This window comes from Nyctereutes procyonoides, unplaced genomic scaffold (assembly GCF_905146905.1).
Source record: "Nyctereutes procyonoides isolate TBG_1078 unplaced genomic scaffold, NYPRO_anot_genome, whole genome shotgun sequence".
NCBI classification, from domain to species: Eukaryota; Metazoa; Chordata; class Mammalia; order Carnivora; family Canidae; genus Nyctereutes; species Nyctereutes procyonoides.
Genome location: NW_026575145.1, coordinates 3,348,869 through 3,493,047, shown reverse-complemented (window position 1 = coordinate 3,493,047; position 144,179 = coordinate 3,348,869). Strand labels below are relative to the sequence as shown.

General features: G+C 36.2%; 2 pseudogenes; one reads left to right on the top strand and one right to left on the bottom strand.

Moving 5' to 3' along the window:
* Nucleotides 1–45,703: 45,703 nt before the first annotated feature.
* Nucleotides 45,704–104,121, bottom strand: LOC129499367 (vasculin-like; annotated as a pseudogene).
* Nucleotides 104,122–125,121: 21,000 nt separating this feature from the next.
* LOC129499352 (non-histone chromosomal protein HMG-14-like) lies at nucleotides 125,122–125,408 on the top strand (annotated as a pseudogene).
* The last annotated feature ends 18,771 nt before the right edge of the window (nucleotides 125,409–144,179 follow it).

Sequence of the window (144,179 nt, the reverse complement as noted above, 5' to 3'; positions counted from 1 at the left end):
CTAAAATAAGGATAATAATATACCCACTGAATATGATGTACAAAGAATTACATGAAACATATATACCTTTAGTTTTTATAAACATACTTAGCACAGAGTATTTAAACTCATTTACTAAACATTCAGGCAGGGATTCTATTATACATTCTATTTCCTTTTTTTTACATTTTCTTCTCCTCTCTTTTTTCCTCTTCTCATCCTCTTTCTACTCCTGCTCCTATCCTTTGTGGCTTTGCTGAAGTACATAGTTTTACATAAAATGATTACCACCTGCCAGAGAGGAATCACTCTTTTTTTCCTTATTGCTGCAATCAATAGATACACTATTGCTTTAATTGCTTTGTTTTTCATTGCTCTCATTTAAATTTGTGTTGCTTCTTATGTTTGGAGACTTTGGGAAATATTTCTGAGTCCCTAGTTTGTACAAGTGGTTTAGAATACTTGGATGCTACTATATCAGATGTTAGTTTGATGCTTTCTTTCACTTTTACTTTGAATATGCACTTAACTTTTCCGGGAAAGGCGTGTGAAGACAGTCTTTAGGGACACCCAAACCATGATTCAGTCCAACTCCCTTATCATCTTACCTTGATTTTATACCCAAATATCATCTTCACTTCAAAAAGATACTCTCCTAGTGAACTGCATAAACTCAAGGGGCTTGTTTTATTTGTTTGTTTGTTTGCCAGGAAAAGTTTTCTCCATTTATCAGGACTATGCATATCTTTATTGTAAGCTCTTTGCACTGTGAAATAGAATGCTGAAACAGATGATTTTGGAAAGCTGCTTGCTTCAGACTATGTGCTGTTAGATCTCTTTAACAGCCTGACATGAACTGCTGTCACTGGGCATTAAGGCAGCTGCAATATTACCTGTCACTAATAATAGTATCTGCTATTCTGCCGTCATAATTGCTGACCTTAGCTTGGCCTTCTGCTATGAATTAGAATTTCTGTTAAGAGGGAATATTAATGAAACAAAGTTAAATTCCTCAGCAGTATGCAATTGGAATTAAAGACAGTCTCTATTTCATTTTTAAAAGAGAATGGCTTTGAATATACAAACGCTGCTATAATGACTTCAAAATGACAGGCAAGATACATCCAATAATTATACTTAGAAGTCTATCTTTTTGAGAATGTTGGGATAGGTGTCTTGTTCACATTACAAAATTCCTGGAAAAATTAAAACATTTATTTCTAAAGGATTGATACAGATAAATATAAATGATATAAAGTAAATGATATATATGATAAATGAGATGAAGAATTACTTAATGAAAGGTATAAGAAGGATAAATGTCCTCTTTTCATCACCATGTGTTTTGCCTATTTTAAATAAAAAATTATGTTAGGACATTACTTCTTTAGCAATGTACAAATATATAGATTATAGAGCATATTCTATTTTGTTTCTGAATGTGTGTTTTATGTTTTACTCTACTTCCTAGAAATACTGTCATTTATATTTTTATAGTAGAAATTAAGAAAAGTTGACTCATACATTAGACCAATCATGAAAATGACTATAAGATTGATAGAATATGACTGGCTTTGGGGACTTGATAGTTGTGATGTGTTAGAAGTGCTCTATAATGCTTTCTAGGGATCATAAATAATTTTATAAGTTAAAAACTTAACTTTTACTTTAAATCATCTCTTACCGTACTGTTTTATGGGATACTGGATACTGTGGAATCCATCATAAGAATCTAGGAACTGGAGGAGGTATTTTCAATTGTATATTCTAATCACTTCATTTTTAAAGTGAGAACTTTATTTTGAAATTATATCCAGTTTCCAGTCATTTATTTCATTGAAAATAATTTCTTAAATTTATTGCTTCAAATAAATGTTTTGCTTTTGAGATTATTTCCTTAGGTTAAATCTCTCTGCTCTTGTCTTTTCTAGCTTTGAAGGCCATTATTGGTTCATTTATCTTTTTGTGAAGAATATTTACTAGGGTAGTAAAGGTTAGTAGCAAGAGAAATTAATGTAATTCATCTGGCATTTTGAGTTTCATTTAATACCTCAACATGATTCTATTACTTCTGAACATTACTATGGAATTGAATATTCACAAAGCCTTCAGAGATGGCATTAAGACTTACGATAAACACACATTTATTTATTTATTTATTTATTTATTTATTTATTTATTTACAAAATATTTTATTTATTTATTCATGAGATACCAAGAGAGAGACAGGCAAAGGGAGAAGCAGGCTCCATGCAGGGAACCCGATGTGGAATTCGATCCTGGGACTCCAGGATCATGCCCTGGGCGGAAGGCAGGCACTAAACCACTGAGTCACCCAGGGATCCCCCCCACACATATTTAAAATGGTTGATGTTATTAGTTAAGTTCAAGTGATGGGAAGATGATAAGATTGGATCTTTAGGCACACTTAAAGAATTTGTGCATGATGACGGAGATGACAACTATTTCTCAAATAGCATGTCAGTTTTCACCTAGTAAATATGTTGCCCTGATGAATTATAATCTTAAGACATTGTAATAAGCTGGATTTGGACAGAAGATCCAAAAGGCGCCATTCTTACTGTATTGCCTACCTTCAGTTTTTTCAAAGTGGAAATTTTTTTGCAAGCCAAATAACATTTTTTTCATGGCTTTGGGATAGTGCAAGAGGTTTGAATGTAAGATAGTGGGGATAGTGGACTGTAAGTGAAGGCAATTTGACTAGAAGATTTGATTTGACTGTCTACCATCTCCGATTCTCTCAGAAGTCTAGTGGGATAAGGTTTCAGAAATAGTCATCTAGGCCAGGACAAGATCTGTGCTTACTTTTTTGGCAAGAAAACTTACATTCCCAATCCTAGTTAAAAGGATTGTGGTTTCAGAAGAAATACAGGATAAAAATTAATATTATAAGATAAAAAATGAAAAGATATATCAAGCTATATAATTATCAGGGCAGCTTGAATAATTTGGCAATCATCTTGTAAATATAGAAGTATTTTCCTCCCCTCAATCTGGCAGCTGTAAAGGGAGCCAAGGAGAAAATTAAAGAAACTTTAGCAAGGTTAGTTAAAGCCTGACCTCTCTGCTCAGACTCTGTGCAATCTCCTTAGTGATTGCATTATCACTTGGCCTTCTTTTCTGGGTAGACAGTTGGAATAGCTGCAGTTCATTTTGAAGGTAAAAAAAAAAAAATCAATGCTTAAACTCTTGTTAAGATGATAGTAAAGTTAGGCAGTTCCAGTAAAGCCTAAAAGGAAAAATTACATTTCATTTTGGTTTTAAAGTATAAGCATTTTTGAAATAAACTTTGCTCTGGAAAAAAAATGCACATTACTCACTAACAAGATTGTTTCAAGCTTAAAAATTTGGAATTTTCAGACAAAAACTAGGCTGCAGTTTATTTTTAAATTGTCTATAAAAGTTGGAATAAACAAGCAAATTAATATAAAATTTTGGGAAAAATTATTAATAAGCATGGTAAAATGACAAGATTGTTTCCAAATATATTGGTATATACTAATATGAAAACAATTTATAAGAATGAAAACCAGTTTCAGCTTTTTGTTGGAACACATCCTGCTATGGTAACACTCACATTAGTACTGGAAATTAGTAAGCTTTCAATTACTTAGTATAAAATAGAAAATAAACTTCATTAATTTTCATTGTTCTCATTCTGAATCAGGAAGTTGTGGTAAGGTATTTGATCACTTTTGAGATACTTTGAGTATTTTAACTGAACAAATAACTTTGTGTAATATTGTGTTGGTAGTAGAGAGACAGATAGGATATGCAAATGAATATCTTAAAAATAAGTAGAGGAGGAATAATGTGACCTAAAGGTGTCAGATTCCACCCCAGCTGCCAACACAAATGACTACTTTGGGTTAAAAACAAAAGCCCTTTTTTGACAATTCCAAGCATTTTAAAATCCTCTTAGCTAGAATGACTATATCAATCCTGTTTGCTCTCATATTGCCATCTAAGTTGGGGAGCCAGTCAGATAATAAGAATGGCAATAAATCGCTGGGGGAAGAAGTAGGACAAGGGACCAGGTGAAGATAATGTTGATCCAGAGTGGACATCACAGGTAATGTTTGCTTAATTTGCCTTTTGCTGAATATGTATGTATTGATTATGTGAATATAAAGTGGTAGAAAGTAGAATAACATTATGCTATCCTACCTTTCAAACCTATGCTGTGTTAGATTGCCACCATGATGAATGTTTCTTCTTTAAGTGGCTGCTTAATACTAACTTAATACTTCATGAAGTAATTCCTGAAATTATTATGAATATGCAAAACAACCCCTGCCTTTGGCAGAAAGTTAGTGTGGCTCAGGGGCAACCAGCATCAGACCTAAACAGTCAAAGTTATGCCATTAATTAAATGATCTTATGCTAAGATCTACTGCTTGAACTGGACTAAACCCACTCTTTCTGTCTGTAACTTATTGAAGAAGCAGAAGAATTTGGATCCACTCAACGAAGTCCTTATTTGTGAATGAATTTTGTTTTTTAATAAAGCTTTTGCACATAGAGAAATATTTAATGGAAACATGAATTTAAGCCGTAACAAGTGAAATAAGGAGTTGAGGAAAATTACTTTGCAATAATTCAGACTTAGAGTAACTTTCATCGAAACTTTGAGATAATACAGAAAAAAAAATTATTTGGAATTTTTCTTTTTGTTTAAGTTATCTGTGTCATTGCCTCTGCTACTGTGTGTGAATCTGGAAACCACCCATTCATCCATTTTTTATTCTACAAATGTTTCTTGAACACCTACTCTGGCTAAAAACTGGGAATATGAAGTGAGATGAATAATACTGTCTGTCCAAAAACTTATTGTATTATGGAATTCTTAACCTTTTAATAACTGGTTTTATTTGTAAAATATAAGTGTAACATATAAATCTAGGCAGCTTTAAGACCTACTCTTGAGATATTAGCCATCAAGAATAGAATCAGACCAATGAGCATTCTTTTTTTTAAAGATTTTATTCATTTATTCATGAGAGACACACAGAGAAAGGAAGAGAGAGAGAGAGGGAGAAAGAGAGAGAGAGAGAGAGAGAGAGAGACAGGCAGAGGGAGAAGCAGGCTCCATGCAAGGAGCCCGATGTGAAACTCCATCCCAGGACTCCAGGATCATGCCCTGGGCCAAAGGCATGTGCCAAACAGCTGAGCCACCCAGGGATCCCCACCTAAATTTCTTAAAGCATGCGAAAGTGAGACTGTAATAATAAAGCCCAGCTTAGTTTCTTACCCTCTACCATTTCTCAGCAAGTAGGCTCTGTTTCCTATGTCTCTGAACTTCTTCACTACAAATGCCCTAAACCTCTCTCCAGGCTTTCATGTCTCCCTTCCACATCTCCATATTCTATTCCCTAACCCTGCCTTTACAGAGCTCCTCAATTCTCCCTCTCTCACTTTCCCGATTCTGTAAAACAAAGACCACATCACTGAGCTATAATACACACATACGCACTTTTCTTTCTGTGATGTAAAAACGTATGGAAGAGTATTTAAGTCAGAGTTTTAGGTTATCCAAAAAGCTCAGAAAAAAAATTCACAGATCTGAAAATGTAAATTTTTCATTTCAGCCATTCAATATGAGTTAATTTGTTAATTTCATATATCTCGGGGAGGAGGGGCAAGATGGCGGAAGAGCAGGGTCCCCAAATCACCTGTCCCCAACAAATTACCTAGATAACCTTCAAATCATCCTGAAAATCTACGAATTCGGCCTGAGATTTAAAGAGAGACCAGCTGGAATGCTACAGTGAGAAGAGTTCGCGCTTCTATCAAGGTAGGAAGACGGGGAAAAAGAGATAAAGGAACAAAAGGCCTCCGAGGGGGAGGGGCCCCGCGAGGAGCCGGGCTGAGGCCGGGGCGAGTGTCCCCAGGACAGGAGAGCCCCGTCCCGGAGAAGCAGGAGCTGCACCAACCTTCCCGGGCAGAAAGGGGCTCCGCAGGGAGTTAGAGCAGGACCCAGGAGGGCGGGGATGCCCTCGGGCTCCCGGGGACACTAACAGACACCTGCGCCCCGGGGAGAGCGCACTGAGCTCCCTAAGGGCTGCAGCGCGGACGGCGGGACCTGGAGCAGCTCGGAGGGGCTCGGGCGGCGGCTCCGCGAAGGGGGCTGCGGGGCGGGAGCGCGAATCCACCAGCGCAGGCCCCGGAGCACAGGGCGCCGGGACACAGCCCAGGATCCCGCCTTCCCCGGGACAGGCAGAGGCCGGGAGGGCCCAGGACAGCAAGGACGCTCCTGCCCCGAGCTGAGCAGATCAGCGGCCCCGCCCCGGAGCCTCCAGGCCCTGCAGACGGAGAACCGAGAGCTCCGAGCCCCGTAGTTCCTGCGGAGGCTGAATCCAGGCTTCCAGAGTTGCCATAGCAACTGCGGCTGTTCCTCCTGGGGCCTCACGGGGTGAACAACCCCCGCTGAGCCCTGCAGCAGGCAGGGGCAGAGCAGCTCCCCCAAGTGCTAACACCTGAAAATCAGCACAGCAGGTCCCTTCCCCAGAAGACCAGCTGGACGGACCAGTTCCAGGGGAAGTCAAGGGACTTAAAGTCTACAGATTCAGAAGATACTCCCCCGTGTTTTTTTTTGTTTTTTTTTTTCTTTTCTTTTTAATTTCTGATTGCTTCCCCACCCCCCTTTTTTTCACCTTTCTTTCTTTTTCTTTCTCTTTTTCTTCTTTTTTTCCTTTTTTTTCTTTTTTCTTTTTCTCTTTTGTTTCCTTCTCTCTCTTTCTCTCCTTTTCCCAATACAACTTGTTTTTGGCCACTCTGCACTGAGCAAAATGACGAGAAGGAAAACCTCACCTCAAAAGAAAGAATCAGAAACAGCCCTCTCTCCCACAGAGTTACAAAATCTGGATTACAATTCAATGTCAGAAAGCCAATTCAGAAGCACTATTATACAGCTACTGGTGGCTCTAGAAAAAAGCATAAAGGACTCAAGAGACTTCATGACTGCAGAATTTAGAGCTAATCAGGCAGAAATTAAAAATCAATTGAATGAGATGCAATCCAAACTAGAAGTCCTAACGACGAGGGTTAATGAGGTGGAAGAACGAGTGAGTGACATAGAAGACAAGTTAATGGCAAAGAGGGAAACTGAGGAAAAAGGAGACAGACAATTAAAAGACCATGAAGACAGATTAAGGGAAATAAATGACAGCCTAAGGAAGAAAAACCTACGTTTAATTGGGGTTCCCGAGGGCGCCGAAAGGGACAGAGGGCCAGAATATGTATTTGAACAAATCCTAGCTGAAAACTTTCCCAATCTGGGAAGGGAAACAGGCATTCAGATCCAGGAAATAGAGAGATCCCCCCCTAAAATCAATAAAAACCGTTCAACACCTCGACATTTAATAGTGAAGCTTGCAAATTCCAAAGATAAAGAGAAGATCCTTAAAGCAGCAAGAGACAAGAAACCCCTGACTTTCATGGGGAGGAATATTAGGGTAACAGCAGACCTCTCCACAGAGACGTGGCAGGCCAGAAAGGGCTGGCAGGATATATTCAGGGTCCTAAATGAGAAGAACATGCAACCAAGAATACTTTATCCAGCAAGGCTCTCATTCAAAATGGAAGGAGAGATAAAGAGCTTCCAAGACAGGCAGGAACTGAAAGAATATGTGACCTCCAAACCAGCTCTGCAAGAAATTTTAAGGGGGACTCTTAAAATTCCCCTTTAAGAAGAAGTTCAGTGGAACAATCCACAAAAACAAGGACTAAATAGATATCATGATGACACTAAATTCATATCTGTCAATAGTAACTCTGAACGTGAATGGGCTTAATGACCCCATCAAAAGGCGCAGGGTTTCAGACTGGATAAAAAAGCAGGACCCATCTATTTGCTGTCTACAAGAGACTCGTTTTAGACAGAAGGACACCTACAACCTGAAAATAAAAGGTTGGAGAACCATTTACCATTCAAATGGTTCTCAAAATATACCCTAAAAACTATAGAACACTTCTGAAGGAAATAGAGGAAGACACAAAGAGATGGAAAAATAGTCCATGCTCATGGATTGGCAGAATTAATATTGTGAGAATGTCAATGTTACCTGGGGCAATTTACACGTATAATGCAATCCCTATCAAAATACCATGGACTTTCTTCAGAGACTTAGAACAAATTATTTTAAGATTTGTGTGGAATCAGAAAAGACCCCAAATAGCCAGGGGAATTTTAAAAAAGAAAACCGTATCTGGGGGAATCACAATGCCAGATTTCAGGTTGTACTACAAAGCTGTGGTCATCAAGATAGTGTGGTACTGGCACAAAAACAGACACATAGATCAATGGAACAGAATAGAGAACCCAGAAGTGGACCCTGAACTTTATGGTCAGCTAATATTCGATAAAGGAGGAAAGACGATCCACTGGAAGAAAGACAGTCTCTTCAATAAATGGTGCTGGGAAAATTGAACATCCACATGCAGAAGAATGAAACTAGACCACTCTCTTGCACCATACACAAAAATAAACTCAAAATGGATGAAAGATCTAAATGTGAGACAAGATTCCATCAAAATCCTAGAGGAGAACACAGGCAACACCCTTTTTGAACTCAGCCACACACAGTAACTTCTTGCAAGATACATCCACGAAGGCAAGAGAAACAAAAGCCAAAATGAACTATTGGGACTTCATCAAGATAAGAAGCTTTTGCACAGCAAAGGAGACAGTCAACAAAACTCAAAGACAACCTACAGAATGGGAGAAGATATTTGCAAATGACATATCAGATAAAGGGCTAGTTTCCAAGATCTATAAAGAACATCTTAAATTCAACAGCAAAGAAACAAACAATCCAATCATGAAATGGGCAAAAGACATGAAGAGAAATCTCACAGAGGAAGACATAGACATGGCCAACATGCACATGAGAAAATGCTCTGCATCACTTGCCATCAGGGAAATACAAATCAAAACCACAAGGAGATACCACCTCACACCAGTGAAAATGGGGAAAATTAACAAGGCAGGAAACAACAAATGTTGGAGAGGATGCGGAGAAAAGGGAACACTCTTACACTGTTGGTGGGAATGTGAACTGGTGCAGCCACTCTGGAAAACTGTGTGGAGGTTCCTCAAAGAATTAAAAATAGACCTGCCCTACGACCCAGCAATTGCACTGTTAGGGATTTACCCCAAAGATTCAGATGCAATGAAACGCCGGGACACCTGCACCCCGATGTTTCTAGCAGCCATGTCCACAGTAGCCAAACTGTGGAAGGAGCCTCGGTGCCCATCGAAAGATGAATGGATAAAGAAGATGTGGTTTATGTATACAATGGAATATTACTCAGCCATTAGAAACTACAAATACCCACCGTTTGCTTTGACGTGGATGGAACTGGAGGGTATTATGCTGAGTGAAATGGGTCAATCGGAGAAGGACAAACAGTGTACATTCTCATTCATTTGGGGAATATGAATAATAGTGAGGGGGAATATAAGGGAAGGGAGAAGAGATGTGTGGGAAATGTCAGAAAGGGACACAGAACATAAAGACTTCTAGCTCTGGGAGATGAACTGGGGGTGGTGGAGGGGGAGGAGGGTGGGGGTGGGGGTGAATGGGTGACGGGCACTGAGGGGGACACTTGACGGGATGAGCACTGGGTGTTATTCTGTATGTTGGTAAATTGAACACCAATAAAAATTAATTTATTAAAAAAATTTCATATATCTCTTTGCCTTGGATCTTCATAACTCTGGCCTGAAGAAGCATGCATAGGTTGAACCATTTTTCAGTTGTAGAGCAGCCAAATAGACTATGATATATATGTTATGTTTTTCCAGAACACATTTATGTAGATATTTTCTTCCCACACTGACACCATAGTCTGGTGTATGTTAATGTCCTTTAATCTCTTAAAACCAAAATATTTTTAAATACCTCCACTGTTTATATTTGGAAAAACTGCTGCTTTATGCAGTAGCTTGAGTATGTCTCATAAAAATTTTATCTCTAGTGCTAGCTATGTCTATAAGATGTTATGGTGGCATTGAAATCATAATTGTTGTATTGATGTCATAATTGCTCTGAAGTTCCATTACAATGTAAATATGCAAGTGCTGCTCCTGACAAGCTACACTGTTAAAATGAAACTACCAAAACCAAGCTAAATGCAACAGCCTAGATATAACAAGCTTGCTGAAGAACTGGTATTCGATACAGATCCTTCCTTCCTTGGCTAAATGGTTAGGGACTGAGGAAGCAACTTGTTTTTTTGTGTTTTTTTTTTTTTTTTGTTTTTGTTTTTTTGGTTTTAAGAGTAAGTAAAACTACAAACCTGGAAGAGGTCTAAAGAGTCATTTAGCTTATCTCTTTTGCTTTTGAGAAGAGGAGAAGAGGCAAAGGGGGGATAAAGATTTATTTTGAGGTTTTGTAGCTGATGGCATAATCAGAACTAGAGTTTAAGGCCTGACTTCTGTTCAGGATTTCTTTCACTATGTAGTTACCATTCAGTAACAATGTAACTCCAGACAAATATACCTGTTTTAAACATGTGTTGTCTCTCCATTTGGGGGAAGGTGTTGTTCCTTGTCCCATTATGAGATCTTGATTGCCATCTGTGCTGTTCATAAGATGAGCTGGAGTGTTAACTAAAATGAGCAGAACATTCTTTGCATATAAGTAAGAAGATTTGAGGAGGAAAGAAGGAAATGCTCTCTGAAACAGGATGGAATATCCCCCTCCCCAGAAGGTAGTGAGGTGACTTTCTGGTAGCATGTTCTTTCTGCCCATTGCAGGGAGAGAACAGGAAGGGTCAAAGCCAGAAGATTGGTAAGGAGAGCAGCAGCCTCCTAGCTTGGAGGGTCTACTTGTAGGGATTTGGGGGTGGCCTGCTTGATGGTCCTGGATCAGCCTTGTTCTGAAAGAGTTAAAAAGTTTGAAAATGTTAGATTTCATTTTATAGGGTATTATACATAGAAGTTAAACATTTCATCTGGAAGGTCAATGTTCTGATTTAGGCTTCATTGCTTATTCCTCCTTTCCATAAAATTAAGGATGAGAAAACTCTAGGAGAAGGAACAACATCTTAATTTAATGATTTTTTAGTCTGTGATTTAAATTAGTGATTATTTAGCAAAAGATGCTAAACAACCATTACCATTAACAATTATTTTAGAAGTTACAGTTATGTGTACTTTGTACGAGAAAGCCTGTGGGGCCTTGAGAGGGTAAAATCCAGGACAGTGGCTTAGTTGAAGAGCGCAGATGGCTTTCTTAGCAAAGTGACACTTGAGCTAAACTCAAATTGAAGAAGGAGTAGGAAGTAACAAGACATAGAATAGAGGAAGAACTTTCTAGCAAAGGACAAAGACCTCAAGATTAGAAAGAATATAGCATGTTTAAGAACCTGAGAAAACATAATAGTTGGAAAGCAGAGAACAGAATGGGTGGCCAGAACAGACTCATGAGAAGGGCGATCAGATGATGCTTAATAATTGAATATTCAACAAACTATAAAAGTATATATATTTGATACAGGTTGATTTTTTTGAAGAATTAAGTGGGATGACATTTTTAAATGAAAAGTTTTATGCTTTTGAGTATTTTTACTGAAGAGAGATAATTTCAAGGGAGTATATATTAATGTGTGAAGTTAATGACAGGTTCGATACATTAGTTAATTAGTTCTTTTTTTATGAGTGAGTATATTTCAAATTCAAGAAAGATCAATTTTTCTGTTTAGAAGTAAATGTAACACACACCTAGGTTATAAATGGAATACGTTAAATAATGAAATAGATTGATTTTAGTTACCACCATCATTTTTCCAAGCTGAGAGATATTTTTCTTTTCAAATCATTCATTATGAATGCATTAACTTCGTTTTTTCATTCAGCACTTTCCTTCCTCTTGGTTGATTATATTCTGAAAGATTGTAATTTTTGAGTTTGAAAACAATTAGAAAAGTTATTTAACACTTTATTGGTTAATTCATTCCTTGAACTTCATGCTAGTTTGCCATTAGTTTTGACTGAGGGAAATATGCTACTGGAGTGATGACAGATGAGTTTAGTTACTTGGAGATGAAGCAAATTTAAGAATAAAACTTGTGATTGAAACTGTTAATTCCTTGATGAAAAAAGTTAGCCAGTCTGGCTATATTGTAAGTACATGCAATTACAAATGCATTTGTTTGCACATTTAATAATCTCAAATAAAAATTCCTGTTTTGGGGCACCTGGGTTGCTATCATGATCCCAGGGTCCTGGGATTGAGTCCCTCATCCAGCTCCCAGCAGGAGCCTGCTTCTTCCTCTGCCTGTTTCTGTCTTTCTGTGTGTCTCATGAATAAATAAATAAAAATCTTAAAAAAAATTCCTGTGCTGATTGGCCTTTCCAGTGACAATATGGTTACTTTTAATTGGGTTTGATTCTGAATCTTTTTTCAGTGAGAATAATGCTGTGGTAAAATATCCCATGCACCAGTGTAGGAATCAAATGGAATATTTGCTATTTTTATACTTCCTGTAGTAGTTTATTCAGCCATATGTATGTTCCAGTCTCTTCCAGGATGGCATCACACTCCAAACAGAAGTGGAGGTGCAGGTGGACTTTGTATCACACATTAATCAAAGGCCAGATGCAGTGCTGGTTGCTAGGCACAGTTGGAAGCTTACAAGACAGGCATGATATTTATGTTCATGGAACTTCAAGTCTAGATGGAGAGACCTACATCTCAAACTAGTTATCTAACATACAGTTATGACAAGATTTTGAGACCACATAATGAGGGAGCTAGCTGTGTTTTGAGTGTTCCTGAGAAGATGAGGGCACCCAGGAAAAACTTTCTTCTGAGCAAATGACATTTAAGCAGAAAGCTGAAGGTAATTACAAATGAAGTTAGAGCTGAGTGAGAGGAAGAGCCCTCAAGGAAAAACCTTGAGGTGTATAGAGGGAACTGGCATCAATTCAAGAATCTAAAAAAATTGTAATTTTTATTTTATTTTAATATTATAGTTTACAAATAATATTATAGTAATTTCAGTTGAACAACAGTGATTCAACAATGACATACATTATGAAATTACAAAGTGCTTATCACTACAAGTGTAGTAACCTTCTGTTACCGTACAAAGTCATTACAAACTTACTGACTATATTCCCTATGTTGCACTTTTCATCCTTCTGACTTATTTATTTTATAACTGCAATTGTTACCTCTAAATCCTCTTCACCTATTTCATCTATCCCTATCCCCTTCACCTATTTATCTCTCTGGCAACTATTAGTTTGTTCTCTGTATTTATGAGTCTGTTTCTCTTTTGTTGTTGTTATTTGTTCATTTTGTTTGTTTTTTAGATTCCACATATAAGTGAAATTATATATTTGTTTTTTAGATTCCACATATAAGTGAAATTATATATTTGTCTTTCCCTGTTTCATTTATTTCATTTTGCATAATACCCTATACATCTATCCATGTTGTTGCAAATGGCAAGATTGCATTCTTTTTTATGATTGGGTAATAATCATTTACATACCACATTTCCTTATTCATCTATTGATGGACATTTAGCTAAGTTTCCATATCTTGGCTTATTGTAAATAATGCTGCAGTAAACATAGGGGTGCATATATCTTTTAGAATTAGTATTTTCAGGGCACCTGGGTGGCTCAGTGGTTGAGTGGCTGCCTTCAGATCAGGTCATGATCCTGGGGTCCTGGGATTGAGTCCTACATCAGGCTCCTTGCAGGAAGGCTGCTTCTTTCTCCACCTATGTCTCTGCCTGTCTCTCTGTGTTTCTCATGAATAAATAAACTAAAAAATATAGAATTACTATTTTCATTTTCTTTGGGAGTAATAATTGATAGTGATTAATAATAATTATGGCAGAGGCCAGTAAGTGAGAGACCCACCAAAAGTGAAATATTACCCACTCTGCTACTCTACTTGAAGAGATTTTTTCTGCTGTGCTAAATTTGTTGATACAAGATGTAGTAATTTAGGATGGGTCCTTCTTACTTAAAGATTGAGAAAAATAACTAAGAAATCACTGTTTTTTAATGCCTTTTCTTCTTTTTTGCCAAACATTGAAGATCATAAGAATTTGCTTGTTTCCAAAGAATTTTGAGCTGTAAATGTAAAAACCTTTCCAGGAAAAGATGAAAATAGAAGTAATCACACATATGGGAGTAGGGATTATCTACTTTTTTTTTAAACTAAAGCCAGTGAAGACATCACAATATGTTAACCAGAGTTTTAAAAGCATGCCACTTTTATGTATATATTCTAGTTAGCCTACAGATAAGTTTGACAGAAAAAATGGATAGGCTAAATACTTTAATTCAACATTCAGTGGAAGACCTTTGTTGATTAGCCATTTATTCAGGCTTCTGTTGAATCTTCATGTTAGCAGTCTTATTGGGCTTTGGTCTTAGGTTAGTTAGGTTTGTTAAACCATTAGTTACATAGTTGGTTAACATTTAAATATCACCATCAAGTTAATGGCAGTGTACTGACATATGCCTTCCTTAAGCAAAAAAAAGTCCAAGATGACTAAATATGAAATGACACTGACAGGCTTCCTTAAAAGTGGTGTTAGGTCTATTTGGTTGTGGAATCAGGCAGCAGTTTGGATCGTTGATCATTTTAAACACTAATGGCTATCCTAATGTCCACCTCTGATAAAATTTTGTTTCTTATGAGTAGTCTACACACTCAAGTTATGTTTCATCAGTGATAGGGAAGGAAGACAAATTCATTCTACTGACAACCATCTAATGTGGTACTGTCCAATAGAAATATAACATGAACAACAAAATTTAGTAGTTTCTGGCAGTCACATCACAAAAGTAAAAAGAAATCTGACTAATTTTTTACATAGGATATTTTACTTAATCTAATATATCCAAAATATTATTTCAACAATATAAAATTATTAGTGAGATATTATACATTCTTTTTTTATACTAAGACTTCAAAATTCAATGTATATTATACACTTACAGCACATTTCAATGCTGAGTAGCCATTTATCAACTGTTTAATAGCCACATGTACTAGTTTTTACTATTAAGACAAGAATTTTATGATTGTTTCTTTTTGTGTATAACTTGTTTTCACAGGGCTAAAATTGCCTTTTGTTTTTTATGTATTAAATATCATTATTTTTTTCTTGTTTATTGATAATTTTTTAGACACTCACACATACCAAATAATTTATCAATTTATTTTTCTTTCTCCCTTCAGACTTTCCCTGACCTATCTCCCCGTCCTTTTGTCTTGCTGCTACAGTCCCTAGGCTTTGGTGGATAGCTGAAATTCAGTACTCCTCTTTGTTATTCTTTGTTCTAGATCCACTATTTCTTGCATCCCATGCTTTTCTTTTTCTTGGTTCACTCTCTTGTTTTGTTGGTATTTATCATTTAGTAGCTTTTTACCAAAAATGGCAAAAGCATGAAAGATAATGTTTTCATTTGTATTTAAATTTGCACAAGTTATATTATGAAAAAAAAACCTGGTGATTTTATGTGTTTAGTTCATGTGCTTTGTATATGAAATGGCACCAATTGCTTGTTGAATACCTACTTTCTCTCAGGAGGTTATAATGGCAGTACAATCTGCAATTTATGTATTGTGTATTGCTCTAGCCTCATGGTAGAGGATAAACTGTGGGTTTAAAAAATTGTGGCAGAGGGTAGGCTGTGGTCAAAACTCAAGTGAGAGAGTAGAAGGCAGTAAGGTTGAAGGGAGGGTTCTGCATGGCGTTATAAAGCAGGTAGACCCTAAGTGAGTTTTTGACCAATTGACTCATAGTTAAGTAAGGGAATGTTCACATGTACACGTGTACTAATTGAATGTGTACCTGTGTTTGTGCAACATGCACAGCCCTTCCCTATCCCTCCTCATATAAGAAGGATAAATATTGTAATCTATCTCAAGGGGCAGTGAGGAGGATTGGCTTCCAAGTCTATGTCATGCACTTAGATGAGTGCCTGGCATGTAGTAAGCACAAAATAAACTTTAGTTATCAAACTGAGTTACATCTTGAACCCTGAAGTGTTTGGGGATTGACTGGAGGGAAAGTCCCTGCAAAAAGATCTCAGAGTCCCTAGTATCTGCTCAGGTGCCTACTCAGGTACAGTGTCAGTCTGGTAGGATGGGACACAGGGAAGAGAGGTATTCCTCTTGCAGCCTAGAGACATGATGGAATCTTAATCAGATCAGAGGGTGGTTATACTGCTAAGGTTTTTCCTGTGGAAAATATAGTTAAGAGGCTCCTCAGAACATTTTAAGAAGTACAAAAAAATTTAGACCGTGCCTTACCTACTTCACAGACTTACATTCAGTGAATGCGGATCTTTGTGCAGAATAACATATAAAGGAGACTTATCCCCTATCCTGATTTTCATCTTACTTTAGGATTGAAAGATCAAGTGTTAGTCCCTCCAGCAGCCATGATTTCTTTGAATTTATGCAAAATGGGAGAAGTGAGATTTGTTGACCACTGCATCTTGTCCCTGTTCAACCTCTCATCTTTCTTACTTTCTTCTTCAAAAATCTTCAAGTATTTTAAAACAAACTCTGACGCACTATTTGTATCCTCTTCTTTCTTGCCCCTCCTTTTTCTTCCTCTCTCAAGCATTCCTTTCATCCAGATTCCCTTCTTAGATCTCTACTTTCTTTCTTCATATGAATAAAAAGATTCTCTGAATCTTGCCCATCTTTTCTTTGTGTTGAGGAGAGAAAAGGGAAAGGGGGGTTTTGGCCACAAGTTGGGAGGGAGCTGAAAAGAGGAAAATGTAGCAAAAGATTATAGGTGGTGCTAAAAGATATAAGCAATGAACATATCTGACTTCATTCTTTATGTCCTCAAGTCGTCATTTAGCTGGGAGTTCCCCAGACGTAAAAATGTTTAATCTATTTATTTGAGTGATGGGTGTATTGTTATTCACTGTTTCCAAGTGGGATATATATTCTGAATCTCCCTTGCCCCACCCACCCCCTCTGTCTCAGTAAGAGAAGGAGGTGAAGGGGAGAATAGAGAAGGGACTTCAAATTACCCAAAGAGACACACTTCCTTTTTGTCTTTATTTTGTAATTTAATATCTACTTTTTTATTTTGCTGATTGATTATTGTTATGCTCCCAGAGGCCAGCTATGTCCCCTCATAGGGCCAGTTGTCTTTTATGCTGACTTGCTCTCTCTGATCAGCAGGACCTCTGCTGTGCTGCCATCTGACTGTCCAGGGCCCTGGGCTGCCGCCCTCCATCCAGTTTGGCACTGAATTTGGCACCAAGGCTCTGTCTCATGTTTCTGTAATTGAATGCCTGCTGCCCTCCAGAGCTGCAGGTTGCCAACTCTCTTCATTGAACCTTCTTGTGATAAGATCCCCTTTAGGTTCTGCTGAAAATATGAGGCAAGTCCCTGGAGTATGCATGCTGATGTGTTACCCTGGAGGGCTCAAACCAAAGGTAACTTGGTTTTCTTTCCCCTGCTTCTTGCTCTGTATTCAAGCAATGGCCTCCAGAGGGTTTTAAGCTCCCACAGCTATGTCAGGAGAAGAGTAGTTCATTAAAAAAGTTTCCATGCCCTGGCCTGCTGCATAGTCCAGTCACACTGGGGGCTCCCTGAACATCAGCTTTCTCCTGCCACTGCCATTCTTTATATTTGCTTTCTGCTTCTTCTACCAGGAATGCCTTTCTTGGCTTGGTTTGAGTGTCAATACTCAACCTGTATGTCTTTCCTAACACAGTCCTGTGACAGATATGATTTCTGTTGCAAAAGAACCATGTACCTTCCTTTGTCAGGGGTCTTTGCACAACTTATTTTACAAACTGAAATGTGTCCTTACCATACTTTAAGCAATTTAAGGGAGGCCCCACATTCTATTCATTTTGAATGATCAGCTCTTTGTACATTGCTTGGCACATTGCAAGTAATCAGCACAATCTCATTGCATTGCATGAACATGTTATCTGTGATGGAAAGACTGATAGGGAAAGTTATGAGCCAAGTGATATAGGTTCTGAGAGGAGGCAGAGAGTTACATGTGGACCATGCAGTAATATCCCCAAATGGTATCATTTAAAGCAGGTGCTTCCAGGTCCATCCCTAAGGCCAGATTTTCTTTGAAGGCATTATTTTGTACATGTCTCCAAATAGATAACCTGAGAGATTATTTCTTATATAAGTAGTATAAAAGCAATGCAATAGATTTTCTATGAATAAGCACTTCAATCTTGTGTTTCTAATTTTTTTTTAATTTTTATTTATTTATGATAGGCACACAGTGAGAGAGAGAGAGAGAGGCAGAGACACAGGCAGAGGGAGAAGCAGGCTCCATGTACCGGGAGCCCGACGTGGGATTCGATCCCGGGTCTCCAGGATCGCGCCCTGGGCCAAAGGCAGGCGCTAAACCGCTGCGCCACCCAGGGATCCCTTGTGTTTCTAATTTTTTAAATTTCATCCTTGAAGTATCAGTTTTGAATTAGGTGGTTTTGTCTTCCATTTTTATGAGCTAATGTATTTTATCAAAAATTCAATCTTCACTTTCTGTCATTTTCTCTCATTATTTTAGCTTGCTTGCAGAGTTGTGGGTGAAGGTCCATGTAGAGAGGTAATCTATTCTATACCCTTGCCCCAGGTAGGACAGCTGTGTCAGTAAGACAGTTGGCTAAAATCTTGTAGAGGAACACAAAGAAAGCTTGGCAATCTGTTTGTCAGTCTGTGTTTTGAAGCAAATGGCTAGTTTAGAAATCCTGATAGTAAAAGTCAGTGCAAACTCCTCATTGCTTTACCTCAATTATGCACTGCACAGATTATTTCAACCCTGGTGACCTCAACTGGTACAAGTAAGAAGTATGTACTCAATTCTTGTGCACATCCTAAAATGTGTATATGGCCATATTACTATTCCTCTGTAAAATATTATACTTTTTCCTATTCTTTCAAGTAGGAAAGGAAAACAGGAATAAATAGATCTGTGGATACTCTCTCCCTCCTTCTACCATATATTATGTAGATTTCTTTATTATATAGATTTTGAGACGTATAATTGATTAAAAAGAGCTGCTAATCAGATAAGCATTCTTTTAAGAAAAAGGTAAACCACAAAGGAAAAACAACTTATACCAATATAGCATGTTAATGGAAATTAAGATCTGAAATATCCATTTACCCAGTTTCTAATTTTCATCTTATCTGTAGTGTGAACTTGGATAAGATTCACCTTTACAAAGTTAAACTGTTTGCTTTCTGCATCTTTAGAACAGATTTATCAAATACACAAGTTAGTAACATTTCTGTTAATTGCCTCTGAACATACTGAAAAACTGCTGTGTGTGTAAAATTGTTACATAAGTAGGATTGAAGCCCTGCAGAGCAGATTGTGAATTTTGCAATTGCATTTTTAGAGCCAACTCAGTCTAGCCTATAACTATTTCCTTGGCTTGAATTCATATAATGGATAATGGGTGCTTTCTATGAGGTAAGCAGATTGAAATGAATATTGAAGTTTGTATTTCTTTGCTTGAGAAGGCTGACTTTTTAAAGTTAGGCCCAAACCACAGTAGTCTTTACAGACAAAAATAATCTAACATTCACAAAAAGTATATTTCAAGCCTATCATCATAATAACAATGGAATGGAGGTTGAGAACTGTTCCCTGAAGAAGTGGTTCTTAGAGTTTTGACATGAATTTCTCTCATATAGAAAAATAGCATAATTGCTTTCCCATCTTCTTTCCCTCCTCTGCCCTATCTTCTGCCTTTCATTTCCCTTCCTCCTGTGAAATTCAACAACTCTAAAGAAAAAAATTAAAGAATGAAATTAAACTCTATTTTTCTTACTTTACATTAATATCTAAGGAACTATGTATGAATTCCAGTTGTATGTACCATTTTGCATTCCATAATATCTAATGGTGTTATCTGTGTCTATATAAATATACTTCCAACATATTTGAAATGTTTATTTATTTTTTTTAAATGTACTTTATTTTTTAGAGCAGTTTTAGGTTCACAGCAAATTGAGCAGAAAGTATAGAGAGTTCCCATATACCTCTTTCTCCCACACGCTTACCACCTCCTCCACCAACATCTCACACCAGAGTGGTATGTTTGTTATGGCTGATGAACCAATGTCAACACATTGTTATTACCCAAAGCTCATAGTTTACATTAGGATTCATTGTTAGTGTTGTACATTCTGTAAGTTTTGACAAATGTTTTATGAAATGCATCCATCATTGTGGCATCATATAGGATAGTTTTATTGCCCTAAATATCCCCTATGCTTCATCTATTCATTCTCAAAATGTTTATTTTTAATAACTTTATAGTGTGTATGTTTTAGCCATATCCCTATTCTTGGGGAGATGGATCACTTTCAACAATTTTAAATTATAAATAACACTTATTGGAGAAATTGACTTTTTCTTTGCTTTGGATCATATCTTTAAGGTACATTGTATAAAGCAGAATCGAGTTAGAGTGTATTAGAAAGTTTATAGTACTTGTTTCTTCATCCAACAAGCATTTTATGAACACCAGATACTAGGGTTACTGTATCTGGATACTAGGATTCTGTGCCCAGATACTAGGGTTACAGTAATAATAAACAAAGTACAATTCCTGCTCTCAGTTTTGAATATGTAGGATGAAGGTAGATATGTTAGACAGTAGATATGTTAACTAGAAAATGAATGTCATAACTGAGATATGGAAAGTGCTTTTTGGTTCCCAACAAGGTGTGATAGCAGAGTATAAGAAAGTGAAAAAAAAAAGTTTAAGAAAGATGGAAGGACTTTTTAGGTAGGTCCTGAGGATAAAATGATTTCCTTTGCAGAGAAATGAGAAAAGGATTTTCCAGGATGAGGGACTCATATGTGCAAAACAAAGACCCAGTAGCACCAGCCACATTTGGGCAGTAGTAATACAATAGTTGAAGCTGCAGTAGGTGTTTGTATAGGTTGGGATGATAGTGAAAATTATGGGAATTGTGGGGAAGAGACTGGATTCTTGGGCTGGCCTAATCTGAGAGATGTCCTGTCCCCACAGGAGCTTAAGCTTTACCCTTTGGTTAACACTGTCAGCAGAAATTACCAGAACTTGCCCTCATAATCTGGGGATTAACAAGAAAGTGGTGTAAATGATAAGCAACAAATATTATGTAGTCCAGGGGTTCTCAAACTTTTGTGTGATTCTGCATCACTTGGAGAGCTAATAAAGGCTAGGGAAGCCAGACTTGTTGAAGTAGGATGGGGCTTAAATAGACCTCTGGATTATTGCCAACTTTTCCAGATATTTCTGATAAACACCAAAGTTTGAGAATCACTGATAACATAGACAACAAGCCATTGTGTGGCTTTCAGTAGCATTCCAAGAAACGTCCTTTCACATGAAAATTTTGAGAAGACTTATTTATTTAAAGATTTTATTTATTTGAGAGAGAGAAAGAGAGAGTGAGAGCACTAGCAGGGTGAAAGTCAGAGGGAGAAGCAGGAATCCCCGCTGAGCAGGGAGCCTGATGTGGGGCTCGATTTTGGGACTCCAGAATCATGACCTAAGCCAAAGGCAGACATTTAACTGACTGAGCCACCTAAATGCCCCAAGAAGACAATTTAAATATTTAATAAAGTCTTTAAAATACCACCAAAGTAGAATGTTCTTTATAACTTTTTGGATCCTGCTCTCCCAATCTCTCTTATTATGAGCATGGATTTTGGAGTCAGGAGTCATGCAGACTTAAATTTAGGAACCAAGACACCTATACTACTCACTACTGGAATGATTTCAGGCAAATGATACCTTGATTAATTTATTGTCTGTGAAGCACAAAAATCATAATAATGAATACCGAACAAGGTAAGTTGAGAGATATGAAAATGTCTAGCTTAATGATTGGCAAGGAGTAGGGTCTTAATCAGTAGTAAGTTGTTAAGAGAATGGAATCTGTAGCTGAAATGCTTGGACTGGAAGACAGTTTGTACCACTTCCTGGCTATGTGATCTTGGCAAAGCTTTTTAATCATTTTTATACCTCAGTTTCCCGTTATTTTAAGTGGGTACAATTAATCCTATTATTGGATACAAAAATAATATCTCTTTGTAGAGTTTGTAAAGCACTTAGAATAGCAACTCATACATGGGCAGAGCTAACATGATAGGTTTTCTTTATAAATATAAATAATCAATCTCAATCTTTTGGATAGAGGAATTATTAATTCATTTTCCCCCTCAATTACTTTTACTTTTTTTTAGAGATTTAATAGATTTCAACCTGCATCCTTTACTGATCAAAGTCTAATCCCAGATAATATGTGTACTTTAGAATGTGTTGACTTTACCTCCCTTCACCTTTGTGCTGTTATTGTATTTTAATTTCTACTTTAACCTCATGAAACATAGCTATTGTTTTCCAATGAATATTTATTTATATTTACTCATGTATTTCTTGCATCTCTTTCCTTTCATCTGGGATAATTTTTCTTCTGTTTGAAGAACACTCTGTAGTATTTCTTTTAGTGTATATTTTCTGGGAAGAAGTCTCCCAGTTTCTGCTTTTCTGAAAATGGCTTCTTTTACCTTCATTTTGAAATATTATTTTCACTAGGTGGAGAATGTTAAAGTGGCAAGTATTATCTTTCTTTTTTTATTTAATTAGTTAAAATTTTAAAAAAGTTTTTATTTTAATTCCAATTAGTTAACATACAGTGTATATTAGTTTCAAGTGTACAATACAATGATCCAACAATTCCATACATTGCCTGGTGTCAACTGGCACATCCACTTTGGAACCAATTTGTTGGCAACTATACCTCTCTCCTCTCCTCTAATTTTTCTTCCACACAGCTTTATGAATTGTTCTCTTATTAAAAATGTTTCACAAAAAAAGAAAGGAAAGGAAAATTGAACGTTCACAATAGCAATGATAGGTAAATCAAATAAACTCTCCCACTTAGGCCAATGAGAAAAGCTTGCAAAATATATACTATATTAAAATTATCTACTTGAATGCGTGACAGAATTAATAGTATAGTGAAGAATTACATAGCCAAGACCTATGAAATATCCAGAAAAGTAAACCTATCATTTGTGGTTGCTTGACCTCAGAGGGTATTTGCCAATTAGAGAAGAGACAGATGGGAGGTTAAGCAGTACTTTGAAAGCTTCAAGTTTGGAAGCCAAAATCCATGAAAAACTGAAGCTCTAATAAAGCTCCTCACAAGTTCACTTGGGAACTCCAATAGGATTAGAGTGAACCAAAAGTAGCATAATCCTTGCACAGACTGCAGTCCAACTTTCAATAATTTGCATGGACCCAAGAAAAACAATTGTGGGCTATTCAAACGGTTACTGCCCCAGGTACTTTGGCAGAAATGAGGTCATCTTTGAAGGGAAATATCATAGGCCTTACATTTTCTTACCAACAACTTTGTCAATACAATGTCTGGCAAAAAATAAACTGGTAAACGAGAAGATCAAGACGGCATGACAAAAATAAATAGAATCAACACAACATAAAAATAGAATCACTAAAACTACAGATAATAAAATTTTGGGGTATAGATTTTGAAATAATTATGCTCATTAAAGAAAGATAAGATTAGATTCAAAATCTAAGCAAAGAACTAGAAACCATAAAAATAGCATAATTTTGAAAGAAAATAAAATAGAAATTTTAACAATAAAAAGTACAACTGAAATTAAGAACTTTCTTGATGGCTTTAAAAGCAGATCAGATGCTGATGAAGTGAAGATTTTTGAAATGGAAGAGATGCCAGGATATCCATAATTAAGCACAGAGGAAAAGTATGAAAAACACGGAAGAGAGGATAAGAGAGACATTGTGACAAGTTATAACATGCATTGTGACAAAGTATAATATGTATTATATGCAAATATAATATACAATTATAATATCATTGTAAGATGATGAGAAAGGACAAAGAAAGTGAAGTAGAATCAATATTTGAAGACAACGAAGACTTCCCTAAAACCATTAAAATACATTAATTCACAGATCTATAAATTCATATAAGCACAACCAGAAAAAAAATGAAAGAAATTCACACCTAGATGCATCATACTAAAATAACAGCAAAACAAAAAAGGAAAACTCTAAAAAGCAGTAACAGTAATGAAACAGATTCATTTCAAATGCCTTTATGCTAACTGCTCAACAGAAAAAAAAAACAGGAAAGTCAGAAGACAAAGGAAGATGTCTTCAAAGTACTAAAAGAAAATAGTTGCCACAAAGAAAGAAAAAATTCCATACTTGTGGATTGGAAGAACAAATACTGTTAAAATGAGTATACTATGGAAAACAACCTATTCATTTAATGCAATCCCTATCAAAATATCAACAGCATTTTTCACAGAACTAGAACAAACAATTCTAAAATTTGTATGAAACCACAAAAGACCTCAAATAGCCAAAACAATCTTGGAAAAGGAAGCAAAGCTGGAAGCATTACAAATCCAGACTTCAAGTTATATTACAAAGCTGTGGTAATCCAAACAGTATAGTACTAGCACAAAAATAGACACAAAGATCAGTGGAACAGACTAGAAAACCCAGAAATGAACCCAAAAGTGTAGGGTCAATTTATCTTTGACAAAGCAGGAAAGAATATCCAATGGAAAAAGGACAGTCTCTTCAACAAATGGTGTTGGGAAAACTGGACAGCAACATGCAAAAGAATGAAACTGGATGGCTTTCTTACATCATACACAAGAATAAACTCAAAATGGAGTAAAGGTCTAAATGTGAGACCTGAAACCATAAAAATTCTAGAAGAGAGCATAAGCAGTAAGGTCTCTGACATTGGCTGTAGCAACTTTTTTCTAGATAAGTCCCCTGAGGAAAGGGAAACAAAAGCAAAAATGAACTATCAGGACTACATCAAAATGAGAAACTTCTGCACAGCCAAAAAAACCAATCCAGAAAACAAAAGGCAACCTATTAAATGGGAGAAGATATTTGCAAATGATACATCCAATAAAGGGTTAGTATCCAAAACATACAAAAAATGTATAAAACTCAACACTCCCCAAAATGAATAATCCCATTAAAAAATGGGCAGAAGACATGAACAGACACTTCTCCAAAGAAGACATCCAAATGGCCAACAGATACATGAAAAGATGGTCATCATCACTTACCATCAGGCAAATGCAAAACAAAACTAGATGAGCTATTATACCTATCAGAATGGCTAAAATAATGGCAAGTAACAACTGGTGTTAATGACAATGTGGAGGAACAGGAACACTACTGTACCTTTGGTAGAAATGCAAACTGATGCAGCCACTGTGGAAAACAGAATGGAGGTTCCTCAGAAAGTTAGATATAAACTACCTCAATCCAGCAATTACACTACTGAGTATTTACCCAAAGAATACAAGAATACTAATAGAAAGAAATACTTGCACCCCTATGTTTATAGCACCATTATTTATAATAGCCAAGATATGGAAGCAGCCCAAATGTCTATCAACTGATGAAGGAATAAAGAAGAGGGCATACATGGAAGGGAGGTGGGTGGGGGGATAGGGTAATTGGGTGATGAGCATTAAGGAGGGCACGTGATGTGATGAGCAATGGGTGTTATATTCAACTGATGAATTATTGAACACTACATCTGAAAGTGATGATGTACCACATGTTGGCTAATTGAATTTAAATTAATAAAAAAGAAGTGGTACATATATAATGGAATATTATTCAGCCATAAAAATGAAATCTTGCCATTTGCGATGGCATACACATAGCTAGAGAGTATAATGCTAAGCGAAATAAGTCAGAGAAAGAAATACCATACGATTTCACTCATATGTGAATTTAAGAAACAAAACAGATGAATATGGAGAAAAGAGAGAGACAGGCAAACTATAAAACAGACTGTTAACTATAGACAAAAAAAGAAGACTTGAGGGTTGATGGTGGAGATGGATGGGGATGGGTTAAATGGGTGATGAGTATTAAGGAGCGCACTTGTTGGGATAAACACTGGGTGTTATATGTGAGTGATGAATCACTAAATTCTACTACTGAAACTAATATTGCACCAAATGTTAACTAACTGGAATTTAAATAAAAACTTTATAGGGGGGGATCCCTGGGTGGCGCAGCGGTTTAGCGACTGCCTTTGGCCCAGGGCGCGATCCTGGAGACCCGGGATCGAATCCCACGTTGGGCTCCCTGCGTGGAGCCTGCTTCTCCCTCTGCCTGTGTCTCTGCCTCTCTCTCTCTCTCTCTCTGCGTGTGACTATCATAAATAAATAAAAATTAAAAAAAAAAACTTTATAGGGATGCCTCGGTGGCTCAGCAGTTGAGCGTCTGTCTTTGGCTCAGGGTGTGATCTCGGAGCTCCAGGATGGAGTCCCAGATCGGGCTCCATGTGAGGATCCTGCTTCTCCATCTGCCTGTGTCTCTGCCTCTCTCTCTGGCTTTCATGAATAAATACAATCTAAATACATACATACATACATACATACTTTATAAAAATGAACAAAGAGAAAAAAAGAAAGAGAAATCAATAAACAAACTCTTAACTGTAGAGAACAAGCTGCTGGTTACCAGAGGAAAGGAGGGTGGGGGTTGGGTTAAATAGGCTATGGGAATTAAGGAGTATACTTTCTTCCTACCTTCTTCCTTCTCCTCCCTTCTTTCCTTCCTTCCTTCCTTCCTTCCTTCCTTCCTTCCTTCCTTCCTTCCTTCTTCCTTCGTTCTTTCCTTCCTTTCTCCCCTCCTCCCTTCCCTCCCTCCTTCCTCCCTGGATGTTATCTGTTTATTTTAGTAGCTATAAGGATACCATTCACTTTTCTGGCTCCAATGCTCAGTCCAAATGTATCTTCAGTTAGATCTCCCTCAGCAGAATATATTTAGAACATTATCTTGGGGAGGGATAGAATTAGCTGTAAATATTCTGCTGTTTGCTAATTACCTGGTAGAATCCGTCGTGGGCTTTTCCTTTTCTAAGCCCCCTACACCCATGTCTCTGATCTTTGCGCCACTGCTGTGTCTGCTGGGAAAACTTTCTTGTTTAGAAAGTTGTGTGTGGTTGTGGATTTCTGACAATGTTGGATTTCACCATTATTTTTTTTTCTCATGTGTTATATATCTTCCAGGAATTTCTTATTGCTTCTGCTGGCATTTTCCTTGTTTTTTTCAATGTTTTAAAAATGAAATATTTGTTAATATTATTTCATTTTGAGGGAGAAGTAAAATTTGTGGACTTCTTCGGCCATCTTGATCAGAAATTCCATAAATTTCCATTATCATGATCACTGACATATTTCAAAATAACTATTTTTATGATTCTGTCATTTGTACTATCACCAAGCAAATAATATACTCCTCCAAGAAGATCTAAAAAGAATAATAACTTGGATTTACATTTCCAATCCTCTTTCTTTTCTTCATTGTTTGATCTCAATAGTCTGAAATCCATCTGAAATTCAATGTTCAGTTCTCATATTAGCAAGGCTGTGTCATCTAATAAAATAATGTTTAGCTTTCTTCATTATCAAATCTGTTCTAAATTTTTTAGATATATTTTTTAACTTTTAACTTCCATGGTTCTTTGTGTGTGTGTGTGTGTGTGTGTGTGTTTAAAGATTTTATTTATTTATTTATGAGAGACACAGAGACAGAGGCAGAGACACAGGCAGAGGGAGAAGCAGGCTCCATGCACTGGGAGCCCGACCTGGGACTTGATTCCGGGTCTCCATGATCATGCCCTGGGCTGAAGGCAGCGCTAAACCACTGAACCACCCAGGCTGCCCCATGGTTCCTTGTTTTTATCATTAAATTTTTAATACTTTTTTTTGACAAATTGTTCCAAGTTTTGAAATGTACTTTTTTTTTTTTTTTTTGGTTTGAAGGGAAAAAGACAACTCTGTCTCTTTTAAATTTTTGTAGATTTTTTTCAAGCCTTTTTTTTTTAAATCTATAGATTTGGGGCAAAGGAAAAATTCATTCTTATTGTCCCTAATTTAAATACTATGGATTAGTTTCTTTTAGGTGTATTGTTAAGAGTCTTAGCACTGGCAATCATGTATTTAGGGTGTGCTAGCAAGGGCCTGGAGATTGAACAAAAACAATTTTTTTACAGGCATCACATTAGACACTGGAAGACAGTGGTAAATAGGAAGATATAAAGCCTACTAATGGAGAAGGGAGAAAATCACATAGTGATATTAATTAAGAATGATGAGCTTTATGACAAGGCAATTACTAGGATTTATCAGAATACACAGTAGCATTTTCTATCTTAATCTAGAGGAGAGAAAGTCTCCTAGGAACATTATGATATCCCTACCAGGACTGTGATTTACACATCAGCAGTACTGTCTGAAACTAATACATTAATTATAGACTGAAACTTCTGTTTGAATTTTCTGTTTTATCAGATGCTTTTCATAATTCTTTTTTTAATAATAAATTTATTTTTTATTGGCGTTCAATTTGCCAACATACAGAATAACACCTAGTGCTCATCCTGTCAAGTGCCCCCCTCAGTGCCTGTCACCCATTACCCCCACCCTACACCCTCCTCCCCTTCCACCACCCCTAGATCGTTTCCCAGAGTTAGGAGTCTTCATCTTCTGTCTCCCTTTCTGATACTTCCTACCCATTTCTTATCCCTTCCCTTCTATTCCCTTTCACTATTACTTATATTCCCCAAATGAATGAGAACATATAATGTTTGTCCTTCTCCGATTGACTTACTTCACTCAGCATAATACCCTCCAGTTCCATCCACGTCGAAGCAAATGGTGGGTATTGGTCATTTCTAATGGCTGAGTAATATTCCATTGATCCATAGACCACATCTTCTTTATCCATTCATCTTTTGATGGACACCGAGGCTCCTTCCACAGTTTGGCTATTGTGGCCATTGCAGCTAGAAACATCGGGGTGGAGGTGTCCCAGCGGTTCATTGCATCTGTATCTTTGGGGTAAATCCCCAACAGTGCAATTGCTGGGTCATAGGGCAGGTCTATTTTTAACTCTTTGAGGAACCTCCACACAGTTTTCCAGAGTGGCTGCACCAGTTCACATTCCCACCAACAGTGTAAGAGGGTTCCCTTTTCTCCGCATCCTCTCCAACATTTGTGGTTTCCTGCCTTGTTAATTTCCCCCATTCTCACTGGTATGAGGTGGTATCTCATTGTGGTTTTGATTTGTATTTCCCTGATGGCAAGTGATGCAGAGCATTTTCTCATATGCGTGTTGGCAATGTCTATGTCTTCCTCTGTGAGATTTCTCTTCATGTCTTTTGCCCATTTCATGATTGGATTGTTTGTTTCTTTGGCGTTGAGTTGAATAAGTTCTTTATAGATCTTGGAAACTAGCCCTTTACCTGATAGGTCTTTTGCAAATATCTTCTCCCATTCTGTAGGTTGTCTTTGAGTTTTGTTGACTGTCTCCTTTGCTGTGCAAAAGCTTCTTATCTTGATGAAGTCCCAATAGTTCATTTTTGCTTTTGTTTCTTTTGCCGTCGTGGATGTATCTTGCAAGAAGTTACTGTGGCCGAGTTCAAAAAGGGTGTTGCCTGTGTTCTCCTCTAGGATTTTGATGGAATCTTGTCTCACATTTAGATCTTTCATCCATTTTGAGTTTATCTTTGTGTATGGTGCAAGAGAGTGGTCTAGTTTCATTCTTCTGCATGTGGATGTCCAATTTTCCCAGCACCATTTATTGAAGAGACTGTCTTTCTTCCAGTGGATAGTGTTTCCTCCTTTGTCGAATATTAGTTGACCATAAAGTTCAGGGTCCACTTCAGGGTTCTCTATTCTGTTCCATTGATCTATGTGTCTGTTTTTGTGCCAGGACCACACTGTCTTGATGACCACAGCTTTGTACTACAACCTGAAATCTGGCATTGTGATGCACCCAGATATGGTTTTCTTTTTTAAAATTCCCCTAGCTATTCGGGGTCTTTTCTGATTCCACACAAATCTTAAAATAATTTGTTCTAACTCTCTGAAGAAAGTCCATGGTATTTTGATAGGGATTGCATTAAACGTGTAAATTGCCCTGGGTAACATTGGCATTTTCACAATATTAATTCTGCCAATCCACGAGCATGGAATATTTTTCCATCTCTTTGTGTCTTCCTCAATTTCTTTCAGAAGTGTTCTATAGTTTTTAGGGTACAGATCTGTTACCTCTTTGATTAGGTTTATTCCTAGGTATCTTATGCTTTTGGGTGCAATTGTAAATGGGAATGACTTCTTAATTTCTCTTTCTTCAGTCTCATTGTTAGTGTATAGAAATGCCACTGACTTCTGGGCATTGATTTTGTATCCTGCCATGCTCCAAATTGCTGTATGAGTTCAAGCAATCTTGGGGTGGAGGCTTTTGGGTTTTCTATGTAGAGTATCATGTCATCGGCGAAGAGGGAGAGTTTGACTTCTTCTTTGCCAATTTGAATGCCTTTAATATCTTTTTGTTGTCTGATTGCTGAGGCTAGGACTTCCAGTACTATGTTGAATAGCAGTGGTGGAACCAGTCTTGTTCCTTATCTTAGGGGAAAGGTTCCCAGTGCTTCCCCATTGAGAATGATATTTGCTGTGGGCTTTTCGTAGATGGCTTTTAAGATGTTGAGGAAGTTCCCTCTATCCACTCTGAAGAGTTATGATCAGGAATGGATGCTGTATCTTGTCAAATGCTTTCTCTGCATCTAATGAGAGGATCATATGGTTCTTGGTTTTTCTCTTGCTGATATGATGAATCACATTGATTGTTTTACCAGTGTTGAACCAGCCTTGTGTCCCAGGAATAAATCCTACTTGGTCATGCTGAATAACTTTCTTAAAGTACTGTTGGATCAAGATTGGGATCGTCCCCTGCATATTCTCAGACCATAACGCCTTGAAATTAGAACTCAATCACAAGAAGAAGTTTGGAAGGACCTCAAACACGTGGAGGTTAAGGACCATCCTGCTAAAAGATAAAAGGGTCAACCAGGAAATTAAGGAAGAATTAAAAAGATTCATGGAAACTAATGACAATGAAGATACAACTGTTCAAAATCTTTGGGATGCAGCAAAAGCAGTCCTGAGGGGGAAATACATCGCAATACAAGCATCCATTCAAAAACTGGAAAGAACTCAAATACAAAAGCTAACCTTACACATAAAGGAGCTAGAGAAGAAGCAGCAAATCGACCCGACGCCCAGCAGAAGAAGAGAGTTAATTAAAATTCGAGCAGAACTCAACGAAATTGAGACCAGAAGAACTGTGGAACAGATCAATAGAACCAGGAGTTGGTTCTTTGAAAGAATTAATAAGATAGATAAACCATTAGCCAACCTTATTAAAAAGAAGAGAGAGAAGACTCAAATTAATAAAATCATGAATGAGAAAGGAGAGATCACTACCAACACCAAGGAAATACAAACGATTTTAAAAACATATTTTGAACAGCTCTACGCCAATAAATTAGGCAATCTAGAAGAAATGGACGCATTCCTGGAAAGCCACAAACTACCAAAACTGGAGCAGGAAGAAATAGAAAACCTGAACAGGCCAATAACAAGGGAGGAAATTGAAGAAGTCATCAAAAACCTCCCAAGACACAAGAGTCCAGGGCCAGATGGCTTCCCAGGGGAATTCTATCAAACATTTAAAGAAGAAATCATACCTATTCTACTAAAGCTGTTTGGAAATGTAGAAAGAGATGGAGTACTTCCAAATTCATTCTATGAGGCCAGCATCACCTTAATTCCAAAACCAGACAAAGACCCCACCAAAAAGGAGAATTACAGACCAATATCCCTGATGAACATGGATGCAAAAATTCTCAACAAGATACTAGCCAATAGGATCCAACAACACATTAAGAAAATTATTCACCATGACCAAGTAGGATTTATCCCCGGGACGCAAGGCTGGTTCAACACTCGTAAAACAATCAATGTGATTCATCATATCAGCAAGAGAAAAACCAAGAACCATATGATCCTCTCATTAGATGCAGAGAAAGCATTTGACAAAATACAGCATCCATTCCTGATCAAAACTCTTCAGAGTGTAGGGATAGAGGGAACTTTCCTCGATATCTTAAAAGCCATCTACGAAAAGCCCACAGCAAATATCATTCTCAATGGGGAAGCACTGGGAGCCTTTCCCCTAAGATCAGGAACCAGACAGGGATGTCCACTCTCACCACTGCTATTCAACATAGTATTGGAAGTCCTAGCCTCAGCAATCAGACAACAAAAAGACATTAAAGGCATTCAAATTGGCAAAGAAGAAGTCAAACTCTCCCTCTTCGCCGATGACATGATACTCTACATAGAAAACCCAAAAGCCTCCACCCCAAGATTGCTAGAACTCATACAGCAATTTGGTAGCGTGGCAGGATACAAAATCAATGCCCAGAAATCAATGGCATTCCTATACACTAACAATGAGACTGAAGAAAGAGAAATTAAGGAGTCAATCCCATTTACAATTGCACCCAAAAGCATAAGATACCTAGGAATAAACCTAACCAAAGAGGTAAAGGATCTATACCCTAAAAACTATAGAACACTTCTGAAAGAAATTGAGGAAGACACAAAGAGATGGAAAAATATTCCATGCTCATGGATTGGCAGAATTAATATTGTGAAAATGTCAATGCTACCCAGGGCAATTTACACGTTCAATGCAATCCCTATCAAAATACCATGGACTTTCTTCAGAGAGTTAGAACAAATTATTTTAAGATTTGTGTGGAATCAGAAAAGACCCCGAATAGCCAGGGGAATTTTAAAAAAGAAAACCATAGCTGGGGGCATCACAATGCCAGATTTCAGGTTGTACTACAAAGCTGTGGTCATCAAGACAGTGTGGTACTGGCACAAAAACAGACACATAGACCAATGGAACAGAATAGAGAATCCAGAAATGGACCCTGAACTTTATGGTCAACTAATATTCGACAAAGGAGGAAAGACGATCCACTGGAAGAAAGACAGTCTCTTCAATAAATGGTGCTGGGAAAACTGGACATCCACATGCAGAAGAATGAAACTAGACCACTCTCTTGCACCATACACAAAGATAAACTCAAAATGGATGAAAGATTTAAATATGAGACAAGACTCCATCAAAATCCTAGAGGAGAACACAGGCAACACCCTTTTTGAACTTGGCCACAGTAACTTCTTGCAAGATACATCCACGAAAACAAAAGAAACAAAAGCAAAAATGAACTATTGGGACTTCATCAAGATAAGAAGCTTTTGCACAGCAAAGGATACAGTCAACAAAACTAAAAGACAACCTACAGAATGGGAGAAGATATTTGCAAATAACATATCAGATAAAGGGCTAGTTTCCAAAATCTATAAAGAACTTATTAAACTCAACACCAAAGAAACAAACAATCCAATCATGAAATGGGCAAAAGACATGAAGAGAAATCTCACAGAGGAAGACATAGACATGGCCAACATGCACATGAGAAAATGCTCTGCATCACTTGCCATCAGGGAAATACAAATCAAAACCACAATGAGATACCACCTCACACCAGTGAGAATGGGGAAAATTAATAAGGCAGGAAACAACAAATGTTGGAGAGGATGTGGAGAAAAGGGAACCCTCTTACACTGTTGGTGGGAATGTGAACTGGTGCAGCCACTCTGGAAAACTGTGTGGAGGTTCCTCAAAGAATTAAAAATAGACCTGCCCTACGACCCAGCAATTGCACTGTTAGGGATTTACCCCGAAGATTCAGATGCAATGAAACGCCGGGGCACCTGCACCCCGATGTTTCTAGCAGCCATGTCCACAATAGCCAAACTGTGGAAGGAGCCTCGGTGTCCATCGAAAGATGAATGGATAAAGAAGATGTGGTTTATGTATACAATGGAATATTACTCAGCCATTAGAAACAACAAATACCCACCATTTGCTTCAACGTGGATGGAACTGGAGGGTATTATGCTGAGTGAAGTAAGTCAATCGGAGAAGGACAAACAGTGTATGTTCTCACTCATTTGGGGAATATGAATAATAGTGAAGGGGAATATAAGGGAAGGGAGAAGAAATGTGTGGGAGATATCAGAAAGGGACACAGAACATAAAGACTCCTAACTCTGGGAAACGAACTAGGGGTGGTGGAAGGGGAGGAGGGCGGGGGGTGGGGGTGAATGGGTGACGGGCACGGAGGGGGACACTTGACGGGATGAGCACTGGGTGTTATTCTGTATGTTGGTAAATTGAACACCAATAAAAATTAATTTATAAAAAAAAAAAAAGTACTGTTGGATCCTATTGGCTAGTATCTTGTTGAGAATTTTTGCATCCATATTCATCAGGGATATTGGTCTGTAATTCTCCTTTTTAGTGGGGTCTTTGTCTGGTTTTGGAATTAAGGTGATGCTGGCCTCATAGAACGAATTTGCAAGTACTCCATCTCTTTCTATCTTTCCAAACAGCTTTAATAGAATAGGAATGGTTTCTTCTTTAAACGTTTGATAGAATTCCCCTGGGAAGCCATCTGGCCCTGGACTTTTATGTCTTGGGAGGTTTTTGATGACTGCTTCAATTTCCTTCCTGGTTATTGGCCTGTTCAGGTTTTCTATTTCTTCCTGTTCCAGTTTTGGTAGTTTGTGGCTTTCCAGGAATGTGTCCATTTCTTCTAGATTGCCTAATTTATTGGGGTATAGCTGTTCAAAATATGTTTTTAAAATCGTTTGTATTTCCTTGGTGTTGGTAGTGATCTCTCCTTTCTCATTCATGATTTTATTAATTTGAGTCTTCTCTCTCTTCTTTTTAATAAGGCTGGCTAATGGTTTATCTATCTTATTAATTCTTTCAAAGAACCAACTCCTGGTTCTGTTGATCTGTTCCACAGTTCTTCTGGTCTCGATTTCGTTGAGTTCTGCTCGAATCTTAATTAACTCTCTTCTTCTACTGGGTGTAGGATCTATTTGCTATTTTTTCTCTAGCTCCTTTATGTGTAAGGTTAGCTTTTGTATTTGAGTTCTTTCCAGTTGTTGAATGGATGCTTGTATTGCGATGTATTTCCCCCTTAGGACTGCTTTTGCTGCATCCCAAAGATTTTGAACGGTTGTATCTTCATTCTCATTAGTTTCTATGAATCTTTTTAATTCTTCCTTAATTTCCTGGTTGACCCTTTCATCTTTTAGCAGGATGGTCCTTAACCTCCACGTGTTTGATGTCCTTCCAAACTTCTTGTTGTGATTTAGTTCTAACTTCAAGGCATTATGGTCTGAGAATATGCAGGAGACGATCCCAATCTTTTGGTATCAGTTCAGACCCGATTTGTGACCCAGTATGTGGTCTATCCTAGAGAAAGTTCCATGTGCACTTGAGAAGAATGTGTATTCAGTTGAGTTTGGATGTAAAGTTCTGTAGATATCTGTGAAATCCATCTTGTCCAGTGTATCATTTAAAGCTCTCGTTTCTTTGGAGATGTTGTGCTTAGAAGACCTATCGAGTATAGAAAGAGCTACATTGAAGTCACCAAGTAGAAGTGTATTATTATCTAAGTATGTCTTAACTTTGGTTATTAATTGATTGATATATTTGGCAGCTCCCACATTCGGGGCATATATATTGAGGATTGTTAAGTCCTCTTGTTGGATAGATCCTTTAAGTATGATATAGTGTCCCTCTTCATCTCTCACTGCAGTCTTCGGGGTAAATTTTAGTTTATCTGATATAAGGATGGCTACCCCTGCTTTCTTTTGAGGATCATTCGAATGGTAAATGGTTCTCCAACCTTTTATTTTCAGGCTGAAGGTGTCCTTCTGTCTAAAATGAGTCTCTTGTAGACAGCATGTAGATGGGTCCTGCTGTTTTATCCAGTCTGAAACCCTCCGCCTTTTGATGGGGTCATTAAGCCCGTTCACGTTCAGAGTTACTATTGAAAGATATGAGTTTGGTGTCATCATGATATCTATTCAGTCCTTGTTTTTGTGGATTGTTCCACTGAACTTCTTCTTAAAGGGGAATTTTAAGAGTCCCCCTTAAAATTTCTTGCAGAGCTGGTTTGGAGGTCACATATTCTTTCAGTTCCTGCCTGTCTTGGAAGCTCTTTATCTCTCCTTCCATTTTGAATGAGAGTCTTGCTGGATAAAGTATACTTGGTTGCATGTTCTTCTCATTTAGGACCCTGAATATATCCTGCCAGCCCTTTCTGGCCTGCCAGGTCTCTGTGGAGAGGTCTGCTGTTACCCTAATACTCGTCCCCATAAAAGTCAGGGATTTCTTGTCTCTTGCTGCTTTAAGGATCTTCTCTTTATCTTTGGAATTTGCAAGCTTAACTATTAAATGTCGAGGTGTTGAATGGTTTTATTGATTTTAGGGGGGGATCTCTCTATTTCCTGGATCTGAATGCTTGTTTCCCTTCCCAGATTAGGAAAGTTTCCAGCTAGGATTTGTTCAAATACATATTCTGGCCCTCTGTCCCTTTCGGCGCCCTCGGGAACCCCAATTAAATGTAGGTTTTTCTTCCTTAGGCTGTTGTTTATTTCCCTTAATCTATCTTCATGGTCTTTTAATTGTTTATCTCTTTTTTCCTCAGTTTCCCTCTTTGCCATCAACTTGTCTTCTATGTAACTCACTCGTTCTTCCACCGTGTTAACCCTTGTCGTTAGGACTTCTAGTTTGGATTGCATCTCATTCAATTGATTTTTAATTTCTGCCTAATTGGATCTAAATTCTACAGTCATGAAGTCTCTTGAGTCCTTTATGCTTTTTTCTAGAGCCACCAGTAGCTGTAGAATAGTGCTTCTGAATTGGCTTTGTGACATTGAATTGTAATCCATATTTTGTAAGTCTGTGGTAGAGAGGACTGTTTCTGATTCTTTCTTTTGAGGTGAGGTTTTCCTTCTAGTCATTTTGCTCAGTGCAGAGTGGCCAAAAACAAGTTGTATTGGGAAAAGGAGAAAAAGAGATGAGAGAAAGAAGGAGAGAAAAGGGAAAAAGAAAAAAGAAAAAAGGAAGAAAAAAGACAAAAAGAAGAAAAAGAGAAAGAAAAAGAAAGAAAGGGAAAAAAAGGGTGGGGGAAGCAAACAAATCAAAAAGCAAAAAACAAAACAAAACAAAACACGGTGGAGTATCTTCTGATTCTGTATGCTTAAAAGTCCCTTGACTTCCCCCTGGAACTTGTCGGTCTAGCTGGTCTTCTGGGGGAGGGGCCTGTTTTGCTGATTTTCAGGTGTTAGCACTTGGGGGAGCTGCTCTGCCCCCTGCCTGGTGCAGGGCTCAGCGGGGGTTGTTTATCCCGTGAGGCCCCAGGAGGAACAACCCCAGTGGCGGCGGCAGCTCTGGAGCCCTGGAGTCAGCCCCCGCAGTTACTACAGAGCTCTCCTTCTGCAGGGTCTGGAGGCTGCGGGCAGGAGCGTCCTTGCTGTCCTGGGCCCTCCCGGCTTCTGCCTATCCGGGGGGAGGCCGGATCCGGGGCTGTGTCCCGGCGCCCTGTGCTCCGGGGCCTGCGCTGTTGGATTCGCGCTCCCGCCCAGCAGCCCCTCCGCGGAGCCGCCGCCCGAGCCCCTCCGAGCTGCTCCGGGTCCCGCCGTGCGCGCTGCAGCCCTTGGGGAGCTCGGCGCACTCTCCTGTGCGAGCAGGTGCCTGTTAGTGTCCCAGGGAGCCCGAGGGCATCCCCGCCCTCCTGTGTCCTGTTCCAACTCCCTGCGAGCCCCTTTCCTCCCGGGAAGATGGTGCAGCTCCTGCTTCTCCGGGACGGCGCTCTCCTGTCTTGGGGACCCTTGCCCCGGCCTCAGCCCAGCTCCTCGCGGGGCCCCTCCCCCTCGGAGGCCTTTTGTTCCTTTATTTCTCTTTCCCCGTCTTCCTACCTTGATAGAAGCGCGGACTCTTCTCACTGTAGCATTCCAGCTGGTCTCTCTTTAAATCTCAGGCCGAATTCGTAGATTTTTCAGGGTGATTTGAAGGTTATCTAGGTAATTTGGTGGGGACAGGTGACTTGGGGACCCTACTCTTCCACCATCTTGACCCTCCCTCCCGCTTTTCATAATTCTTATTTTGTATATTTTAGTTTGTGCTTCTTAAACTGATATAACTGCCATAGGGATATGAGGACACAGGACACACGTGTCTTGTTTTCCCAGAGTATTTTGTCCTAGGATACAAGATATATGTGAGTTTATTTTAAGAGAAAGACTATGATTTCAGAGAGAGTTCTTCCTTGTGAAAGGCTTGGGGAATACATTCACTGTCCCCTTTCATTATTTCAGAAGAAAAATCTGAGAAGCACCAATTTGAGTATTCTTTGTTGTTCTTTACTACCAGTTGTCTTATTTATTTTTCATATAATTTATTCTACTGTACTTAAACCTGGTCTTCCCCTAATGCATTCTCTCTCCCTAATTTGTAAGTATATTAAATTAAATGTCAAATTGTAATGACTTCCTCCCCTCAAGTCAGTTGTGGAAGGTTAAGGTGGAGCCTGCTGAGGTGAACTCTTAAGTGGCCTTATGGCTCAGTATGATTCTGCACTTGTTAAGGATGAAGTCTGGTGACTACGATAGTGTGTTGAGGACTGATTATTATAGGATCATAATGACTTGTCTTTCTGGCAACTATATGGTAAGTACAAAGTTCTGTTATTCAGTAATTTCAAATTTCAACTTTGCACTCTGTCCTTCGAGTCAAGACTGGTTTTAGAGTTCCTTGTTTGGTATTAGGTTTTTCATTTCTGTTTCTATGTTGAGGTAGCCGAAGCATTGCTCACAGCTGTTTTTTTAAGTCTGTTTGCCTTCATGAAAGCCATAGGAGGCTTCTATCACAGATTGGAGGACTACCCCCCCTTTAACATTTTTAAAAATTGGGCAGCCCAGTTGGCTGAGAGGTTTAGCGCCACCCTTTAGTCCAGGGTGTGATCATGGGGACCCGGGATAGAGTCCCACATCCGGCTCCCTGAATGGAGCCTGCTTCTCCCTCTGCCTGTGTCTCTGTCTCTCTCTCTTCTCTGTGTATTCTCATGAATAAATAAATAAAATGTTTTAAAAAATAATTTTTTTTAAATTAAGCTAACCTAGGTTTTTTGTTGGGAAGAGTGGGGTCAAGACTTTGAGAACCTTGAAACTCAGGGATAACTTGTGTGCTTGATGTAATGATCAGGGAAAAATTCAGGTGTTGAGAAGACTAGCCAATCATACAAATAAAAGAAAGCTTTAGAAAGAAACTTAGAGATGCTTTGGTTTAACATCTTTTTATTAGAGGTGGAGATAATTCTGGGCTCAGCAAGTGTGAGAGACTTGCTCAAAGATGAGGGACTTATTCAAATAAATTGAGTTGATAACAGACTTAAAATTAGGCTTTTAGTCTTAGGATGATTTTTGTACATTTAAAATTGCAGTTCTGCCCAAAGTCTCTGTGGCAAGCATGTCAGAACACTCTGGTAACTGGTTTCTTGGCACCACAGTATTCAGCCACTAAAATTGGATTTTACTTCTCTACCTTTTGCAGCAGACTTTTTCCTATACCTTTCTCTCAGGTTCCCTGGAATTTCTTCAGGTAATTAAAAACAAACTTTATTTTATTTTTATTTTTTAAGATTTTATTTATTTATTTATGAGACACACACACACACACACACACACAGAGTGGCAGAAACACAGGCAGAGGGAGAAGCAGTCTCCATCCAGGGAGCCTGATGTGGGATACCATCCCGGGTTTCCAGGATCAGGCCCTGGGTTAAAGGCAGCACTAAACCGCTGATCCACCGGGGCTGCCCTTAAAAACAAATTTTAACTTAAACTGAGAGATGAACAGGACAGACAGGAAAGAGATGAGTACCTCTGAATGCTTTAATCTATTCTTATCCTTAGAAGTTCTTTTCAATATTGCTAATAAGGTACATTTTTATAATCAAGTTGTTAATATTATTTAGGCTTTTAAAACTCAGAATTCTGTAAAAAAATTCTATATATTTCATGATTCATTTCATTCTACTTATACTATAATTTGGGGATTTAAAATTTTTCTTTCATAAATCGTGACTATGAATGATTTTGTAGAAATTATTCCCTTAAACTTCTTTCTAGACTTAAAAGAAACAAACAAACAAAAACCCTGATGTGACTATTAATCTTCAATCTTTTGGTATGACTTGCTTTATTTGGAAATAACTCCTCATTAATATTATTATTTCAGTGTTTATAGTAGGTAGTTTTATTTTAGAGGAAGTTATTGTCTAGTTGGCAAATAAGTTTTAAAATAACCCTAGAAATATCCATAATTCTTGTTCTTCTTAAACCTCTGCTTGGTATTTTCTTCAAAATAATATTAATTTGCATTTTATTTTAAAAAATCAACTAATCATGAGTATTTATTTACTGATGACTATTAAACACAAATTTAATCTGACACTTTTTTTTTTTATTCAGACCCATTGCTCATAACCTTGGATTATGTGTGCGGTATGGAAAAGAAATTTAAGGCATATTATCAGTTCTCAATTTAAAAAAAATGATATATATATACATATAGGCATCCACAGAATAACATTTTTTGGCTTTCTCATTCATTGAGTAGTAGCCCATATAATTTTCAGTTATTTTGGATTTCATACTGTTGCTTTAATATGCTGTATTTATTATAAGGCAACTGCATGCCTTTCCTTATCATATTCTGTCTAGGATGTCATTCCTCCCTTACTCTCCTGATTGATCTGCTCGTTTGCTTGCTTATTATAGGGAGTTGAAGAGTCATTCTCCCCATGGCAGTCCTCCGCAGTAACTCCTCTCCTTAATGTAATATTAAAAATAATCCTTTTCTTTGTCCTGCTTCAGTACTGTGTACATATGTTTTTGTAGAGCTAGAGAACACTTGATTGCTAAAAACAGCAACAACAACAAAACAAGAACTTTATATCTGTGATTATTGATGGTCTCCATTATGTATTAGGTAATTTCCTATATGGAAAAAAAAAACATTTACTTGTCAAAATCTGTAGGGAAAATATATAACAAATCATTGAAAAACTCCGGAATCAAATTCTTAGAGTGATAATATGTTCGTTACACTTTTAAAAAGTTTGTCTCCTTTTTCTCTTTTTACTGTGAACTTCTTGAGAGAAGAGACTGTGTCCTTTTTAATTTTCTGTTTCCCCTACTTAAAAATGTATTTTGCCCATTGTGGGACTCAGTTGCTATTTGTTGAATGAATGGATGGGCAACCAGGGATTGTCTAAATAATGTATATTCTTTCTGCTTGCTCTGTGTGTTGCGTATTTTCCATTTGCCCCTCCAGATCCATTATCTGCTCTTATTACTTTGCTGCCTGGGGCCTGACTTTTAAGACCTGTGTTAATGGGCTTCCATGTCCTTTAGATCTCAGTTGAATTTAGTTTCAACTGAGGCTATTCTTCTTCTAAGGAATTCCTAGAAGGAGATTGGAGGAAGAGAGGGTTTATTTCCCAGCATTTCTTCTTGTGAGATCACTTTGGATTAGTTGTGTGCCTTACTGAAGATCTCTGTTACTCTCAATAGGGTTTCTCTACAGGACTCTTTGCTTCTTGACTTTAGTAACTACTCCTTTCCCTTATTCCTATGGGCAACTCTTCTGAGTATTGTACTATCTTTTGTGGTCCTTCTATACCCTACTTGTATCTTTATAATTCATCTTTTCATAAGTAAATTTTCTTGAATTACCATATTTGATGTTCCATTTGTTTCCTGTTAGGACTCTAACTGCTAGACTCAACAACCATTCTGGTTTCTCTTTGGATGAAAATTCTTCTTTTCCTTTCAGTAACACCCTTTCTCTGTGTATAGCTCATGGTGCTGATCCCATGGGATTGTTCCAGGGATTGGCACATGACTCAGATTTGGTGGAGTAGCTGTCCCTCTAGCTTGAGTTATTGGTTTATATATGGGCTCAGTGCCAGAAGCATTTCTTTTCTTCCCTTTTTTTTTTCTAACACTACTGGGAAGGAGGCAGTCCTTACTGGGAAGGAGGCAGTCCTTCCTGAAATTGTAGTAAACTGGGATTATCTGGGGAGCTGTCTTTGTCTTCATGTGGAGAGTCTTTATGAAAATGAACCAATACATATGGTGTTATTAACATTCACGAACTATGCTTGTGTGTTAGGAACTGGGAGGAAGAAACTGACTATATTTGAAGGATGAGTTGTACTAATTTATGACCAAAGCATCTAGATAACAGAAGTCATTTTGTTTCTGTATGTGTCTGTGTATCTATTAGCTTGTGGTTGTCAAGATTTAAATCCTAATGATTCTAATTCTAGGTGATTATAAGAAATTTATCTACATGATATTAAGAAGCTTATTTCAAATTTTCTCAAAAATTGTAGCATGGATCTTTTCTACTTTGGGTTTACAGTAAATGTCTTATTTTCCTACTTGAAAAATATTTATAAGCTTAGTCTTTTTATTCTTCCATGGACCAATGTTTTCCAAATAAAGATTACTAGGTTTAGCTTTAGTTTGAAGAAATCTACCAAATTGATTTCACTTGTGATCTAAGTTTCATTTTCACTTAAATCTCCAGGGCAGGAAACCTACCAGTTGCACTAACTATTCTCTTAGTAAGAATTCTGAGTGAAGCTGAGAGCAAATTGCCAAAGGCAAATAGAATATATTCTTGAAAAATGCCTTGTTTCTGGCTGCATCTCAAAATAATTCAAACATGATAATTTCCTCAAGCAGGAGTTTAAGGTGCATAATGTATCTAAGAGACATTTCCTAAGACTTCAGCCAGTTAAGCAAGTCTTAGAATTCAAAAGTCATGGTTGCATTTTTATTCAAACAAGTCTGAACATTCAAACCATGCTTCTTTTCCTGAAAGAGATGGAAATGAAAACAACAACAAAACAATGTTTTGGTTTTTTTTTTTGATGTTTTCCACTACCCTGTTTTCCAGTAAAAACAATGTGTTCATTTTTAAGGGTTGGGATGAAAGGATGCTTCTTGATCTATTTAAAAGCTAATAAAAGAGTTACAAATCTCTATGTAAGTGTCAAGTTTTTGTTTTTGTTTTTTTTGGGAATTGAAATTCTTTCAAATAACACAATTGATATTCTTTTTCCTAAGGTTTGATCCTTTGGAACTCAATTGTCAGTTTTTCTAAAAGGAAAATACTACAGAAACAATGTTTCAGTCTGGGATAAACAATCACATACCTTCTGATTTGGTGGTTAAAATATTTGCTAATAAATAAAATACTTGCTAATAAAACTTGCTAATGAGTCTGAATCTTGATTGTTCAGCTCTTCCTCTGAGTCTCAGAGGTAGCCCTGTAACCTCCCTTCAAAACTCCCACCCTCTTATTTTGTAGGATTTTTCCTTTTTTTCTTTTTCCTCACTAGCCTGAGTTGATTCTATTGCTTGCGACTTAAATATTTTAATCATGTGTTCTAAGTGGTTGCACTGTTTCTTTATTATAACAGGCAATGGAAGATGGCTACCCCTGGGAAAAGCACAAATCTTATAATTTTACTCCGAAAGTATTAATGACTCCTTCAAAAGAGTTTCATTAACATTAAAATAAATGTTAGCAAAAAAAATCGAGTGATTCCTATCAGCAGTTATGTCCACTTCCACATATAATATTTCATTTGACTTTATATTAGTTTACTAAGGCTACCTAACAAATTACCTCAAACTAGGTGGCTTTAAGTAACAAAAGATTATTCTCTAACAGTTCTGGAGGCCAAAATTCCAAAATCAAGGTGTTGACAAGGTTGGCTCCATCTGAAGTCTCTGAAGGAGAATGTGTTTCATGCCTCTTTCCTAGCTTCTGGTGCCTGCTGGCAAGTCTTTGAACTTCTTGGCTAGTAGCTGCATAACTTCATTCTCTTCCTTAGTTTTCACATGGGCTTCCCTTCTGTGTCTCTGTATCTTCTCCATTTCTGTCTCATATAAAGATACTTGCCATTGGATTTAGGGCCTACTCTAAATTCAGGATAATCTCACATCTTGAGATTCTTAATTAAATCTGCAAAGACACTATTGTAAAAGAAGATCCCATTAAGAGGTACTGGGTGTTAGGACATATCTTTTTGGGATTGCTATTTAGCCCATTAGATCTTTCAGTAGTCTGTGAGATGGGTGACAATGTTATTCCCTTTTCACACATGCGTAAACAGAGGCTGAAATCACATATCCAGCACAGTAGAAAAGCAGGACACCAACCAAAACCTCATTCTAAGACTAGTGCTTTTTCTTCTATGTCACAGCCTCTCTTGACATATTACTTTTGGCTTACATAATCATTTCATCTTTTTTTTTTTTAGATTTTTTTTATTTGAGAGAGAGAGAGAGAGAGAGAACGCTCACGCACATATGCACACAGGGTGAAAGAATCAGACTCCCCACTAAGCAAGGAGCATGACATGGGGCTTGATCCTAGTACCCTGGGATCATGGCCTGAGCTGAAGGCAGATGCTTAACTGACTGAGCCACCCAGGAGCCCTTCATTTTATCTTTTAAATAGAAAATAACACATAGTTTAACATTGTTCATAGGTTTGACAAAGTTGTATATTTTATCAGCATCATGTTTCGTTTCCTTGATATTAAATGATTCTTGTTAACAAGCTATTCCTAACAAAATCCCTCAGCTTTTCAGAGAGCAAAGGAATTTAAGAGAGAAACCAAATATATTTTTCCTCATCATCCTCAGCCATTATTTTTTTACTCATGATTTTAATCTTCTGTTTATATTGCTATACTTCTGCTTATTCTCATCCCACTTCCAGATCCCTGGGGTTTGGCTAGTGATGAGCACTTCTGAAGAATCCCAGGGAAGGCATGCTGACTCTGTCTACAACCCCCTTTTCTTGGCACTCTATGTAAATAATCAAGGATGCACCTGTTCCATTACAGATATGGGAATAAGACCATGACGCATGTTTGAGTTTTGGTTTTTAAAAGCATCTATTTTGTAGACTGGTCATGTTGAGGTCAGACCACAGAGAGTACAAGGTAACGTGAATAAACTTGCTGCAAGATATGCCACATGGCAGTAATTTGCCTGAGTGACCTAAGAAGCCTTGTCTATTTCCCATGTTTTTCTAAGATTTGGAATATTCTACAATCTCACAAAATTCAAATATCCAATTCACATTGAATCATTTACAGAAGTTCAGAATATATAGGAAGGTTGTAATAATTTGATTTTATAAAACAATTCTTGACTTAAAAAAAGGCTTGCATTCCTGTATTACTGAACTTTTGCCTTATATTAATTTGATTTTATTGCTTAGAAGGGGTTACAAAGTAAACAATATGTGGGTAAAAAGACTAATCTAAAAAATTTGAGCATTAAATTTTTTTTTCAAATTAAATACCTATTCACATACACATTCTAGTTTCACAAAAATAATTCTTCCTTGAAATCAGTTCCACATTTTTCAAGAAGTCCTAAAGTCCAGGTTTTGATGTCCTTCTCTTCTCAAATTTGATTAGCAATTAGTTTGTATTCTATGATTTAATTTTTTTTTACAAAATTTTTGTACATTAATTTTTTGTACATTATAGTTTTGAGTGCTTATCTCATATCTTATCACCAGACTATCCCGAACGTGGTACTTGTCTTGGTGTCTGCAAGTAATAGCCAAACATACCAAATATTGAGCTATGACTGATACACGTACAAACTACAATTATTTTAAGCCCAGAACTGATAGCACCATATTTCCTACTATATTACATGATATTTTATTGCAGGTTTGCTGAACAGTGTATCAGACACTGTTCCAGATGCCTTCTATATATTCACATCAGTTTGTAGAAAATTTGAAGACAATGGTTTGTTGGGAAATCATAGCAGCATTGTTATTGTTTTGAGGAATGTAATTTTCATCAGAGTTTTGGTTGATAGCCCTTTCTGGAGGATTTAATTCCTATTATGCAAAGTCAGGATCAACCTGACTTTCATCTTCACTTTCCTCTTCTAACCCTGTCCCCTTTCAGTGTTTTCAAGAATTCACATTTTTTATCAGTGCCCATTCAAATCAGTTTGGATAGATGAGGCCTGTTGATTAATTTTGTCAACAAGTGCAGAATTTGAGTGATTATACTCCTTTATTAAATTTTTTGTACTAACATTCTTGGCAGCTGATTCAAAAGTATTAGAATTGTCAATATCATAGGTGGACTTAGGAGTGAAAGAAATCCCAGCTTTAGTTTCTTTAGTTTGGCTTTTCCATAATGAGCTTTCGTAAGAAAAGCAGCACATTTAGGGACTAAGACTTTATACCACTTGAACCAGCCTTGTTCTTAATTGGCTATAACTAAAAATTTTCTACTCCTGGGAATCCAGATATCTGCCAGTCTTTATTATTTTTTAACAGATATCTGCCAGTCTTTATTATTTTTTAATTATTATTTTAAAGATTTAATTATTTTAGAGAGTGCATGTGTATGAGTGGGGGGAGAGGCAGAGGGAGAGAATCTTCAACCAGACTCCCCACTGAGCATGGAGCCTGATATGGGGCTCAGTCCCACAACCCATAAAATTATGACCTGAGCTGAACCCGGGAGTCAGTTGCTTAACTGACTGAGCCATCCAGGTGCCCCTCTGCCAGTCTTTTATATCATCTTCCTCAATGATCAGCATTCTTAATACTCTAGGTATAGGTTTTAGAGGCTATTCTAAGAAAGAAGCTTAAAAGACTCTTGGTTGAGTATTTGGGTGTTTGGGCATGTAGCCCTATATACCTTAGCTAATGATGTTTAGTTTAATTGTTTCTCATATGCAGGAGTTAAGGATATATACGATCTTCAGCCTCAATCTGTTTGCATTCTCACTTATCTCCCCTTAGCACTCTTCATTCCCACCCCTGGTTTTATTGCTAGGGACATTATTTTTGTGGAGTTGTTTTTTTTCCAGAATGGAAAGTACTGCTGTAAGAATAGGAATTTCTACCATAGTATCTGTCATGGACTGAATGTTTGTGTCCCCCACAAATTCATATGTTTTAAAGTTCTAATTCCCAGTGTGATGGTATTTGGAGATGAGGGCTTTGGGGAAGTAATTAGGTTTACCTGAGGTCTTAAGAGATGGGTCCTCATGATGGCATTAGTGTCCTTAGAAGAGACCAGCAAGCTTGCTCTCTCTCTCCTTTCTATGTTAGGACACAGAAAAAAGATGGCCATCTGTAAGGCAAGAAGAGAGCTCTTACCAGGAACCTAACCATACTGATATCTTGATCTTGGACTTCATAGCCTCCAGAACTGTGAGAAATGTCTGTTGTTTAAGCCATGCAGTCTATGGAATTTTCCTATAGCATTTTGAGCAGACTAAGTATATGCCTTTTAATAATTTATATTTTCAATGCAATTTATCTCCTGTATACACTATCCAATTTTTCTTACCTTACAGTGTTAACTCCATTAGAATGCCCAATACCAGAGTCAAAAATATTTCAAAAATTTTGTTATCTATTATTTTACATTAGAAGAACTTTCTGTCTATGTAAAGTTTTCATAATGCTTCTCAAAATTCAATTATGATTTTTGATGGTAGAGAAGAAAAATTGAAGTTATGCTGTGCCATTTTGGGTTAATTAGTCTTTGATTCAGTAAAGAGCAGTCTTCAATATCTCATGGCAAATCCTAAATACAATAGGACTGCACAGAAATGTGCTAGAATTTTTCTCTGAAATTGTGTTTTCTAGTTTGTTTTTTAAACTTTGGTTTTTTTTGAAATGATACCCAGGTTTTCACATCTGAAGGAAAAACATTTTAAATCATCAATGGAGGCATGTAGCTACCTTGGCACTACCATGCTCCTGTGAAATGGCAATATCTTAAATATATTTACACTTTTAATGTATTCATTTAGAAAAGTTTTCCCACTGTGACATGGAACAAGCTTACATCAGAAATTCCTATAGCTTTAAATAAAGATAAAAATATCTGTCATGAAACTTCAGCAATATTTAAACGGTAATTTGAAACTGTTTAAAGTTCTTAGCATATGGATCAAAAATATCTTATAGCTCTCTGAAGAATACCAGTGAAAGGGGAGAAGGCAAAAATTCCACCAACTTAAATTCCTTACCATTTATAATGTTTTGAACCTAAATATGGAAGAAATGTCTGAATCTTTAAAAAATTAAAATTTTGCTATTTTATTTTTATAAGGATCATATCAAAATTATCCAAAACTTAGTTTTTAAAAATTAATTTTCCACTCTTATTATAATAAATTTTGGGGTTAAAAATATTCAAAATGATTATATTCTAAAAAAGGGTCACCTCAAATATCTGGAAACTTTTATTCAAAATCTAGATGATGTTCTTTGTATGTGAATGGAGTCTGAGTAATTCCTTTCTAACCAGGGATGCCCTGGCCTCGGTGCTGCTATGCTTAGTCCTAGGACCTGGTTTTCAGTGCTGTTTTTTCCCTTCCCATAATCAGTCTCAGTTCCCAAATGGCTCCCACTTGATTCATGGTGTTCTGGGCCACATTTCACAAGAGCCTCTAGACTTTGGTTTTGAACACACTGAATTTGAGCTCATACAGTATATCCAACTGAAGATGTCCAGAAGACTGTGCCAGGTGAGGCCTTCTAAGAAGCAGTTACCAAGACAGAATTTGAAGTGTAAGAGATTTGTTAGGAAAATATCTTTGAGAAATAAGCAGGGAGGGATCAGGAGTCAACATGGAACCAGCGAATGCAGGTGTAACACCTGTGAAAGGTGTGAAAGGCAAAGATGAGGGTTGGATAAGAATTGCTTCAGGCTACTGTGAAGTTCTGAGTAAGTCTTGGCCAGGCCATTGGGAACCCCAGAGCAGAGACTGTCCTTCAGGGTCCTGTGTTGAGCAGGTACTCCCAGTTCCAGTGTACCCTCTGTTTGGTCATCAATAGGGAGCAGCCAGCAAGACAACGCCTCTGCGTAGGTATGAATGCTATGGTAGATCCTGAAGATAGAGGCTGTCAGTGAAATACATTATTTTTGGCAGGTTGCTACTTGAAGGAGAATCTGAGTAGCATTCCTTCATGGTCAGCACAAAGGCATGTGGAACTTGGTTTAAAAATATGGGAAGGTTGTCTTCTAAATAGTTGATGGAGCATTCCTTTATGAAGGAAACATTTTGGTTTGCAAAAAATAATGAACCAATCAATGTAAACAGCATCTGCAGAAGCCCAAGTAATACAACTGATGGTTAAGATGGTCTGCATGAGGAAAACCCTTTTATGATTTAGTTAACAAATATTTACTGAGCACCTAGGTCATTTCAGATATTGTGAAGACAGAGCAGCCATAAAAACAGACCATAATCCCTTTCTTCATGAGGTTTACATTATAGTGGGTAAAAGATAATAAATGAGCAAGTTATCAGATCATAAGAAAGTGACAAGCACTATGGGTAAAAATAAAGCAAGGAAGGAGCATAACTAATTGGGAAGTGAAGGGTTGCTATTATAAAAACGGTGTCTGGGAAGTTTTTACTGAGCTGACAATTGAGCAGAAGCTCAAGGAGGCAGGGGGAGTAAGCCATTTAGATAACTGGGGGAAGATCATTCTAGGCAGAGGGAAAAAAGGATCTGGGGCAGGAGTGGTCCAGAACTGCAAGGAAAATTTTGTTTGAACAAGGCAGGAGTTGGTAGGAGAGAAATCTGAGAGTTACTAGGGGGACCAGGTCAAGTATAACACATTGTAAGGATTTTGGCTTTTCTGCCAAGTGTTATGGGAAGCTATTTGAGGATTCTGAGCAGAGGAGTGACATGAACTGACACCCTTTCAAAGGATCTCTCTGGTTGCTATGTTGAAAATGGGCAGTAGAAGGGCAAAGTATAAGTACAGAGACCAATTAGGATGTTATTGCAATAATCCAGGTGAGAAAATGGGAGGAATTAATTTTTTTTTCTGAGACAAAAGGGGGCAGATATGGAAGGGGGAAAGGAGAGTATAAAGAGAAGATATAAGGAGACGTGGCCAATGAAGGTTTCCCATTTGGGGTGGATAAGGGACATTTTAAGAAGATGAATGTCAAATATGATCTTTGAAATTGTTGCCATGTTTCTGTTTCTGCTTCAGATGTCTAGTCAAGGCTCTTTACTCACAAATGTATTGTTGGAGAGTGTTTGTCTATCTATAACTTTTTTTATTCAACAAAGGGACTGGGTCTGGGTTTTACAATTGTGTTGGCATATAGAACAGTGGATAGTAATGGTAGCAAGAACTTGAAATCAAATATAATTAGGAGAATGGAAGCCCTGGGAGTTGGCAGAAATCTTGAGGAAGGTCTCAAAGTGGAATTTGAACAAATCTTACCTCATAGCAGGAAGCTTGACTCCAGCTGACTTCTGACTTAAGGCAAAGCTAGAGATTTAATTTTTTTGAGCTACCCCATATAGAGATGATGAATAATAGAGGACTTCTTGGTGGGAGAATATCAGAGAAAATAGTCTGTACTTTAGTAATTATTCCAGATAGAAGAGAGAGATAGTAGATTTAGTAATGACAATGAAAGACTGAGATGTTAGATAAGAACCAGTGTTACCTGTTGTGACCATGTCTGCTGTTTTCTCACCCAAATCCATGTTTCCATTTCTTATTTACAAACCATTTAAAATTTTTTTTAAAAAGATCTTGTTTATTTATTTGAGAGAGAGAGAGAGAGAGAGAGAGAGAGAGAGAGAGAGAGCATGAGTGGGAGGGAGGAGGAACAGGGAGAGGGAGAAGTACACACCCAATGGAGCAAGGAGTTCAGTGGGGGACTCTGTTCCCAGACCCCAAGATCATGACCTGAGTTGAAGGCAGACACGTAACTGACTGAGCCACCCATGTGCCTCTACAAACCCTGATTTTTATTACATGGCTAGAATATTGTATTCCCTATCCTCCCTATATAGCAAGGCTTGGCTCAGTTCTTGCCAATAGGTGTATGTAGAAGAAGTTGGATGGAAGTTGTTGACAGAATGAGAAGATGCTCTGAAAGTGTACAGGCAGCTGAGATGAATCCTTTTTGTTTACCCTTTTTTCTTTTGTCTCCAGGAAGTTGGAAATACAATGATGGCTGGAGCTTCAGCAGTCATTTTAGACTATGGAATGCCCTTGAGGATGGGTAATAATTGCTGGAATGATGGAAGAAAATAGTAAGAATCTTAGGCTTCTTATTTCCAGAATTCTTTTATATGAAACAAAAATAAATGATTTTTCTTATTTAAGCCACGGCTAATTTAGGTTTTTTGTTTACGGCAATATAATTGCCATGTAATCCTGGCAGCCACCATTTATGGAGCCCTATTATATCTAAGGAACAGTGCTAAGAACTTTATACTATTAGCTCGATTAATCATCACAGTAATCCTGTGACATAGGTGCTATTATTTTTTCAGAATTAATAGATGAGGAAAATGAGACTTAGAAGGGTCATGTCAATTACCTGAGATCACCTAGCTAGTGTGTAGTTTCAAACTTATTTGTTTGACTTTAAAGTTTAGGTATTATTTACTCCAACATAGTGTCAGATGGGGATAAAACTTAATTGAAGTTCTGAGAGTCTTATTTGAAACTACTGTGTTTCTCTAAACTTAGCACTTTATCATTGACCAACTATACTTCTCTGGCCTGTCTTCTTTCACACATGGTTTTGACAAATCCCCATCCCACCTAAGACCTTATTCCACTGCAGCTATGCTACAGCCCAGCATGATGTTTAAATCCTGCCAGAATCTGCTTTGTACAGTTCTCTATGATAGCAATCCCGAGGCAGGGTGAGAGCTGTGTTCTCAGAGGGCATGTCTTTGTTCAAAATCGAAAGGAGGTAGCAGCTGGCCTAAAATTATGACTGGCAACTGGTCTCAGGCTTATTATGGTTGCCCTGATGCTTTCTCAGATTCACTGAAATGTTTTTCCTCTGAGAACAAAGCTTCCAGAAACTCAAAACACCTGTATTAACTGGTGACCTAAAAGGAGCACTTACCTGCTAACTTCCTGGCTGATTTTCAAGTAGCTTGGCAGGACCTTCCTGCTGTTACTAGGCTTCTATAAGAATTAATTATTCTGGATAGCTAGGCCAATTTCAACAGAAACTACCTCATTTTAAAAATCTGTCTTTTGAAATTTTCTAATAACCATTAAGAGCCCATTAGCAAAATTGTAAGGAAAATAAGAAAGTAAGACTAGTAAAGGCATTATCCCAATCACCCCTACTGAAGATACAGCAGCATGCCTTAATTTATGTCAATGTTTTTGTTTTATAATTATTTTAGGTGACAGAGATGAAAGAGCTTAAAATATTTTTATTCATGTGTGTGATTGGGAGTAGAGTATGAGAGAGCAAGTTTGAATGGAAAGGATTATTTAAATATTTTATTCAAAATTATGGGAATAGCTACCATTTACTGAATGCCTTTTAAGTGTCAGATGCCACATGAAGTACTTCTCTCATTTAATACAATCTCCTCTCCAGTCCCTATGATGTAGAGCACAGTTTGTAAATATGATGATGTTCAGAGATATTGAGTGACTTGCCAAAGGTCACACAGTGGGAATTTATATAGAGATCTATCTGTGTCCAAAGTATATGCTTTTTCTGTTTTATTATTCTATGGTGAAAAGCATTCAGTGTTATGGGATATTTTAAACAGAGATTTGCTTTATAGAACAACTTAAGCGATACAGAAAACTCAAGTGCTGCTTATAAACAGCCCTCAATGTCTAGTTTGAAGTTTTTAGATCCCATATTCTTTTCTTTCCTGCAGCTATCCTTTGACCATTTTATATATACTAGAAGAAATAATGCAGTTAATTAATTCTGTTCATTATTAACTGCCTTGGCAAAAGTTTTGATGAAGGAGGAGATGGAAATGAACTTTATTATTTTTCAATTTCATTTAATGGTACATTACCATGATTTCTTGAGTTGATTTTAGTTTTTTTTTAAAAAAAATCTCAAAATTGTTCTCATTTAGCAAGTGAATACAGTATTGTTTTTAGAAATAAGAAAACTAAATTATATTTGCCTATAATAGATTATAACTACTCTAATAGTCACATAAAGAAATAATGTAAATCCTTAGAGCAACCAGCTTCATTTGTTACTTTAAGGAAGACCAAAAGCTACAAAATAGTAGTCATGGCTCTGCAAGACCTTAATGTGGTAGGGTCTCAACTGAGCGGCATATTGGTGTACTTGATAGACTCTCTGGCTATGTATACAGTTGGTGCTTAAACTCCTTACAGTAGCTGTAAGATTTTATCACTGTTAGCAGTAACTAACATCATGCAGTATACTATAAAGTTTCTGCTTAAAGGAAATTTAACATTTGCTAAATTTTACATGAAAGCAATGCAATGTTGACTATTTTAGTAGCCAATGAAATATACAATATATACGCTTATCATCTACTCTCTGTGGAAATTTTGAATCACAGATGAATATTATTATTTAATTTCCATTTTATATATCTTTCTAGCTAATGATGTTTGGAGAAATTAATAAGTAACTTGAGTTTCTCTCTTTACATTTGAATAAAATATTTTTCAGATTCCTTTATGGGTTGTATACTGACTACAAGTTAATACTAACTTTTAGGAAATGGTACAATAAATTGATTATTCAATGTGTGTGGGTCATTTGTTTCTTTGGCAACACATAAAGAGAAAGTATTAAATATTTACAAAGTGATTGAAAAGATTAAATAATCTAACTACTAATTTGGTGCTGATAGTATTTATGGGTGAATGTGTAGGAAAAGGAGAGTTTATATATAGACTCAGACTCTGGCTTATCTGTTCTCAACTCATCCAATAGCTTTTCTAGAGTTGGGGTATAAGCAGGAAACATGAACTTCCATTGCAAAAGGAAAGTTTGCATCAGGAGCTTTCCTCATCCCTTCTCTCCAGGGTTTGTTTTTATTTGTTTGTTTCTTTGTTTATAAATATTTTATTTATTTATTCATGAGAGACAGAGACAGAGAGAGAGAGGCAGAGACACAGGCAGAGGGAGAATCAGGCTCCATGCAGGAAGCCTGATTGATGTGGGACTCGATTCTGGGACTCTGGGATCACACCCTGGGCCAAAGGCGGATGCTCAATGGCTGAGCTACCCAGGCGTCCCTCTCCAGGGTTTAGAACTAGAAATTACCAGGGTAACTTCAGTCAAGTTCCAGTGACAAAGACAGGAAATAGAACAAAGAAATAAAATGGCCTCTAACAGTCCTAATCAAGCAAGCCTAACACAAAGGACCAAATGCAAAAGAGCACTGGTTTTCAGTGTGTGTGTGTGTGTGTGTGTGTGTGTGTGTCCAAAACCAGTTACTCTAGCATGGTGGTTCTCAAACTTTGCCATACATAAGAATCTCCTGGAGGGATAGTAAGCACAGATGTTTGGGGCCCACATCCAGTTTCTGATTCAATAAGTCTAAAGTGGTGTCTAAGAATTTTTATTTTCAACCAGTTTCTAGGTGATGCTACTGCTATTGGTTCAGGGACTGCACTTTGAAAATCATTGCACCCACCACACAGATAAGCTCCATATAAGGGGGTTTCTGCGAACCCAGAGTGCTATGACTATGTGGGGGATTATGGGGCTTTGGCAGGAAGCCAGCCCAGAAGGGGCATTGCTGGAGCAGTGGACAGCTTCTTCTGAACTCGACCTGATATCTTTTGTAGCTGTACTATGAGGCAGTGAAAAGCAGTAGTGGCAGACTTGTACCTTTACCTTTTAATCTCTCTTTACCTGAAGTTTGAAAGCAGGACTGACTAGAGTAGCCACACTATTCTGAATCATTCCTGGAAGTTTTGAATATTCTCATTGCCCAGCTTGTAATAAGCATTTTAGAAAATGTGCCTACTTTTATTTCTATTATCTTAGTTTATAAAAGTGAACTTATACAATATATCTGCATATTTTCATTACTACTAAAACATTTTTACTTTATTATTCATTATTACTTTATTATATCACTAAAACATATTTATTTTATTATTCAATAAAGTACTTATTCACTTTACAAAATCATATTTTCATAATACTAAACCATAGGTAGGGTGACTATTAAATGTGTTGAATAGAAAATGAGGATGTTCTGAGAAATTGAAGGTTTTTCCCCCAACCCTTGCTCCGTCCTGAAATGTGACTTTTTTGCATTGCATGTCCAGGAGATGGCAGGAAGTTTAATGTTTCAAGTTTCCAAAAAGTAATAATAAGTAAGAAGTCAAAACAGGGAAATGAAGTGAAGCAGAGTGCCCCACCCCCCAGACACCGATTTGCTATTTGTTTTTTTCTTTTCTTTTTTTCTTTTCCATTGAAGAAAAACATGTCTTGTGGGCATAGAGTGAATGGGAGTGTACATTCCAGGGTTGGGGAGGCTAGTAATGGGAGTATATCAGGCATGCCACCCATTTATGTATACTTTGATGTCACTGGCTTAGTAAATCATTCTTTATATATGTCATACCTGGTACCATATGTTAGAACAAATTAGTTTATGCATATTAAAATTCTTTCCTAGGTTTATACATCTATCTAAATAGAAATATAATGTAAAAAGTTTACTTGATAGACTACAAATTGCTACAGACTTTCAACCTTTGTCTTTTTTCTTCCTCTTTACTTGCTGAACCAGTTTACTCTTCCCATTATTTTTTCTCTTAGATTTACTTCATTTTATAGTAAGATGTTCACTCAGTTAACAGTATGGTGTCTTTCTTATATATTTTTTATCTATTTATACCTATCTGCTTTAGTTATCTACTCTGAGAGCAAAAATGACTTTTTCCTCTAGAAAACTGAATGCTTCTCTTTAACTTTCACATAGCTTTAATTTTATCCACTTATTATTAGTCTCTGTGGATTTTGTCTCATGACAGAAACAACACAGAAGCATTTTTGGCATGGTTTTCTTCATTGATATGACATAGTATTCAACAATATAAAAAAAGTGTTCATTCAGCATTTAGTAGATTAACTTTGTTTTAGTGACTACCAGCAAAAGTTCTACACAACTACATAATTTAAATAAATTTTTGGAATGGAAATCTTTGAAAATGTTGATCTTATCAAAGTTCTTATAAGATTACAGAAACTTTACAAGGCATGACATATTAAAGTCTCAACAAAGATTTTGTCCTAACATGTTTCTAAAAACCTTTATAGGCTTCAGTTCTGCCCATATACATATTCTGATGGGAACAGAATCAAGCAAGGAACCATAAGACTCTTTATTTGTGTTATATCACCACAAAGGTGGAACAGTTTAGTGGATCTGTGAAATGTTGATTTTTCTAATTAATTCATTTTATGAAAGGCCAGAGAGTTTAAAAAGAGGAAAACAATTGCTTTGCGTTTCTGGGTTAGGTTAGTTCGCACTACCTGTGGTCTTTGGAAATTTAGGTTTAGAATAAAAGAAGTAATATAATTAATTTATAATTCTTATAAGAGAACATCAAGATACTGCTACTCACATTTTCCACTAATCTCTCTGTAACTCAGAGGCTCATACTGAGAAGTGCAGGGTAGCTACACTTCCCTGCAGAGCCATCCCTTCCACATTTCATATCCCTTCCTCATACTTGTAGGATTGCTTGTCCCTGCCTAGTAGGAACAGCTTCAAGCTGGACCTCCAGATAGAAAACTCCAACAGGGTTTAATTATGTAGGTAAACTGCTTTGCTTGATTGTGCACCTGGAAAATTTAAGAAGAAGAAGAACTTAAAATTTAATTAAATGTAGGACAGAGGCATTATCATTTCCCAACAGCTTACAACTGAACCTGAGCTAGAGTAAGTTTCTTGTTCCTTTATGTCACCGAACAAAGTCAGAAAATTACTTAAAGCCCTAAAAAGATTTTTGGGTAGGGGAAGGTGATCACACACACAGTGGGCAAATTCTGCTCCTGTTTATGCTAATTTACTTTACAATCTTCAACTTCCTATGGGAGAATATGGTTCAAAGAAACAGAAGAAACATGGAGGAAGCGAGTAACTATAGTTGCAGAGGAAGGGATAGAGGAGCTTTTGGTGGAGACATGACATCGAAGCTGGATCTTGAAGAGTAAGTTCTTCAGTAGAGAAGATGCTTCAGGCAGAGGGCACAACTTGCACAAGAGTAGAAATCAACATGGCTGTGTGGTGACTGCTGTGTGCGTATGTGCACACATGTAGCTAGGGGGCAAGAGGTAGAGCTGGAAAGGTAGGCAGGGCATGGAATAAGAAAGGTCTCTTCCAAGTTGCAAGGCAACTTGGATGCTGATCTAGGCCTATGATTACAGACAGTGCTCCAAAAGCCTTTTCAGGGCTTTGGGACTCATCCTCATTTCAGCCAGGATTAATTTACACATTTTATAAATTTGGGTTCTTCTTGGTCTCTAGATTAAACAAAGTATCCTACAGCTATCTTATTCAGCCTCGATGGTTATGTTTTTCTTGCCATTTTTGGTATAGCCTTTTCATTTTTTGGCATGTAGCCTTTAAAACTATAGGCCATTGTATTAGCTAGTCTATGAATTGCATGAACTACCATATTTATTTTGCTTGCTTCACTCCCTGCTCTCCTCCTGAAGATAATTTACAATTTAATAGCCAGGATAATGTCATGTAAAGGCTCTAGTCCTGTTGGCCTATTTTCCCTTTTAGGTTTGCATGCTGTAGAGTTTTGAATTTTTCTCTGAACTTTCAAATTCCTATCTTACTACATTCTAGACTTATATCAAGCCATCTAACTCACCTTTTTTTTTTTTCCTGGTTATTGTAAGCCTCCAGGTGACAGGAACCTTCCCTTGAATCCTAAGATTCCCATTACTTTTGCTTCACTAACCAATTCTTTTTTGGTCTTAAGTCCCAAGGTGTTTATTTAACCTTCTTAGTGCCCAAATTATGAAGACCTGTGTGTCATAAGCTTTGTTTGAACAAAATGACAGACAAGAATTAATTGAGGTCCTTAGTATGACTGTGTCTATTTTGTGACCTGTCTTAGTAGCACATTCTAGAGGTGACTCGGGAATGTTACAATTTCATAATACTTTTCATTTCTTTCCTACCACAAATTTGTACCAAAATGTTTATCTTCATTAATTTACTTCTACTGCACTTACCTTCTACCCACATAGAGAGTCCTTTATTTTATTTTAATTTTTTTTATTATTTTTTTATTGGAGTTCAATTTGCCAGCATATAGCATAACACCCAGGGCTCATCCCACCAAGTGCCCCCCTCATTGCCCATCAGCCAGTCACCCCAACCCCCACCCACTTCCCCTTCCACTACCCCTTGTTAATTTCCCAGAGTTAGGTGTCTCTCATGTTTTGTCACCCTCACTGATATTTTCACTCATTTTTTTTCTCCTTTGCCTTTATTCCCTTTCACTAATTTTTATATTCCCCAAATGATTGAAACCATATAATGTTTGTCCTTTTCCGATTGACTTATTTCATAATAAGTATTTCATAATACCCTAGAGGTCCCTCCATGCTGAAGCAAATAGCGGGTAGTTGTCATTTCTAATGGCTGAGTAATATTCTATTGTATTCATAGACCACAGCTTCTTTTTTTTAAAAATAAATTTATTTTTTATTGGTGTTCAATTTACCAAGATACAGAATAACACCCAGTGCTCATTTTGTCAAGTGCCCTCCCCAGAGTCCATCACCCATTCACCCCCACCCCCCGCCCTCCTCCCCTTCCACCACCCCTAGTTCATTTCCCAGAGTTAGGAGTCTTTATGTTCTGTCTCCCTCTCTGATATTTCCCACACATTTCTTCTCCCTTTCCTTATATTCCCTTTCACTATTATTTATATTCCCCAAATGAATGAGAACATACAATGTTTGTCCTTCTCTGATTGACTTACTTCACTCAGCATAATACCCTCCAGTTCCATCCAGGTCGAAGCAAATGGTGGGTATTTGTCATTTCTGATGGCTGAGTAATATTCCATTGTATACATAAACCACATCTTCTTGATCCATTCATCTTTCGATGGACACCAAGGCTCCTTCCACAGTTTGGCTATTGTGGCCATTGCAGCTAGAAACATCGGGGTGCAGGTGTCCCGGCATTTCATTGCATCTGTATCTTTGGGGTAAATCCCCAACAGTGCAATTGCTGGGTCGTAGGGCAGGTCTATTTTTAACTCTTTGAGGAACCTCCACACAGTTTTCCAGAGTGGCTGCACCAGTTCACATTCCCACCAACAGTGTAAGAGGGTTCCCTTTTCTCCTCATTCTCTCCAATATTTGTGGTCTCCTGCCTTGTTAATTTCCCCCATTCTCACTGGTGTGAGGTGGTATCTCATTGTGGTTTTGATTTGTATTTCCCTGATGGCAAGTGATGCAGAGCATTTTCTCATGTGCATGTTGGCCATGTCTATGTCTTCCTCTGTGAGATTTCTCTTCATGTCTTTTGCCCATTTCATGATTGGATTGTTTGTTTCTTTGGCGTTGAGTTGAATAAGTTCTTTATAGATCTTGGATACTAACCCTTTATCTGATATGTCATTTGCAAATATCTTCTCCCATTCTGTAGGTTGTCTTTGAGTTTTGTTGACTGTATCCTTTGCTGTGCAAAAGCTTCTTATCTTGATGAAGTCCCAATAGTTCATTTTTGCTTGTGTTTCTTTTGCCTTCGTGGATGTATCTTGCAAGAAGTTACTGTGGCTGAGTTCAAAAAGGGTGTTGCCTGTGTTCTCCTCTAGGATTTTGGTGGAATCTTGTCTCACATTTAGATCTTTCATCCATTTTGAGTTTATCTTTGTGTACGGTGAAAGAGAGTGGTCTAGTTTCATTCTTCTGCATGTGGATGTCCAATTTTCCCAGCACCATTTATTGAAGAGACTGTCTTTTTCCAGTGGATAGTGTTTCCTCCTTTGTCGAATATTAGTTGACCATAAAGTTGAGGGTCCACTTCTGGATTCACTATTCTGTTCCATTGATCTATGTGTCTGTTTTTGTGCCAGGACCACACTGTCTTGATGACCACAGCTTGGTAGTACAACCTGAAATCTGACATTGTGATGCCCCCAGCTATGGGTTTCTCTTTTGATATTCCCCTGGCTATTCGGGGTCTTTTCTGATTCCACACAAATCTTAAGATGATTTGTTCCAACTAGAGAGTCCTTTAAAAAAAATAGGGTAGTTGCTCTTATTGTTACAACTGAAATTAAGCTTATCCAGCAACTATCAATAATACCTACATGATCATGGTTATTATTGATATTATATATTTAAGCTTGATGTTAATTCAGTTCAATATAGTTTATTTTTAGGGTTCTACATAGTTACATGGTTATGTTAACATCATACATTGCATTTCTGATCTTTAAATTTTTTTTTTTTGTATTGTAATGGTTGAACATCTGCTTGCCAGTTAGGCTTTCTAGCAGGCTGATGAGAGAGACATGTTGGGCAGATAGAACTTTCATCATTTCTCAGTAACACTCAGAATAATTGTGTACTCTATGTGCAGTGGTAACCATTCATGATGTGTAAGCCAAGAGATTTCTTTTAAGAGTAGCAGAGAATATGAGGAAGAAAAAGTGGAAAAGTGTGATAACCTTGCAGTCATTGGGGATTTAGCAAGTTGGCACACAATAAAACTTGAATAATCTTTCCCCTCATAGATCACAATTTGAGGATATTATCAGATTAAGATACATAATTGTACTCATCATTGTAAAACAAAGATCATAGTGAATGTATTTGGAGAGAAATGAAAAGAATTAAATGTGGTATTGTTTAACTTTTTCTGGATAATAATGCACAGTTTGCTTTTGATGTTATGAATGGATTCTATTAGGTTGGTTCTGTAACTACAGATGACCATTAATTGTTATTTAATTTACAGGGAGCCTGAAAACTCAATTTATTTAAGCAAGTGAAATGATGTAAATTTTTCATGGTAGATCATTAGTTCAGTATTCTAGTTTTATGCTTTTGAGGATCATGACAAGTTTACCTTTAGAGATAGGTGTCATCTCAATAGATTTCATTCTTCTCTGTGAATCTACTTTTCCACTTTGTTAATGGTTCTAATGTTAATGCTCACACGGACAGAGTGTTATTATTTCATTAGCATTATTTCAATGCTATTGATTTTGTTTTACACAGTGGTTTTGGTTCTTTTGCTTATCACTTCTTGATAATATTGGTTCATTCCCAGTGCTGTTTGGGGAACAGAATGAGGAAGGTTTGTAACAAAGACTGATGCTAAAATATTTAGTAATTAAATGATGTCTTTGGCTAATGCCATCCATGCTACAGCTTTTCTTATTTCAATACTTGTTTTTCTTGATAACTATGATCATAGAAATGAGATATTGACCTCTTTATTTTGGAAGATAAGAGAATGTTACATTATTGGAGGTGGAATTGAAACATGGTTACCTTAGGTGTGAGATTTATAGTGTGTATATCCCCTGGATTATAGGCAGTCAAAAGGTTATCTACTATAAAAACTGCTTAAGATTATAAGTAGTTCTACTGAAAGTTAAGTTAATGGATTTTTTTGGGGGTAAGTTTTATATAGAACCCAGAATTTGAGTACCTGAAGCTTAGAAAGGAGAAGGAAAAAAGACAAAAAGAAGGCTAAAAGCTTTTGTTGTGCGTACCAGAAATCAAATGTAAATTTAAAAGATACTTACATAATAAAAAGTCTCTTTTAAAAACCAGTTATAAAACAAAAGACATTATCTCAAATCTCTTGCTTTTTGATATTTCAGTCTAATAAAACTACATTGAAACTTCTGATACAGATTCAGTTTGCATGGACAAGATCAGGAGCACTCTTCAGGCTAGTATGGGACGGGGCTTCCACCTAGTTCCCAGGTTTTGTTTATATCTCTTAAATCATATTCCAGTGACTTTTGAATGCTAGAATTCCTCTAGTTCAGCTTTTCTGTGTTTTATATATATATATACTTTAATAGAACCTGCTTTATTCACTAAGGTGAATGGATGGAAACCTTCCATAAGAGGTGAACCCTGTAATGTTTGTCATCTGGTAAAAGCATGACAAAGCTTTCTGATGGTACTAAAGAGAAATACATGAATAAAAATACAACTACTGCTTGAGCTTTTCCTGCAGATGGCACTGGTGTTACTTAGATAAGAAACATTTTGTGTTCAGCAGCTTTTAGTTCATTGTGCACAATGGAAAGGCTCATATGTACTAGGAAATTAAGTAAATGTCTTGCAGTAAGTAGTCACTTATCTGTGCATGATTGAACCCCAGCATAGCTCAACTGGTCATTTTGGAGGTCTACTTTTCAATTAATGCATCACATGACAAAATCCGATAGAGTACTCTTTTTGACCAGGGAAGGGGTCTACTACTAAAAGCACATTTCAAACTTCAGGCCCATCCTCCCAGTTGCATCTACATGAAAAATCCAGCCTTGTCTGAAAATGCATAAATAACAAGGAGTTTAGAGGGAGGTTATATGATTTTTTTAAGTAAAGAATCCTAGGAGATTTATTCTGAAAATGTTAAGAAATTCAACAAAGACTTATTGAACGCTTATTTGAGGCAACGATTGTACCAGACTGTTATAGAGAGTTCAAAACTAAGTATAACATGCATCTTCTCAGGTCTCTCCAGCTAATTGCAAAAATAGACATTTGCATAAATATGTGAGGTATAAATGTGTAGGTCCATTCAGGCCATTATAATAAAATACCACTGATGGGTAGCTTATAAAGAACAGAAATTTATTTCTCATAGTTCTGGAGGCTGGAAGTCTGAGGTTAAGCTGTCATTATGGTCAGGTGAGGGTTCTCTTCTAGGTCACAGACTTCTTGTTATATCCTAATGTAGTAGAATGGGCTAAGGGTCTCTTGGGAGCCCCCTTTATAAAGCACCAATCCCATTCTTGAAGATTCCACTCTTACGACTTAAGCATGTCCCAAAGGCTCCACTCCTAATTCCACTCTCTTTGAAGGTTAGGATTTCAACATATGAATTTTATAGGTACACAAACATTCAGGCCGTAGCATACAAATTAGTTTTATAAGTGCAATAGGAATAGGGAAGGAAAGAGTAAGGAAGGAATGTTGAAGTGGACCTGAGGTGGACCATGAAAGGAGGACCTGCCTTCAGCTAAATGTGAAATGGGAAGGAGCAAAATAGAATTCCCAGTGAGAGAACTGTAACAGCAAAGCAGTGAGCAAAGCAGATTTAGAGAATGGTGTTCTTTTTGTATTTATTGATTTATTCAAGGACTGATATTTTCTATGCTCTGTATTAGGTGCTCTAAAACCTAACTGTATGCCACTTTTGTCTCAGTTAAGGCTTCTATAACAAATATACCATAGACTCGGTGACTTAAACAATAAACATTTATATCTCACAGTTCTGGAGGCTGGGAAGTCCACAGTCAAGGTGTTGGCAGATCCCATGTCTGGTGAGAACCTGCCTGCTGGTTTGCAGATCTTCTCATTATATCCTCATAGTTGACATCAGAGAGAAAAGAAGAAAGCTTTTTTATATTTTTTCTTATAAGAACACTACCTTTAGGGGATCCCTGGGTGGCTCAGTGGTTTAGCACCTGCCTTGGCCCAGGGCGTGATCCTGGAGTCCCGGGATCAAGTCCCGCGTCGGGCTCCCGGCATGGAGCCTCCTTCTCCCTCTGCCTGTGTCTCTGCCTCTCTCGCTCTCTCTCTGTCTATCATGAATAAATAAATAATTTTTTTTTTAAAAAAGAACACTACCTTTATTGATAAGAGCTTCTCCCTCATGAGCTAATTATCTCCAAAAAGCCTTACCTCTAAATACCATCATAGTGAGAATTAGGCTTCAATATATGAATTCTGGGGGGACACAAACATTTAGTCTGTAGAGACGTTTTAGTTCAGTCTCTTGGGTTATTTGAATTCTCTGTGCCTTTGTTTTCCTCATCAGTAAAATGGGGTAAGAGTATTTACCTGAAAGGGTTTCTGAGGGTATTAAGTGAGCAAACACATATATAGTACCTAGCCATAGTAATAAATATTGCTTTAATCATAAAAATAAATGTTAGATGTTATTATGAATATTTGTGTTTTATGCTAGTGATTCTCTAAGAAGAATTCTAATTCTCTCAGAAAACTTAGAATTAAGTATCCTTACAATTTTACATATAAGAAAATTTAGGCTTAGAAAAATTAATTAACTTGCTAAAGATAATACAGGGTACTTTCTTTAAAAATGGAAGTATAACTGACAGTTTAAAATTGTATATATTTAAGGTGTATAATTTGATGATTTGATATACATATACAGTGTATTTGAAATAGTCACTATAATCAAGCTAATTAACATGTCCATTGGTACAAGCTGCATTTGAAACAAGGCTAAACCTATCCTTTTTTCTTCTTCACCATTTACTTTTTCATAATTAAGTTGATTGTAATCAGTCTCAGTGGTGAGTGGATGGCAAGAAGCTACAGTAGGATTTAGAGATTGTAGAGACTCAGAGTTGAGGCTTCTAATGCTTGGTTGAGGGTTTAAACTTTGTTATGCAATGGAAAATAATTTATGGGCTATCATGGACATTGCCTGTCTCCCTTGGAAATAATGAAAGCCAGTTGAAGTCTTCAGAAATCAATTAAGTGAGGTTGAAGGGTAATTTGAGAAAAAATTATTCCAATTCCAAATGTTCAACAGCCATTCCTTTATCAGTTGGGGTTCTGGTCTAGGTGAATGTTCTTAAGATATCAGGCTGGTTTTATCCAGGGATATAGTCAAGAGATCTGAACATGAGAGAATATTTAACTTTTAGTTAGAGGCTGAGGTAAAAGATTAATCTGAGTGGTTAGGGGAGAACCAGGAGATATTTTGAGAGCCATCGATTCAGATAATAGGAAATGTTCAGCAAAGAACAAAGTGTTGACTTCTGTAAGTGATTGAGCAAGCAAAAGACCTGACATGATTAGACTTCCTGAATAAGCGAACATCTGTAACAGTTGGCAGAACAGATTTAGTCCCGTGTTGGGGTTTCAAACTGATGGGTGAAGTAAAGGGAGATTGAGAACAGGAAGTGCGGACAAGTATAGATTAGACTGATAAGAACAAAGTTTGGAGATAACAGAAAGATAGTTGTAATTTAAGAGAGAAGCATTATTACCCAAGGGGAAGTATTATCACTGAGGATTTTCCTTTATTAGAGAGAAGGGAGAATGGTAGTAATTCAGGGGATAACATAGCAAAAGAGACTAAAAAGGGACAGCTGGAGAAGGAGAAGAGCAAACAATCGGTTATTTTTGGATGAGTATGAACATGATGGTCACAAGAGCATCAGAGGAGTGATGAGTAATGTCAAGTGCAGAAGAGAAATCAACTAAGGTATCAGTGGAGGAAAAAAAACAGAAGCTGTGTGGAGAAACTTCTTTTGAAGAGCTTGAGGTGCCTAGTTCTGAAAAGAGATGAAGCCTGAGAGGTGATGGGTTTTTTGTTTGTTTTTATTTTTAAGGATAGGAATGTGTATATAGTTTTAAAGGAAGATGCCAATAAAACTGAAGCCAGAGGAAGAGATTAAATGATGAAGTAAGATCAGAGAGATGATAATAGAGAATCAGGGAAGGTTTAGTCATCCAGTGCAATGAAGATTGGAAAAGAGAAGAGGGACATGGATATGTTTATGAACAAAGGTAGAATATTGAAGGAGCTTTTTTTTTTCTTCACAGAGGAAATCGAGTGACCAGGGGCTATGAAATACACTCTGAATTCTTATATATAACACATTAAACCCTGACTGATTCCCTAGCTTTCATCTCCTGCTCCTTTCAGATGCAACACACCATCTAGAACTCTTACCATGCTATTTATATACTGTGTTTTTACATGTGATGCTCCCTCTATTAGAAAGTTCTTCAGATAATTTAACACCACTTCAACAGTTCTTCAGATGCCTCTGCTGTTCAAGCAGAATTTAATGTCTCTCTTGCCTCTTGAGCTCTATAAAACTCTCCCAAACAGACTTTATTAGATTGTCAGCACCTTAGGAACAGGGACCATTTTCCAGTTACCTTATTGTTTCTAGCTGCTGGCACACAGTAGTTGCTCAATCAATATTTGTTGAATTTAATATATTTTCCAAACAACACATTTGTGTGTTTTTAAAAGTATTTTGTTAGCAGTTGGAGATGATTCCAATATATATACTTCCAATTTATAAAGCTAAACTAGAGGCAGATTTGATTTTAAAACTGGTGGAAATGGTAATTTACTGGCTAAATCACTTTTAGGTGCATACTGTCTTCGTTTGACTCGTGTAGCTGCCATTTTGTGTGGATCATGGGACATTAAGTGGTGTTAAATTATCAAGGGCAGAATTTAATTTCTGAATCTAAAACTTAGGCTTGCCAGAACTATATTCAATAGATACCTATCAAACAGCTAGTAGATTTTATTAAATAAATAGATGTGCATACTCTTTATGGGTAGACTGTCTTTTTTTAGGAAGTCATTTTACATCCCTCTGTCTCATTTACTTCTCTCTCAGTGAAGTGATTCCATTAGTTAACTTATTTTCTACAATATAGTTCAGAATTGATCAGGTTACATTTGATTAGTAATTTTTACTTACAGAAGAAAAGTACTATATAAATAATTATTCAGCCAAGGGAAAAGTTCTTAGTCATGTGCTCGCCTTTCCAGTGGATGACTACACCTGGATAATGCCTGCATGAATCATCTTTGTATGCAGTCCTTTAATAAATAATATAACAGGTGTTTTTGTTTTGATTTAAATTAATATGCATGTATTTTCTCTGTGCTTTAAATGATCAGTTCTCTCTTCTCTCTTATTTAGATCACTTTAGATGCTTCCATCTCCCTTCTTCCATAGTTTGTTCTACTTCTCATTTCAGTCCAAGATATTACTTCCTGATCTTTGTATTTCCTTCCTCAGCTCATAGAGTTTCTCACCACCTGGAGTGCAAACACTGTCAACATGTATTGATGGCTTTCATATTATGTGTTGACATTGCTACTACTCAGGAGTGGGGATGTGGTCAAAAAGACAGATATGACTGTTTATCTTTTCCAGAGTATATTGCTGTGATAAGAAACATTCACAGGAGACTTTTCTGTTCTTGTTCTCAAGGTAACTTTGGTGTGTACACCTCACTTTTTTTCCCCAAACATATACTTTTGCTAAGTTTCTGAAAGCTTTGCTTGATATCATATCCTAGTGTTTTGCTTCTGTGAGTTTTACTTAGCAGGAATGCAAAGAAATAGTGGTGTTGACATTATCTATCTTATTTAGAATATTTTATCCAGGTCCCAATCTACTGTGTAATTTAATTTAATTTAATTTAATTTTTTTTTGTAATTTAATTTTAAATAATAAGTTGAATACAAATGGAAATAGTGTCCTGTCTTACAAAATATTTCCTGGAGCCCCTTTCTTGAGATTGCTGTGACTATAAAAGTACACTATTACAGAAACATAACCTTATGTACCACTCCATGTTTGAATGTGCATTGGGAGGGCAGGATCCAAGATAAAATGCAGTCACATTGTATTTTAAGTTTTTTAACCATAAAAAATTGTGTCTGTAATGTGATTTTATATAAAGATTGTACCATGATATTAAATAAAATTGATTTATTAATTAATATATATATATAAATACAATTACTGTTGTATTCAGACCATAGACATCATGAGCAAAGAAAAATGGATTAAATTGACTAAGAATGAATAAAGTAGGAAAAAGTAGCATAGAATTAGAGGAAAATAAAGGAGAATCTGTTTACAATCTTTAGTTGAAATAATTATAAGACACACCATAATATTTAGCAGAATAAATAAATATAATCATATTGAAGTTTTAAAACTTGTTTAAATTAGACACTATAAAGTCAAGACAAGCACTACTGAAAAAAACGTTTACAACTTCTTTATCTCTTCACTTTCTCATTCTTCCAGCAAACATTTATTGAACCTACAATATGTGCCAGATGCTGTTTTAGGCCTTGGGGATCTAACAGTGAACAAAGCAGATAAAAAAATCTTCTGCCATCACAGAGTTTACAGTGGATCATATTCAAAATATATAAAGAACTCCTCCAAACAACACAGCACAAAAACACAACAGGAAAATGAGCAGAGGAAATGAGTAGGTAATTCAAAGATAAAGTGCATAGAACCAATGAACATTGCATGTCCTAGAACCTCATTGTACCTCTTAAGTACAAATTAAAACAATGAGATAGTAAATGTTCCTCAGAAAATTGTAAACAATTAAGAAAGATTGAAAATCCAATGGCAGTGGTGTTGGGCATAGGATAGTTTCAAGCATTTTGGTATTCAGGTAAGTTAGTAGTCCTTTCAGGAAACAATCTAGAACCTTCCACGCAACACCTCCCAAGTATGTATCTACTATGTACTGAATATTAGTGTGTCTACAAAATTCATATCTTGAGACTTTTGCTTCTAATGTGATGATATTAGGAAATAGGGACTTATGGAAGTAATTAGGATTAGATGAAGTCATGAGGGTGGATCCTTTCAAAGAGAGACATGAGGGAGCTTACTTTCTTTGTCTCTGCTATATGAGGTCACGGTAAGAAACATGCTCTCTGCAAGCCATGAAGAAAACTCTCACCAGAACCTCACAAGATAGCACCCTGATCTCAGACTTCCAGCCTCCAGAATTGTGGCAGAATAAATTTCTCTTCTTTAAGCCACTAGTCTATAGTATTTTGTTATGGCAGTTTGGGCTAATATAATATCCTAGGAAAAAAAAATAGTGTATAGTCATGTTCATTGAGTTTTGTGGCATTTTTTCCAATGGTAAAAAATGGAAGATGAACAACCAGAAAACAATGAACAAAATGACAGTAAATACATACCTATCAATAATTACTTTAAATGTAAATGGTTTAAATACTCTAACAAAAAGACATAGGGTGGCTAAATGGCTAAAAAACAAGACTCATTATATACTGGTGACAAGAAACTGAAGACCTAAAGACAAATGTAGACTGAAATTGAGGGAATGGAAAAAGGTATTTCATGCACATGGCTGTGAAAAAAAGCTGGTGGAGCAATACTCATATCAGACAAAATAGACTTTAAATATATATTTTTTTAATTTTTATTTATTTATGATAGTCACACAGAGAGAGAGAGAGAGAGAGAGAGGCAGAGACACAGGCAGAGGGAGAAGCAGGCTCCATGCACCGGGAGCCCGACGTGGGACTCGATCCCGGGTCTCCAGGATCGCGCCCTGGGCCAAAGGCAGGCGCTAAACCGCTGCGCCACCCAGGGATCCCCAAAATAGACTTTAAAACAAAGACTGTAACAAAACAAAGAAGGGTATTACCTAATGATAAAAGGATAAATTCAAGAAGATATAGCATTCATAAATATTTATTCACCCATTACAGGAGCACCTAAATATATAAAGTAAATATTGATAGACACAAATTGACAGTAATATTAAAAATGGAGGATGGGTGAGGGAAGATGAATAGATGGACCACAAAGAATTTCTGTGACAGTGAGAATACTGTGTATGATATTAAAGTAGATACATGCCTTCATATATTTGTCCAAACCCATAGAATGTGCAGCACCAAAGAGTAAACTCTAATGTAAACTATGAAATTATGTGGCAGGGTAAATTAATTATAACACATATACCATTCTGCTGCAGAATGTTGATAATAGGGGACACTATGCATGTGTAGGGGAAGTGAGTGTAAGGAATATCTCTGTGCCTTCTGCTCAATGTCATTATGAACCTAAAACTGCTGCAAAAAAATCAAGTCTTTAAAAAAACAGGAGAGAATAAAACAAAACAAACAAAACAAAATGGAGGTAACTCAAATATCCATAGTGGGTGGATTTGTTAAAAGAGAATAAAATAACACTGAACTGTTATAGCAGATCTCTATTACTGACATGAAAAGATTATTAAGAAAATAGTTAAGGAAAAAATATCATTGGTGTATAATTCTATTTATGTAAAATAAACATAAGTACACAAAGGTCACATATTTTATATGTATATATGTATTTATGTATTTTATATGTGCATATGTCAGTACATATTAACAGTAAAGCTGACAGTGATTACTCATTTGGAAAGAAAAGGGGAATTGGATAGAAATCCAAGGAACATTTACCATTATTTGAAATTCTATGCAAGGATTAATTTAATAGTTATATAATTAAAGTTATTTTAAATGAAAACAAATTCAGATAACTAAAAAAAGTCAATGAACGAAAAAGAAAATTGGCAGCTGAGAGTAATATGGATTGAGTGCTCCAAAGTACAAGAACAAAGTGCCTAGTCAAGTTTGTCTGATGTACAGATTATATGTTGAAGAGTGAGAAGAAAAAAACCTGAAAAACTGTACTGGAAATGTTTGTGTAGGCTTTTTAGGGTTGGACTACAATGTCTGGATTAACTGTAAAGCAGAAGTATGAGGTTATTGGACCTATATTTTATGAAGTTTTACCTGTTGTACAAGATACATTGGAGACTCTAGAAATGAGGGCTAATGTGTGTGTATGTGTGTGTGTGTGTGTGTGAGAGAGAGAGAGAGAGAGAATGAGAGAGACAAATTTATTACATCTTACAAAACAAACTTACAAATACACTACTAGTGGTCAAATAGAAATAACTGGACACACACATTTCTGTGTCCACATAATTTTTCCATCTACATAATTTTTCCATCTTGGCTACTGCTGTATTTTATATATACTTAAGGAAAGACATTTCATTTATTTCCAATTATGCTTATTTCAAGATGTCAAAATTATTAGAAGTTAGCAAAACTTTTATTTAGTTTTCAAGAACATTTGTGCTTTTTTCAATTCCCTTGACTTCACATTCTTAAGAAACCATGAACCTTATATCAGGTCAAAAAGACAGATGATACCTACTTCAGCATCTATCTCAAGATATCTTTCTGACTTCTTTAACTAAAAAAGATGGGTATTGAGAAAGTCATCAGTCACTACTGCCTTTCCTCTACTGGTGATAGAGATGGAGTCAGTCAACCTGAGCACCTGCCTGATCAGAGGACTAAAAGGGACTTTTGACATGGGAACAAATTTCACAATATAGTTCTCCCTCCAGGATGCATCCTTATTTTAACTGTGAACTCTCCTTACTGTTTTTAAGAAGGAAGTTGATGTTTCTATCTCAGGGGAACTGTCTACTTTTTTCTATGCTGTTTTTCATCACCAAGCCTTTTTAAGGTTATGTCTTATAATTTTAACACAAAACCACATTTCCCAATTGCATTCTCACCTCCTATAACATGATTTTATACTTAAATAATTAATTAGTTGGTGCACAGTGTTACATTAGTTTTAGGCATGTAACTTCGTGATTCAACATCTCTATTAGTTATGCCATGCTTGCCACAAGTGTAGCTGCCATCTCTCACCATATAAGGCTATTTAGAGTATCATTGACTATATTCTGTATGCTGTGCCTTTTATTCTTGTGACTTACTCATTCCATAACTGGAAGCTTGTATCTTCCAGACCCCTTCACTCATTTTGCCCAATTCCTATAGCTTCCTCCCCTCTGGCAACCATAAGCTTGTTCTCTGTACTTATAGGTCTACTTCTGCTTTTTGTTTATTTATTAATTTGTTTTTTAGATTCCACATATAAGTTAAATTATGTGTCTTTACATAATTTAAGACAAATTATTGTCTTTCTTTGTTTCACTTACCTCACTTAGTATTATACCCTATAGGTCCATCCATGTTGTTGTAAATGGTAAGATCTTATTTTTAATGGCTGAATAATATTTTATTGTGTATATATATTATATTTTCTTTATCCATCCATTGATGGACATGTAGGTTGCTTCCATATCATGGCTAAAATAAATAAATAAGGCTGCAATAAATATAGAGGTGCATATATCTTTTCAAATTAATGTTTTCATTTTCTTTGGCTAAATACCCAGTGGTTGAACTATTGGATTATATGGTAGTTCCATCTTGAATATTTTGAGGAACCTACCTACTGTTATACACAGTGGCTATATCACTTTACATTTCCACCAACATTGCACAAGAGTTCTTTTTCACCACATCCATGCCAACACTTGTTTCTTGTCTTCATTTTTTAGCTCTTCTAACAGGTGTGAGGTGATATGTCATTATGGTTTTGATTTGCATTTCTCTGATGATTAGTGATGTTGAGAATCTTTTCTTAGGTCTTTTTTGGCCATCTTTCCTTGGAGAAATGTTTGTTCATGTCTTCTGTCCATTTTTAATTGCATTATTTGTTTTTTGGTGTTGAGTTGTGTAATTCTTTATATAATTTGGATATTTATCCCTTCCTGGATATATAATTTGCAAATATCTCCTCCCATTCAGCAGATTGTGTTTTTGTTTTGTGGATGGTTCTCTTCACTGTGCAAAAGCATTTCATTTTCATATATGAAAATATACGAATAGTTTATTTTTACTCGTTTCCTTTACCTTAGGACACAGATCTAGAAAATGTTACTATGGCTGATGTCAGGGAAATTATTGCCTATGTTCTCTTCTAGGATTTTTATGGTTTCAGGTGGCACATTTAGGTCTTTAATCCATTTTGGGTCTATTTATGTGTACAATGTAAAGAAGTGGTCCAGTTTCATTCTTTTTCATGTAGCTCCCAGTTTTCCTGGCACCACTTATTGAAAAGACTGTCTTTTGCCCATTGTATATTCTTGTCTCTGTTGTCTTAGAGTAATAGGCCATATAAAAGTAGGTTTATTTTCTGGGCTCTGTATTCTGTTCAATTGATTTATGTATCTTTTTGTGTTAGTACCATACTGTTTTGAATTTGACAGCCTTGTGGTATATGTTGAAATCCAGAATTGTGATCACTCCATCTTTGTTCTTTTTTCTCAACATTGCTTTGGCTATACGGGGTCTTTTATAATTCTATACAAATTTTAGAATTATTTGTTTAGTTTTGTGAAAAACACTGTTGGTATTTTGATTGGGATTGCATTATTTGTGTCATCTTTAATTTATTTCATCAGTATTTTATGGCTTTCAGAGTATGGGTCTTTCACTTCCCTGGGTAAGTTTATCCACAAGAATTTTATCCTTTTTGGTGTAATTATAAATGTAGTTGTTTTTTTAATATCTCTTTCTGATACCTTGTTATTAATATATAGAAACACCACTGATTTCTGGATGTTAATTTTGTGTCTTGAAACTTTTCTGAATTCATTTGTTACTTTTAGTATTTTTTGATGGAATCTTTAGGGTTTTCTATGTATAGTAATATGTCATATGCAAAGAATGACAGTTTTACTTCTTCCTTGCCAATATGGATGCCTCTTATTTCTTTTTGCTTTTTCTCTAAGATCAGGAACAAGACAAGGATGTCTACTCTCACCAATTTTATTCAACGTAGTACTGAAAGTCCTAGCCATAGCAATCAGACTAAAGCCTGATGTTAAAAGTTAAAAAGGGAAAAAGAAATCTGTTTTCTGTAGCACATATTTGCTGCTACATACTTGCCAAGTTTTCAAAAGTGAAATTAAATTGGGGATGGTAAATGAAAATAGTGTTCTATTGATCTTTTTTTCAAGTTCACTTAATTTTCCTTCTTCTCTCCATTATCAGCCTCCTACCTCCAACAATACCAGTTCCTGCTGCTCACACTGTATTTAATTGGACAGACATTTGTTCAGTGCCTACTAAATGCAAGTCCCAGTGTAAGAGCGTAGTCCTGTCTTAATTATAGTTGGCAATCCACATTTAAAAACATTAAAAAAGGAAAGCAATACAGTGGCCAAGAGTTCTTAAGCATAGGATACTTTCATCCAACAAATACTGAACACTAGGTACTATGGACACAAACATGCTTTAGATGGCAACTCGGCCTTTGAGGGGCTCAGGTATACAGGGAAGCCTAAAAGTAAACATGCCATTTTAATACAATATCATAAGTGCTGTAACAGAGGTTTTTAAAGATTCTGCATGAGTTCAGAATAAAAGTAGACTCAATTCATGTGCAGAGAGGTCAAGGAAGGCATCATAAAGGAGATGACACTCAGATGACCAAAGGAAAAGTACAATGAAAAGGGAGAAAAGGCTATTCCAAGCAGTGTGCGTGTCATGTGTCAAGGTAGAGAAAAGGAAAACATGTATTACTTAGGGAAAGGAAAATTGTTCAGTGTAGTTAGAAAATAGAGGTAATAGAGGGGAGTTTGGGGAAAAACTGGGGATGTGGAAGGGCTGAGTGAGGTACTCTGCTGGTGGGAATGACATGACTGTTTTTAATGTTTTACATATATGTTCTCTAACATTTACTTATCGCAAAAATTCTGAGTATTATTACCCCCATTTTACACGAAAGAAATCTAAGCCCAGATAAAGTAAAAACAAAACCAAAAATATCTCAAATTATATAGACAGAAAATGGCAGAGGCAAGATTTGAATTTAGGTATAACCAGGCCTTAAACTCTGTATTTTGATTCATGGAAGAGAGGGCAGTAAAGGGAAGTCTACTTGTGAAGAGGCTTGTATGCAGTGGAAATTTAAATTTTATGTACATGTAGTAGGAAGCCAAAGAAACATTTTAAGTAATAGGATGAATAGTCTATCATATAAAAAGAGGAAAACATGGTTTTTCCAGGATTTCTTTTGCTAACATTAGTCCTATACAGTCATTGGTATTAGTTAAAGATTTTACTAAAGTCATATAATTGGGCAGGAACAAAATATAATTAAGTTGTTCTATGGTAAGTAGATGTAGTCATCTACATAGAACTAAACTAAAACTATCATTTAATTTAGGAAAGCACCCTGGAAAGGACAAAAAACTAAAGCTAGCTGACTGCATGATTTTCAGTATGAATATTCTCAGCTCCTTGAAATTTAAATGAATTCAGAACAGAGACCAACTCAAATAAATGTGTAAAAGCACTGCTTCTGTAATTATGTAGGGTTAATGTCAACACAGGATCCAAATAAGCCCAGTATGATATAATGACTGTCTTAGCCAGGTTTTTCAGACTTGGTAATAAATTCAAAATCTGTATAAATTTAAAGCAATCTTTATAAATTTGTTAGCATCAGATGGAAATCAGTAATTACTTCCTTATATGTACTGATTTTTATCTGAAACAAAAGGCATACTATAATCTCTTGTGCTATAGGAAATAAAGTATAAATCAAGAAGGGTCCCTATATTAGGCCCTATGATGTCCTTGAACTATGTACAGAGAAATTCAATTGATGCTAAAAGCATAATGGTCTGTTATGTGACAAATGCCTTTCTTTTCTTTCTTTCTTTCTTTCTTTCTTTCTTTCTTTCTTTCTTTCTTTCTTTCTTTCTTTCTCTTTCTTTCTTTCTCTTTCTTTCTTTCTTTTCTTCTTTCTCTTTCTTCACTTTCTTTTCAATAAGTAAAACCATTGATAAGATTGAGACATTAATCTTTTCATATTATCCTCTATTGCAAAGTATGTATGTTATAAAGGAAATCTTAAAATATAAATTGACTTGAAAATAATTTTTTCAAAATGCAAAAGTGAGGAAATAATATGTTTTTTCTCTGCATTTCAGATGATGATTGTAAGTTGAGTAGACTCATTCAAGCTGATTCTTCTACTTTGAAATCTGACTAACTAGGTGATCTGAACAAGTTAACAGCTCTGAGGTTGAGTTTCCCCAACTGGAGAATGGGAATGAAATTCCTTTCCTTTTAGACCTGGTAAGAAGGTTAAATGTGTTAATGTGTAGGGGATGGTAGAAGCTCAGTTCATGCATGGAGGCTCCCCACCTCCCTGTTTATGGAAGGCCATCTGGTTGCTATCAAAATATGCAGTCTTCTGAGAAATATATTTGTCCAAAACAAACTAAAGATGATTATAGGTGTGAATCTTAGACTTTATCTGAATATTCAGATACTGTTTTATATTCATACTACTTATTTGAAAGTCAGAGGTCTGATGCTTCTTCCTTTGAAGCAGTTACAGTTTATCAAGAGATTTTTAAAAAGATAACAGCTGGACAGGGTGGTCTGCTCACGAAGAGATCCTTACATGACACATGACTTATGAAGATGCCTTTTTTACTCCCCAAATCTAGTTTGAGATTCTTGTTATGTATAGACAGCTTGGTCTAATTGCCAATCTACAAGAATAAACAATCTTACTGTCACCTTTATGACAGTTTTGAAACCAAGCCAAAAATGTTTCAAAGATGCCCAGGATAACTCTGCCAAGAACTAGGGTGAAGGTCTGTCTTTTTCTTTAAATTTATTTATTTTTTCCCTTGCAGCTGACTTGGGGATCTGCAATTTACTGGTTGCCATGGAAACGAGTCACATGTGTGAGTTCCCGTGGCAAAAATGCCATCCTGTGAATGGTGAATATTCACGGTGGCACCAGGCTGGATCATCTCTGCTGAGAATAGTCCAGCTCTAAAATGACCAGAATCTTAGTAGTCATAGCTGTAGCAAAGGGCACTGTTTAAGTGAGTTAAAAAACAATTGCCTAATAAATTTTTCTACTGACTGGAATGGGCCTGGTCAGAAAGTAAGTTCTCCAGTGCTGGTGTGTCATGGTGCATATTTACATTTTTACCAGGACACATTGGTTTCTTTTTTCAAATAACAAATGCAGTATTAATAAGAATACTGACTTGATATATTAGTATTAATTAGTTTTTACTCAGTCAAAAGTCACCTTTGCAATTTTTAAAGCAATCATGAAATAAATCTCTTTGTAATATACTTGGTTAGAAACCAATATTTGTTTAGTTTAGTTGAGCTGTCCACAGAAAACCTCACACTAAAGGAAGATTAATATGTTAAACTGTTTTCATCATCCTGTGGGTTGTTTTTCAAACTTTACAAAGAAGAGCTATTTAAGTTTTACTTTTTAACGTATTTCTCCAATGCTCATTCTGCTCACCTGTTTTCTTACCTCTTTTACTTATTAAAATAGATAGCAGACAGTAGAATGGATGAAATAATAAGGAAATTGCCAATGGTATACATTCTGAGGATGTACATTTAGAGGTCAAGACATTAAAGAAGTCACATTTAGATATTAATTAGTATTTTTATCATGTTTTAATACACTTTGCACTTGGCTTTCTCTGATATGACTAATAAAATAGATTTATTTTAACGGCTAAGAATTTCTAGTTATAGAAACACAAGAAATTTCCTATTGCTTTGACCATTTCAAAAAAAAATTAAACTTTACTATTTATATGTATGGTTGGAATTCCCATTCTGGTTCTGTTACAATATTTCAGATTTCAATTCAACACCTTTTCCAAGATTTATAAATCTAGATAGTTATTTTCTACTGTACTCTGACCAGTTTGGATAACTATGCTTATATACCTTATCTTTTGTATAGCATTTCCATAGGCACAACTTCTTTTAATTCACCACCCACATTGTATATGTGGTATACGTGTATGTCTATCAATATATTATCTTTCAAAGATTACATATGAACAACACAATTTTTTCTTGTTTCTAGCTGCCTTGATCACAGAAGACCTAGAAATTCCATTTGAAGTTCATAGATTTGTCTTAAGTAAGTATGCAAGACAAGTGCTAACATGAAAAAGGTAGATTCACTAACCCTCAAAGATAATATCCCTAATCCTCCATAGTAACATGAAAAACAACTTCATTCCCCAGCTCCCTACACTACTTAGTTTGTGCAGAAAAAAATGTCATGATGAACAATTTATAGGTTTTTGCCGATTGCATGTATATGAAACCAGAGAGTAACTGGGTAGAATCTCAGCGGAATAAGGGTAGAACAAACCAAAAACAAAACTGACACTGGGAAGAGGGATAAAGGTGAGAACTTAAGGGAAATGCTAAAATGAAACCAGAGGGAAGTATTGAAGAAGGAGAGAGAAACATTACAGAGTGAGAAAAGATGTAAAAGAAAATGAACAGATTGCAGACAGAATCATTCTAGCACTGAACATATCCAAGTGTCAGGCAATACATTTCTAAAAATATATTTTGGAGTGCAGTAATTTCTTTTTAATACTGGGGTATTCTCAAGTGTAATGAAAGATGCATGAGATTGAGTGTCGCTTGTACTCTTAGTGTTCATTCTTTCTGTATAGACGCAAAGGAAACCACAAGGCTGAAAAAAAAAGGTAGAAGGCAGTTTTTATAAAAGGGACAAAAAGAAACAATGTATTGGTGTTACTGGAAAATGTATTTTAGGAATACTACTCTTCTAATTTCTTAAGCATCTGTGCTTTGAATTGTAGGCAGCTTTGATGACATTGTTGCCAAATATTGATTGGAAATCAAATGTCTTGCACCCTTCAATTATATTCCTTTTTTTAAAAGATTTATTTATTTATTCATGAGAGACACAGACTGAGAGAGAGAGGCAGAGACATAGGCAGAGGGAGCAGCAGCCTCCCCGCAGGGAGCCCAAAATAGGACTTGATCCCAGGTTCCGAATCCTGGGATCCTGGGATCACGACCTGAGCCACCCAGGCATCCCCTTCAATTATATTTCTAAAAAAGCAGAAGAACTAAATGTTGTGACCTAGTGAGATTTATTCCAGATGTGCCAGGCTGGTTCAACATTTGAAAATTAATCAATGTAAATTGTCATATAAACTGACACAGCAGAAGCATTAGACAAAATCCAGTAGCTATTCATTAAAAAAAAAAAAAACAAAAACAAAAGCTCTCAACAAATAAAAAATTAAGGGGAAAATTCTCAATTTTCTTAAACAATCTACAAAGGATCTACATAAACATCATACTTACTAGTAAGAAACTGGATACCTTCAAGATCAGTAGGAAAGCAAGAATGTATTCTTTCACTACTCCTATTCAGCATCTTACTGGAAGTCCTACATAGTGCAATATGACAAGAAAAAGAAATGAAAAGGATAAAGATAGGAAAAGAAGAAATATAATCATCTTTATTCACAGATGATATGGTTATCTATGTAGAAAATATCAAGCAATCTACCAAAAAGCTCCTGGAACTAATAAGGAATTACTGAGAGATAGCAGTATATATGTTTATTATTATTATTTTGGAAAAAGATACCCTTATCTATTAGAACAGTTAAGAATAAAAAAAAGATTTTATTTTACCTTTATTTATTCTTTCTCTGATGTTTTTTCCTATTAGAAAATGTAGATCTGAGTTTCTGACTTAAGCGTTTTTCTTTTCTCTGAACTTTTAACATTTCTTTTTTGGGCAGATCTGCTGATTATGAATTCCCTCAGTTTTTGTTTGAGAAAGTTCTTATTTCTTTCTCACTTTTGAATTGAGTTCAAATGTTCTTTTACTTTCCCCTTAAGTCAAACCTTGTAATTTTTGCTGGAATCTGGACATGATATATTGGGTAACAGAAACTAAAGTAAATAGGCCATTTGTGTGTGGTTTTATTTTAATGTGACAGCTGTTGGACTATGTTCATACTTTCTGTGGCTGTTGGCATCAGAGATTTTAAATTCCTCCAGTGTCCTTGTTTTTGTCTCCTCTGTTGTTTTCGGGTTTCCCTAAGATCTCTTTCTTAGAGTCTGAGCCTTGCAGTTCTTTCAACTCTAATCCACTATTATTATACTATTGATGTGGTAGTAAGGACTGGTGGAGAGTAGCACTCTATACTCTTATGATCAAATCTTAGTCTTTAGTGGATTTATGTTCCTGGGGTGACTTTTACAGGTGTTTTTCCTCTCCCACTTAGGTGAGACAGAAAGACTAGAGAGGGCTGAAGTAGGGTATTTCCCTTCTGCCTATGTGAGATTGGAGTCCAGTAATTTTTCATTAGGGATTAAGCCTTTGTTATAGTATATTTGAAATAGGTGCTTTCCCCCTTCCCATATCAAAGACATGAAATGAATATTCTTGGTTCCTCACTGTGAGAATCTGGTGGCATTCCTGGAGACAAAATGCGTAAAAGTGTGGTGGCAGGATACAAGAGTAATATACACAAGTCAATTTTTTCTCTGTATACAGAAATGAACAATTGGAATCTATAAATATATTTTGAAATGTAGAAAATACCATTTTTAATAAGACCAAGTACTTAGGTATATATTTAACAAAATATATGTAGGATGTGTATACAGAAACCTATTAAACTGGTCAAAGAAAATTTAAATGGAGAGATTTTTTAAATCCATGGATTGGAAGCAATTCCACTGCTGGATGTGTGTTTGAAGGAAATGAAATCAGTATCTTGAACAGATAATCTGTAGTATTGTGTCCATTGCAGCATTATTTACAAGAGCCAACATTGGAAAGAATCTAAATAACCATTGACAGTTGAATGGATAAAGAAAATATGGTGCCTCTATATACAATGGAATATTATTAGTCATAAAAGGAGATGTGAACTACAATGTTTAGATGTTCTCTTCCGAGTGCACACTGAACTTCTTGAAAAGATTATCCTATTTTAAGGTAACAATAGCAGACATTTATACAGCATTCACCATAGGACTAGCATGTTTAATGTGTTTTAAGGTGTTAGTTAACTGACTTAATGCTCACAACAACTCTACTGGATGGTTCTTATTAATATTTCTGCTCAACAAAGGTGGGAAATTATTTTTACATTCTGTAAAGGGCAAAGTAGGCCTATGTAATTAAGTGCTAACTATAGGGTTCTCCATAAAGATGTGACTCTGATTTATTGGCGTTCATATTACTAATTTACTACATTTTTAGTTTGTATATGATAGTGCTCAATGCACAGGCTTTAAGTAGCAATTATGTTCAAAAGAAAGCTTTGTTTCCTCCCAAGTGTTCAAAATAATGCCGCTTGTCTGCTTCACAGACCATTACAAAGAATGACCAACTTCTGCTTGCCACTGTCTCTTTGCTGTCTGACCTCAGCTTTCAGTGTTCTTCAACATCCTGCTCTTTGAATGTTCTGCCCCAGCTTCTATGGAGGACAGGAATTCTAACCTGTTTCCTGTTATTGGAAGAATATCTTCTTGATTGAAGCCCAAGAGGAAAACTGATTCTCAGGCCACCCCCACCCAGGCCAATAGACATCAGTACTCCTTAGTTGTGTCCCTGATACAGTTTTGAACTTAAAATTTTTGACTTATCTAATGAAAAGTGTTTGAACACAGATTTCTAAGATACCAAATGTTAATAAGAACCATCAAATATCTAATAATGGTTTCTTTGCTTGATAAAAGATCTCCACAGGAAGGAGATTGGCAATTTAGTAGGTGGCACTTTTCCCACTGAGCCAGAACTAAGCAAAACCCCAGGAATTCAACCCACCTTGGGAACAGGTATCTTTCCACTGAGAAAAAGGACAAAGGAAGTATTTATTTATGGTATTAAAAATATTTTTTTGAAATGCTCAGGTGTTCTGGTTAAAATCCAGTTTGGATAATTACATTCTTTTCACAGAAATTCCACCTACAATTATAGCTGCCAACTACAATTTTACCAACAGTTTGAATTCTAAGTGGTCGCTTTTTGACACACATTGTTTTTGAGTTCCATTTTGCAATGATTGGCCAATTGCCCGCCCCTCCTCTGTAGCTAGCTAAGATGAAATAGTACAGGAAAATACTTTGGGGTATAATTAAATGATTTGAAATGAATGGCACTATATTAAAATGATGTAGTACTTATTACAACACAATCTGATTATGTAAACTCTCATAGATTTTGGAATTTTTCTGATGATGAATATCTTTTGACTTTTTCATTAGTGATAACTTACAAAACTTGAATTTGATGTACTATATTTTTTGTTCTTTTTTTAAAAAAATTTTTTTATTTATTTATGATAGTCACAGAGAGAAAGAGAGAGAGGCAGAGACACAGGCAGAGGGAGAAGCAGGCTCCATGCACCGGGAGCCCGATGTGGGATTCAATCCCGGGGCGCCAGGATCGTGCCCTGGGCCAAAGGCAGGCGCCAAACCGCTGCGCCACCCAGGGATCCCATATTTTTTTGTTCTAAAAATAGTTATGTTTTATGATTCTTCTTTTAAAAATGTAAGTCTATCACCTGCCTGACGAAAACATATTCATGCTGTTGATATTCATTCCATGTAGCATGACATAATATACTTGAAAGATAAAGCACTTTACATGGAAAACACAGAATACTTCACTACACATATCAAATTCCTTCCTTAAACTGAAGAATAAGTGAAAGAAAGTTTGTTTTTGTTCTCAAAGAACTTATGATTTTTAAATTGAGGGAATCAAAAATACCAGCAATTTTTCTTAAACCTAATATTCAGAAGAGATAAGTTATATCTTAAAGGTAAAAGCAGTTTTGAGAAATAATCTCATTACTGTCCCTCTGTTTCTTCTGTTCTTCTATCCTTTTGCATGCCATTCTTATCCCTAAATTTCAGAGAAACGCATTCTAAATTTCTTATTCTTTCTTCCTAACAGTCTCTTCTGCATTAGTATTCATGTTTTCCTTTCCTTACCTCACAGCCTCCTCTAAAATTGAATGTATGTAATGAATATCAACTTTCCATTAATGCCTAGACAATGGATAATAATCACTATTCAGATAAACCAAACTAAATCTTTTGGAAACACTGAGAACTTTAAAAAGTACAAAGCATTAGTCATTCAGTGAAACTTATTGTGTACTCATTTTAAGATAGGTATTTAGAAATGTTAGATGCAATAACTTACTTTACTTTTATTTTACCAAGCCCAAGCCTGTGTCAAAGGGTGAGCTTGATCCAAATACCTTCAATCCTAGCCTAACATAATATGAAGCATCCACCACCTTTATGGGTAGTTTTTGAGTGGTAGACTTCAAAAGTGCAAATATATAATGTAATAGGAGCATGCATTAACATCTGTTTTACTTCAGTAGAATATATAAGGGGTGGGACATGTGACAGGTAAATTTTAATCAGGAAGGAGCGTTCTGGAAAACTACTATGAGATTAGGAGTTTATCTGATGAAAGTACATGTTTGCCTAAAACCACAGTGGGGGATCTTAGCAATTTGGCTTTGAGGTGAAAGATAGCTCACACATGAGGCACAAGGTGTTAAAAGGGGAGAAGGGAGGAAGGCTATAAAATCAGAAATGTTTGGACACTGGAGATGGCAAAGATATAATTGAAGTGGATTTTGCTGCCTCAGGTTTGTATATTTTTACAATAAAATAAGCTCTAGCAAACACCTTAGATGGCAGTGGAAAAGAATAAGTCACAGAGGGTTCCCCTCATAACTTACTGAGTTTTATAAATGAAGGAAAGCTTCATTTCTCTCAATTCTGACTCAGGGATCTTAGCTGAAAATGTTGCTTGTCTCCTTTAGAAAATATAGATACAGGATGGAACCATACTGTATTGTTAAATACTGAAATTTTAACAAAAAAGGCACATAAGAGATTTATTTTTTGTAATTTATAAAACATTTAAGCATTCTCATTTTTTGAAGATTTTATTTATTTATTCACAAGAGACACAGAGAGACAGAGACATAGGCAGAGGGAGAAGCAGGGAGCCCCATTTAGGACTGGATCTGGGACTCCATCAGGGACTCCATCTGGGACTCCAGATCACTCCCTGAGCTGAAGGCAGACGCTCAACCACTGAGCTACCCAGGCATCTCTAAACATTCTCATTCTTTACATACTCTCATTATCAGTAGGATATGCCATTTAGATTGATTTTCAAGGATCGTGAGTTATTTGCATTGAACCACATATATTCCTTTCCCTTATTACTTTTAAGGACAAGATCATGCATCAACAGCAGGTAACTGATTTTCTGAGGGCAACCTTTGACATAGAAGAAAAGCAAAACTAATTGATTTGTGAAGGCATTGAACCCAAGACCTTGACCAAGTTCTGATCTATAACAAAAAGAAAGCATTGAGAAAGACAGCTATTTCAATTATTCTCATTATAGACAGTGACTTCAAAATGTATTTTACAGAACCCACACCATTCTCTAAAGATGATAATACCTCTCCAAACTCATAGTACAGATACTGAAAGTGCTAGTCCCCAAAGCTTTAGAAATAACTGTTTCTTTTTTTCTATCTAGGGAATGATTGTTCTCATTCTAATAAGTACCTGATGATTTCATTAATTTTATTAAAGGAGATGATATGATTCCTGGAAGGGATATGACTCTCTAAGTTGTGTTGACTGGTGAATTTTTTCCCACATATTTATAAAGACACATTACTATGATACTTGGTTTGAAAAAAATAATTATCTTCACAGATCATTTTATTTGTTTAAGTGTGGATAACACTAACCTACTCAGATTAGTAGGGGGAAAAATACTATCAAGAGTGGTGTTAAATCCCTTTATATCATCTAAAAGGAGATGATAAAAAGGTGAACATCACCCTTAAGTTCTAGTGGTATATTTGCTATGGCAGAAACAGAACTAATCTTTATGCATTGATTTTATCTTAGATTATGTAAGTATGTACATCAGAATCAAAAGCTGCTTTACATGGTTCCTCCCATTAAATTTACAGGGTATTGTCTAAATGTGTCAAACTGGTCAGATATTGCCAATTCCATCAAAGAATCTGATGAGATTCTGACCATTTGAAAGTAATTAAAACAGAGCAGTAAACACAAAGTTCTTCTACTCCCACAGCAGAATGCTACTTTTCTGAATGTAAAGTGGGTATAAGGGACAATTGTGTGGCATAGGAGAGTATGAATAGAGTTAGGAAGTCACCACTTTTATGCTCCTGCCCAGCAAGCACTGGCATCCAATAAGAGTTCATCCAATAAGAAATTACTCAGGAAGTCTTTTCATCTCTGCAGGAATATGGTTAATTATAAAAACTGAGACTGACACTGAAAAAGGCTAAAAAGCTCACTGTTTTCCAAAAAATGCCTTTGAGTAAACACAATTATCACGAGACTTCCCACTTTACGACAATACCGTTTTAGTCTAACAACTGTCATACACACACCTAATGCAACCTGATTCTCTAATGGACAAGTTCTCCTTCATTGCTCCCACAAATTTGACAGCTCAACATAAACAGGAATTTTATTGGAGGATTGCCATCTTGTTCAGTTACCAGACCCGTGAAACTGCTTTAACAGATTTGTAAGAAGCCTATTGATCTGCTCAGATTCATCTTCTGGAACATGCACAGCTTCTGTCTTCTCTGCCATCTTTTCTCCAATATGTCTTTGTTTCATTTTCCTGGGGGTTTCCCTTTTCCAAAAATATCCATTATAAAAATGACCTTCAATAAGTCCATTTCAGCACTTTGCCATCCGTACAAAAAAATCCATTATTCATAGCTCTAAAACTCAAGGTTGAATCTTCATTAAGAAAGCCAAGCACTTCAAAGCATGGCTGCCTTACCTTTGTACTCTTGTTTATATGTTGTTTCTGTGTTTTGAAAAGATTTATAACTTTCACCTTATTTTACTTCCTTAAAATTAAAATATCCATTGAAAAAATAATGTTAAGTTTGACTCTAACCATCACCTTCTAGTTTCTTCATCTCCAAATACATATATAAACACACACACAAACACATGCATACAGGCATACAAATATCATATGAATTTTATTACATATGCATTCATAGTAGATAAAAAGCTAGAAGACAATAAACCCTACATGTATCTAATAAGCACATGTTCATTCTACTTGAACTGTTAGATTCAAAAGCATTTTCTTGCTCCTCAACTATTGTTTATAGTCCTCAAATGAAAAAAATTCTTGAGAAAAAGGAACTGTGTGCACTGGTGGTAGGAATATAAATTTGTGCAGCCACTATGGAAAATAGTATGGGGGTCTCTCAAAAAATTAAAAAGAGAATTACCATATGGTCCAGCAATTCTACTGCTGATTATTTATTCAAAGTTAAATGGAATCACTATCTTGAACAGATATCTGTGTACCTATATTCATTGAAGTAGAAAAGACATGGAAACAACCTAAGTGCTCATCAATGGATTAATGGATAAAGAAAATGTGGTACATATATATACACAATGTATTCAGCCGTAAAAAAGGAGATCCTACCATCTGTGACAACATGGATGGACCTTGAGGGCTTTATGCTAAGTGAAATAAGTCAGAGAAAGACAAATACTGAATGATTTCATTATATGTAGACTCTAGAAAATCTGAATTTGCAGAAACAGAACAGATTAGGAGTTGACAGAGGGGTAGGGGGGAAATGGATGAAGGTGGTCAAAAGGTATAAGTTTCCAATTATAAGATGAGTAAGTTCCAGAATATAATACAGTATAGGGACTCTTAAAAGCTCTCATTGTAATAAAAAAATTTGTGAAGAATTACTTTGATTAATCCATATTCTGGAGTCAACAATTGTTGAGTTAAAAAAAAAAACAATTGTTGGGTTATTGATTTTACAAACTTTTCCTACCCATCCTGCTTAACTGGAAAATCTAAGACACTAACAAAATATATACTGTTGATTGTTAGAAAACAAAAACAACCAAAAAACCAAGAAAACTTTCTCTATAATATTCTTAAAATTCCATTTCCATAAAACTTCCATGATAACCTACCACCACCTATCTGAGATAACTGAATGTATTTTCTACTTTGAACTGTCACATAAGTGTGTATCTCAACCATCCATCTATTCACCCATCTGTTTTCTTATTCATTCAATCCATATTTTCATGCATTGCTAGAACCATATCCAGCATTTAGGAAAACATGTACAGTCCTGGCTCTAAAAGAGCTTGTGGTCTATCACTGGGGATGGATAGCCATTCCACAAAATCAAACTTATTGTAATTACAGAATTGGACATTATTCTTTTTGTTCCTCTGCGAGAATATGAGGACATTAAGAGCAATTACTGTGCCTTCTTTATCTCTATATCCTTGTATAGTCTAAAATATTATTTGCACCAAACAGCTATTCAATTAAATATTAAAATTTAGAAGGCTTTGTATCTAATTCCAACCTAATTTTAATGAAAATTTTTGACTTAATGATTTTTATTCTTCCAGGACAATCGTTCTGCTTGAGAATTCTAGTTGTTAGGAAATTTTATTAGATAGAAACTGACTTGGCCTAATTTTAGCTAATGTATGAAAGATTTCTGGTGATGACTATGGACATCAGAAAAAAAACCACTCAAATATAATTAAACTTTCAAAGAGTTATATTTTCTGTGGAGATTTATTAAAAAAAAGTAATTGTTTCATTGTAGAATACAAGTATGTATAGAGAAATTTTCTCATAAGTATCCAGCTTGATGATGAAATTTCCACAAAGCAAATATCTGGAATAAGCATTCAGAACAAGAAATTGAATTGTAAATATCTATGCAAATACAAAATCATGTGATGATTTTTATCCTAGTTGGGATCAAATGACTATCACACTGCCCTTCATAGTTAATATTTTATAAGACTGCTAAATGTTCTAAATTTTTAAATACAATCTGCCTGAATTTCTTGGGCTATGCTCATTTTAATGCTTGTACTATTACGTAAAGTAAAAATGTGCTTCTTATAGTAAGTGCTTTCCCACAAAATCAGTTGGACACTTAAATCTGTGCTGGAATCCTTTGCCCTCTTGGCCTTCTGTTACTCCTATTTTGTCAACTCTCATGACTGAGTGAGCCTGAGTCTGATTCTTTTTTCAGAGCTTTTGACTATTACTGGATCCACCACAATTTCATGCTGGGTATTCACCATGCTGAGAAATTCTTCATTTCATCTTTTGTTGACTTCTATTTTGTTACTGAAAATGACAGTTTCCAGTTGGTTTGAATTCTGCTTCAGCTCACAACTCTAACTTTTAGTAATTTATTTGTTTTGTATTTACTGAAAAGTGTGAATTCTAACTTTTACATTTTATTCTCATTTGATTTTTCTTCTAGGTGTTAATATTCAACTTGTCTGTTTTATTCCCTAATTACGCAGCAATTCTAGTTCTTTACTCAATTCTAGTTATTTTTGATGTTTTGCAGTATTCTACATTGTTATGCCTCTACAGCATGTGGATATATTGGGTACAGAATGACGTGCTCCTCTTTTCTTTCCCTCTATGCCTTCTTGCGTGTTTCTCCATCCTTGGCTTCCATCACACTTCATATATCCTGGTTTTTCTGCTAATTTTCATAGCTCTGAGGATCTATGAAAGCTCCAGGGCACAGCTCTGAGGAGGAAAAAGTGGTGAGTTTATGGACATTCTTAGGATTCACAAGGAAACCAACTATGTCCTTGGATGACATTAAGATGAAATCTAATGACTTTTGGAGAAGTTTTCTTCTGTCTTCCAAACTAAAATATCTATAGGACTTTTAAACTCTATAACACATAGTTGGTGCTTAACAAATACTTTTGGCTTAATAAATACACTGAGATTCTCTCGTTTTTCTGTCTCTTCATATTCTTTTTCATTATTTCATTTATTTTTTTTCCTCTCTCTTCTCTATCTTAATAATATTTCTCTTTTGGCAACTTTCCCAAGATCCATAAAGAGGCTTAAATCCCCTTCCTTAAATGTAAAGGCACAGAATAAATGTGTGTAGTTAAGTTTTTCAGTTGCAAAATAATGGAAACCAATTCTGGTAATTTAATTTGATTGATTGATAGGGAGTGCAAGTGGGGGAAAGGGGTAGAGGGGCAGAAGTCTGGAGGGAGAGAGAGAATATTAAACAGGCTCCACAGCCAGTGTGGAGCCTGATGTAAGACTGATCTGAGGACCCTGAGATCATGACCTGAGCCAAAATCAAGAGTTGGTGCTTAATCGACTGAGCCACCCAGGTGCCCCTGATTAAATATTTAAAAAATTACCTATGAGTCTCCAGAAGCTCATAAAATCAAGGGGAATCATGGAAGGCTGGAATCTGGTTGAAAAAGACTTATTTACTACCCATAAAAAAGGAGTACAAAACATAAAACAAGTAATGTAAAATAATTTTCCTTCATACATGTAAATATAAGCTTATTTTCTTTTTTCTTTCTTTTTTCTTTTTTTGCTTCTCACTTGGAAATTTTATTGGTCAAGGAGAAAGGAAGTCAAGCAGCCCCCCAGCTTCCCACCCAGGGTGCCACAAGCTCTCACTGCTTCCTGTTGCCATTGATGGAGCAGTTCACGTGCTCTGGGGACGCCAGGAATGCCTTGAGCTTGGGCCTGGTGCTGAGGCGTGCCACTATAAGCTTACTTTCTACTCAATATTTCATACTCCATAAACAGACAACTTCAAAATCTGGCTTATAATCAGCTTCCCTTTAGTTCTGTTGTGATTCTATCTTGATATTCTGCAACCTATAGCCCAAGTTGTTAAGTATGTAATCCAAATAACTTTATGTAAAGTGGCAGAAGAAAGAAAAAAGAAAATTACACATATAAAATTATGTACTTTTAGATTAATTAATTTTCAATTACTACTTAATAAATTTTAATGATTAAATATATTAACTATAATATACTAACATATATATTTTAATCTGTATAAAATGCATTTGTATATATACGTACATAAACATTTGACCTATTATTGAGGGACACAAACACATTTTTCAGCTTTTACTCTTATAAATAGTCATGAAATTACAGATGCTTTTGTGATTTCTTCCTCTAACACCCTTGATGTTCTCCATGATTTCCCCAGAAATGTTTTGTGGTTTCTGGCTTATATCTTGGTAGAAAAAAGAAGCTTTTATAATAGCATTTAGAAGAAACATGGATTCACATCAGAATCATCAGAGATGAATCTAGAATCTGGCACTTACAAGCTTTGTAAACTTGGGCGTTACTTAACTTATCTGTGTTTTAATTTCTTTATACATAAAATGAGGATAATAGTAGCACAAGTTTGCTGTGAGGATTAAACAAGTGAATGCATATAAAAATTTATAACAGTGACTGACACATTGCAAGTACTCAAGTGTTAGTGATTAGTAGTAGTAATAGTAGTAGTAGTAGTAGTAGTAGTAGTAGTAGTAGTAATTCTTCAAGGTTCAGGTAGCTAACGGGGATTAACAATATGAGGGGTTCAGAGTGTCACTGGCCAATAATGAAGTAGTCTCAACTAAAACTTCTTTTTATCTCTTTATTTGGGGACCATTTTGACAAGTGGATCACAGTAACAATATCACTTTCTATGAATTTGTGTTGACTCAGAGTAAATGGTAAATATCTGAATGTTTTGGAGATGTTCCTTTCCTTAGTGCACTGTAACCCTAGTGAATGGGTGCAAGCTCCATCAGGAAAGGCCAGAAGAAAGATGACAGAACATACTTTGATGTTATTTCAAGGGCCTTCCTCAAGTTATAACCTTCCCTGCATTCAAGGGGACTAAGAAGGTAAATTGCCTTAGGTCTCAGAATTGGTTGAGGAGTCATGGCTCTCAGTTGTGTTATGGATTAAGTAGTATTTTGTTCCTAAAAATCTCATGACCCCAAATCCTGTTGTTGAAATGTTCTGGTTACCACAGTGGCCATACTTCTTATCATAGTAGCAAGCTCACTTGGTTTCCTCTGGTTAAGTATCATTACTGGGTTCCTTTCAGCACAAAATCTTTTATATCACCTTGAAATTCTTTTCTATACTTTTATTCTATTATTATTCTCACTAATTGTCTTTTGTTTACTGTTTTATAGTGGCCATTATTTTCTTTAGAAGGCCAAATTATTTCTTCAAATTTTCTTCTGGTTTCGTATAATATATCACTTTTAGAAATCCACCATTCCTCTGAGTCTTCATGCTCCACAATAGACTTCTTTGCTTTGCCCTTTTGTTTTATCCTTTTTGAAAAAGGAATAGTTTTTCCAGACACTATGCTTATCAAATTGTCTTTTCTGACCACTTGAGTGGTGGTCAAATCCCCTTTTAGATCTTCAGCCTGTCATCAAGTTGACACAAATGGTATGTAGCCCAACTCCTCCTGTAAGTGAGTTTTAATTTCTTGTGGTTCTGCTGGCCTATGATGTTGACAACTGCTGAATTGGACACTCTCAGCATGAAAATGTTAATCCCCAGAATCTTCTTCCAAGCCTCTTTTGATATTCATTCCCTATCTACTAAATTAGTCGTAGGAAATGTGCATCCTGGAATGCCAAATGGTACTTCTAGTCATTTCTCCATGCTTAACCAGTTTTCTGGGAACTCTATCTCCCCTTGGACATATAAAGGGAAATATTATCTGAGGTGTGGGCACAATTCTTGATGACTTGAAAAGCTACAGCTTGGTCAGTTTCCTAGTTAGTAGAGACCCTGAGTTTCTGGTCTAGGGGCAGAAGGTGAGGCATAGCTTGTGGATTGGTGTAATATAGCATTTAAAAATTTGATCCTGTGAGGCTTGTAGTAGGTAATGGGAAATCCTCCTAGATTCTGACCTTAAGCTGAGCATCAATCCTAATTTGAATGGATGGTGTGAATTTCCATTATTTTGGTCTTCATAGATGTTTCAGTGAGAATTTAGGAAAGGCTACATCAGTCACATTTGCCACTTTATACCAGAAGCCTTCATTCATTGAAATATTTGGATAAAATTTCTCAAAATATATTTCAGATACACAATTTAAAAAATTACATTAAAAAGTGTTTTGCACGGTGCCTTGGTGGTTCAGTGGTTAAGCGTCTGCTTTCAGCTCAGGTCATGATCCCAGGGTCCTGGCATTGAGCTCCAAGTCAGGCTCCCTATGCAGCAGGGAGTCTGCTTCTCCCTCTGCCCCTGCCGTTCCCCTGCTTGTTCTCTCTCTCTCAAACAAATAAATAAAATTAAAAAAAAAATGTTTCACAAGGTAAGCTAGGACATTTGAGTTATATTGAAATAAAGAAAGTTAAACATGTCTGTTTGAAATGAAGCTTCCCTGGGTGGCTCAGCAGTTTAGTGCCTGCCTTCAGCCCAGGGTGTGATCCTAGAGTCCCAGGATCAAGTCCCACATCAGGCTCCCTGCATGGAGCCTGTTTCTCCCTCTGCCTGTGTCTCTGCCTCTCTCTCTCTCTCTCTCTGTCATGAATAAATAAATAAAATCTTTAAAAATAAAATAAAATGAAGCTTCCCAAAGCTTTTGCCATGTTAAGGTATGTAGAGATGTATATAGGGAATCCCTTGGCTAGGGATAGATTATGTATTTTTTGTTGCCCCAACTTATTTGAACACAAGTCCCTCCCACTCCTTATTTTCCATAAGTCATCTTCTGAGAATAGTGTTTTATAGAGCATATTTTGGGAAAAGACAGTTAATAGGCTGTTTTTGTTTTCTGGAAGTTGCCTACATCTTACTGGAGCTATTTACTTTGTTGTTGACTGTCCTTGAGAGGAGAGGGAGTTGAGACCAGAGGGCATGAATTCTCAGCCAGAACTTCTCTCTTCTCAGGCTTATCACTTCAAAGAGTTTGCCAGTAAGTGGGGTAAATATCTAAACAGTTCATGTCCAGCAAAAAGAAATACATTTTTTCCATTTGCAAGTAAATTTACTCCTCAGATGTTTGATTGCAATGGAAGTTCATACACATATACTTCACTTTGTATCACCTTGTTTGTGACCTCTATTCAATTTTCTCTGCTGATTTTACTCAGTTGCCAAGTCAGGATAAAATTTTGGTTGTTGAAGGAAAGGGAGTAAAATATAGATAGATCAGTATTATTGTGTTTTGTTTTCTGATTCCTTTTTTCAGAATCCTAGTAGTCTGTAATTAGCTATGACTAGACTGGGTAGGTCTGTTTCAGGAGATCTAAATTGGATCTCAGCTTTACTGCCTTTGGAGGCTGCACATCTTGAGTACCAAAAAAGATTCACTGTCTAGATTAGTATTTCTCTACTTAAACTGTACTGTGAGCTGTTAGTCTCATTAACCAAAAGTTGCAAACTTTAGGGAATACATAGGTAATAACACTTATGGTGCAAAAGGCTTTTTTTATTCTCTGACCAAGAATAATATCTGTCTAAACACACTGCCTTTTAAAACATTGTGTGAGAAACAACAAAACGGCCCTAAATCCCCTTTCCATGCCACCTCCTGCCCTTGCACACCATGACTAAGGCCCAGAAGACACCAGTTGACAACTCCTGATCTGAACACAACACAGTGAAATGGCAAGAACAGGGAGAGAGGAGGTGGGTAGTAATAGCTATAAAGTATAAGGAAGAAGATGGAGGAGGTGGTTGAAAGTGGTAAAAGCTTACTTCACCAACTACTAAGAACTGCCAGTATTGAATGCCCAGAGCAACTGTGGACCAGTTGGATCTTGCTGAATGTGAGTCTGTAACTTTGGGAACCTGGCCAAGACTGTAGTAATCATTTTATTTAAAAATATTTACCACAAGGTAGACACCATCACTGTAGTGCTAAAAATGTTTTCCAAGTGCTGGTAGGTTATGTTTGAATTCTGTTTCTTAGCTCAAGCTAGTATACCTAGTGTGTCAAAATCTGATGCTTTCCAGGATCTTTAACAAGATTATCAGTAGCAAATATTTTATCTGTTATTTATGTAGTAATTATAGTTAATTTGTAAGCTTCCTGTGAAGGATTGTATTAGACAAGATTCTTGGTTGCAAGCAAAAATTCAAAGCAGCTTTATTTCAACTAGAACATATTTTAAAAAATACTGTAGTAGATCATAGAGTTGAGTGAAAAGCTGTAAGAACCAGGAACGTTCTAGTAGGCTACAATTGGATTTCTACTAGAATTCCCTTTGTCATCTATCTTCTCTGATTGATGTGGGCTTGGTCCCATACTTATCTTCAACTAAGAGAAAGAGAGAGAGAGTATTAAAAAAAATGAAATGTAGAAAATAAAAAAATTATAGATATAATATTCAGTTTTAACATAGTATTGTATACATATGGCCCCTCCATAAGTATTAATTTGATTTTTTTTATACCTCTTATCGAGGGAGATGCCATTCTTGAAAATGTCTCATCGAAACTTGTGTCAAATTCTGGCACTAATTCTAGAGGAATCCTGGAAAGATGCAAGTGGTCATAGGATGACTATTTAGTTGAGTGAATTTTGGTCTCTGGCAGTCAGAAAGCATGGCTTATGTTTTAGGTGAGAGTCATCACTGTCTGACCTGGCATTGAGTAGGATGGGTACATGGGGAAGGGATCTAGTACCTAATATCATTATGGTGCCTCCAAAGACATTTACTAATTTCTACCTAAGTGCTTCTAGTTATAGAGGCTTCTTGTTTTAAGGAAGTGCATTTTCTTTAATAGCTATATTGTTACGTAGCTTCCATATATTGAACCATATTATTATCTCTTAGATTTATAGGGACTTTATGTAATCAAACTTTCTTTTATGATAATCATTCTTCAATATTTGAATATTGCTCTCAAGTCCTTTGAAATAATCTCTTAAGGTCATTTACCTTCTTTTTTTTGCCAACCAATCATTTGTGAATGACACTTTAAAATTTCTCCATAAGTACTTAACAGTACACATTGAAACCTTGATAATATTTTGCCTTATTAATCCTACTTCTAAGAGTTTATCCTAGGGAAACAATTATGTATACAAAACTATCAGACTTAAGACACTTTGTGTGGAAAAAAGAAAGTAATTTATAACAGTTGAAAGTTATAATGGCTTAAATGTTAAATAATAATGAGTTGGCTAAGGGAGTTTTGAAATGCTCATATGACAGAATATTATAATGCCATTAAAATACTACATAAATAGATCTATTGACAGGTGATAATATTCATTATATAAGGTTGTTTCATTTATCTCTTACTGCATAATAAATCTCTCTAAATCTTAGTGGCTTAAAATAAAAACAATTTATTTCTTCTGATACTGTGTGTTAGCAATCTGGGTGGTTCTACTTGTCTTGTCTAAAATCACTTACACATTTCTAATTATCTATTGGTTTACCTGGGCTAGAGAATCCAAGATAGCCTCCCTCATGAACAGTAGTCCATGCTGTTGATTGTGGTGCCTCAGTTCTCCAAGGCTCTAGAATTTACAGTGTCATGTCTACAACATTCTCTGGGTTGAAGCAGGTCACGAGACCAATCCAAATCCAAGAAATGAGGAAATAGACTATACCTCTTGATGGATAGAGCTATAAATAATTTATGTCCATGCTTATGATCTATCACAAATAACACATAAAAGAAGCAGGTTATAAGTAGCTTGACTCAGATTTTCTAATGTTATTGAAAAACTCATAAACACAGGAATAATAGTTCTTGAATGATATATGTACAAATATAAACAGTGAATTTTTAATGGATGATAGGATTATGGCTATTTTTTGTGGGATTTTTCTATGAGTAATATTATTACGATTATCTAATATTTTCTACAACTAATCAATTGTGTAATGAGTTTAAGAGAGTCATCTTAAAATACTAATTGTTATGTTTTTTATGTACATCCCTACTCCTCTGCTCTCTCATCAGTGCTTTTAGGGTCATTTTTCTCTTCCTCAACTTAAAAAAATCTCTGCAAAAGAGGAGATTCAGATACAACTTACAGATAAGAATGGGGAGAAGAAGAGGTAGAGGGCAACTTGAAGAATGGAGAAAGAAGTGCAAGGTCTCTACAGTGGAAAAAAGAAGGAAGGTTCTTCACAGGAGCACCTGAAAAGCCCTAAGTTTGGACCTTTCATGCACCTGTCATGTGTGGACAACCATCTGAGATACTTACAGATCACTTAATGAACAGTATATGGTGGAAAGAAGAGGGAAGGTCAAACTGTGCTCCCGATCAAGGGATTAGTGTGTAAAAAGAATTAGAAATTTCCCTGTGAATGAGGCAAAAGAGGAGGCATAGGGGCATGGGGGCATATAGCTATTTTACATATATGTCTTTAAATTATTAAAAAAAAATCTGTACCTAGTCGTGACTCTCCAGTAATCAGATCAGAAGAAATCATTAAGATAGCTTCTATTTCTTCCTCCAACTATAGTCTTCCTGTCTAGAGGCTAATATTACTCCATAATCAATGTTAGATATAGTTTAACTGGGCATATCAAATTGCCAAATTATACTATCATCTAGTTCATTTTCCCCATCTTCAGTAAAACATCACAAAAGTGATCTTTGTTAAATGCCTTGTAGAGATTGATATGTACTCTGCTTATGGCTTTCCTTTTGTTGGACAACTAGACCTACTTAAATAGAATTAGATTACTTGCATATCTTTTTCTTTGTTGTTTCATTCTGGGTTTCAGTGATCACCATTTCCTTTTCTAAGTGTTCACAAATCACCAGTGCAAATCTCTTTAGTAATTTTTATTAATCTCTTTAACAGTTCTTGCTAGAATGTTGGGAGTCATGTTAGGCTCACCAGATAGCAATGAACAAAATTATTATGTAAGTAGGAGGACCAAACTCACCTACCTGAAACAATTGCTAGTACTTATGAGTTGTCTTGGTATATAAGGTCTCCCTTTCTGTCCTGTCCTACTTCCAACTTCATGTGTTTAGGTACTCTCCATTATGTGGGCCAGCTTTAGATCCATTTCCTCTTGAAAGCCCTCTCAAGTGTTGCTAGGCAACACTGATCTCTTACTTTCAGAAATTTTGATTGCCCTTAATGTCTGTACTCCCCAACTTAATATTTGATATATTTTGCAATGCCTCATAAAGTAGGGGAAAAGTCCTTCTACTATATCTGTGTAACAAGTTTATTATACACTACAAGGGACCCACCAATAACTAGCAAACACTCATTGACTTGACTGTTAAAAATTATTGTTTTCACTTAGAAGTTTACTTTTTTCTGCATATGTTTATCACCTTCTGTGTTCTGTAATTTCTTTCCTTTCTGATTGTTCTGTACTGTCCTCTTAGCCCTTCTTACCCTGTGTCTGCCCTGAATTTGTACTTAGAGGTCCTAGAGTTTTGCCTTAGTTTTTTCTTCTGTAAATATATTTCTTTTTTTTGATATTGATAACTTTATGAGAGTGGAGTAATATCTCAGCAGTTGGTGATGATGTCCAACATCCATTTTGAAACTTTAAATATGATACTTTAGGATTTGAAAATTAAGTTAGCTTCTTATTTATTAATCTCAGCATTCAGGAGCTTAGTGCAAACGATACCAGTGTGTATTTCAAGTGCTTACAGGCAATACTCTGAGGAAAAGCATTATTTAAATTGAAGAAGTAGACTGACTATGGTTGAGGTACCATTTAATGCTTACATGTTTCTTTACCAATCATATTCACTTACCTCAAATATTTAATGCATCTGTGTAGGTATGTTTTATATCATTTGTGTGTGTGTGTGTGTGTTTATCTTCCTTTTTTTCCTCCTACCCACTCTTTTTTAGGCGTATGTTGTCAATACTTTGGCTGATAGCCATAGTGGCTATTGACCACCTGAAATGTGGGTAGTCCAAATTGAGGATGTGTTTTAGGTGTAAAAAACACACTGGAATTCAAACCTTTTAGTAGAAATACGTAAAATGCCTCAATAATTTGTATATTGATTACATGTTAAAATAATATTTTGATAATATAAATAGAACAAAATATATTAAAATTAATTCTACATGTTCCTTTTTACTATTTTAATGTGTCTGTTAGAAAGCTTAAAAATGCAGATCACATCTGTGGCTCAAATTAAATTTTTGTCAGACAGTGCAATCTTAGCTTAAAAATTAGGCTAACACATTTCCTTCCTTCCTTTCTTTCCACTCTCCTTCCTTCCCTCCTTCCTTTCCTCTTTCTTTCTCCACTGTGACCAGAAAAACCCTATGCATAATAGTACAATGAAAGTTAAATGGTCAAACTGGTCAGAATTTTGAAGGAAGATTATTTGAAATAATCTTATGGGGATGAAAGTGAATGTTTCCTCAATGAACAGAGGAAACTGTTCTGTTCAGACTTTTCATCTTGTATTTTAAAGTAGGTCAAAAACCAACTAAATTATTTGGTCAGGATCTGCAAAGTTTATCATATTTCCCCTTCCATTTGGAAAGTTGTCTGCTTACAAAACATGTAAATCTGAACAAAATGTAGCTGAAGCTCTCAACAAATATTATTCACTACAAGTTCAAAATTATAGCTGAAGTTTCAAGGACCAATTTAAGTATAGCTATTATGAGAGATTATTTACTGGATCAAAATGTTTTATCTAGTACTGTGCTATCTGGGAGATACACAGTCCTTTTAGTGTGATCAATGATGCACATAAGTTTGCTACTTTGGACTCTGTCCATTTTCCTTAACACCAAACAAAAATAAAAGCCTTCAGCCAAAGGAAGACATAAAATAATTATAAAAATTTATCTTTTGGTCAAATATTATACCAACAAAATTCTTTCAAAATTTGTCATCTATCAGTTCAAAAAATTGTATACTGAAATTCAGAATTGTTTTGTTTTTATGAAGAAGAATTGATGCATTAGTATCTGATTTTACAACTTCTAGGATAACTATTCAGCAGTGTTGAGAGAAAATAAGAACGACTGAATTTTAGCAGTCTCTGTTCAGCCTTCACTGACAATTGATCCATAACGTATAATTTTCTCCAATATGCTATACAAAAGGCCAAACCTGGGAAAAATAGGATTAATTCATCAAAGGAGCAACAAGTGGAAATATTTCTACTTCAATAATAACAAACAACAAAAAAAGGCATTTATTTTTTTCCAACTGTTTCAAGCAAATTAGTTTAGTTTGACTGTGAACAAACATAACACCTTTTCTAATAATTTTTAGAATTATTTTCTTTAATGACATTTCCCTATCTCTTCCAAAAGAAGCTCTTGGAAACCAAAAGACATGAATACTATTTGGGGATTTTATTCTTGCCTATAACTTTTCTTTTTTTGCTAGAATATATTTCTTTTATTAACCTGTTTAAAGATGAACTTCAAAGTGTCCCTTTGGGACTTTGTCTGCAGGCAGGGTTCTGGACTGGGTTTGTCAAATCCCAGCTCATCTATTCTCACAGCTCATGGAATTAGCCATTCTAAATAACAGATACTAAAAAACAAAACAAACAAACAAAAACCAATTAGTCTTATTTGCTGGGTGAAGTCAATAAAGGATTTGGTGATTTTACCCTTTTCCTCCACCATGGGTTCTCTCACTTAATGCATAGGTGGGATGATGTATCTGATGATAGATGCAGTGTTAATGGCTCTCTTTGGTACACTGCCCTTTCTATGTGATTCAGATGAAGGTGACAGAATTGGTTTTCAGGATCTTTTCTTCCCAAAGTATGTGAAATAAGTCAATTGCTGCAGTCCTCTTCTGTGAATACTTATTCCTTTACTCCGTGGGAGGATTTATTAGTTAGGGTATATTAGAGTAAGCCAAAGTAATGAATTCAGCCCCAAATATCAGTGGTTTAATAAAACAAAGATTTTTTTCTTGTTCACATTTTTGTCCAATGAAGGTCAGTGGTGATGGTGTGGGATTCTACTCCATGCAGTTGCTCAGGGATCCACTTTGTAATATTTCCATTTCAAAATGTGGTTGGCTGTATAATTGTTACAATAGGGGAAGAGCAAGCTGGAGAGTTGTACATTGGTTTTTAAATACTTTGACTGGAAGTGACACATCTCCTTCTGTTCATGGCCTATTGGCCAGAAGTAATCTAACAACCTGCCTAGGTAACTATAAGGTAGCTGTGGCATGTAGAGGAACACATGCATATTTGGTGAGCAATAAATATCTCTGACATAATATTCTTTTCTGATCATAATATTCCCTTCTACCTTGACTTTCCTGACATCAAATATCTCCTCAAAGGAGGCTAAATTCCATCCAGTTATTGCATGAATCTCAAAAATTAGGATGATACACATTAATCTCTACATCAGGTCTTAATGTACCCCTATCAGTGTAGAGTTCTGTCAATTAAAAGATAAGTTATCTTCCTCCCACAACCCCACCCTGAAGTAGTAGAACATGGCAGGATAACTACAGTCCATACTTCCCTTTTAGAAATAGAAAAGATGGAAGACATGACAGTCACTTGTCTATAGCGATTCTGAAATCCCACCTGCAGACTCTGGGAGGGTCCTCTATTCCTATCCTGGGTGGAGGAGTATTCCCTGACTAGACTCAGCTCTCCTGGCATAGCTTCTTTGTCCATTGTTCTCAATAGCTTTGACTGTGCTGTTTGTGAGCTTCTTTTTTATCTTCTTTGGCCACTTCTGAAGTAGGCATTGAATAATATTACCTTTTGGGAGAGTGTATGCATTTTGAAGCTTAATTCCTTTCACTTGAAATTTGGGAGACTGAGTCATTTTTAAATCTCTGTCATAAGCATATAGTTTCCTTGGTAATCCACTCTCTTGAAAATTTAATAGGCTTTTATTAGAATCCAGTCAGGTACATAATCTAGTAACTAAATCGACCGTTATGTTTGAGATTTACTCCCCAGATTTGCTGTCTTTCTTTGCTTTTCTTCTCTCACATACTCATCTCAAATTCCTTTTCTCTTTCTTGATGATGGATACATTGAATCCATCTAGAATAGACAGATGGCCCCACCCTTAATGTGGTATTTCCCCTAAAGCATTTTATTTTTATTCTTTTAAAGATTTATTTATTTATTTTAGAGAGAGAGTGGGGGGGGAAGAGCAGAGGGAGAGAGAATCTTAGGCAGACTTCCCCCTAAGCATGGAGCCCAACTCGGGGCTTGATCTCATGAGATCATAACCTGAACCAAAATCAAGAGTTAGGTGCTTAGCTGACTGAGCCACCCAGGTGCCCCTCCCCTGAAGCATTTTAATTGATTGATAAGTTTTATTGGGCATTATCTGCTCAATTTTAAACTCATTATCAATAGTTTAGGATTTGAAAGCAATTGGATTATACACTCTACAGGGTCCTTTTTTTGTTTTTGTTTTTGTTTTGGATGTTCTCTTTTCTCTTACATTTCTTCCTTCAACCAGTAAATTATTTCTTAAGAATCTTACCTTTTTCGGGTACTTACATGTCAGATAACCAAACACACACCAAAATAACCAACACACACTAATTTTCTTTTTTTTCCAACATCTTCCTCTACAGCTCCTTGCTTAGTACTCAGTTGTCAGCTTTCCAAGTTAGGTCCTATAACTACCAAATATTTTGCTATTGCTTAGTAAAGATGGCCATATTTTTAGTCTCTGATATCAGTTTCCTTGCATCCTGCCATGTGATTACTAAGCCAACAGAATACCTTAGGTTTTTGTTATTATGGCACTCCACTCCTGGCATGAATTCTGCATTCACTAGATAGGCTAGATTATGCTGTATTGATACATCTACACTAAAATGTCTGGTTTAACACCACACTGGTTTATTTCTTGCTCATACTAGATGTCCAGCAAAACTTCATGCCCCCATACAATGTAGTTACTAACAGACCTAGGCTGACCAAGCTTCCTTCATCCTCTAATGCTACTATTTCAGTATATGATCTCATGGTTGCTTCAAAGGGAAGAGGAAGTTATCTACTGGCTCCTAAATGTAGGGGAGGTGGAAAATAAGAAAAAGAAAAGAGATATTTGTTTAGTAGTAAATATCATGGTGGAATAAATTCAGAGGGGTTCTTACCTAGTCCAACATAGGCAGATGAAAATTATTTATGATTTAAATAAATAATTAAATTATTGTTTAATTTTTAATAATTTAATCATTATTATTTAATTAAATTAAATAATTAAGCAATATATTACTGATAATGTGTTATCATCAACTTTATGATACCAATCATAATATATTAAATATCAAATGGATTTTATTTCTCCTTTTCTAAGAGTATATCCCTTTAGCAGTATTATAGTAAAAGTTTTCCATGTGCAGTGTGATACTTGCTCTTCTTCTTTCTTATTCCCCTTTAGACGAACTATTACAAACAGAACAGTATTTTTTTTTTACCTTTAAAGATGGAGATGGTGGTGATAAGTAGAAGGAAGACTGCATCCTCTTCTCAGGTACTTCCTCCTCAATATCAGGGAAATCATAACATTTACTTTTGGAAATAGTTTGAGAAGTAATCTAATTCAAATTCTTTATTTTAAACTTGTGAGAAGGGAGAGACTTAAAGTGATTAAGTCACTTATCAAGTCACCCAACTAGTTTGCTGTCAGGAACTGTGAAAAGTCTAAAATTTTACCCTATTTGCAAGTTATTAAGCTTGTGTTCTGCTGTTTATAGATATTGGTAGAAGACATAATACTCCTGCATCAGGGACAAAGGACTTTATTTCTCACAGCAAAAGCAATAGCCAAAATTTCATGTTTATTTGAATTTGTTCTCTATGTCCCCTAATTTCCATTCCAGTAGCTTAGATGCCTGCTTTTCCAGTGGAAGTCCCCAGAGGCAATGGTCATAAATATGTTCTACATTAGAAGTCTGGGGAGGTTTAGGAGGGGGAGTTGGAGCACAACATCCTAACCTTCTGGCTTCTAGGACCCTGGGGCTAATGGACAAGAGCATAGGTGCAGAGCAAGCCCTCTCCTCTTCCACCTTTGCCCCAGGGTAGCCCCTAGATTTATTATAATGCATTTGCACTCCCCCCAGAAGGAAAGACTGCTGAAAGGGTTCAGGTACAAACCTTATAGGATCAAAAACACCCCTCCCAACCTGTGGGAAGGGTCCCCCAAATGATTGGAAGCAGCCTGCATTAGACACTACCTTGTTCACAATGCAAGACCCACTCACATAAAAGGAAAAGGAAAGGATCCCTGTCACCTCAGAGCAGTTGCCACCCCTGGGCCTGCCCACTCTCCCACCTGGAGAGTGCACTATCCTTAATAAAGCTGCTTTCACTTTGACGCTGATCTCTAATTCTTTATTGCGTCAGTGCCAAGAGCTGAGACATAACGCCTTTCTCCCTGACAGATTGTGTTACAGGAGAGGAACACTGAACTCTCCACCTGGGGATTCACTGCTTTTATAGTGAGCAGGAGCAAGCTGCTGTTTGTCTGAAGAGAGGCATTACCTCATTTTTTCAAGGCTCCTTGCTGCAAACATGATCCTGATAAATGGGCCTAACTGGGTCATTAGGGCCTTTCATTTTTTGGCATACCTAGCAAGAATGTGAGAGGTAAAAAAAAAAAAAAAAAAAAAAAAAAAAAAAGAATGTGAGAGGTGCTTAGGGTTTGTTCATGGTAGATTGCTGCTTCCAACAGTTGGAGGCAGAGTTTACACTAGAACTAGCTCTCTCAATTCCTGGTTTACTAAACTGCCCATAGCACTGTCTCTAAACACAAAACCTTTTTAAAAAATATCTTCATTCTGTTTGAAGTGTTCTTTATTAATTATCTTCCGTTTTGGAAAGGACCCATATTTTCCAGTCCTATTTACATATTTAATTTTTTTCCTGTTAATGATCTGTTTGGTAGACCAGTATTAGGCAATATGACCCTTAATTATTTCATATATAGTAAGACCTAGTCAAGGACCAACAAATTTGTGCCAGCAAATCCTGAATTATAAGAAATTTGTCTTTTGAACATATCACATTTTACTTTTAACTTGTTTTATACTTTATTTTCACTAGTCAACATTTATAAATCTCCTACTTTGTGTCAATCTATACTCAGAATGTAGGTTATATGATAAATATATATATATGTCTTTCCCTCCTAGTGCTTATAAGACCCTGTATAAGAAAGTGAAAAATGAAAATGAAGAAACATATGCTAAGAGTGGAATGAGCAGCGCAGCGCACAGGTTTATTTGATCCCAGAAGAGTCAGAGATTTCTTGCTATTTTAGGCAGAATTCATAGATGAAATGGGGAAAGGAAGATAATTCTCAGGGAAGGGGGAGAGAATGAATTCTGCATTTTCTCTGATTTTAGAAGTAAATATTAAAGGATATTTCTTTAACAGCAAGCATTTAGGCACTTTTGTCATCTGTTTTATTCACTGCTCAATCTTTAGATCTTAGAAAAATGTCTTGCCCATGTTAGAAACTCATAGGTACACTAATGAGTGAAGAAATGGTGGTTGAAGGTGTGCACGATTTAGACTATTTGTCTTCAACATTGATCTTTTACAGAGACCATCCACGGATACAGTATACAGTCCATACAGAGACAGTTTCTCACTCGCTGAGTTGTCTTCTCACATGCTTCCTGGCCCTGAGAAAAGGGACTTGATGTCACATGGCATTACAAGAGGTGTTTTTAGCCAGCTACAAAACCTCCTCAGTTGCGCCAAATCTTTCTTATTATCTGCACTGAGGGGCCTATTGGGATACCAGTCGTTTGAATCTTGGTATACTCATAGTGATTTTTTTACCTAGCCTAGCTTACCTTTTCAGGTAGTGGTCTCTGCCTCCCACTTCTTTCCCCACTCACTCCTAATTGCAGGTTCAGAGGTGTGGGGGCCCCATAAGTGCTGATGGAGAGTGGTACAGCGAACCCACTGTCATAGCAGTGGATATAGCCTCCTTTTATCTTGTTCATCGTGCATACTAAAGCATGTGGCAGAGGCTTAAGGACCAGGGATAGCTTCAACACCCATATAAAATGATAGTAGATCCATGGGAAGGAGACAAGAATGGATCAACTTTCTGTAGTTCCTTGGGACACCTGGCATTCTTTTTACCTGTTACCAATTCCTGATATTCCCCATGTTTGTTACCATGTTGCTTCAGTAGTCTCCAAACTACTATTATTATATAATATATAATATATAATAATATCCTTATATATTATTAGCTGCTGAAACATAATATTTTTAATTCGTATGGGGATAAAACCATTCTGAAGCCATATATATTCAACTTTCCAACATCGGACTTTCACATATATATTCAGAAAAATAGGAGATTGCCTATCTTTTTGTTCTTGGACCATAGATTTTATGAGTACTACTAATGATAACTGTGCAACTTTCAAGTGAAAACTTTTAACTGAATGAAGATAGACTAATAATTAGTGAAGAAAAAATAATTAGTGGGGATAGGAAAAACAAGATAAATTAAATTTAGCAACTACTGGGATGCCTTTAGAAGGCATAAACATCATGGAGTAGGCCATTTAGAAACATTAATTAAAAGGAATCACTAACTAAAAGTGTTATATTGTTGTAGAAACCTTTTCTTAGGTAATGAGTGCTACATTTTCACATGGCTTTTTATAAAAAATTTTTAAATTATTATTTATTTATTTATTTTTTATTTATTTATTTATGATAGTCACACAGAATGAGAGAGAGAGGCAGAGACACAGGCAGAGGGAGAAGCAGGCTCCATGCACCGGGAGCCTGATGTGGGATTCGATCCCGGGTCTCCAGGATCGCGCCCCGGGCCAAAGGCAGGCGCCAAACCGCTGCACCACCCAGGGATCCCCTTTTTATAAAATTTTAATTTTGCTCATGATTTATGAATGTAGTGAATCTAACAAAGATTAATGTGACTCTTACCTTCCATGGAAGGAAGCTATTAAATTAGATGTTATAACCTATATATTCACTTCCTTACGTGGAGAGAGTCATTCTGTAGAAATGTCCTTCTGTTTAAAAATCTTCCTGTTGCAATTATGTAGATTTCTGAAGGGAAAACAAAATGGGTAGCCTGAGAGACATTACAGATGGTCCAGCACTGCACAGAGAGATGTGAAGCCAAGTATAATGCCAGGCAGTGCTTACTAGGATCATAGTGGAGGTAAGGACGAATGAAAGATTGCCCTCACTCTAAATCTTTCATGTGTAGGTTAATTTTAGGGACTCATGAACTTTGTAGGCCTGTCCACAGTTTGGAAGATGGGAACTGGACTACAATGTAGCTTCCCTATTGGATTTAACCTGATCTCAGGTAACACAGAAGTCAGAGAGCCTGTAGGTGTTAACTGAATGAAATGTTATGATCTAGCTAAAGGAATGATCAGTAGGTATCAACTTTTCCATTTCCATATGTTAGCTAAAACCCTATAACCCTGACAAAACTCAGGTCTTGAGGGAATCCCAGATCCAAAGATGATGGTGTTAGGATGTGGGAACTTTGGGAACGGCTTACATTGAGAAGGAGAGCCTTCATGAATAAGATTAATGCCTTATGAAAGAGTTCCCAGAGAGATCCCTAGCCTTTCCATTATGAGAGCAAATGGTGACAAGTTGTCAACTAATCCAGAAAGAAGGCCCTCACCAAAACATGACCATGCTTTTACTTTGATTTTGGGCTTCATAGACTTTAAAAGTATGAAGAATAAATATTTGTTGTTTATAAGCCACCCTGACTGCAGTATTTTGTTATGGTAGCCTGAATAGACTAAGACATCAGATAAATTAAGAATCTGAAACTAGATATTTGTCAATGGTGCTAAAGGATTATGAATCAGATCTTAATGGGCAATGTAGTAAAATATCACTAGTCATTCATTCATTCATTCACCCAGTGGTCCTTAGAAGTACCAGATATTCTGCTGGGCCCTGGGAGAGACAAGCAGATTAAAGACAGTCTTGGTCCTCAAGGGCCTTCTGATTTAAGTGGACATTTTTTTTTTTCCCTTGAGAGTTTTATATACACAAAAGAGGGCTACTTATGTGGTACTGGGGACTGCCTGGTTCTTGGCTTTCCCCATGTAGCATACCTATCCACTTGAGCACTTTGTTAGTCAATGCGCTAATATACAAATGTAACCACAGTAAAGTTTGATCAGCAACAGTTTTAAAATTTTTAGTGTGCTCTTATTAGAAGAAAGTAGATTTTAACAAGTTCTTTTAGTTACATACCCTTCCCAATTCTTGGTCATTCATCTACACAATTTAATGTAAGAGCAGGTTTCACAGTTTAGTAGGGGAATGTTAGGAATAGTTAGTTGTAAGCTAGACATTCTTACCTCTACCAACAACAAAATTACCATTAAGTTATGCAGAAAATGTTTGCAAAAAAGCTTTCACAGAACTCATCTCTAGAAAAGTAGAATTACATCATTGGTGGACTGTTGACAAGGTGCTGGTGATCCCTGAAGATTGAAAAGGAAATTTATTTATTTTTTTTAAGTAACTAAACTTTCATCAGTACTTTTATGCAATGTGTATAGGTGGAGGAAGCTATAAAGAGAGCATAAAACACATCCAACAAACAGTTTTTACTGATTGGAAAAGTAATAGTACAGAGTTAAAGAGTGAAAACAAAACTAAGAGGTTATTAGTTAATAAATATTTACTTAGTAACCACTATGGGAGAAAAACACTGTGCTGAGCATTGCAGGGGATATAAAAATGACCATGACCTTTGATCCTTACATTCCAGGAGGTTGCAGTCACCAGGCTTAGGAATATGCCAAACAGATACCATAATAGGTTAAATGTTTCTATGACAAAGGGAAAAATAAAAGGCTAAAGGTTCAGGAAAAAGAACATCTGGTTGAGTATGTGTTTGGGGCTTAAAAACACTGTGGAATTAGTGAAATGGGATTTCTGCTGAGTTTAAGGATATTTAAATGACATTTAAATCAGCAGAGATGGGCAGAGGTGCAGAAGTAGGAAATCACATTTGAGGAAATGGCCAAAAATTCTGTTCCAGGGAATGCAGGGCACACTTTGGGAATAAATGACTGATGAAGCTAGAAAGATTGTACTGAAAGATTGTAATAAGATTACACGTATTTCTTATTTGTGTTTTTCTTTTCTCTTATTTTTACCTTTTTTTTTTAATCTGAATTTTTCCTCCTTTTTTTCTTGAACTTGCAGGGAAAAAATCTGTCTTCTAAACAATTATTTTAATTGTAAGCCCACTGTATGCATTTTATCCAAGTGTCTATTATATGTGATTTTCAAAAGTCACAGCAATGACTGATGAAGCTAGAAAGATTGTACTGAAAAAGATTACACATATTTTTTATGTTTTTCTTTTCTCTTATTTTTACCTTTTTTTTAAAATCTGAATTTTCCTCCTTTTTTTCTTGAACTTGCAGAGAAAAATCTGTCTTCTAAACAATTATGTTAATTGTAAGCCCATTATATGCATTTTATCCAAGTGTCTATTATATGTGATTTTCAAAAGTCACAGCAATGAAATTGTACTCCTAAGTCTCTAGTGTAGCAAGTCTTAGAAGATCAAAAAAGAGGAAAAGAATAAAAGCTAGGCTTTAAATATATGGATGTGAAGCCAGGTGGTTTTCCATAACAACATTTTTCCCCATAGGTATGCAGTTTTGATGCGTTGCCTTTTAACTTCTAGTGGATTAAAGATAAAACCTCAGAGTTGAAACAGATCAGTAATTAGATTTTTCCCAGTCTCTTTATTTTAAGGAAGAAAGCAGGCTACTCTCTATCTTGAGTTACTGTATTTTTGGCTCACCTTATAGTTGTTCAGATTTGAGACATTTCATGTTTAGATTAAGCATGCCTTTGGGCAAATTTGATTTTTATCAGAGTAATTCCAAATCATGTTACATTCACAAAGTTAGAGGTATAAAAGCTTATTTCTGATCACCTTTAATAGGATAATATTGGTGCCTTTTGTTAATTTTTAAAAGTGAGATCTTGGATAATGTAATTATTATCGTTCTATCATAGATCAGTTATGTGCAAGTGCTTGCTACTTAGAATTATGAAAAACCACAAATGATTACCAAAAAGTATTACCAAAGCTTGGTGTTACTTTGGTGGCTAATAGTAAACCTGATTTTAAGTCCAGATTATATTTGCCTTATGTATAAGTTTATTTTTTAAATTTTAGAATGATTATGAAAATATCAGGTTAGATAAATTTTCTTTATCATGTTATTGGAATCTTTTTTTTAAAACAAAATTTTTGCATGATAAGAAATTGTCAGTGTGTTTCTAATTCTGTTTCCAAAATCAATCATCCATCCTAATTGTGTTCTGTTCATTTATGCTAATGATTATAAAATAACATGCTGGAAATTGTTTTATTTGTTCTATACAGAGCAAGGAAAGAATGCTGCCTGAATGTATGCTCTTAAAGTTCTTACAAATTAGTGGCACCTGGGTGGTGCAGTTGGTTAAGTATCAGACTCTTGGCTTTAGCTCAAGTTGTGATCTTGGTTTTGGCTCAGGTAATGATCTCAGGGCTGTGAGATTGAGCTCCAAATCAGGCTCTGCATCAGGTGCAGTCTGCTTGAGATTCTTTCTCCCTATCCCTCTTCCTCTGCCCTTCCCACTCATGCCGTCTCTAAAATAAATGAATAAATCTTTAAAAAAGAAAAAAAATAAAACTTAAAAAATAAATAAAAAATAAAGTTTCCTCCAAATTAATTAAATGAAAACAATTATAATTTTGTATGATTTTAATATACTGACTTTGTGGCTTTTATTACTAAGATAAATTTGTTTCGTACTAAGTTTATTAAATTTTTATTTAGGCATTTCTTTTAGCCCTTCCAGGCTACTTAAAACATTTCTCTTTTTGTTATTCTATTTACAAGTTAGGTTTGATTTTATAGTATTTGGTTTAAACTTAAAATAAGAACCTTCACTTATAATCCATATTTTCTTTTACTTTTTTTTCTTTTTTTTTTTTTTTGGTTCAGTGAAGAAATTCTTTTATTATTAAGATGCCACCTCAGCATTATGTTGAAACAAAAAAAATTCAGGAATTGTTCATTTTATTTATTAAGCTGATAATGTCTTCACAAAAGGACGTTTCTGCCCAAAGGAGTATCACTGACATAAATAACAAAGTGCACTCAAACTATTTCCAGGGGAGGACTGAACAAAAGTACGTATGACTTGAATTTATATGAAAAGTAATTTAATGACTAATATACTTGTCTATATTAAGAAATAGATTCACCAGCCTACAGTGTCCATCATGGAGGAAGTAAATTAGAGGTCTCTTTAACAACAGTATAAAAAAAAATAACTGTTTGCCCCTCATATAAAATGATTTCCTCTCTTTGAAAAGAATAAAATGAAAGTTCCTCTCCATAATAAGATGAGTCAATCCAGTTTCCACAATTAGTACTCTTGTTTAAAAAATGGAAGCAACTCATCATGGTTGAGCTCCTAGATTGCATTTCTTTCTCTCATCAGATTTTAGGTTTGTTTCTGCAGATGGAGAAATGCTCAGGTTTCATGTAGTTGCAAACTATGTACTCAAAAGTTATTGATAGCCCCTTTCTTTGTTCCTATGTTGAAATTGGAGTGCTTAAAATTTATAAGGATGGTTTAAATGTTAAAATTAAGAGCGCATAGAGATGGTTAGAGATCTAGGCAGATACTCAGTCCATAGAAATAGAATTATAGAATAACATTTTTTGTGGATGGAGATTTCTTATTCCATTAGTACTCTTGGGTGATTCAGTTTCCTGGAAGTTATCCTTTTTTTTTTAAAGATTTTATTTATTTATTCATGAGAGACACAGAAAGAGAGAAGCAGAGGGAGAAGCAGGCTCCACACAGGGAGCCTGATGCGGGACTCCATCCTGGGACCATAGGATCATGCCCTGAGCTGAAGGCCGATGCTCAACCTCTGAGTCACCCAGAAATCCCTAGAGGCTATCCTTGATGTAGTTGTGGAAAGGCTGGCATTCTTGGAATTTCAGCCATACAGTGCAACTGGTATTAATGGAAAATTACACAGAAAAACTCTCCTGTTTTATATGGCTAAGCTCTGGTAGATAAATATTTTATGAGTTCCAAGGAGTATCAGTCATAGTATTTACCATTACTGGTATGGAATATTGCTAAGTATAGCTGACTATAGCTCAGTATATTTGACAGCACACAATAGGAAAAGTAAGCTTTGAGGGTATTTTTTTTCTCTTGATTGATTTAAATTCACAGGTATAGCTTTCTTGTCTGTATCAGCATTCCACTGAATACAAAGATTGTTCAGTGAAAGTGCACAAGACCAGCATGTCTAACGTTCCCTGCTCAGTTGAGAAAACCATGATGCAGAGTTGAATAGACCTTTGCCCCTAATTTGTATCCTTTGGCTTTTGCCAAATTCTTATTCCTAATAATTTCCAGGGCTTATTGGATAAATGGACATTTAATATTCCTTTTTGATATAGATGCTTTAGCTATGACAATAATTTCTAATTAAAAGCATACATGTACTATAGTTCAAATATAGTCTCAAGAAAAAGATTCTAGAAACATTTGTTTGGACTTAAAAGTCTAGAGACTTTTTTTTTTTTTTGGACCCAGTGACTTACCAACTGGTTTAGACATTTCATGAAGTGAGTCCACATTACATTTCTAAATAGTGGTGGTTTGAAAAATTTATCCAATTCAGCACATACAATAGTTTTCTTTACTTCTCATTTGGAGAATACTTTTTTAAATTTGTAAATGAAAAATTTGATAAATAAGTGGTGATATTTTAGAACTCATTATTATGAATTATTTAATTTGCTATGTCATTGTTTATTGGAAGGAATTGAAGTTATTTCTCTTTATCATTTGCCTTCTGGTTAGTACACTCTGGCCTCCCACTCTAACTTTTAAAGATGTTACTTTCTTATTAGTATCTCATAGTGCTTAGCAGAAGGCATTGCATATAGCATGAATATTGTTGAATTAGTGTGAAAAAATGTTTAAAAGTTATGTTACACCTTTTTGTAATGGGTGCATTTAGAGGAGACTGGTGGGCTCATTTTGGAACATCAAATTTGGCTATTCCAGAAAATTTTTAAGATTGCCATTCAGCCTCTTATTTGAAGTTAACAGTTGAAGTTATTCCATCCTGTATTACACACTGACTGCAATATGAGAGATTGCTTAGTATTTTGTGGAGAAAGGAAGTAATGCATGTTTTGGACATATAATGTTCTGGGCTGCAGTAGTGTTTCTGCCACATTAGTATAGGGGCGAGTCCTTAGAGTAATGTGGTAATGTACCAAATCATGAGAAGCCTTCTTTTTTTATTGTTTTCGTTGGCTTGGAAATTGTAGCTACAGTGACTTACATGCAGTTGGATAATTATCCTGTTAGTATCCTGTTTACTAGTCTGTGTGTAGTATAGATCTCTTGGATATTATGGCAATTTTCAGTGTGGAATGTGAGAAGACTAAATAGTAGTACTTTAAAGATAGATCTTGGTATCTGAGTACTTACAATAGTTAGTGTAGCAAATAATGTCTTTGCTTTATCCTATCTGATAAAGCTTTTGAATTCGGCCTATCTTCAATGTCACTGTAAGAAGGGTTTTCATCACACTTTCTCTCTCTCTCCCTCCACCCCCCATTCTCTCTCTCTGTGTTTTTTTCCCTTCCTCTCTGTAGTTTAGGAAACTTGGCTTAAAAATAATAAGTAACAAAATCATTTAGCTTATTAAAATATGAGGAAACAGAATTTCAGTTTTAATCTCAGTTACTGCTAAATCAATAATTAAAAAAACACTGAAATTAAAGGGAAAACTATTTAAATTAATGAGCCCATGTCTTTCTTGAATAGGATAAGTCATCTAAATGTGGTAATTGGTTGTATAGAGTTTTTTGTTTGGTTTGTTTTTTGCTTTGAAAACTAACGTTTTGCTTTTTTATTTCCATGCTATTTGGGGGAGGGGACACTAAATATTTTCATGAACTAAAAAGTAGATTAATAAAGGAAAAATTGTCCTAGATAATAGCCAGTTGAATTCTGCGCTATCAATGTGGGAAGAACAGGATTGTATTTGTTTAGTCTTCCACATAAAAACACTTTGTTTCTTCAAGCCTTGTGAAGTCAATGGGATTCATCTTTTACATATAAGTGGGTTAACCACAATGCTCATTGAAAACAGCTTGCTCAGGCTACTGTCAAGCCTTCCAGCCAATATAAATGCCTTGCAGCCAGATATAAATGCAGCCCATGCATTAAAAAAATATTAAAACATTTAATGGCACAAGCTTATAGATGGTATTCAAGTTTCATTCAGGGTCTGGTATCTGAAAGTCTCTTATGACTTTCCTATTTCCTTTTGCTTCAGGACATTGAAATAAGCCTGACTCAGAGACAAGATATGCATATTTATATATGTTTTATAAGAACAACTAACCTTGAAAAAATGCAGAATAACTCAGAGAGGGCTGAATTATGCTTACTTTTCAAATTCCCAATAGTCCTTTATTTTCTGAACAGTGATTTAAAGTCCTTGTGAGTGAAGAGCTTTTGAAAGGGGCATTTATTAATGTGCTCAATATATTTATTTATGACCAAATATATTTTAAAAACAGCATGTGTCCTAGATTTGGAAAATGTTGTTAGGCTTCTTTAGTGTCATTTTACTTGCTCTGGAAGACTTATAGTCTCAGTAAGTATTTTAATTTTGACTGGAGAAAAAGGCAAGATGGTAAAAGGAAACCCACTAAAGTGTTTTTAGCGTACAGTTGTTTATTCAGAATTCTCATTACCAGAAGTCTCAAATAGCATTTCTCTAAATCACACATGCAATGATAATTGATTTTTATAATGGTAAGTTTTAGTTATTGCTACATATTGAAGAGCCTCTGAATCATTAAAGAAACATTATGATTAGATTAGTTTTAGTATCAAGTGTTTAACATTATATCTCCTTTCAGGGTACAATGTATCATTCACAGAGATGTAAATTTGCCTTTCAAATTTTGCACATGCCTGAGAAGGCTGTGCAGGCTGGTTAAACATCCCTTATGTTAGCACATACTAGATTGAAAAAGATCCTTTTCTCTCTCGAATGGCTTCATCGGTATCAAAATATTTAGAAACATGGGTCTGGAGAGTAGCTGAATCCATCCTGATCATATCTGGCTTTAAGAAACCAGGTCTTTGGCCCAGTTCGGACTGTCCTCTGCATTGGTTCCTCATGCATCTGTCTCCCTTGCTTCCTTCTTTCCCCAGTGCATTCATCACAACTTTGGAAAGATAATATTTTTAAAAACATACTTTAATTTGTGCCACACTTCTGCTTCTTAACCTGCACCTGCCATGTGTTCCTTCTCTGTTCCCCTCTCCTACTCAATTTAAACCTATTTTTTTTTTGTCGGCATCTAAGTTTGAGGTGGTGGTCAATGGGAGATAGAGAAGAGTGTCACGAGGGAGAAAAAAACTGAGATTTGAAAAGAGAAGATGAAACAATTAAAAGAGAAATTTGGATTCTTGGACACTCAGGATAAATGATTTATAATAATTTATAACATATACTTTGTATTATTTTGCAGGTTGGAATATTGTTTTGAGATTCTCAAGATGGTTGTCTAGAGAATGAACTGGGCTATTTCCTTTGTTAGAAATTATGGATGATTTTGCTGCTTTGGAAACCCATGAATGATGACCCAGCTAATATGTATCTCCAATGTTATTGATATTTTAATTTTCACTTATGCATAGTTACATCTGTTATCTAGAAAATATAAGAAAGGATGACAAACTATCCTCTAAAATCTGACTGGGAAGGATCATTTCCCTCTTAGTCTCCCATGAGCTATACCCCATGCATAAATAGATAAGTTATAGATTTTGGAAAGAGGTACTGTACTAGCTTGTTATTTTAGAGGTTGTTTGACTTTCACTTTTTCCATACTGCAGCTTCCTTGCCTAAACAAAAGAGGTTAAACTTTATTGAATCCTACTTTATGTTAACTCTGCTTACATTTTAAACCATGTTTATTGTAAAATAAAACACAGATACAGAAAATCACCTCAGTCAAATGTATGGCTTAATGAATTGTTATAAGGTAAGCATCACCCAGGTCAAGAAATAGAAATTTCCCAGCTAGCCCCTTCTATTTACCCCAATCCAATTATAGCACTTTTCTCCTGCCATTGTCCTGACTTGTATAGCAATTACTTCCTTGTATTTTTCTTTTCATAGTTTTGTCACTAAACATGTATCACTGGACACTAGAATTTAGTTTACAGTTTTGAAAATCTGACATAATTTTAAGTCTAAAAAATCTCTCTGATCCTCTTCCACTCCTTTTGTTTCTTTGCAATACATCTGTTAAAAAAAGTGGGAAATTTGATACATAGAATCTCCCACTGTCTGGATTTTAATGGTGCTATCCTTGTTGTAGAGTTCAATATATTTCTTTGTCATGGATATTTTTTGCACATTGTCTACTAAATCCAGAGGGTGGATCTGACTTAGGTTTGATTCTTTTGACAAATCTGTAATAGGATTTGGTATGATTATAGGAAGTACGAGCCTACTTTTCTCTCTTTTTGTGATTTTAGCAACCATTAATGTTGAATGCCTATATAAATCATTAATTGGCATTTATAAATGGTGTTTTCTAATTTTACCATTTCTTTTTTTCATTTATTAATTAGAATATTTTTTATAAAGAAGTATTTTAATAAAGAAAAACTTCCCTTTATCTCCCATTTGATTACCTACTGGTACAGTTCTCTATCGTAATTAGAAGGTGACCAATGCTTAAAATATTATTATGAATTCATGAATTCATAATGTAGTTGACAGATTTTACCTCATTGCAATTTGTATCATTGTTGAAGCACAAATGTTATGTGATTGTGATTAACCCTATTTACTCTTTATGTTACTAGTCATTATTATCTTGCTAGGGATGGCCTTTTCATCAACTCTTTTTTTTTTTGATAGATTTAATTCTTTCATCTTCTATTTCTCCTATAGAATGTAAGCAACTTTGTGTAATAGAAGTGTTGTAATAAAAGAAATAAGTTTATTGTGAAAAACTATTTAAAAATTAAAAGAGGGGTGCCTAGATGGCTCAGTTGGTTAGCACCCAACTCTTGGTTTTGGTTCAAGTCATGATCTTATGGGTTATGTGATGGAATCCACCTCAGACTCCACACATAGTGGGGAGTCTGCTTGAAGATTCTCTCCCTCTGTTCCTCCCCCTACTCATCACTCTCTCTCTCTCCCAAATAAATAAATAAATCTTTTAAAAATTTAAAAGAAAGTAAAATTGACTTATAACTCAGAACTAGCTAATGTCACACTTTGGTCAATAACCTTCCAGAATTTTCTAAGCATAAAATATAGACTTGAAATCTTAGTTCTTGTTCTATTTTATGATATATATGATGAATTTATTTTCATGTGAATCAATATAGACTATGTCATTACTTTTGATGTATGGATATAACTTAATGGACACTTAGTTTCTACTTTTACATAAAAAATAATGCTACTGAATAGTCACTGAAAATAATGCTATAAGAAATAATTACTTTTGTATTAGAGATGCAGGACATTTCCTGACCCAATGATATATCTTTAGAAAGTTTTGAATAGGCAGTGAAATAAGACATTACACCAACCCCTCCCCCCACAACAAGGATATTAAATTGGGGTTTTATAAAGAAGTTTAACCCAAAGTGATGAGATGAGTAGTAATAACCACATTTCCTCCTTAACAATTAGGAATTGTGAACTAATAAACTGTGCTAGTCACTGATAATATAAGTTGGGGGTTGTAGTTGACCATATTTGACCATATGCAACTTGAAGTTTACAAAGAAATAACAAGTCTATTGAGAGAGGAAAAAAAAATACAGTAGACATCAGAGCACCTACTATGTGCCACTCACTGTTCTAGCTGCTTGAGATACAATAAAATAATGATCTCTTGTTTTTATACAGTGTACATTCTGGAGATGAGAGACAATAAGCAATTGACATTTTAAGTGAGCAATATAGCATATCACAGTCATATGGAAATAAAGAAGGGGGAGGGCAGAGTAGGGAGTAAGAACACAAGTTGTAGGGATGGATGATGTGTCTTTTATGAAACAAATGGAGAAACTCATTGTCCTGGTTCTGGTAACTCTCCAGTTATTGAATCCTGTTTAGCTATACTCATTTATAGTGCTTGGCTTCTGTGACATTGAGGTATCCTTCAATAAATCTTATTTTTAATATTAATTAGTTTTAATCTGTTTCTGATCTTTTCAACTTTGATGAAAACATTCTTACATACTAATTTTTGGACACTTATCCAATTATTTTTCTAGGATAAGTTCTTATAAGTGGATTGATGGATTAATGAGAGTTCATATTCAAATTTCTCAGATATCTTTTGGCTGAATTTGTGTTTTAGTTTCCCAACTTCTGGTATATTAAGGGGGATGATAAGTATCCATGTGGCATATTGCCAAACATATAATACATCAGTCAGGATCTAGTCAGGAGCCAGAAACCACACCAGTCATTTGATCAAGGGAAATTTGATATAATGAATTTTTTTTATGAGATAAAAGGTGGGTAACTATTAAAAGAGATAAAAAAAGACCAGTAACATCTATAGAGGTGGCATTTTTAGGGAGCGACTACTACCCTCAGAGCTGGGGGGGCATGTTAACAAGGAAGGAACTGAGGAGAAGGTCCTGCAAGGCTGAGATTCAGAGCTTTAAGGAGAAAGTATGGTTGCCACTGGATAGGGCTGTTTACCACTATGGTGATGAAGGAGCTTGCCTTGAAAACTGAGAGCCACCATTTTTATGGTGGTTTTTGTTGATGGGCCTTTATTCCTGAATTTCCAGGAAAACCAATAGCCACTGGGGTCCTGCAAGTCCTGTTTCCCACTTGGAGCTTGGCAGTGTCCCTCCAGGACTCTGGAATGGCCATAGCTAATAGTGAGCCTACTCGCAAAATAGAAGTCTAGTCTGCACAGGGAAGACAAAGTGGGTTTGAAGTTGGGAAGCAATACATTAATACTGGCAAATGTGGTCAGTGTGTTCTGACTATAATTTAAATCCATTAACAGAATAGTTTTGATGTAATAGAAGATAAGGCAAAAAAAATCCTTTTGCTTTTCTCTATACAAAAAAAAAAATAGTGTATTTGGGTACAATCCTATCTGATCTGAAGCTATTTTGAGCATAAGAGAAGTTTCTAATATTTTAAAAATTCCATCTCTGGGCTATAATTCAGTATCACTATCTGGTGAAGTGATGGAATGGTTTGTTTCATCTTTCAGTTTTACCACCTGAATGAAAACCAGATAGTGCTTGAGTCCAGAGAGAATTTTATTGATTTGAGTTTAATACTGTGTATTAATCTTGCTGTGAACAGCCTTTCCTACTCATCAGATTCCCTATATACTACTTACAATTATTTTCCATGTATAACCTGCAAGCCTTTTCAAATGCATTTGTCTCATGGGAATCCAAAAGCTCTAGAAACATTATAGTGTGTATTTCACTGGTTGCAATTTCAAGGTGCAGCAGCACCTGGTGAGACCATCACAATTCATATGCTGTCTCTTAGGGAATGTACTAAATTGTCCAATGAACTAGATATTTTTTTCTGTATTTATTTCTCTTTTTTTTCCTCCACATTGCACCTGCTCAACAAATGTTCTAATATAAAGAAAGAAAATTATTCTAAAATGGTATTTGACTACAAGTGTTATTTATATAGATTAGTAATCACTGCTGATTTTTTAAATGAGTAAAAGCCTTCCTCTTATTAGCATCCCACAGTCTGAATTCAAACTCACATAATGTCTCACTTAGAACTATTAGGTTAGCCTACTAAATTGTTGCCTGTACCCTATTCTTATGTGCCCTAAATATGCCCTCCATTACTTCCGTCTGTGAGGCCTTTCCAAAAGACCTGATCTTGTTCCATAACAGCTTTTCTCCAGGATTTAAAAACTCCCAGTTTTTCTCCTTTTCAAGGAGACCATCATCCCCAACTGCTCACCCCCATATATTTTGTGTGTCAGTTGCCTGAACCACTGGTCATTTTGTAGAAGTGCATGCTATTTTGTGCCTACTGGATTTCTACTCATCCTTCCAGACCCAGATTAAGGTTTGCCCTAAAGATGCTTTGGAAAGAAAGAGTTCTTTAATCTGTGCTACAGTGTTTTATTGTGGTACTCATTCAGACATGTCAAATATTTGAGCACTTACTGTGTACAATAGTAGAGAATAGAGCGTGTTGAGGTAAAAAGGTGGGAGATTTTAGGGAGAATGACTGACTTCTCTGAAATAATGTTGAACAGAGAGGTGAATGAACAGATGGACTGAAGCAAGTGGTTCAGGGTATATAGTAGTACAAAGGCCCTGAGATAGGGATGTGCTTTGGTATAGAAAATAACATGGAGAATGCTTGGCAAGAGAAGAGGGAGCAAGGGGAAGTGGTTAGAGAGAAAGATGGATACTGAGGTGGGATGAAGGCAGATCACATAAGACCTAGTAGGCCATGAAAAAGATTTTGGGTTTTATTCTGAGATGGGATATGAAATATTGTGTAAGGGGATGTAGGGTTAAGTCCTTCTCCCCCACTTGCTTTCGTAGTAGAAAAAAAATGATTCTTTAGAACATGAGAGCATGGCATTTTTCAGTTAAAATTCTTTTCACTTTTACAGCAAAACCTATTGGGCAAGAGTGGGTTAACCTGCTTTTTTGCCTTTTGTGTGTAGGAGATATATTTAGGTGAAAGGAAATGATGATTCTTGGAAAAATCAATTTCTTCTTATCAAATCTCTGAAAATGAAAAAGGCTCACAATTTTTGCAATTCCTTGGAAAATAGCCTGTATTCAGTAGTAGTTTTTGATCATGTATTAACCCATATTGATCAAATCAAAGTGTTGCAATGGTTCATTGTTTTTTGTTTTTTGTTTATCACTTTATGTCTGAATACATGGGCTGTATTTATGATTTAAATTACTCTTTAAAAATTCATAGTAAAACCTTAACAAAGGCAACAAAAATAGAAGTATACAATTGTTTTCACTATGGAAAGGACTTTTTAAAAAGAGAAAAGACCTTTATCATTTTATAGAATGAACTAATGTGCAATTTGCATGACTCTTTTGCAATTTAATGGAATTTTAAAAGTAATATAGAATATAATGTATCTGGAATTTTAAACGACTTTTAAAAATAAAAAGGATGTTTTAAAACCATGGACAGCCTTACGATTAAAATCAAAGCGTATGTTAGAAATTATATGTGAAGGTCAGGGTATGGGAATCTCAATAGTGCTATAGTTCTAACCAATCAAAGTGGATGTGGTTATGTCATTCACTTTATATCATGGGGCCCATTCCAGTTTTGATATGAATTTTGGAAGTGCAGTACCAAAACTGAAATTGGAATCTACATCTACAGAACTATATTTACTTCCTTTTAATAACTGAGGATTTTAGATGACTTAACATCTAAACCTACCACATAAATTGATCAATAAAAAATTTGGTTTTGACAACGTTAAAATAATAACAAAAAAGTTCAACTACATAAAACTGTGCCAAAGAGATTTAAAGTGCATTGGAATCCAATGGACAAAATGAGTGAAAGGGTGTGGGAGATACAGGCTAGGAATGAGTGTCACAGGAATAAAAGGTGTGAAGGCCGAGAAAATCAAGGCCATTCCACTTTCAGTTCAGCATTAGCACAAGTACACCCATCCCAGGCCCCTGTGAATAAAAGCTGAAATGTTCATTACTTCAGTTACAGGAAAAAAACAGCTTACAGCTTGACGCCATAGGATGCCCCATATTAGGATGTGAACAGAGTCCAAACCAGTGGCAGGAAGCCCCATATGAGAAGCCCCATAGATAGGAGAGAAGGAGAACAGAGCTCAATGCCCTTGAAAGCCCCATATCAGAATGTAAACAGAACTTGAGAAATTCCTCCACCCCTTCTGGAGGTCCCCTAGACCAGCCCTTAAAACTAAGCTGAAACCCACCTCGGGGTCCAAGTCCCTGCTCCGCTGTGTCGGGTACACTTGGTCCCAAGCTCGAGCTTGTAAATAAACCCTCGTGTGTTTGCATCGTTGTCGGCTCCTTGGTGGTTTCTCGGATTCGCAATCTTGGGCACAACAAAGGCGTGGCAGAAGGAATTCAGTCAATGATATTTTAATAATGTTGTATGGTGCCAGATGGTAGCTGCACTTGTGGTGAGCATAGCATAATGTGGAACTACTATATTGACACCTGAAACTAATGTAACATTGTGTATCAACTATACAAAAAAAAAAAAGCTTTGTAATGTATTAAAAGGAAAAATATAAGCCTCCAAATGGATATATAAGGCAACTATGTTTAACAAAAAAATTCTTTGAATAATGCTAAAAATGATGATGATGATGATGATGATAGAAGGAAAAAAAGAAGAATTTAATGGGAGCACAGATTTGATGCAAGCTCGTGTTTCTACTCCCCCAAATCTTATATTCAGGGCAAGACGATAGTGATAAAATGGGTCTCCCCATATGTTTAAAAGTAATCATACCAGAAAAGGAGAGGCAGAATGAGCCAGAATGAAACTTTCTCTAAAAATATTTTAAAGAGTTGCTCTTCCTTATACTTATCATATATTAGATGTAGGTTATTCTGTTTTGGATACTTGGTGTTTTGTCAAAAAATAGAATATTTCTGTTCTTTTAAAGTTTCCTATTTAAGGCTTCCATACTTCCCAGAATTTCACTGGAGTTCCAGAAGATATTTAATATAAAACTAGATCTTTTAAAAAGTTGCTGAATTACTGTCCCATTCTTGGTCAAGTTAGACAAAGCCCACGTGATTCAACAGACACCATTTCATTTACAGTTCTTTCTGACATTCCTTTAGTGTGTGTGTGTGTGTCTGTGTGTGTGTTGTTCATTCTCAAACAACCAAAGAAAATATTGAATAAGAATGATTTGTGACTTAGCCCATACGCTCAGTGTGATAACTTTTGAATAAAGTGTAGTGCAGTGAATTTGACCAGAAAGACAGAACAACAGAGAGAAAAAGGAATAACAGAGAGAAAAAGTCTATGTTCAGGACACTTTGATGTGGTCCAGCTGCCTGGCCAGGCAGTGTGCAAGAGTCCCAGGAGTTCCAGATCCTCGTTAGCCAGCTGTCAGAATACTCCCAGAGAAATCAGCCTGCCTGAATGCTTTTGTTGTGATGCATTCTAATTCTGGTGTGCCACACTTTGTTCTGGCCTCAAAGTACTTGAGACAGTTTCAGGACAATCTTGGAGACAGAGAACATGGTTGGGAAGGTAGCATTTGGGGAGGTGGTGGTAGATAGGTTCTGTCTGGTAATTTTGTATCCTAAGGGGCATATTTTTGCTATCCCTGTTTAGTCGCCAATTCCCCTTATTGTAGTCAAGGAAGACAGGACAGGAGATTCAGAAATATTAAAAATGCATGGACAAATGTTCTCATAAAGAGGCAGTAAAAGTCAGGATCTGTGGGAACCAGGAATGGGAAATTCTTAAAAAAGAAATTATCATTATCTTGTAAGACAATTAATAATAAGAAGCAGGAATGGGATTATTTAAAGAAAGAAAGATAGAAACATTGAGAAAGAAATAGGATAGATGAACAAACATCCAATTTTCTTCATAGTAAATAAAGCTTCCAAGGTCATTTTTCACATTTTGTGACAGAAAAATTCATCTGTGATGTTAGAGCCCCTTACACAGGAAATTTTTAGACTTTCTGATTCTGCATATTCTGAACATTGATGGTTCCTCTCACATGGCTTGGCCCTGTAGAGATATTCTTGTAACCACATTTCTTCTGCTAATCAACCCGGCAGGCTTTGGAGGTTATTAACACTGGCCTACTTTCAAAGTCCTGAGCTGAAACCCCAGGGTATCCAGTTGTAGAGAAACCCAGACAGAAGAAATGGCAGTGTTTCTATCTCTTTATGGGGAAGAAATCATCTCTGTTAATTAAATGAAGAGTTTGAAAGGTGCTTGGAGAATTGTTTGTAGCTCTCCTGCGGACAGAGTTTTCTTTGTCATATCTTTGGAAGTCAAGCTTCCATTTCAAGTTTTTCCTTTGTGAATTAAAATTTGAACTTTTGTCACTAAGGAAAATTAAATTTTTGCAATCAAATCTCTAAGTATAAGTAAAAATCATAGATCTCAAATGTGGATTTGGATTATCTATCCTACTCATTTAATTAGAACTCTAAGGAAATGGTTTAGAGATCAAAAGTAGTGACATATATCATAGTCAAAAGCCCAAATTTTAACTGGATTTTTTAACTGTCATTGATGTGATCTCTTTTTGATTATCTGCTACAAATACTGCAGGTTGAAACTGCTATGTGCAGTTAGCTAGGGCACCAAACCCTGAGCCTACTACAGAGTTAGTCTGTGTTGCTGCAGGGTGCTGACTTGTTTATAGTGCATTACCATTTTGCCCTTTAAGGAGAATGGAAGGGCAGCTATGAGATACCAAAGTAATTCTTCCACTGTTTTGCTGAAGAATGGTAAGAGCTTGCATTTTGGAGCCAAATCTGGGTTCAAATTTCTGCCTTCTTCCTAGTTGTATGGACCCTAGGAAGGTTGCTTATTTCTTCAACCCTCATTATAAATATGAGAAATTTGTATACTGGTTGTATCATCTGAGACACTGCCACGTACCTGGTAGGCAATTTTTAAATAGTAACTACTTTATTATTTAGGCATTGATTAATAAACTATTGCCACTTTGAATCTTTTCTTAGACTTGAAGTCTTCTAGTGATCATATACATCTTCATTCTTGACTCAGGTACTTAAGGATTAAGGCATTTGGAAGAGATGGGTTTACTTTACTGTGTCTTCAAATTATTTGTATGCAAGTTTCTAGGCAGAAGGCCATTACATTGTTTGAGCACTCATTATCTCCAAGGTCATCTTCTCAAACTGTACCCCTCTCCCCCAGTACACTTCTTATGAGGGAGAACTAGATATGTTGCACTTTGATTTTTCTCTGATTTGTTGTAGCTATTGCACAAAATGTTGCTGACTTCTTTTCCTTCATCCTCTACCTCAGAACTCAATACAAACCCTACTCAATACCACCTCAGAACTCAATACCACCCCTACTCCACTCACACAATAGACTGACAACTTCTCTCCTTCATAGTCTCTTTCTAACTGCTCTTTTTGCATTTGGAGTCCCTAAGTTAAACTCACTCTCCCCTGGCTGTTGTCACTTGCATTGGTATAAATAGTAATTATTCAAGGTTACATAAGAGTACCTTTTTAATAGCCTCTAATTCTTCCAGCTGTTTTATAACTTGGATCCTGCCAAAGACTTTTAAAGTTGCCTGGATTCTTTTCACTTGAATATTTAAAATACATGAAACAAAAATTTCAAACAAAAATATACTTATGATATTCCATATTAAAATCGTTTGTTTCTGATGTTGCAATTATGTATCATGCTTCAACTAGGTAGTAAATGTATAAATAAAGATGCCTGTTTTTGTAGTGCTGTAAAAAATAGAATAAATTTAACAAGGAAATCAATTCTGGTTATTGACCAGACTTTGGAAAGGGTCTGTATAAAGCAGGGGTTGGCAAATTATATCCTGTCAAATCTGACCCACTCTCTCTACGGGGTTTGCAACCTAAGGATGGTTTTTACATTTTTAAATTGTTGAAAAACATCAAAAGTAGAAGAATATTTTTTAAAAAGTAGAATAATATTTCACAATACATGGAAATAATATAAAACTCAAATTTCAGTGTCATAAGTAGTGTTTTGTTGGAACATAACCAGTCTCGTTTGTTTACACATTGTCTGTGGTTGCTACTATGCTGCCTCAGCAGTTGAATGGTTGCAACAGAGATTGTATGTATGGTCTACAAAGCCTAAAATATTTACTATCTGACCCTTTATAAGGAAAGCTTGCTGACTTCTGATCTAAAGGCTTCCCTATATTATCTATTTTATGATTTGTATTATACTTTCCTAAGTATTTAGACTTCTTCCATGTAATTAAATGATTTGTCTAACACCCAATGTAGTGGCAGAGCTTGGGTTTCACATATCTTTTCAACAAAATCAACATTTTACATTTAATGAAAAAAAAAAAAGAATGTTCATGTTAGGAGAAGAAAAATGTTTATTTTAAACATATAGAATAATTTTTCATCTATCCAATAGGATTTATTCAAACCCAGGGATTTTTCAAGTAATTTATAAGGACCTTATCCTTGGATTATTTACAATGTAATATATTGGGAGATAAATACATTCATGAAATAACTGGTGAAATATAGAGTGAATCCATGCTCTCAAGCCACAGATTTTGTACACACATGCATAGTGAATGCATCAGAAAAGGTAGTATGAAATGAGGTTAAACTGGAAAAAAGAGTTTAAGAGTAGTATTTTCCTTCCAACTTTCATGATGAGTGATTTTAAATTTTGTCATAAAAATTCAAAATGACATCAAACATAAAATGGAAACTGTTAAACTAGAATAAACCATTTTATGTATTTTCTTTTATACTTATCTCTGAATAAAAGATACTCAATAAATGGTAGTTGTCATTACTATATGATATTTTCAATGGAAAACAGATAGAAAATTCCTGTAGGTAAGGAAAGAATATTTGAAGAATAAATGATGTTTTATAATTATATAAATGGCATATATTCTCATCTTATAATTAGGCATTGACGATCTTCTTTTGGCTGAAACTCAATCTGATGTGGTATTAAAAAACTGTACTGTGGGCGGTGGCAGCAGTTGGGAGGTGGGGGGAGGGCCGAGGCAGATGGGAGGAACATCAGCGCTGGGCATCCCACTTCTGGAAGCTTCTCGGTGTATCACACAGCCAGTGGGCACCTGGCGGACGGCCGCCTTGCAGCTAAGATGCCCAAGAGGAAGGTCAGCTCCGAGGAGGTGATGGCGAAGGAGGGGCCCAAGAGGAGATCGGTGAGGATGTCAGCCGAATCTGCTCCTGCAAAAGTGGAAACGAAGCCAAAAAAGGTGGGGGGAAAGTATAGTATTCAGACAAGTGCAAACAAAGGGGGAAAAGAGGAGCAAAGGGAAAACAAGCTAAAGTGGCTAACCAAAGACTTATACCTGCAGAAAATGGAGAAACTAAAAATGAGAGTCCAGTCTCTGATAAAGCAGAAGAGAAAGAAGCCAAGTCTTAATTAATATCATATATCATGTGTGGTCCCTGTCTCCCTTCTTGTATAATCCAGAGGAACATTTTTTTTCAAAGATTTTATTTATTTATTCATGAGAGAGAGAGAGAGAGATAGAGAGAGGCAGAGAGAGAGAGAGAGAGAGAGAGAGAGAGAGAGAGAGAGAGAGAGGCAGAGACACAGGCAGAGGGAGAAGCAGGCTCCATGCAGGGAGCCCGACGTGGGACTGGATCCCAGGTCTCCAGGATCAGGCCCTGGGCTGAAGGCGGCGCTAAACCGCTGAGCCGCCCAGGCTGCCCCCAGGGGAACATTTTTTAAACTGTTTTGTAAATGTAAGTTTTTTAGTGGCTCTAGAATCATTTTTAAGAAGGAGAGAATTCCACCTCATCCCATTTTTAAAGTGTAAATGCTTTTTTTTTTTTTTTTTAAGAAATCATTTGTTGGTTGTTTCATTTTTGGTACACCCCCAAATAGTGGGATATTGAATATGAGAGGCTTTGATCGTCATGGGTGTTCTCTTAACATCCCATGGACAGGGTAGTTTTTATGTCCTATAATACCAAGCATACTAAATGGCAATTTGGAGTCAGCCGTGCATTTACTGTCTTGGGCATTTTAAATTACTTCTATCCTCGAGCTGTTTTCAATAGAATTGTTTCCTAAAGAAAGCCACTTCTTGATCTTGGCTCTCCCTGTCAGAATTTTGTGGACTCTGAAACATCGTAGTTGTGGTAGTCCAGGTTTACTAGTGACTCAGTTAATGTGCTGTCCAAGACTGAAAATTTGCATATGTAGTGTATACTATATTAAATTAATGGGACTTAACAATATAAGTCCCCCCCCCTTTTTTTTTGACAATGTAACAGTGCATTGACAATTGAAGATATTGGTACTTGATCAACTGTTAAGGAAAATTTGCTTCCCAATTTTAAGCTGGAAGGTCATTGGAAAACCTTTTATTTATTTAATTTTTTAAAGAAAACCTTTTAGAAAAGAATCATATCTATGTGATTTTCTAGATTTTTGGTACATATGTTAAGAACTATATATGAATTGAAGTGTGTGTACTGATCTTCAGAACAACCAAGGAAAACCCTCAATTATAAAAAAAAAAACCGCCCCTATACTGTAATGTAGCAACAGATATTATAGAAGCTTTTTATTAGGGGTAATTTGAAACATATGCAAAAGTAGAGAGAATAGTATAATGAACCCTTTGTGTAGCCATCACCCAGCGTCAACAATTATCATTTTCATTTTTAAAAAGCCCCACCTGCCACTGGATTATTTCAAATTATGTGCCTGTAAATAGTGCCTATATGGATTTCTAAAAGGTAACCACTTTAACATTATTATAGCTAAAAAGTAATATTAAGTCAGCATCCACATAAAAGACATACATCTGAAATTAGTCACCATGTCTTTAAATCTATACTTTTTCTATCTTTTTTGTCCATGGAATATTTCTTGAAGAAACCAGGGCATTTGCCCTGTAGACATTCCTGCATTATTAATTTTGCTGATTGTACCATGCTGGTGTTATCAAACACCAGTTCGATAGAGGATTGAACCAATTCATGTTCAGTTTTAGAACAAGAATACTTCATATGAGGATCCATCAGGAGGCCAATGAATATCATGTGTCTTTCTTTTTATGTTTTAGGGGACTTGATGATCATTGCCTAGATCCATTATTTAATTAGGGTGACATTATAATTCCATGATTTCTTTTTATTAGTTGGAAAACTTCTATAAAGGGAAGCTTCTCATCTTCTCTCACACACATACATATTAAATGCACTACTTTATGTTTTCAACAAATTGCAGTTACTATTCATATTATTGCTCAAAATATTCCACTTAAAAAAACTTTAGTTTTGGATAGTGGGAGTTTAGCTACAAAATTTTAAATATATTATTAAAAGATTCCCTTAATTTATGTCAAGAGGGTTTCTTTTTTTAAATTTTTTTTCAGGAGGGTTTCTGTATATGATTTTGTTTAAAATTTAATTTGAATAGTTTTAATACTTTTTCTTTATACAATGCAATGAGTTCTTCAGTGCTTATCATTATTCAACTGAGAATTAAACATTTCAATTTGAGTTTTGTGCTAGAGATGGCAATCTCCATGCTTCTAAGGGCAGCTTTTCTTGAATCCTGTGATATGTCACCTGGGATGAGGCTCCCTGCTCTCTCACCACTTTTTTTTTTTTTCTTATTTGATGTAGCTTAAAGGAGTTGCCTGCAACCAAAAAAGGTTAAGACAGACAGAAATGTTCCTGTCAATAAATAGTAGTTTGAAAATAGATTTGGTTCTTGCTCTGACTCTGGTACTAAGTAAGATACAATTTACCAAATTGGTCTAAATCAGCATTTTCCCCAATGATATTCCTCAAAACCAGAGTTCTGTGGGACTGTGGGATCCTTTGTAAAAAGAGGTTCTTGCTCTAATAAATTTGGGACATATTGTCTATAATTTTCCTGTCTTGGTATGTCACTAGGCCTGTTAGCATAAAAAGCGCTGAGAATTTTACAGAAAAGAAATCCATTTAACTTGGAATAACCGTGGGGCGTCTGGGTGGCTCGGTGGTTGGGCATCTGCCTTTGGCTTGAGTCATAGTCCTGGGGTCCTGGGATCAAGTCCTGCATCAGGTTCCCTTGCAGGGAGCCTGCTTCTCCCTCTGTCTATGTCTCTGCCTCTCTCTCTGTCTCTCACGAATAAATAAATAAAATTAAAAGAAAAAAAAAACCTCGGTATAACTGTGTGCTTTCCTAAGTCTACCTGGGCACCAAATCATTAACACTACTATCTTGTGCCTCCGAGTTCCAAGGTGCACTCTGTGGGAAATGCTAGAATAGCTAATGTCCAGATCTCTCTTAATTCTGAAAGTTAGACTGTCATGATAAAATGTGTCAGAAGTCAAATTTTATTTCTTCCATGTGGAACCTGCCTTCTTCGTCTTCCCCTGCTCAATCATTGAAGCTGACATCATCTCATTCCAATTATCCTAGGGAAAAATGTTCTTGGATATTAGACTTTGGGTTGGATGTGAATTTTGGTTGCAATTATTTCCTGAAGAGACCTAGAGAAAAGGAGGTCTGGCTTTGTCAAAGTAGATAAAGGGAGACTCTTAGGAAGATTAGTGTAGTATTGGAGTACTATATAATTAACTTAGAAAAATGAGAACTTGAAGTCATACAAAATAGAGATTAAAACCTAAAACAGAAAAAAAAAAAAACCTAAAACAGGGCAGTCATCATGGAAATAGAAAATGGAAGAATGAAGTTACTCTTTATCGCCTGGCAGGATTTTGACTCCAGCACACATATTTAGCATCATCAGGGCTTTTGGTTTATAGACCTGGGAACTATTTGGCTCTAGCTCTGCCACTAAATGGGTCACCCTTAGTAAATCATATGGGCCACAGCCTCTTTATGTGCAAAGTGAGTGTTTCACTAGATGATCCCCAAGGTCCCCTTCTGTTCTAAATCAGTGATCCTTGTGAAACATGTTTAAAAAGCTTCTGTGTTTTATATACTATTGGTGTATGGAGAAACAAAGTAAAAAAGACTTTCCTTCTTTTCAAGTGTATTTATATTCTCAAGAATCAACTTAACTTAAAATATGGGCTGGAATTTTCCTGAAGATACTGGTAATGCACCTGGTGAAAATAGTGTGGTGTTGGGAAAGGAGTTTAGATAAAAGAAGGATATGATAGAGCTCTATAAATCATTTTTTTCTCTTGCGTATACAAATGAACAAATAATTTGAGGTAATTATTAGCAACAGGCAATACAGCAAATATTCTGAATGTAAATAATTTTGATTATTTGCAGAAATTAAAAATAGAAAGCACAAGAATAGGTGATAGCAGGGAAAGAACATGGACTCTGGGACAAGTAGAGCATTTGAGATAATTTTCTACAGTGTGAGAAAGACCTTATGGGCAGGCTGGGACATCATTTCAGATTTTTATTTTCAATTCCCAGCATGTTCTTTTACTAACCTTTCCTTTTTAATTGCATTCTCATTTTATCCAAGCCAACAGCTTCCGAATTACTGTGCTTTTCGTTTCATGCAGTCAGTTTGCAAATAGAGCATGTCTGGGTTTTTCTTTGGCAAAAAGAATTAAAAACAAAAGTTAACTTTGATTCTGTGACAAAATGTCTGTAAACACAGCAAAACTTAGTCATAATCCTACACTAAGTGGCTTTATTAAGCTATTTGATCATACCTGTGCCCAAAATAAAGCTTTAAAGCTCCCTAAAAATATTTATTAGCCAGAAGCAACCAAAGGTAAATGGCCTTAATATATACTTCTTTTGAAGAACTAGATACTCCAGATACTTGAGGAAACAAAAGTAGTCCAAGTATTCAATGGCACTAAACAGAATAACCAATTTTTTATTTCTCACCTCAGGCCTGCAAAACTATTGTGTAAAGTGGTCAAGAGTAGTGTCCACTTTTTATATGGTTTAGCAATTCAAATGTTTTTCTTCCTCAATTTTAATCTGCAGTTGCAAATACGACATTCCCCTTTTGCTTGTCATATCCTCAGGGCTTTCTTCTGCCAAATTGTTGGCTCACTACTTTTCATGGTAATTTATAGAATCTAGTTTACTTTGTGTCACCATAGGTTATAAATGAAAATGGAAACAATTTGCTCTTAAGAAATCTTTCTGAAACAAAATGCAAATAATATATTGAAACAAACTAAAGCTATTTACAAGAGCCGTGCAATATAATTGTAGGGGTTGTATTACAACAAACTTTTTTAAAAAATATTCTCTCTGTGTCAGAGGATATCCTTCTTTCTATACTTAAATTAACATACTTTCTCTCTTAGGAACTTTTTATCTATTCTTGTTTTTCTCAATTAGTTAGCATCAAGCCTTGGACTATGGTGGTGGAGTTATTCCTGAGGATTTGCAAATCTATCTGTGTACCAAGTATTGTCACTACACTGAATAACCTGTTTTTCACATTGATGGACTATTTTTATTTTTTTTATATTTTTTTAATGTTTCAAGTTTTTATTTAAATGATAGATTTTTGTTTTAAAATTTTATTTACTTATTTGAGACAGAGAGAGATTCTGTAGAAAAGTCTGCTGCTAACCTTATTTTTCTTTGCTTGTAAATTAGGGACTTCTTTTTCTTTGCTGCTTTTAGGATTTTTTTCCTTGTCTCTGTATTTTGCAAATTTTATTATATGTCTTGGTGTTGGGCTACTTTTGTTAATTTTGATGAGAGTTCTCTGTGCCTCCTGGATTTGGATATCTGTTTCCTTCCCCAGATTAAGGAGATTTTAAGCTATAATTTCCTTGAATAAACATTCTGCTCCCTTTTCCCTCTCTTCTTTTTCTGGGACTCCTATGATACAAATGTCATTATGTTTTATTTAGTCATTGAGTTCCCTAAGTCTACATTCGTATAGCTTCATTATTTTCTTTTATTTTTTTAATCTTTTTTTTCTTAGATTTTATTTATTTATTCATAGAAACACACACACACACAGAGAGGCAGAGACAAGGCAGAAGGAGAAGCAGGCTCCATGCAGGGAGCCTGACGTGGGACTTGATCCCGGGTCTCCGGGATCACATCCTGGACTGAAGGCAGCACTAAACCGCTAAGCCACACTGCCCTATTTTCTATAATTTTATTGTCTATATCACTTATTTGTCCTTCTGCTTCTTCCATCCTTGTGGTCATTACATCCAGTTGGTTTCACACCTTGGTTATAACATTTTTTATTTTGCCTGACTAGTTTTTAGGTTTTTTATTTCTGTGGTAAGGGACTCCCTGGTGTTTTCTACACTTTCCTCAAGTCCAGCTAGTATCCTTATGATTGTTGTTTTAAATTCTGGATCAAGCATATTACTTATATCTGTTTTGATTAGATCCCTGGCCATGACCTTTCCAGGTCTTTCTTTTGGGATGAATTCCTCCATCTTGGCATTTGTTTAGGTCTCTGTCTTCTCTGTGTTAGGAAAACCTATTATGTTTCCTGCTCCTGAGAGTAATGGCTTTATTAAGAGGTCATATGCTGTTCAGGGCCTGGTGCTTCAGGAATTATTTCTGGTGGATGCTGTGTGCACTCTGCTGCTGTATTTTGGCAGCTCTTCCCCTCAGGTCAGTCTTCTGTGGAGTTTCTCCTTGCCTGCATCGTTTGGACCTTTTCTGGAGTGTAGCAAGTTTTAACTAGATATGCTCTGATCTGCTTATGAAAAGAGGCCTGCTCCTATTTCCACTGGATCTGAAGCTTTGGCACACTCTATGGTCAGTTGACTTTGTGCCTGAAGGGGGTTTGTGCTGGTTCTCTGGGGAAGGGGCCCACTGCTTTGGTTGTCAAGCACACTTCCCTTAGTAAAGAATAACCTGCAGAGCGAAGAGGATGGAGCTTGGTATAAGTGGCTCAGGTGTCCACTCTTGTCACTATGCTGCTCACTGAAGTCAGTCTGTGCTGATGAGGAGGGCTGAAAAATGGTGGCTGCCCTCTTGCTCCTACCCAGAGGAGAGTCTGCACCCACCACTGTCCAGGAAGCCCTTAGAAAAGAGTTAACAGTCTCCCATCTGTGTCCCAGCTGTCCCTCAGATCCCTGCCTTCACCCTGTGTCCATGTGATGTGCCTATCTGGCAGTGCAGTGCATCTGTATTTTATCTCTGACATCCTGGCTGAGTTTCAAAACTCCAAACTTTAGAGACTTGGAATGGCACACACCCACCCTGGTCCTCAGGGAGGGCCTTGCCATCCTGGGGCTGGTATTGATTTGTTCCAGAAGAGGAATTGCACTAATGCATAGAAACTTAGAGTTTAAAGTACAGCCAAAAGCCTGAGTTCTGGGCAGCCCCAGTGGCTCAGCCGTTTAGTGCTGCCTTCAGCCCAGGTTGTGATCCTGGAGACCCGGGATTGAGTCCCATGTCAAACTCCCTGCATGGAGCCTGCTTCTCCCTCTGCCTGTGTCTCTGCCTCTCTCTCTGTCTCTCATGAATAAATAAATAAAATCTTTAAAAAAAAAAAAAAGCCTGAGTCCAGGTTAGCTGCCTTTGGCAGGTGCCTCTGCCCCTATGTTTAAAGGGCAGGGGAGTGCAATGACATCCACCAGCTCTCTTGTCCCCTGAGGGGCAATGCCACTTCTCCCAGATGCACTCCAAGAAGGCGGAAATGTCTCTCCCAGTGCATCCCAGGGGATCCTTAAAAGGGGATCCTTCTCCACAGGAGCACTGCAGTGCCTGCCAAACTCCACACCAGCCTTTTAGAAGTGTGGACTTCTAAAACTCCAGTCTTTGAGCTCTGCTGCTTGTAAAAACTCAACATAATCAGCCCCTCTCATTCTTCCAGTCAATGATTTTGGAGAAGTGTTTTCCTTGTGCAATCCTCTGTGGAATCTTCTCTCTCTCTCACCTTCTCTCTTGCCTCTTTCCATGATCAGGAATCCCTCACCTCCATAGCACTAGCAATTCTTTTCTCCCCCCAAATCGTATCTCTGCATTTCCTCCCTTCCACTATGTGTCTTATCTCCCTCTAGTTATACAGTTTGTTCTGTCTTCAGATCAATTTCTTGGGTGTTTAGAATGATTTGATATTTATCTAGTAGTGTTCAAAGGATGAGGCAAGCCTAGGGTCCTCCTTCTCCACTGCCATCTTCTAAATTTCCATTTATTTTTAAATATAGCAGAAGTTGTGATTAAATTTCTTTAAAACTAAAATTAAATCATGGAAAATTTGTTCTATTATGCATTTTCCTAATAGGCTTTCAAAGTATCCCCAGTATTAAGTAAATAAGTTACATGTAAATCTAAAAAGGTGTTTCTCATGCTCCTGGTTGTACACCACTTCTCTATCCAATATGTTGTAATAATAGAATTGAATCAGTCATTAGAAGGATCACTCTGAGTTTCAAATATGATTCTTTTAGAGCAGGGTTTATTAATCATGAGTTCATGGATTCCTGGAAATAACTTGCAAAATTTTAGGTGTATATTTTGTTTGTAGCATGTATGCTGTATGTTTGTAGCATGTTTTTTTTCTCTTTCTTTTTTTTTTTTTAAGATTTTATTTATTTATTCAAGAGACACACACACAGAGAGAGAGAGGCAGAGACACAGGCAAAGGGAGAAGCAGGCTCCATGCCGGGAGCCCGACATGGGACTCCATCCAGGGTCTTCAGGATCACGCCCTGGGCTGCAGGCGGCGCTAAACCGCTGTGCCACCGGGGCTGCCCTGTTTTTTTTTTTTTTTTTTTTTCTGAAGAGAAAATTCATAGCAGTGCTCAATTAACAAAAGTGTCTGTGACCATAACAAGATTGGGAACTTTTTTATGAGGTAAAGAGATGAATCTGAAAAGAGTGAGTATATTCTAAATTACCTTGGAATTAACTATATTTTAAAAACATGAAAAAAAATTCTAAGTCAGCAAGTAAGAAAAGCTTTTGTAGGAGAGAGTGGCATATCCCCAAATTAAATTGAATATACTCTTGTAACTGCCTAGAGATAAGGAAAATTCAGTTATACTGTGTTACTTATTTTTTCAGAGAACTATTGCCAGTACTAACCAGTGTTCTTATAATCAACTCACTTTTATTTTGCCCTCTGTGTTTGTAAAGATCTATCCTTCACTAGAAGAGATACTTCAGACTAGAGATGGAGAGGTTGGTTTTAACTTTTCCTCTTCCATTGCTTGATCATTTACTATTGGGAGAGCAGATTGTGATACTTATTTTTAAAATGGTCTATTAATTAAAGATAAATTTTATTGGTTGTCTGATTTTGAACAATCAAGAGAACCAGATGATGGACTGCTAGAAGTAGCCTTCTTTAAATTAGTCACACTGATGTCAAATATTTATGAATTTAATTTCCCTTTGTTTCAATATTTCTACCCATGAAACAAATTTAAGCATACATTGCTATATGGTTATGGAAATACTAAAAATATGGATACCATTTGTGGACATGTAAAACTCAGAAAATTGAAATATACTTTGTGTTTACTAGAAAATTCAGACTTAATTATCAGAAAAAACAAAGTATATGGGCCACGTATTTAATAATTTCCATACTCTCTTCTTCCTGCTTTATGCTAGTCCAGCATCTTGGATTTCAGACCTACACCTCTAATCCCAGATAATCTGGTAATTTCATTTAGGCAAAGGTGGATTGTCTTTTCATAGTGCCCATGTATTGGTGTCCATATTAAAATATGTATGGACACATTTTATTTTCAAATATGTCAAGATTTTGCTATGAAAAATGACCAAATAATATGCCCTGTGCTTTCAAATATCACAAAATTCCTCAACAACATTCTATCTTTAAGAACACATGCATCCCTAACTGGCACCATATGATGTCATTTCAGCAATGATTTTTGACTAATAACCTAGGATATTTTCTATTTTAAAATACTTTATTACAATAAAATATGCCTATAATGATATGCATAGACTTCAAATAGATAATTCAATGAGTTTTCACAAATGTGTACACACATATAAAAAAAGATCTCAAGCCAAATATACAAAGTTTCAATCTCTGCAGAAAGTTTCCTGTACAACCACCTCTTAGGTGACTGCTGTTCTGATTTCTATCACTATATGTTAGTTAGTTTGAATTGTACACAAACATTATGTAGATAAAGTTATATAATATAATGTGTACTGTTTTGTGTCTGGTTTCTTTCATATGCACATTTTTGAAATTTGTCCTGTTGCTTTTATTAGTAGTGTGTCCCTTATTTTTTATTCCATTTTTTGGCTACTCTGAACAAAACCATTATAAACATTTCACACAAGTCTTTGTGTGGATATATATTTTCATTTGTCCTGAGTAAATACCCAAGAGCACAGATACTCAATTTTAGATTACATATATACTTAACTTTATTTAGAAATTACCAAGCAGGGATGCCTGGGTGGCTCAGTGCCTGCCTTTGGCTCAGGGCATGATCCTGGAGTCCCAGAATCAAGTCCCACATCAGGCTCCCCACAGGGAGCCTACTTCTTTCTCTGCCTATGTCTCTGCCTCTTTCTGTGTCTCTCATGAATGAATGAATGAATCAATCTATCTTTTTTAAAAAAGAAAGAAACTACCAAGCAGTTTTCCATAGCAGTTGTACCATTTTATATTTCATTAGCAATGATTCCATTAAAATTCCATTTTGGGGTAGTCTTTTCCCCATTTAAAATATTGGGCTGCCCTTTATTATTAATTTGTAGCAGTTTAAAAAACATATTTTGGGTATTTTGTGATGTATGTATGTGTGTAGCTTGACTTGCCTTTTTTAAACGTATTTTTAGAAGGAGACATTTTCAATTTTGATAAAATCTGATTTATCATTTTGTTTTTTTATGGCTAGTACTTTTTGTGTACTCTCTAAGTCATTGACTCCCTCAAGATTATGAGTATTTTCTCCCATGCTTTCTTATAGGTTTACAGTTTTAGCTTTTATCTTTAGGAATATGATGTCTTAAATTAAGCTTTATTATGAATTGAAGTAGCTTGCATTTTGGTTAGCGATTCCAGTATAATTTATTGAAAAGACTCTCCTTTCTTTATGGAACATATATGTGCTGGTCTATTTCTAGACTCTCTATTCTATTCTATTGATCTCTTCTAAACTTTGCCAATGTACACTATCTTGAGTACCGTAAATTTATGCTAAGTTTTGAAATCAGGTTGTATATGTCCTCCAGCTTTGCTTAATTACTTTTTTCTTACCTCAAATCCATAGGGATTTCTTAGATTATTTGGACTCATCTTGTAAGTTTATATAAGAAAATCTGCTAGGATTTTGTTGGAATTATGTTGAATCTATAGATGATTTGGGAAGAATTGATATTCCTTCAATGTTGATTCTTTCAATTCATGAACATGGTATATCTCTCCATATATTTAGGTCTTTATTAATATCTTTAAAATGTTTTGTAATTTCAGTGTGCAGGTATTTTACAGTTTTTTTTTAAATTTTGTTTTCAATTGTTTGTGGCTAGTATACACATGTATAATTGCTTTTTTCTGTATTAATCTCTTATCCCATAGCTTTATTAAATTTACTTATTCTAGTATATTTTTGCTGTAGTTTACTTGGGATTTTATATATATCATATAATAAATTTATGTAATTTTATTCCAGTGAATAAAAGCAATTTAATACTTCTTCCAATTTTTATACCTTTAATTTCTCTTTCTTCCTTATCACACTAACTAGGATTCCTGAACTTGTGTGACAAAGGGTATTGTTCAAGATTTACTGATAAATATAATGTTAGCTGTAGGTTTTCATAAATGCCATTTGTCAGAATGAGGAGTTCTTCTTCCTTTTAGTCTGTGAATTTTAATCATGAATTGGCTTGGAATTTTGCCAGATGCCTTTCTTCTTTATAAAGGTATTGATATATTTTTTAATGTCAATCCTACTTGGTTATGATATATTCTCTGTTTTTATATATTTCTGGATTGACTTGCTTATATTTTGTTCATAAGTTTTGTATGTACATTTTGGTGGAGTATTGGTCTAATAATATAGGCCTAATATATATATATATATATATAATTAGAGATATATCTCTAATGTATATTATGAGATATATCTATTATCTAGTAGATATATCTAATAATATATATTAGACCTATATATTATATATGTAATATATACATTTTACACACACATACACACACACACATTTTTTTTCCCTTATAAAATTTTCTGACATTTTGGTAGCAGATTAGCCTGATATTTTTAAACTGTTAAGTGTGCTTTCTTCTGTTTTCTGAGTTTTAATGAGATTCATATTTTTCTTCCTTAAATGTTTGATGGATTTTAACAGTGAAAAATTGGAATGTTTTAAATTAAATTCAAATACTGTTTTTTTTTTAAAAAATTTATTTTTTATTGGTGTTCAATTTACCGAGATACAGAATAACCCTGTGCTCATCCCGTCAAGTGCCCCTCTCAGTGCCTGTCACCCATTCACCCCCAATCCCCACTCTCCTCCCCTTCCACCACCCCTAGTTCGTTTCCCAGAGTTAGGAGACTTTATGTTCTGTCTCCCTTTCTGATATTTCCCAAACATTTCTTCTCCCTTCCCTTATATTCCTATTCTCTATTATTTATATTCCCCCAAATGAATGAGACCATATAATGTTTGTCCTTCTCCGATTTACTTACACACTCAGCATAATACCCTCCAGTTCCATCCACGTTGAAGCAAATGGTGGGTATTTATCGTTTCTAATGGCTGAGTAATATTCCATTGTATACATAAACCACATCTTCTTTATCCATTCATCTTTCAATGGACACTGAGGCTCCTTCCACAGTTTGGCTATTGTGGCCATTGCAGCTAGAAACATCGGGGTGCAGGTGTCCCGGCATTTCACTGCATCTGTACCTTTGGGGTAAATCCCCAACAGTGCAATTGCTGGGTTGTAGGGCAGGTCTATTTTTAACTCTTTGAGGAACCTCCACACAGTTTTCCAGAGTGGCTGCACCAGTTCACATTCGCACCAACAGTGTAAGAGGGTTCCCTTTTCTCCTCATTCTCTCCAACATTTGTGGTTTCCTGCCTTGTTAATTTCCCCCATTCTCACTGGTGTGAGGTGGTATCTCATTGTGGTTTTGATTTGTATTTCCCTGATGGCAAGTGATGCAGAGCATTTTCTCATGTGCATGTTGGCCATGTCTATGTCTTCCTCTGTGAGATTTCTCTTCATGTCTTTTGCCCATTTCATGATTGGATTGTTTGTTTCTTTGCTGTTGAGTTGAATAAGTTCTTTATAGATCTTGGATACTAGCCCTTTATCTGATAGGTCATTTGCAAATATCTTCTCCCATTCTGTAGGTTGTCTTTTAGTTTTGTTGACTGTCTCCTTTACTGTGCAAAAGCTTCTTATCTTGATGAAGTCCCAATAGTTCATTTTTGCTTTTGTTTCTTTTGTCTTCGTGTATGTATCGTGCAAGAAGTTACTGTGGCCAAGTTCATAAAGGGTGTTGCCTGTGTTCTCCTCTAGGATTTTGATGGAATCTTGTCTCACATTTAGATCTTTCATCCATTTTGAGTTTATCTTTGTGTATGGTGCAAGTGGTTTAGTTTCATTCTTCTGCATGTGGATGTCCAATTTTCCCAGCACCATTTATTGAAGAGACTGTCTTTCTTCCAATGGATAGTCTTTCCTCCTTTGTTGAATATTAGTTGACCATAAAGTTGAGGGTCCACTTCTGGGTTCTCTATTCTGTTCCATTGATCTATGTGTCTGTTTTTGTGCCAGTACCACACTGTCTTGATGACCACAGCTTTGTACTACAACCTGAAATCTGGCATTGTGATGCACCCAGCTATGGTTTTCTTTTTTTAAAATTCCCCTGGCTATTTGGGGTCTTTTCTGATTCCACACAAATCTTAAAATAATTTGTTCTAACTCTCTGAAGAAAGTCCATTTTGATAGGGATTGCATTAAATGTGTAAATTGCCCTGGGTAACATTGACATTTTCACAATATTAATTCTGCCGATCCATGAGCATGGAATATTTTTCCATCTCTTTGTGTCTTCCTCAATTTCTTTCAGAAGTGTTCTAAGTTTTTAGGGTATAGATCCTTTACCTCTTTGGTTAGGTTTATTCCTAGGTATCTTATGCTTCTGGGTGCAATTGTAAATGGGATTGACTCCTTAATTTCTCTTTCTTCAGTCTCATTGTTAGTGTATAGAAATGCCACTGATTTCTGGGCATTGATTTTGTACCTGCCACGCTACCAAATTGGTGTATGAGTTCTAGCAATCTTGGGGTGGAGACTTTTGGGTTTTCTATGTAGAGTATCATGTCATTGGCAAAGAGGGAGAGTTTGACTTCTTCTTTGCCAATTTGAATGCCTTTAATGTCTTTTTGTTGTCTGATTGCTGAGGCTAGGCCTTCCAATACTATGTTGAATAGCAGTGGTGAGAATGGACACCCCTGTCTTGTTCCTGATCTTAGGGGAAAGGCTCCCCATTGACAATGATATTTGCTGTGGGCTTTTCATAGATGGCTTTTAAGATGTTGAGGAATGTTCCCTCTATCCCTACACTCTGAAGAGTTTTGATCAGGAATGGATGCTGTAATTTGTCAAATGCTTTCTCTGCATCTATTGAGAGGATCATATGGTTCTTGTTTTTTCTCTTGTTGATATGATGAATCACACTGATTGTTTTATGAATGTTGAACCAGCCTTGCGTCCTGGGAATAAATCCTACTTGGTCATGGTGAATAATTTTCTTAATGTGTTGTTGGATCCTATTGGCTAGTATGTTGTTGAGAATTTTTGCATCCATGTTCATCAGGGATATTGGTCTGTAATTCTCCTTTTTGGTGGGGTCTTTGTCTGGTTTTGGAATTAAGGTGATGCTGGCCTCATAGAATGAATTTGGAAGTACTCCATCTCTTACTATCTTTCCGAACAGCTTTAGTAGAATAGGTATGGTTTCTTCTTTAAACGTTTGATAGAATTCCCCTGGGAAGCCATCTGGCCCTGGACTTTTGTGTCTTGGGAGGTTTTTGAAGACTGCTTCAATGTCCTCCCTGGTTATTTGCCTGTTCAGGTTTTCTATTTCTTCCTGTTCCAGTTTTGGTAGTTTGTGGCTTTCCAGGAATGTGTCCATTTCTTCTAGTTTGCCTAATGTATTGACGTAGAGCTGTTCATAATATGTTTTTAAAATCGTTTGTATTTCCTGGTGTTGGTAGTGTCTATCCTTTCTCATTCGTGATTTTATTAATTTGAGTCTTTTCTCTCTTCTTTTTAATAAGGCTAGCTAATGGTTTATCTATCTTATTAATTTTTTCAAAGAACAAACTCCTGGTTTTGTTTATGTGTTCCACAGTTCTTCTGGTCTCGATTTCGTTGAGGTCTGCTTGAATCTTTATTAACTCTCTTCTTCTGCTGGGTGTAGGATCTATTTGCTGTTTTTTCTCTAGCTCCTTTATGTGTAAGGTTTGCTTTTGTATTTGAATTCTTTCCAGTTTTTGAATGGATGCTTGTATTGCAATGTATTTCCCCCTTAGGACTGCTTTTGCTGCATCCCAAAGATTTTGAACGGTTGTATTTTCATTCTCATTAGTTTCTGTGAATCTTTTTAATTCTTCCTTAATTTCCTGGTTGACCCTTTCATCTTTTAGCAGGATGGTCCTTAACCTCCACGTGTTTGAGGTCCTTCCAAACTTCTTGTTGTGATTTAGTTCTAACATCAAGGCATTATGGTCTGAGAATATGCAGGAGACGATCCCAATCTTTTGGTATCGGTTCAGACCCGATTTGTGACCCAGTATGTGGTCTATTCTGGAGAAAGTTCCATGTGCACTTGAGAAGAATGTGTATTCAGTTGAGTTTGGATGTAAAGTTCTGTAGATATCTGTGAAATCCATCTGGTCCAGTGTATCATTCAAAGCTCTCGTTTCTTTGGAGATGTTGTGCTTAGAAGACCTATCGAGTATAGAAAGAGCTACATTGAAGTCACCAAGTAGAAGTGTATTATTATCTAAGTACTTTTTCACTTTGGTTATTAATTAATTGATTTAAGTATTTGGCAGCTCCCACATTCGGGGCATATATATTGAGGATTGTTAAGTCCTCTTGTTGGATAGATCCTTTAAGTATGATATAGTGTCCCTCTTCATCTCTCACTACAGTCTTCGGGGTAAATTTTAGTTTATCTGATATAAGGATTACTACCCCTGCTTTATTTTGAGGACCACTCAAATGGTAAATGGTTCTCCAACCTTTTATTTTCAGGCTGTAGGTGTCCTTCTGTCTAAAATGAGTCTCTTGTAGACAGCAAATAGATGGGTCCTCCTTTTTTATCCAGTCTGAAACCCTGCGCCTTTTGATGGGGTAATTAAGCCCCTTCACGTTCAGAGTTACTATTGAGAGATATGAGTTTAGTGTCACTATGATATCTATTCAGTCCTTGTTTTTGTGGATTATTCCACTGAACTTCTTCTTAAAGGGGAATTTTAAGAGTCCCCCTTAAAATTTCTTGCAGAGCTGGTTTGGAGGTCACATATTCTTTCAGTTCCTGCCTGTCTTGGAAGCTCTTTATCTCTCCTTCCATTTTGAATGAGAGCCTTGCTGGATAAAGTATTCTTGGTTGCATGTTCTTCTCATTTAGGACCCTGAATATATCCTGCCAGCCCTTTCTGGCCTGCCTGGTCTCTGTGGAGAGTTCTGTTGTGACCCTAATACTCCTCCCCATAAAAGTCAGGGGTTTCTTGTCTCTTGCTGCTTTAAGGATCTTCTCTTTATCTTTGGAATTTGCAAGCTTCACTATTAAATGTCAAGGTGTTGAACGGTTTTTATTGATTTTAGGGGACAGATCTCTCTATATCCTGGATCTGAATGCCTGTTTCCCTTCCCAGATTAGGAAAGTTTTCAGCTAGGATTTGTTCAAATACATATTCTGGCCCTCTGTCCTTTTTGGCATCCTCGGGAACCCCAATTAAACTTGGGTTTTGGGATCCCTGGGTGGCGCAGTGGTTTGGCATCTGCCTTTGGCCCAGGGCACGATCCTGGAGACCCAGGATCAAATCCCATTTCGGGCTCCTGGTGCATGGAGCCTGCTTCTCCCTCTGTCTGTGTCTCTGCCTCTCTCTCTCTCTCTCTGTGTGACTATCATAAATAAATAAAAATTAAAAAAAGAAAAACATAGGCTTTTCTTCCTCAGGCTGTCGTTTATTTCCCTTAATCTATCTTCATGGTCTTTTAATTGTTTGTCTCTTTTTTCCTGTTTCCCTCTTTGCCATCAACTTGTCTTCTATGACCCTCACTTGTTCTTCCACCTCGTTAACCCTCGTGGTTAGGACTTCTAGTTTCGATTGCATCTCATTCAATTGATTTTTAATTTCTGCTTGATTAGCTCTAAATTCTGCAGTCATGAAGTCTCTTGAGTCCTTTATGCTTTTTTCTAGAGCCACCAGTAGCTCTATAATAGTGCTTCTGAATTGGCTTTCTGACATTGAATTGTAATCCAGATTTTGTAACTCTGTGGGAGACAGGATTGTTTCTGATTCTTTCTTTTGAGGTGAGGTTTTCCTTCTAGTCATTTTGCTCAGTGCAGAGTGGCCAAAAGCAAGTTGTATTGGGAAAATGAGAAAAAGAGAGGAGAGAAAGAAGGAAAGGAAAGAGAAAAAGAAAAAAGAAAAAAGGAAGGAAAAAAAAAAAGAAAGAAAGGGGAAAAAGGGTGGGGGAAGGAAACAAATCAAATAGCAAAAAACAAAACAAAAAAAACAAACAAAAAAAACACAAGGGGGAGTATCTTCTGATTCTGTATACTTTAAGTCCCTTGACTTCCCCTGGAACTGGTCCGTCTAGCTGGTCTTCTGGGGGAGGGGCCTGCTGTGCTGATTTTCAGGTGTTAGTACTTGGGGGAGCTGCTCTGCCCCTGCCTGGTGCAGGGTTCAGTGGGGGTTGTTTACCCCATGAGGCCCCAGGAGGTATAACCCCAGTGGCGGCAGCCAACTCTGGAGCCCTGGAGTCAGCTCCCGCAGTAACTGTTGGGCTCTCAGTCTGCAGGGCCTGGAGGCTCCGGGGCGGGCCGCTGATCTGCTCAGCTCGGGGCAGGAGCGTCCTTGCTGTCCTGGGCCTTCCCGGCCTCTGCCTGTTCCGGGGGGAGGCCGGATCCTGGGCTGTGTCCCGGCGCCCTGTGCTCCGGGGCCTGCGCTGTTGGATTCGCGCTCCCGCCCCACATCCCCCTCCCCGGAGCCGCCGCCCGAGCCCCTCCGAGCTGCTCCGGGTCCCGCCGTGCGCGCTGCAGCCCTTAGGGAGCTCAGTGCGCTCTCCCCGGGGCGCAGGTGTCTGTTAGTGTCCCCGGGAGCCCGAGGGCATCCCCGCCCTTCTGGGGTCCTGCTCCAACTCCCTGCGAGACCTTTCCGCCCGGGAAGATGGTGCAGCTCCTGCTTCTCTGGGTCGGGGCTCTCCTGTCCTGGGGACACTCGCCCCGGCCTCAGCCCGGCTCCTCGCGGGCCCCTCCCCCTCGGAGGCCTTTTGTTCCTTTATTTCTTTTTCCCCGTCTTCCTACCTTGATAGAAGCGCGGACTCTTCTCACTGTAGCGTTCCAGCTGTTCTCTCTTTAAATCTCAGGCCGAATTCATAGATTTTCAGGATAATTTTAAGATTGCCCCTCCTCCTCAGATTCTTTAACATACGTGAGACCGTTCAAATTTTCTGTTCTTTATCAGATTTTTAAATTGTATCTTTGAAGCAATTTGGTTTTTTTTTCCATTTATTTTTGTCAAATTTATTGGCATAAAGGTAGTCCATATTTTCTTATTTCACTTTAATGTCCATAAAATCTCTAATCATAGTGCTGCTTTCATTTCTAATATTGATAATTAATGTTTTTGCCTTTTTTTATCATTTATTTTCTCTAGGAATTTATCAATCTTATCAATCTGTTCAGAGAATCAACTTTTGACTTTGAATTAACTTGTTCAGAGAATCAACTTTTGACTATGAATTTTACTGTTTTTTATTTCTTTAATTTCTGCTTATATCTTTAGTTTTATTTTCTATTTACATAAGGTTTAATTGGCTTGTCTTTTTCTTATTTTTTGAAGTGGAAACTTAAGTCACTGGTTGTAAACAGTCTTTTTATAAGAATTTATTTATTTTTTTAAATATAAGAATTTAAAGGGGAGAGGCAGGGCAAGATGGCGGAAGAGTAGGGTCCCCAAGTCACCTGTCCCCACCAACTTACCTAGATAACTTTAAAATCATCCTGAAAACCTACAAGTTTGGCCTGAGATCTATCA